Source organism: Carassius gibelio, chromosome B14 (genome assembly GCF_023724105.1).
Source record: "Carassius gibelio isolate Cgi1373 ecotype wild population from Czech Republic chromosome B14, carGib1.2-hapl.c, whole genome shotgun sequence".
NCBI lineage: Eukaryota > Metazoa > Chordata > Actinopteri > Cypriniformes > Cyprinidae > Carassius > Carassius gibelio.
In genome coordinates this window covers 8,593,947-8,730,692 of record NC_068409.1, presented here as the reverse complement: position 1 = coordinate 8,730,692, position 136,746 = coordinate 8,593,947, and the positions used below count along the sequence as shown (strand labels likewise).

Below are 136,746 nucleotides of genomic sequence, written 5' to 3'. Positions count from 1 at the left end.
CCCCTTTGACGTCCTTAACCTCCATCAAGACTGACTTCAGTTGGTCTAGTGCAGCGGAAGCTGCATTTGCCAAACTGAAAAGTTGCTTCGTTTCAGCTCCCATCCTCATTGCCCCTGATCCTTCCCGGCAGTTCGTGGTGGAGGTTGACATCAGAGGCTGGGGTTGGCACGGTTCTATCCCAGCGTGGTAAGGTGCATCCTTGCGCATATTTTTCTCACCGTTTGTCCCCCGCCGAGCATAAATATGACATTGGGAACAGATTGCTGTTGGCAGTCAAGCTTGCTTTGGAAGAGTGGTGTCATTGGTTGGAAGGTTCGGGGGTTCCTTTTATTGTTTGGACCGATCACAAACATCTTGAATACATCAAGTGCGCTAAAAGATTAAACTCTACGCAGGCATGGTGGGCCCTTTTTTCTGTCGTTTTGATTTTTCTATTTCTTTTCATCCAGGTTCTAAGCATATCAAACCGGGAAAGGTGTGGTTCAGCTAGGTCTGCGACGGGAGAGAGAAAGAGGAGACGAGTGGTGGCTGGTGGGTCAAGTGTAAAATAACTAACACCTGGGTCTCGTTGCAGTGATTGGCATGAGGAGGCAGTATAAAAGCCAGTTTGAAACTGGCTTAAGGAGAGAGAGCTGAGGACTCTTGCAGAGCATGATCTGGAAGCCCAAAGATACGAAGGCTGCAGTGTTGTGTAGTAAAAAAGTTGTTTGAAGTGTATGCGCATGTGGCGCAGTTGTTTTCTTTGTTCAAGTAATTAATACCCACAAGCCTCAGAAAGCTGACCCTGGTCTCCTTCCTTCTCATCCGTACAACTAGAAACTGTACTACACTGGTGCCAAAACCCAGGAAGGAAAGAGAACGCCGGCGCCATTATGCAAACTCCATAATGCATCGGATGACCCAGAGGCCTTCCTGGATCTGTTTGAGAGGACGGCAGAGGCATGTGAGTGGCCCTCGACCAGCTGGCTGGTGTGGCTGATTCCACCGCTGTCGGGGCAAGCCCAGAAAGCTGCCCAACAACTGCCTGTCCAGAACCTCCTGGTGTATGCTGACATAAAAAGAGCTATTCTCCAGAGGGTCGGCTGGAGGAAGCGATGCCAAGGCCATCCTCAACAAGGTGGTACTGGAGCAGTTCATCTCCCGACTACCAAAGAGAACAGCCCAGTGGGTCCAGTGCCACTTGCCGGCATCGTTGGATCTGGCCATCCAACTAACGGAGGACCAGCTGGTGGCGTGCACCGGGGTCGGTGAACCCCTTCCATCCATCTCTCTCTCTCTTTCTTCCCCTTTCTCTCTCTCTTCCCCTTGCCCTAAGCCCGTTCCTGTTCCCAGGACCCAATTTGCTGGGCCATGTAGGGCCGCTCCTCGCTGGAGGACGGGGACTGAGGCAGCAGCTAGGTCCCGAGGCCCCACCCATGGACAGAGCCGGATTAACGCAAAGGCAAACTAGGCACGTGCCTAGGGCCCGATTGGCGGGATAGGGCCCAGACAGAAGGACAAAAAAAAAATAATAATAATAATACTAAAAAATAAAATAAAAATAAAATGTACAAATGTCCTATCTACAATTTATATAAATATTTTTTAATTAACTAAAAATAGTGACGATGTTTATCTTAACCATAGACCGTTACATTACGTCACATTAACGCCAGCCCATGACTGTATTTATATAGAGGCGCCAGCCAGTTAAGTCCGAGGAGGACTTATATTTATGTTATGTTAACTGTTACTCCCCTCGAGTTGAATTAAAGGCTCAGGTCATTCTTGGTTTTAACAGACATTTATTTGGACACGAGTCTTCAACATGTCTTGTACATGCTAGTCTTTTAGCCTAACCTTTTTTATGCCGTCAGAACTATACACGAAACTTAAATTAACCCTCTAAAAGAGATGTTTTACACATCATAATAAACAAAAAAATACATACAAATGAATAAATAAAGTGTACTTTTCCACCAGCAAGTAAATACACTTAATTTTACTAATTATACATTAACACACGATCACGTAACAAAAGTTCACATATGGAAGCCAGTTAATACGATAAAACACATACCTCATTGGCCTCTCTGACTCAAGAGGAATAAACTTGGAGGGTTACAGCTTCCTTTAAACAAAAACTTGATATCTCTTAGCACCACTTATGGCTTAACTCTTACAGACATGTGTTACTAGTGCGGCACCTCGTGCGGCTCTTCTTACAGGTAGTGCACCAGAAACTATTCTGATAGCAACAATTAAATAATTCCCAAGCGGAACAAAATAAAAAATAAATAGATTCCCCCTTTTCTAAGGTTTTAGCTGAATAATATGAAATTAATTGACATGTATTAACAAAAATATATTACTTATCTATTCTAATGATTATTCTGAACATTTTAACTATTAATTGAACTTTTAAATGTAAAGTGCATATAATGAATGAAATATATTGAAATATATGAAGTTGCATCTGACGGCAGCTACATTAACAATAGCTATTATAATTGGCGGCCCCCCGCAATACCACCGCGACCCACAGGTTGAAAACCACTGTTGTAAGCTATTGCAAGAAAATCTTAATTGAATGTGTTGATTAAATGTAAACAGAGCAAATAAGATAATCTTTATCTATTAAGATAAAGATAAAATTGCTCTGTTTACATAGTTTACTGACAGCTATTGGTTATTTACTGGTACTACTGCCTTAACAATGACACTCCCAATGGATGAGTGAATGTGAAAGTGAAAGTGACGTGACATTCAGCCAAGTATGGTGACCCATACTCAGAATTTGTGCTCTGCATTTAACCCATCCGAAGTGCACACACACAGAGCAGTGAACACACACACACACTGTGAACACACACCCGGAGCAGTGGGCAGCCATTTATGCTGCGGTGCCTGGGGAGCATATGGGGGTTCAGTGCCTTGCTCAAGGGCACCTAAGTCGTGGTATTGAGGGTGGAGAGAGCACTGTACATGCACTCCCCCCACCTACAATTTTCCTGCGGCCACGACTTCCCTATAATTTAATAGCATTTAATAGAGCCTTGTAATGGCGTATAAATAATGAATATCAAAAAATAGTCTGATAGACTGTTTAATATACAACACAACCAATTTGTAACCAAAGACTTCATGTAAAATGTGAATTAACTTTTATTAGTAACTTTGGTAAATTTCAGATTTCAATTCATAAATAACATCGATGGAGGGGGCCCCAAAAAATGCAGCCTGCCTAGTGTAGTCCATTTATTTCATCCGGCTCTGCCCGTGGAGTGGGGTCGCCTCAACTGGAGGGGTCTGAAGAGGCTCATACTGCCGCCCCATGTCAATCGTTTGACCCACTACCTGCTACTAGGGCGACGGGAAGGCCTGGGCTGGCCTGTTGGCATTACGGGGATCCGGGGCATTTCGTGGATCGGTGCCCGGTTGTGGAAGTTGGGACATTGGTCCGGATATACCAAATAGCAGTAAATATTAAGGGGGTACCTATCGGTCTTGGTGGATTCAAGTTGTAACCAGACCTCCATCCATCAAAGCCTGAAACAATCTGGGACATTGGATACGGGCCTCATGGTATAGGTGAGGTGAATGGACAGGGATATAGTGGAATACCCCGTAAAAGCAATATCCATCAAATTTAGGGCTCAAAAGCAGGTGGAGGTGGCCGTTAGCCCACGCCTCCAGCATCTGCTAATTTTGGGAACCAAATGACCTGCTTTTGAACAGTTATTGGGTTGTTTGATAGGGGATGTCTCTGGGGATGGCAGGTGGCGGGCTGAGTGCTCAGGTTGGAGAAACTGTGCCCGGACCCAGTTGCACGGATTCAGGGAACCGAGCGGCTTGGCGAGGCTAAACCTACCAGCCATGATGACTTCCCCCGGAACAGTCCCTCGATGAGATGCTCAAACATGCATTCGAACAGGTCCGTTCCATCTACGGACTGGTCCTCCAGCCTGACAGCACGCTCTCCTATCCGTATTTTGCGATTATTAAAGACAGGTTGTATCGAGTGACGCAAGACACTCAGACAAAGGAAGATACAACCCAATTATTAGTACCACGGAGGCGTCGGGAAATGCTTTTTTAGATGGCACATTGTAATCCAATGGCAGGGCATTCAGGGGTGACAGCGACAATAAATCGTCTAATAACCTGATTCTTTTGGCCAGGCATTCACAAGAACGTGCGTAGATGGTCCACGTCGTATCGGGAACCACCCCAAAAGTGCCATTGTGCCTTTTACCTCTGGTGCAGGTCCCCTTCGAACGAATTGGTATGGACCTCATCTGGCCATTAGAATGGTCGGCAAAATTTGATGCTTATGGTACTGCTCAATTTTATTTGACATTGGACTTAACGAAAGGATATTGGCAGATCCTCTTATCACCCATGTCCAAAGAGAAAACAGCCTTCACCATGCCGTTTGGATTACAACAATTTGTGATGCTTCCATTCGGGTTGTTCGGGGCCCCAGCCAAGTTTCAGTGCCTCATAGATAGGGTTCTACGGCCCCATGCTGCCTATGCTTCTGCCTACTTGGATGATATCATCATTTACAGTGGGGATTGGCAGCAGCATGTGGAGCATTTGAGGGCCATTCAAGGGGCCCTGAGACAGGCGGGGCTAACGGCCAACATGAAGAAGTGCGTAATTGGGTGGGTGGAAGTAAGGCCGGATGGCCTTCAAAAATATCTTAATTTGTGTTACAAAGATGAACAGAGGTCTTACAGGTTTGGAACGAAATGAGGATTAGTAATTAATGACAGAATTGTCATTTTTGGGTGAAGTATCCCTTTAAACCAATGCTACACAATGAGAATGAGAATGAGAAAAAACAGATTTATTACCACAGGGAAATGTTTATATCACAGGGAAAGTTCTTACAAATGTGTGTCACAATTATGTGCTTGAGTTGGTTCTAGTTGTAATAGAGCCATCTGCAATGTTGCCTTTTTTGAGGTAAATGTTAGGCCACCGTCTGATTCCACAGCTTAAAGACAGTTCCCTCCTTTTCATTGTATCTAAAAAAATTAAAAATAAGCTTAAATATGGATAGAAATGCTATTGCCATATATACACAAGCACGCATACATACTGTACATGCACATACATACTGTATATAGATACACATGAGGTCAAAAGTTTACACACTTGCAGAATCTACAAAATGTTAAAAAGTTTAACAAAGGAGGGATGGCCTGAATACAGTACTGGCCCGAATCAGATATTTGACATTAAAGATAATATCCCTTTCAGTCAGTCACTCTCAACGCCCCTACTCAACTACAAAAGTATGCGTTTCCCCCAGTGAGCCTTCTCGCACAGACACTGTGCAAAGTCCGGGAGGACGAGGAGCAAATCTTGCTAGTGGTGCCGTATTGGCCCACTCGGACCTGGTTCCCCGAACTAGTGCTCCTCGGGACAGCCCCTCCTTGGCCAATTCCTCTGAGGAAGGATCTACTGACTCAGAGACAGGGTACCATTTGGCACCCGCGTCCAGACGTTTGGAAACTCCCATGTCTGATCCCTGGATGGGACGCTGAGGTTCTAGGTGACCTACCCCAAGAGGTAGTGAACATCATCCCTTCGGCAAGAGCACCGTCTATGAGACACGCTTATGTCTTGTAGTGGAACCTGTTCGTCGAATGGTGTTCTTCTCGCCAAGAAGACCCCGAAGGTGCCCGGTTGTGGTCGTGCTTCCTTTCTGCAGCAAGGGCTGGAGCGAAGGCTGTCTTCCTCCACCCTCAAAGTCCAGGTTGCCGCTATTGCTGCGTATCATGACCCAGTGAATGGAAAGTCTTTGGGTAAGCATGACCTCATCGTCAGGCTCCTTAGAGGGGCCAGGAGGTTAAATCTGAATAATGCATACATTTAATTATTTATTTAATTTTAATATATAAAACAATAAAAAAAAAAAAACATTCCAAACAATATAATGTAATACCTTGTGTGTCATACCTTGGTGAGGTTTTTGAGGATAACAGTAAGCAGTCTGTATCTGCCTTAACCATCTTGATGTCTTCTGTTCTGAACTCCAGTCTGGGGTGTTTCCTGATGTACAAAGTATTTGTTTTTCTGCAGAATCCCCTCTTGTATGCTTCTGCCCTGACGAGCAGTAAGCTCTATACGCATGAATGGTTATTTGATTTAAAATTTCTTCGGGTCAGGTTATATGGGACCCATGCTCTCTAGAGAGCATGAGACCGTGTCCAAGAGCATGAGGTGTACCAGTGGACTGTCTATTATTGGGCCCTGCTGGGGTACCCCTTCTAATCTAGCTTCTTGTTCTGGTTGAGCTGAGAGCACTGCTCCCAAAAAAATCAATTTTAGGCCCATCTCTGCACCTCCTCAGTTGCCTCTATCTTGGGATCCAGTTGTTCCCTGTAGAAATGTGTGTTCCCCTTCTAGCATGATCCCATTTCTGATGTCCCATTTGCAATCTATCTGCTCCCTGGACTTGGCTGTGCTCCCCTCACTGTGGGAGGGTCCCTTTGAGCTTGTCTGTCTGGGGCAGACTGAGTGAGTTCTCCTCTCGACTTAAAAAGTTAGGTCTTCTGACCTTGGGCTATTGATCGCTTAGGTCTAGCTGGGTTCCTCTCTCTTCTTGATAGGGGTTGAACCCTCCGCTCTTGAGTTCTGTGGCAGTGACATCAGGTAGTTGGGCCTCTTGCTGCCCCTGCTTGTTTGAGCTCCATTGAGTAGTGGCCTCAGTTTGTTAGACATCTCCGCTTCCCTGTTGAGTTCCTCTCCTTGTGGGTTGAGCTTAGCAGTACGCTAAGGGGTTTCATATGAGCACTGTCCCCCTTCAATTTTTTTAAGTAGGGCTTCTGCTATTTTGAGCTCCAGATAGCAGCCATACCAAGTGTGTGGGCCATCTCCTGCCACCCTGGCAGGTTGCTTGTTAAGTGAGCTAGCTGTGCACCTCTCACCATGAAGGGCTTCTTGCAAACACGCCGCTACATTTCTGAGCAGGGTGTGGCTACCAAAGATCTGGTGAGTCAGTTTCTTGAGCAGGTTTATGCAGAACCGGAGGTAGCCCCCATGGGTGTTTTTTTAAACATGTGGTCGTATCCCCTTAAAGGAATATCCAGGTAAGTTATTTTAGGGTATGCAGCTCAGGCCCTTGGCCAAAGGGGATAATTTCGCTTACAGCCGTCATGACATCCTTGGGGCAACTCCTTTGTCTATGGTAGTGTTGGCTGGCCATGCTTTCTGTTATGCACTCCCCTTAGCATGGCGGCATGGGTATACCATTCCCCATGGTGACCCCTAGCAGATGCAGTTCAAAGTTCCCTTGGAAGGGAACGTCTCATGTTACATATGTAACCATGTTTCCCTGAGAAGGGATCGAGACACTAACATAACATCGGCTGGCGTCAGTCTGAGATGTCATCCCCCAGCTGATAACTAGAGCATGCAATGTCTCGATCCCTTCTCAGGGAACCATGGGTACATACGTAACCAGATATGTTTTTTCTATAATAATTATATAAGCTTTACAGTATGCTGGTGTCATGATCATTTAAAATTTACAGAGGGCATAAAAAAAACGTATGCTTCATGCCTCTGATGCTTTAAAGTAATAGCACTTCAAAGTGAGTTTTGTAAGTGGATTATGCTGAATTCTGTGGAGTAGATACTGTAGTTAATATTTATTGTGTGATAGTTACAGCAGTTAATATCTTTTTTTTTTTTTTTTTTTGGTAGAGTCTTTCAACCTGGATAAGAGGCCGATGACATCCCAGAAGTTTAAAAGTGATTTTAAACTTTTTTTACGTGATTTTGTCAAGGTTTGTCAGCCTTTCACTCTGATAATATAATCCTATCTCTGTGCAGGAATTACAGTAACGCTTCAGAGAGCAATAGTGAGGCAGATGATAGAGACAGTGAGGATGAAGGCAAGAAGAAAAAAGCTGAAAAGAAGCCCAAGAAAGTGGTGAAGAAGATGAAAGAGAAAAACACAAAAAGAAGTCGTACTTATTTTGTCAGTATTTCAGTATTCTTATAATTATCTCTTAGATCAAAGGCATCAGAGAGATGTTGCTGATTTGTTGTTGTCTGTTAAATGCAGTGTTGGGGAGTAACTAGTTACATGTAACGGCGTTACGTAATTTAATTACAAAATTAATGTAACTGTAATTAGTTACAGTTACTAAGAAAAAATGAGTAATTAAATTACAGTTACTTATGAATTTTTTTACGATTACAAAGGGGATTACATTTGAATATTTACACACATCCACATACAGATTTAACTGATTTCTTTCCCAAATTGCACTGACTATTCTAAGACATACGCCCTAATAATTTCCGGGATGCGGAAACACAGTCTGCTTCGTAGAATCCAGTCAGAAAAATGGAATGCCTAACGCGGACGGAATATGCCACATTTTGGATGACTAAATCAAAAGTAGGTCAGTACACTTGAATCAAAACATGACATGGACTACTAGTGTCTGTGAATATCAAGCCCCTAAAATGCAATATATGACTCCTGCACGTTCTGCGTGTCAGTTGAAATCAAGCGCGGACTGGACACCGGGAGAACCGGGACAATTCCCGGTGGCCTGCCAGCTTCCTCAGTCTTCCTCAACTTGTCCCTATATTTTAGTATCATTATTGTATAATTGCCTGCCGAATGTACTAAAGCGATCATTTGCGAATCCGCCATTTGATAATTAGATCTCTAATAAATCTGTTAGTCGTGGCTCGCGCGCTCTCCGCGCCTCCGCCAAACGGTTTGGATCAGACTCCCAAGTAATCAATGCGAAAGAGAGATAAAAGAGTGGACTGTGGAAGTGCACAGCTGGAGCAGAGAAGCAGAACTACTGTTCAGGGTTTCAGGTCAGTTTAATCTGTAAAGATGCTTTTTTGACACAACCCTTGTGAAAATTTACATTTTATTATTTTACTATAAATCCAGTGAAAATGGTTACTATTGTTTAACTGTGGTAACCAAAAATGTAAAATTATTTTACAAATTTATTTATTTAAAAATAAATACGAATCCATTTGCAAAACAAAAAACCATACAAGGTTATTGTACTTTTATATAGGCTAATAAAAACATGGTAAATTTTTGTAAGGGAAAAACATGACTTGTGTACAGTATTAGGATTTTTCTATAAATATATTGTAGTATTGTAGAGTATTGTATTGTAAAGTACAGTTTTGTTCAATCTTGAGTATTAAGATGGATAACGGGGCAAAATAATGAGACTGAAGAGAAAAATGGAAGTGAAGGTGCCGTTCAGGAGAGAACTTTTAATTATTTGACATGTCCCCATATTAAAGATTTAAACCTTTTTTATGTTAGGTCCATACAAAAAATAGTATTGTCCATGAATTTGTTTGTATGAGTTTGAATTTTCCATTCTGATTTTTTTTTCCCAGTCTGCCCCTCCTGTAAATTAATGGCAAAGACATGGTTTCATCTTCTACACATAGGCCTACTGAAGCTCGCAGTGTTTTCAACCTCTGCCGTCTCAATATATGAGTACACGAGCACATACACATAATTTCTAGAACTGCTCTGTCACTTCATGCATTTTACTTATTTTGAGAAAACTATCATCATATCATATATAAAGAGACAGCAGTTAAAAAAAAAAAAAACACCAATGTTTCAGGAGTTTATTAAACAGCATATGACACATGCTTATTAGATAACTGTATTTGAGGGGATATATATGCTTTTATTTATTATAATGTTCACAAATTTAGAAAAGTAATCAAAAAGTACTCAAAAGTAATTAGTTACATTACTTTAATAAAGTAATTGAAAAAGTTACACTACTATTACATTTTAAACAGGGTAACTTGTAATCTGTAACCTATTACATTTCCAAAGTAACCTTCCCAACACTGGTTAAATGGCACAAAATAAACAACACTATGCAATACCTAAGTTTAATGGCGTCTGTTTAACAGTTCAGAAAGTTAAACTTGAAATGAAAAACTTAATTAACTTAACTAATTCAATTAACTTTTCCTCTGTCTGTAGTGAACAGAAAAAGGTGAAGGAAGCAGGTGCTCCTAAGAGGCCGATGAGCGCTTACATGCTGTGAGAGAGTGAATCAAGAGTGAAAATACTGGGATATCAGTCAATGAATTTTACATGGCTAGAGAAAAATGGAAACAGCAGAGCAAACACCAGAAAGAGATCAGCTGCATTAAAATCACACACACACACACATACAAACACCCGTAACCAGAATGTCTTCACAGACCCTATTAAGGGTCTCTGATTACCATTTTTTATTTCAAAATTAGTTTTGCTTTAATTGTTTTTATTTTTATTTATTTTTCTTTTTGAAAAAAGTGAGACATTTAAGTTACTTTCCATCAGTAACCTATGATTCTGATTTAGTAAAAGCCTGTTACAATTCAGTGTGTAGATACTGCAATAACATCACTGGCAGCCATAAGACTTTTTTAAGTAATATATAGCAAATCCACAATTGAAACTAAGCCTGAATGTTTAGCAGTTTGAATTTAATTCATTGCAGGAAACTACATGCTCAATCATTAATGCCTGTATTTTCATAATTCACAACGTCTTGACTCTTTCATCAGTTAAAAACACATTGTTTACGGATTTTAGTTCTGTGGCAAATGTAATATTTTATGCATGGAGTGTAGTTTTCGAGAAAATTTGCTTTCTTTCCTGCAAATGCAGAGTGTTTGCTGCACCACTGAATACATTTATTAGCCACTTGCTGAATTATTTGTCTGTGGTTTGTTTTATTGCGCCGCAGATAGAAGACTGAAGCATAAACTCCTGATGCTGTGTTGTTATTGAGTCAACAGATTTGTTTATTTGATTCATCAGTATGTTAGGAAAAATGTCTCTTGTGTGCACAGGAGTGGAGCAGAAAAGCAAAAGTGGCCAAGAAACAATATGAGAGTGTAGGAAGAGTGGTGTCTGTTACTAAGTGAGCAGACAGATCTATCAAACAGATCTTATATGGAGTGGGATCAGAAAAGGTACGCGAGCCAAGACTCAAACTCGGGATGCCCGGAGTGCAACAACACTACATGTTAGCACTCTGCTCACAAGGCCATCGGTGCGGACACAATTGTCTTATATTTGAAAGCATATTTGTACATTTATGTAAACTTCAGTTTGCACACTGTTTGAAAGAAAGCATTTTCAAGAAATAATCATACAATGCAATTTATATGATTGACAATGCCAAGCCAAAAAAAACCCCCACTGAAATATGGTGACCTATTATTACAATTTAAAATTTGATTATATATTGTCAAATGTAATTTAATTTATTCCTGTGATCAAAGCTGAATTTTCAGCATCATTGCTCCAGTCTTCAGTGTCCCATGATCCTTCAGAAATCATTATAACATGCTGATTTGCTGCTTCAGATTATTATCAACATTGAAAACAGTGGTGCTTCATATTTTTGTGGAAACCATGATACATTTTTTAAGATACTTTGATTAATAAAACAATTCAAAAGAACAGCATTTATTTGAAACAGAAGTCTTCTGTAACATCATGAATGTCTTTACTGTCATATTTGATCAATTTAATGCATCCTTGCTAAGTATTTGTTGCCCTGAAATATTTGAGTACAATGCCAGTTACTTGCAGCCCTGCATGCTGACGCAGTCATAGCTTGTGCTTTTAGAGGGAAGAAAAATAAATGAGGGAAGGTGGGAGAAGAAGAGTGGAGGAGAAAGAGAAAGAAAAAAGGCAGAAATAACAGCTTTAAGAGTAAAGTGGCAGAAATTTTTAGCTGTGTGTGTGTGTGTGTGTGTGTGTGTGTGTGTGTGTGTGTGTGTGTGTGTGTGTGTGTGTGTGCGTGCGTGCGTGCTGCGTGTGTGTGTGTGAGATGGTTCTGTGATACCTTGACCGAAGACACTTGGGGCCTTCTTTACAGATGATGAAACCTACTGGTTGAGAAGAAGCGGTGAAGAAGTGCTGACAATACATTTTATACTCAGTTGATAGCATTTGTGCCATAATTAATTTTCAGTTAAGCACATTCAATGGAAGTGAATGGTCAGTCTTTAAAATAGTGCTTCAATCATACAGCCGCAGGTTATAAACAACATCAAGATGTTGTCAAGGAATTTTTCGACATTGACATCATGCTAAGACAACGCAAATCTTATATACCTGTAAAATTATTTACACAGAATTACAACTCAAATAATATGTTTTAATAAAGTAATTAGTATAAGTGATTTAATGAAATTTAATGAAACTTTGTTAATGAATAAAAAATGGTTTCATTTACTTCTTTTTTTTTCTTCAAAGAAAACAAGGTTAAAGACTTTACAGACCTGCTAAACTGCATGCATTATGACCTCAAAATACACTGGTATGATCTGTCAATCACAACCACGCAAGAAGCTGGTGATGCCTTTGTGTTCAAAAATCTGTAATTGTTTTGTTTCTTTTATAGTTAAATTATGAATAGAATAACTTTGATAATATGGAAATGAAAATATAAAAGCAAAGTTATCTGAAAGCATGTGATTTAAGCTTTACAATATCCTAGTAATCTAAATATATAGATGCCCTGTCCTATTAATTTAGACCAACCCAGGAGATAACATTACCCCTCAACAACCAATAGGGATTTTTTTAAATTGGCTTGTGGATTAAAATAGATTATAAGTGATCAAAAAAGTTTATGATTTAATCTTGAACACTTAAAAAGTGACATGACTTCAACGTCACCATTACTAAACTTAAAGAACATTATCCTTGAACGTTTGAGTTAAAATAGTTTGCAAGAGTGCAGATATAAACACACTAGTGGGTAGATGTGTTCACCAAAAACCCACTGATTTCATTATTATGATGGATCCAGAAGTGCTAAAACACAACACAGTTCTGGCGTCAAAAACATGTCACACACATTTATGAAACAATACTATGTCACAGAAACTGTGGATAGTGATTTACTCACATCGAGCGCAGAAGTATTTCAACTGCCTAAAAGTTTGAGGATTGCTCTGCTTATACTGTAATTGGGGGAAATTAAACTCCATTATGTTCTCAAAGAATCCACTTAGAAAGTTCCTTAGGCATTGTCCTGACACATGCAATGCCATCTAAGATGACTCAACCAACCACCCTTTCTTGTCAAATTCAAGCAAAATGGCTTTGTTAGTACTGAAAGGCTAGTAAATAAACCCCATCAGGGGTATAAAGTACCAGTAATGGCCTACAGTGAGAGCCTGTGGCTTTTAATACAGCATGAGACTTTCATGCTGAAGATATGTGGTCTGTCAAAAGCAAAGGGAAGCTGAAGTTGTGGTTTTTAATATGATAGAGGGGTAAGAGAGACGTGTGGAGCCTAGCTGTACTGGACGGTCTGGATGTAAGGTTTCATTAAATTCACTCAGTGCTGTCTTTTTCTGAAATGGTTTAAAATGAAATTAAAATATCATATTTACATAAAAGTGTCTGTTCTATGAGTAAATATATTTGAAATAGAAACAAACTAATTAAAATAATCCATCTCATCCCATCCTCGCTCTCTCTGTCAAACTCCTGTTTTGTCTCCTGGGTGCCGTTGTATGTCCCGTTTGAAGGAAAATCAATTGCGTGCCATGTGTGAGAGTGGATAATGCCAGAGCTCAATGATGTTCATGACTCTGGCATTTGTAAATGATGGGAAGTTGCGTCCACTGAAAGCTTTCCAGTTGGAGATGACGTGACGTCGTAATTGACCACAAACATAATGGGCTCGCTTTAGTGATGAGGAAATGCAGTCTCAAATTTAAGCACACACAATTTGCAAATGACTCTAGAAATTTCCAAGTAGACCAGGGAATCAGCAAATATGGAAAATAGGCTTTTTTAAAATCACTTTGATCCTATTTTTACTTAACTGACAAATATCGGGTCTATAAATTTATAGATTTTCCCATTAGTTGTGTTGTGACGTCTGACAAGCCAAGCATCTCTGTCCTGCTGCAGATGTCCTCACGCAGTAAAAAATACATAGTGTAGACAAGACATTCAAGTCACGTCACCTTTGTTTATAAAGCACTTTAAACAAAATACATTGTGTCAAAGCAACTGAACAACATTTATTAGGAAAACAGTGTGTCAACAATGCAAAATGACAATTAAAGGCAGTTCATCATTGAATTCAGTGATGTCATCTCTGTTCAGTTTAAACAGTGTCTGTGCATTTATTTGCAATCAAGTCAACAATATCGCTGTAGATGAAGTAAGGCATCAGAGCAAGTTACTTCTGGTATGAAACAAAGTATCAGCTTTCAAATGTTGTTATTTTTCAGAAATTCAAAGAATAAATACAGTTTTGTGGCTCACTGTGATGCCTTAGTTTAAGCGGCACGTGAACCAATTAGCTCTTCCTTATTACTAGTTATAGCACAAAATAAACATGAATAAACACCATGTATTCAATTATTTCAACCGCAGAAATAAATTCAATACACACCATTTTTCAGGTTCAGGTGCTCATATCACTGTATAAAAGGTATTTAATATAGAAAAACAAATCTCCATACTTGAGAGAGTGGTGTCTCCATATGATGGGATGATTTCTGTCTTGTGTTATTTCATTATAAAAAATACAGCACAGCATCTGAAATGCTAGTTTTTCTTTGTGTTATTTAGCTAAAGTTAATCAGGAAGTGACGATTTTGTTCTCCATGGAAACTGAGAAAATATGCTTTATTCGCAAATGTTTTGTGTGATATTCCAATTTTGCACATAAGTTAAATTTGTAGCTTTGGATGGACACACATATATATTATATTATAATATTATAAATATTTACATTTCAGCAAAACATATACAGTCCTAAACAATAGCAGGATTTGAATGATTTACTAAATAGCAATGCCACAAGGGGGATCGGTTTGGAGTTTGTAAAAATGAATCATTTACTTCTGAAACACTTATGTGGAAAAAAGTACCAACATGATTGTGATTCTAATGAAAACAACAATGCCACTGCATATTGTATGTGTGATGAAAATGTCAAACAAAAGAAAAAATGTAACAAACTGTAGAGTTACAAAAAATAGTGCATTGAATTCATGATTCATATACAGTACAATACTATATGCGTGCCCTTTTGCAAGTCTAAGTCACTTTCACAAATACACTGGTATAATTAGACATATTAATGTGTTTAAATGTATAAAAGGTTTGGTTTGTAAAAGAAAAAAAAAGACAGATTTCCCTAAAATAAAGCTGGAAAGTGATTAGAAAATGAGCAGGCTATTAGGGAAACGGACGGTCAAGGTCCCTGGGGGCCAAAGAGAGGAGAGGCATGAACACGAAAAGGGGAGGGAAAATGTGGTTGATTTTTAATGGATCATGTCAAATAAGATCCCTCATTGAGCAGATGAACAGTAGTGAGGAACACCAGATCTCAGCTCAAGAGTTTCTTTAGCGTATGCTTGTTAATATTACACAACACACACTTCCACTATGGCTCCAAGAGTCCCGAACTTCATCGCTGACTTCTTCGTCTATGAAACAGCCAAGTCGGTCGTGGTGAAGAGCTGGACTGTTGGAATCATCAACCGTGTCGTCCAGCTGTTAATTATTCTGTATTTCATCGGGTAAGCATTGGTTATTTCCTCATTGCTGATTTAAAGCCATTTTACATTTGATAGTTTCAGTTAAAGGGCTAGTCCTTCATATTGAACATGCTCAATCATTTATTTGTTGTTGTGTGCGTGTTTGTATTTTCAGCTGGGTGTTTATGCATGAGAAAGGACATCAGCAGCGGGACACGGGGATCGAGTCTGCGGTCATGACCAAAGTGAAGGGCTTGGGCAAATTGAACAACCACGTGATGGACGTGGCAGACTATGTCGTTCCCTCGCAGGTCAGCAAATGTCCATTTTAATGCTGAAATATGAAACTATGCATTTCATGATCCTGCTCTCTGTGAAGCTGTGATCCTGGGTGAATGTTTCTGCACATTTTTCAGGGTGGTTCCTCCTTCTCTATCATCACCAGCATGGTCATCACAGCCAATCAGACGCAAGGACGGTGCCCTGAGGTGACACACAAACCTCAGCTGACTTTATATACTTGAAGTATGCTCTCTTAACACATGCACTCTCTCAACTCTTCTCTTGTCTGTCAGACTGATTCTAAGTTTAAATGCACTACTGATGATGACTGCATCAAAAACCTGGGCTCAAACTTAGGAAATGGTGAGTTCATTCAGTCTTCTAGAGGCTGATATAACTATCAGTACTACTAATACTCATTAAACTTCAATGCATAACTATATCGTAGAGACTGAAGCATGCTAATACTTTCTAGACTGCTTCAGATGCATGTCTCCTTTATCACAGGTATTATAACGGGCACATGCTTGAACAGTACTAACGACACCAAAGGGTGGTGTGAAATTGAAGGCTGGTGCCCTGCAGAGGATGACAATATTTCACCGTAAGAAACACATGCATGAATTGGAGCACTCTAGATTTGTAATGCAGATACTATCTTGTCATTAAAAATTGCTTGGATTAAGCTTGTGTGAGATGCACGAATGAATCTGCTCGCTCTTAGAAAGCCAATGAATGAGGCGGAGAACTTCACCATCTTCATCAAGAACAGCATTCGCTTCCCTCTGTTTAACGTCACTAGGTGAGTTTCATCAGTCAAAAAAAACTTAGTGTTGTTGTGAGAAGCCAATTCTTTCTGGAGTTCATATAATTTAAATTAGACAATTAATTATGCAAAAATGTATCTCTGATATGGAAATAGTGCTCATCTCAATTATTAAGATGAAATGTGATAAATGTGATTGTCAATAATTCAATTAAAATGATTTTAATTTAATTGATATAATCCCCCCTTTGAAACACAGAAAGTTCAAATGGCCAGAATAATAAAACCAAGAATAATACTATTGTTTTTAGTATGTCATTGCTTCATGTGTCCTGTTTCTCACTCTTTTACCTTCACAGAGGCAATTTCCCTTCAAGCCTGAACCAGTTTTACATTCAGAGCTGTCATTACGACCCGGTGGACAATCCGTTCTGTCCGGTCTTTAAAGTGGGAGATATCCTAAGACACATCAATCAAAGTTTTTATGACATTACTGAAAAAGTAGGTCCACTCAGCTTTTCCTCTCATCTGACCACTTCTATTTCATTATATTTTGTAAACAATCCATTAAACCTCTCAGTTGACTGCTGCTGAATTGTTAGAGCAAAAGTTAACATAGTCTGGTCTTGATTGGCATGGTGTTAAACACAGTCTGTTCTGTAACCAGAACTGCAGAGCAATTGAAATCAATATATATATATATATATATATATATATATATATATATATATATATATGGAAGAACCACTGAAGCAGGGCTTCCCAAATGAACCCTTGGGGATTCATGAGACCGTTGCAGTGGGTTTTGGGGATGCTGTGTGTGCTGGATTCACTTCCTCTACCATTCACATCTGCATAATTTCCAACACTTTTGTGTATAGAAGTTAACATCATTTCAACAATATCCCACCAAAATAAGTGCTATACTGGATTTAACATATTCAATGCAAAAGTGTTTGAATATTGCAATTTGCAACCTCACCGATAGATGCCGCTAGAATCTACACACTGCACCTTTAACATAAATAGGGCAACTCGATCGCCTCCTGGAGGAGAAAGAAAGAATGAGGAAGATGCTGGGAAACCACAAAGCAAAATGAAAGAAAATAAATGAAGCGATTCGTTTAAATTAAAATGATGAAGGGAACAGGCTAGAAATCTGAGTGATGAGGAAGTGTATTATCTGTCGAGTGCAGAGAAGACAAAAACAAAGTATACAAAAACATGTCTACTCGCAGCTCTTTTTCTTAAACGAAAGAAAAGAACAAGGTTGTCCCCAAAAGTGAGTTAACTTATATCTGATAAACACCATTTAAGTGCCCATGTGTGTTTTTAAATGTGACAATGATACATTTGTGACCCTCTCTGTGAAATCCAGTCTCAAAATTGTATTATGATATAAAAAAGCATCAAAGTTTGATTTCAACCATTGACATGGTCTACTCAGTCAATATAAAATATAACAATGTTACATTTTCCCTGAATTTCCTAATGAAGGTTGATTTCATGTAGAAAGCAGTAAATCACCAAAAAATGTCTTTAGATGGGTTATCACAGCCAGGGTCACGTATAGACCCATATGATGGGAATGTAGATGTACATGTGAAGTCACCAATGTCAGTTGTGTTGTTTGATCTGTGTTTTTGTGTCAGGGTGGAGAGATTGGTATTAACATCAACTGGAAGTGTAATCTGGACTATAATGTAAATTACTGCAATCCCAGTTACTTCTTCACACGCTTGGATGCTGCTTTCGAGAACAGCAATGCCTCTAAAGGATATAACTTCAGGTAGCACACAAACACATATACTCATGCATCATGCTGTCTTTCCTGCGACTGCATCTTCTGTTTGTCTCTTCCAGGTTTGCTAAATACTATCAATCTGAAGATGGGACTGAGCGTCGAATGCTTCATAAAGCTAAAGCAATCCGCTTCGAAATAATCGTGTCTGGCAATGTGGGTAGATTGTATAGACCTAAATGCTATAAAGCAGTGACACATATGGACTTGTGCATGTCTAACTTTGCTTATTTGCAGGCAGGGAAGTTTAAGACTGTGCCGTTTCTGATTAATTTGGTGGCAGCTTTAACTTCAGTGGGATTGGTAAGACATTTGTGACACACATTAATGCTGGCAAAAACAAAGTAAGGCACATAATATCTGACCGGTGTATATTTTGCAGGCTACTGTGTTCTGTGACATCATCCTTCTCAACTTTGATAAAGGGGCGGATGAGTACAAAGCAAAGAAATTTGAAGAGGTGCCAGAGATGAGTTTAGTCATGTAAGTATGTAGAGATAAAATAGAGTGATGTCTTATCTTTCTGTCCTCTTCATGAACAGGTTTCAGCTGTTGTGCCTGAGTCAGCAAACAACAGCCAGATGTCCAGCAAAGCATTGGAGAAGAGCTCAAATGACTCCGGGACCTTTTCTATCGGACGACTGGAGACACACAGCCCTTCAAACCAATGAGACTTTAATATTCCTACTTCTGGATTTGTGATTTTATGCAACAGTATACAGTAACAGTCAAGTAACAGTATACAAATCATAGTCTGTGAACATTTAGGGCTTGGTTTGATAAAACTAATTTAAATAAAGGCTTTTTTCAGTCAACCACAAACCCTGAGAAGACACACATCTACAGTCAAAAGTCTGTACACACCTGGTCATCATTATTATTATCTTTGAATTAACACAACTTTGAAATAACACAAATGTAAGTACAATAGTTACATAGTAAACAAAAATATTAAATATCGTATTATCTCATATCGTTTCCATATATGCTGGGCACTGCTTTCCATGTGGTCTATACATCTCATTTTCTCAAGAAATTCACAAATGATCACATTTTAATGAATATTTGTATGCTAAAATTTTAATTTAAAGCTTTCTTAGATAACAATTAAGAGTTTAAGTCAAAGCTTTGACTGACAGTGAATATATACAAACAGTAATTAAGCTACCGTACATTCAATTTACAAAGAACAGTAATTAATTCATTAAGTAATACATAATTGTTGAGCATGTAAAATAAAGAAAGAGAGTGTGTGAGTATATACACGATTCCTTTCAGAAGCTAAAAGTATAGATGGATATTTTGTGTGTTTAATGTGAATTCATTGTCTAAATAGTCTTGATTTTCATACTGTTGACTTTATTTACTTTGACTGAGATTGTACGTTTTGTTACCTTAGAAAATAAACTGCACAACATCTTAGTTAAATATTTCTATTGTTATTTGTTATTAAATTTTCCTTCATTTTTATTTAAAAAATTAACTTAATGTAATGACATGTCAAATTGATGCTGGCAAATCACAGTCTCATTAAAAAGATTTCTTTTCAGAATGTAATAATGATAATTGTCGATTATGTGTGCCGTGTCGCTCTTGCCTCAGGAAATACAGTCTTCAGTTTATGTGAGCTGCAGAATTTCAGAGGTGGAGTCGGATGAGAAGAGATTTAAAATTTGTACTTTCCACTTTTGGGTTTTAGAGACACAATCCACTTAGGGAAAGAATGACGGGGAGAAGGTTCTTCCTGCAAATCATTATCATCATTTTCTTCTTCTTCGTCTTCTTCATCATCATCTTCATCATCATCATCGGACTCTGGCCAGTAGGTGGGCGGTAAGATGATAACCTCCTCAGAGAACCGAACGCGTCGAGTGTCTTCCATCCTCCTCTGGGAGAACAAGAGAAATAATGAGAGGCTGTATTGGGAATGTGCACATAGGGATTGATTCACAAACTATAGAATGTGCTTAGAATAGATTCAACTGAAAATAACTGCCTTTGTGAAATTTCCAGCTATAGCAGGCTTACACAACTAAAAGCCACACAGATTCTGTCATCATTTTGTCACCCTCATGTGAACCTGTATGACTGCTTTTATGAAAAACAAAGGTTCTTCTCCTATTCTCTCAGCCACTCTTTTCAGATGATAATAAACTAGGCCTGTCAAGCTCTGAAATAACAAATAAATGGCTGTATTTAATGATCCAAAATATAGTAAAACAGTAACACTGTGAAATATTATTGCGTTTAACTAAATGTTTAATACATTAAAAAATGTAATTTATTCCTATGATGAAAAGCTGAATTTTCAGCATCGCCGTCTTCAGTGTCACATGTCCAGAAAGGTAAGAAAAACATCATCAAAGTAGTCCATGTGACATCAGAGGGTCAGTTAGGATATTTTGAAGCATCGAAAATACATTTTGGTCCAAAAATAGCAAAAACTACAACTTTATTCAGCATTGTCTTCTCTTCTGGGCCTGTTGTGAGAGAGTTCAAAACACTGCAGTTTGTGATATCTGGTTCATGACTCGAGAACGAGTAAATGATTTGTTCGTTATCTGGCTCGGCTCGGTGTTCATCTTCAGTTCTCTCTTCACAGCAGTTCAGTCAGTGTACTGTTTGAGTAAATGAATTACTCCGGGATATTGGTTTGTTTGAACTCGGAGTGTCAGCCACATTAAAAAGGTTAACAGTTTAAGTCATTGGTCTCAAACTCAATTCCTGGAGGGCCACAGCTCTGCAGAGTTTAGCTCCAACCAGCTCCAAATCACACCTGCTTGGAAGTTTCCAGTAATCCTGAAGACCTTGATTAGCTGGATCAGGTGTGTTTGATTAGGGTTGGAGCAACAATTGGGAGTTTGAGACCAATGGCTAAAGTCATTTGAGGATGAATGCGTATTGGAGACGTGAACCGTTTCAAACGATTCAGTTTGATTTGGTGAACTGATTCAAGAAGATCCGGTTACACCGAATGATTCATTCGTGAACCGTATATCACTAAACTGCTTTGTTTTGAACTCTCTCACAACAGACACGGAAGAGAAGACAATGCTGAATAAAGTCGTCGTTTTTGCTATTTTTGGACCAAAATGTATTTTCGATGCTTCAAAAAATTCTAACTGACCCTCTGATGTCACATGGACTACTTTGATGATGTTTTTCTTACCTTTCTGGACATGGACAGTAAACCGTACACACAGCTTCAATGGAGGGACTGAGAGCTCTCGGACTAAATCTAAAATATCTTAAACTGCGTTACGAAGATAAACAGAGGTCTCACGGGTTTGGAACGACATGAGGGTGAGTTATTAATTACATAATTTTGGTTTTTGATGAACTAACCCTTTAATATTTTTTGAAAACCGTAATACATTTTCAGAATTTTTCAACAGAACAGCATTAATTTCAAAGAAATAATTTGTATATTCTATATATCTTTACTGTGTCACTTTCGATAAATGTAGTGCATCCTTGCAGAATAAAAGTATTAATTTCTTTAAAAAAATAAAAATAAAAAGATAATAAAGACCCCAAACCCTTGAACGGTAGTGTATAAGCTTACTGAAATTTATAAGGAATATCCTCAAAAACAAGCTGAAAATTCAGCACCACCCAACATGGCACTAAAACCACAACCATCCCAACAGTAACACACGTGTCTCCGTAGTGTGTAACAAACTCACTCCAAACCCAAAACTTTAACCAGTAAATTCTAAAACTTTCGTCTGTGGTGTGAATCAAAGTCACTGATCTCAAAATTAATAAAAGCCAGTCAATATCTAATTTGAATGCATATTAGCTTCTGACATATCCTACCTTTTTGTTTGCAGTCTCCAAAGTTTCAGAGGTCTCTGAGTCTTGAGAGATTGAGTTCATTGAGTCGAGTGAAGACGCTGGTGAAGGGCTGCGGAGGGAGTTTGAAGACAGCTGTGCGGCTGTGAAAGAGCCACCGTTCTCCTCCTCCTCCATCTCTTGTGTTGTGTGTTCAAACGAATCCCTGCTCTTTGTCCAGTGCTCTCTTTTCCGGCTCAGAGATCCACGGGATGTTACAGATGATCTTTTTATTGACTAAGAGAAAAGGAGGAAAGGAGTTAAGAAAGAGCATTTTAAATACTAATACCACATTGCTTCTGCTCATAATGCTTATACTCTCACCTTAGCGTATGAAAGGTCAATGAGGGGTATAAAATCCTCCGTCCCACCTTGTGGCAGGTTATGGCTGGGGTCGGACACTTGACTATATGTTGCTTTTGATTCATTTGGATCAAGCTGGGAAAAATGTGACTGTCCATATGATTGCTCACCATTGTGAGATTCGTTGGGGTTCAGATTGGTGTTTTGTGACTGGTTTGTAAACGGGTCTGTTTGTGAAGGATTTGTGGGGAGATAAGTAACACTCATTTGAGACGTCTCGGTTTGTTTATCGGAGGCCATGTCTTGTGCAAAGCTCTCTGAAAGTGAAAGCTGAGTCGAATCTAATTGGTAATCTGGTGTGCCTTCGTGAGTCCATTTACTTTGCAGTTCTTCTTCACTTGATCGGTTATTAGTATTTGGTAACTCTTTAGACTGGTGCATTTTGGAGCTGTTAACTGAGAGAAACTGAGCCCACTCCGTCCCGCTGAAGATCTCCTCCATTAAATTAGAAGTAGTGCCAAATGAGAACAGACTTTCACTGATAAGAAGAATAAAAGATCAGGTAAACAGAAAGCCAAAAACAGCCAATGAAAACAACTTCAACCAGGATGTGTCTTTAATAGATACAATAGTTCATTTGACTGGGGTCACACATACTTTCATACTTTTCAATTAGACGGTTTCACATGAAATAGAAAGTGATTAATGGATCACACATGCGCAATGATAACTATGTCTGATGCATATTTCTGATGTCACTGGCTGATGTGTTTACCTCATGTAGCTGAGTGAACCAGGGCCATCTTCATCCAGCGCTGTGCTGATCTCTTCATGATGGATATCGGTGGTCTCAGTGGGTGATGTAGGAGCTTCATTCACATTGATGGGCACCAATAACGAAGAGCGATAACTCTGTAAATAAACATAAAAGACATTTCACTTTTAATAATTCTAGATTTTGTCTATGCTTGCCCATAAAATGTCAGCCATGATGCTGAATAGTTCAGGTGACTGAATGCTGGCACACTGCCATAAGGTTTCCAAGGAAGTTTTTAGCACATTAGATGCATTTTATTCAAATAAAAAATGGACTTAACAGAGTATGCACCATGTGAAGTGAGATTCCAGTCTCAATGGAGCAAGCATGTTCAGGTTAAATGGCATAGGGAGGGAATAAGAGTATATTGATCATAGGAAGTGGAGAAGGACATTTACCCACCAGTCATCAATAATCGGTCCAGTACATAAAGAAGTTTGAAGTTTAAAACAGAGGCACTGAGTCTCTGGCATAACTATTGAAATGAATTAGTCCCAGGTGGGATTTGCAGGTGACTGTGTGAGATGTGACTGTTAAAATGCTAATATCATGATTAAAGTGAAATAAAAGACATCTAATAAAACACACATTTATTTTTATATTAAACACTGCAACCGACATTTATCACCAATTTTTTTTTAATATATTAATTATATTGATTACATTTATGATTATGATTTTCAAAAAATACTCATTGATGTATTATATAAACAAGTATATTACATGAACATACTGTAATTTAATTTAGATTTATTTGCATAAGTGTATCATGACATCAAGCCATTAACTCCTCTAATATGCGTGACTCAAATGTCGTCTGTGTGCGATGATGAAGCAGTGTATTCGGAAAGAACACATTTTGTCAAGTTTAAGTGAACTTGTCTTGAACTGATAACTCATACTCAGGGAACGTGGAGTAGTGTGCACTTTGCTAGATGGTGCTATACTTTTGACAATAACAATTTTTATCATCTTCACAACAGTGAAAGGTGGTTCTATGGGATTTAATTGTGCAATAGCTAACACAATACAGTTTTATATCAACCGGTCTTTGACTGTATAAAATCAAACACAAGTACTCACTTGTACTTCATTCTGTGCTTGTCTTTCTCCATCATGTCTTTGTCTGGTCTGTGTGGTTCTGTGTCTCTCTCTCCATCTCTCTTTCACATTCTGAGCCCACCTTTTAGCGTCCCCCCACTTCCTCCTACTTGTCTTTGTTGTTTTTACTGATTGCTCATGAAATCTGGGGCTTTCGTTTCTCTCAATTGCAGCACCCCAACTCCATGTGCCACTTTGACCTCTGACCTCTGGTTTTCCCAACAGTGTAGATGATGTTGTTAGCGTTGGAGCTAAAAGATCAGGAGGGTTTTGGAAGGATTCTGTATTGTATAACGATGGCAATTTTGAGTTGGAAAACGTTTGCTTCTTCTCCGGCCCAGGCATCTGATCGTCTGATTCCCCCCAAATCAACGGTGGACGTTTAGGTTTACCAGAGAATCCCGAGTTGTTTTTACTGATCCTTCTGACCGGTTGTTTAGCAACAGGAGTCAATGCATCCTCACAATGAGAGGATTGTTGAGTCCAAGGATTCTCCCACTTATTGGAGACTGAGGTGCTTCCATCTGGCTCTTTAACATTGGAACCAAACCCAAACTGATAAACTGTTGTTTTAGATGAATCTTCCAATGGTCCAGCATTACATTCTCCAGATGGACTGCATGTTTGCATATCAGTGACTGAGCTACTGTTGGTATGAGCATTCAGTCGTAATTTCTGAAGCATAGATTCCAGTATTGAATGAGTGTCTGAGACAGGTTTCAACTCCGCCATTGGACTCTATGGTACCACATAAGAAAACATGAGTAAAGACAATTCACAGATATTGGGTACGTGTACACAAACAAGCAGACTCCCTCTAGACGCTCAACTTTCACCCATGATAGTTACTACTAAAGCTGTACGGTTCCAGAGATCCTTCAGTTATATCGTCACATTAGTCCACACAAGTATTTATGTCCATCAGTCATTCAGATCCTCGAGTTTTTCTATCCGAGCTCTCAAAACTGTTTACTCGTTTCCTGATTTCTGAATGTTGCAGAAGGAAGGAGTGTCATTAAGAATAGTGCAAAAGCCAGAAAAAGGTGTGTCCAACACCTAGATGGACAGGTAAGACAAGTGTGTCAGGATGAAACATTTTGTGTTTTTGTCACTCCCTCTGGCCAGCCACTGAATGTCAGAAGCAATGCGTCTTCAAAATTCTTCAGAACACATTGACATCTTAATATGAAGTCATTGCTTTTTGACGAAGTGGAGTAATTAAATTTAATTGGTCACCTATTTTTTTTAAGCACCCAACAAATTGCAGTTCTCTAATGTGAAATAACTTGTTTTACCATATCACTAATTGTAGTAATTATGATATTTATATGAACTGCTCTAGATTCATATTCCTTTTTATATAAGTTAAAACAATAGAATGTATAGTTACAATGAAATTATTCTGGTAATGGTATCAAACATCAAATTAACGATTTAAAATGATGTAACCTTTTGAGTTAAATACTTTAAATAGTTGAATGACAGATTAAGCATCAAACAATGCAGATTCACATCAAATAACATCATTTCAACTTCCACTAAAATACAAAATATTGCAGTTCTTTAAAAGACAGTATTGTGAAAGTGAGACTGCGCCTCTGTTTTATGGTTAAACAGGAAATATAAATCTTGAGGTATATTACTTGTAAATTACTTTTAGTCTATCAAATAGATGTGCATTTCTGTTCTTATTTTGAATAATTTATTTAAACTATAATGATTAATATTGTTGTGATTTTATTTAACGTTAAGCATACCTTTTAGGACCTGTTGCTCATATTTAACCTCTTTCCTTACGTTTTTTATTCTATTAATTTCATATCCGTAACTTTTTATATGTTGGCGCTTTGTTATGACGCAAACGCTATCCATCTGATCCCTCGCGCTGATTGGCTAGAGCGGAAAATACGCGCCACATGTCGGATTCGAAGTAAACAGTGGCGCACTCTGCCAAATTCTTGAATTATCCGCTTATAATACGTTTTGTTATAACAGACAACCGCTCTTAACGTTTTTTTTTTACGATTAGTTTCTCGTGTTATATTGGCTACTGGCGTCATGTGGGCGATAAGAATCTAACGTTACTCGAGCCGCTGAATACTTTATGCAGACTTTGTTTAGAAAGAATATTGTTGACAAGCAAAATATAATGGATTGTGTTGCGACCGGAGGAAACGTGAAAGGTAATAACTAAAGCAACTCGTGAGAGTCGTTCTCAAAGATTTATTAAATAAACTTAAAACACAACGCTAGTGGAGTGACGTAACATAGACGCTTTCTGTGTAAACACGCTTCTCGTGCACTTAACCTTACATAAAATTAAGTATGAATAGAAGAATACTGATCCACATTTGTTGTAGTTTTAGCTAAAGCCATCCATTCCCTGTCAAGAATCGGAGAGGAGCTGTATATGGAGCCGATGGAGGATGGGGTATGTGTTGTTTTTACGACTGTTTATGTTTGTTTAATCAGATGTAAGGTTTTAAACCTATGTATATAATGTCAGCTCCTGTACTGTGAGAACATGGTCTTGTCTTCTGTGTTTTCAGTTGGCCCTGCGGTCAGTCAACTCTTCCCGGTCAGCCTTCGCCTGCTTCCTGCTGTCTCCTCTCTTCTTCCAGAGATACCAGGCTCCTTCAGACCAGAGCTTTCGATGCAAGATGCCCATCAAGGTAACGTTTCCTGTTCCTTCCATCCCTGCAGTTCCTCTTTACGCTTTTATGAGCTAAATACCTGTCCATTCATCACTTGTGCATTCAAATGTGTCTATATATTAATACTTTGCACATACAGACTTTTCAGTCCGGCTGAAATATAATGTGGCATCAAAGAAAATTCCAATTGTACTGCAAAGTGTTCTCGATGGGAATGTTTTCCTGTTATTCTGTGTTTGTCTTGTGTTCTTCAGAGCGTTCAGGCTGTGTTCAAATCCCTGACGTCTCTGGACCGCTCTGTAGAAAAATGCCGTATTCAGTTGAACAGTGAAAAGAGTCGGTTGACCATAACTCTGCACTGTAAACATGGTAAAAAAAAATATTTTATTTTTTTGTAGAATTCAATTCCTCCTCCATATGCATTATATTGCAAAAAAATATTGGGACACCCCCTTCTAATGAACAGAAAAAGGCACTTCCAAAGATGGAAACATAATTAATGTATATAAAATTTTGATTTATATCTCTGTTGCAACAGTTTTGGAAGTGTCTAAAATGACTGCACACTTATGTACAAGTCATTGGTGTTTGGTGATTAAGGTCTGCATTTAAAGTCACACCAGAGGTGTTCATCTGGGATTTGGACTTAGCTCTCTGCAGTCCAGTCAAGTTCTTCCACACTGACTCAATCAGTCACTTCTTTTTGAACCTTGTCATGTTAGAATAGAAAAGAGTCCTGTTAAAACTGTTTCTATAAAATTAGAAACGCACAATTCCCTAGAATAGCATTTTATGCTTAAACATTAAGATTTGTGCTCCTGGGAATTACTAAAATAGTCAAACCTGTTCATTAGAAGGGGGTGTCCCGATATTTTTCTCCATAATAGTTTATGACGTTAGATATGCAAGTATTAAACTTTACCTGCATACATACGGTATACTCACTTAAAGCATGAAAAGCTCAAATGCCTGATTTTTTATATTGTCAGAAAAATGTAACCATATTATATCCCAGCTCTAATCTATGAGACTATGAGGAATGAACATATTAAGATATAAACAGTTATACTGTAGTTTAAATATTAATAAATGTGATTTTTTTTTTTTTTTTTTTTTTTTTTGTAAAGTTGCTTTTATGTGAGTATTAACTTGATTAACTTAGATTATGGCGTAGTTATCAGTCAGTAATATGTGAGCCTGGACCACAAAACCAGTCTTAAGTGTCAATTTCTTTCAAAATTTAGATTTATACATCATCTGAGAGATAAATAAATAAGCTTTCCATTGATGTATGCTTTGTTAGGATCGGACAATATTACAACTACAACTATTTTAAAACTACAACCATTTGAAAATCTGGAATCTGAGGGTGCAAAAAAATCTAAATATAGAGAAAATCACCTTTGAAGTTCTCCAAATGACTTCTTAGCAATGCATATTACTGATCAAAAATTAAGTTTTGAAATATTTACGGTAGGAAATTTACAAAATATCTTCATGTAACATTATCTTTATTTAATATTCTAAAGATTTTTGGCATAAAAGACAAATCAATAATTTTGACCCATACAATTATTCGGCTATTGCTTAAAATATACCCCATTGACTTAAGACTGCTGTTGTGCTCAAGGGTCACATATTGTTTTTGAGTCAATCTTGAGTCGAATATTGCATAGAAATGGCATATTTTACTGAATGATCACCTAAACTGTGTGTGTTTATTCCAGGGCTCTTGAAAACGCACAATTTGTCCTATCAGGACTGTGAGGGTTTGCAGGCCGTATTTGATAAAGAGAGCTGTGCAAATGTGCTACAGGCTCAACCCAGGTTCGCATTCGTTTTAATACCTCAGTATTACAGCAGTCAACATTTGAAGTGGATCAAAAAAACAGAACTTCGATGAAAACTTCAAATGTTGACTAGTGTAATATCGATCCATGTGCATTTCCATTCAGCGTCTGTTTGATCAGAGTCTGTTGTTCTCTGTAGGTTGATGGTGGACACAGTTCTGCACTTCCCTCCGTCTCTGGAGGAGGTGAATCTGTCGGTGAGCAGTGATCGCGTGTGGCTCAGGAACCACGTGGAGGATGATGCAGGTATCAGTCATGTCACTCTATAATCTGCTGATATGCAGGAATATAAAAAAAAGTCAAACAAAGTTTTTCCTCTCTCAGACTCATCACGAGCAATGATGACTGAACTGTGTTTGAGCTCGGAGGAGTTTGATCATTTTGCCGTCGGCAGTCAGACCAGCATCACCTTCTGCCTCAAAGAGCTCAGGGTGAGTGAGTTCTCACACAAATCCCAGAGACTGCTGTGAATACAGCACATCTAACACAGTCACTATTTTCTCAGTGAAACAGTATTTAAGACCCCAATATCCACCTTATTTTTCCGGTTTCATCTGTTTTCAGTTACATTTATCTGTACAAAACAGCTTGCTATGCTGCTTGATATTGCAAATTGGTATTTCTTATTTTGTATATTTATTCTAAGCTTTGGGAATATTGTATCATTTATACTCATGCCAATAAAGCAATTTTGAATGAACTAAAATGTTATAGATATATATGTTCACCTGCATTAAAACAAACAAATTTTTTGAAAACTCTCTGGTTTTCCATCATCAGGGTTTGCTTGCATTTGCCGAGTCGTCTGGTCTTCCCATTTCTATGTATTTTGATGAGCCAGGCAGGTTAGTTTCTATTCACCTTTTTAATTCACTTTATTTTAAAATATTTAAAATTGAAATATATGCTTCCAATCAAAAGTTTGCATATGTAAATTGTTTACTTAAAAAAAAAAAAAAATGTCACCAAGACTGCTTTTATTTGGTCAAAAATACTATAATATAAGAGTTAAATATTATTACAATTTATAAGAACTCTTTACTATTTGAATGTATTTTAAAATGTAATTGATTTCTGTGATCAGAGCTGAATTTTCATCATCATTACTCCAGTCTTCAGTGCCACATGATCCTTCAGAAATCATTCTAATATACTAATTTGCTGCTTGAGAAATATTTCTTATTATTATGCACATTGAACTCAGTCGTGCTGCTCAGTAAAATGTTTTAGGATCCTTTAATAAATAGAAATTTCAATTTCAAAAGAGCTGCATTTATTTGAAATCTCTTGTAACATTGTAAATATCTTTACTGTCATCCTTTCTAAATAGAAATATGTATTTATTATAAATAAAACAAATAACTTTTTTCCAATATCAGCATATTTGTGTATTCTCACCTGTGTGTGTTTGTGGTTGTGTTTAAGTCCCGTTATCCTGAGTGTTACAGACAGTGTTCTGGAGGCTAATTTTGTCCTCGCTACACTGTCAGAGGACTCGCATCCGAAGAACCACGTCAACACAAAACGGTAAGTAAAATCAGGAAATATTGAACATACTCTTGTGTTGTGACAGAATTTTCATTTCTGGATGAACTAACCCTTTAATACTTATTCCCCTCAGCCCTGACACAGAACAGCCACCAGACGACTTCATGAGCGACGACATGGACTCGTTTCTCATTGCCATGGAGACCAGCGAACTTCCTGGACCGTCACATGTCCCCACGTCCCCACCACGACCCACCAGTAACAGAAAGCACTCCTTCAGTGAAGAGGAAGCACTTGCAGAAGGACCTCCCAACAAAAAGGTACAATAATCACTTAAATGAATCATTTAAAAACATAACAACAAATTCCCAGATCCCACTAATATTCAGTCCCTGCCTTCTTGTTTTTCAGTTTTGTTCACTTTTCTTCGGTTCAGTTCTGCCCACTCCCTCTCAGTTGCCCAATCAGACCATGCAGAGCCAGGAAGTGCTGGCAAGTGACAGTGAAGACGAAAATCAGACCGAAACATCATAACCGCCCATCGACTGAACTAAACGATGTGGAAAAACTCTCCCACATCCCCAACCTCACAAACACTGCTAAAAACATTTACACAGAAGTCTCCACTTGATTTTATTTTTCTATGAAAATAATTATGGTTTTAAACCAAGAGATGTGAATATGTGAATATAACAAACCACATCAAATCATTGCACAAGTCACATTAAAACATCTCACTCCCACTGTGGAATACAAATATGTGATTGAGTCTGTGATCATTTTAAAATCCCCGTCAGAAAAAGGAGTTTCTCCTGTCGTGAGACGTCTGAGAGTCACTGTTCCCGGGGGTCTCAGCATTATTAGCACCTTTCCTGCTGAGCACCTGGAAGCTCTTTCCTCTTGTCTGAGGCTTTTTCCTTTCTTTGTCTTTGTCCTTTTCCATTTCCTTCTCTCGTTTCTTTCTGTCTTTCTCTTCTCTTTCTTTTCGCTCTTTGTCTCTCTTTCGTCGCCGCCTCTCTTTTGCCGTCAGCTTCTCCTCTTTCTCGCTAAAGTCCTGGATGAGGATTTTAGGGATGGGGGTTTTATTGGTCTCCCCTCGGAGACGGCTAAACAGACCCAGACGTTTTGGAGGAACTGACTTTGTTGGTGAGGTGGGCTGAGGGACTGTTTCTTGAGGCGGTGAGGGTGTTGTCTGCTCTGAATGTGTGAGTTCTTGCTGCTGTTGCTCTTTTGAGGTGTCCTCAGAGAGGATTGTGGGATTGGAGGTGCTGAGGTGAGCAGGTGGGACATTTGGGTTTGGGGATTTAGAAGTTGAATTTGAAGAGGGTGACTCTAACCCCTGGCTGTTTCCTGGTCCTGCACATTCATTGTTATGAGGGTTGCCAGATTCTGCAGCACAATCCTCGATTTTACACTCAGGGTTGCCTGATCCAGAGCTTACATGTTCTATGTCTGTCTCTGGGTTTTCTGAACTGGATGTAATATGATCTTCTTTGTAATCTGGATTGCTAGATCCAGCTGCAGAATCCACTATATTGTTCTCAGGGTTGCCAGATTCACTTGTAGGAGGCACATCATTGTATTCTGCGTTGTCAGATCCAGTGGTCACATGCTCTATATTGGTCTCTGAGTTGTCTGATTCAGTTGTGACATGTACTACTTTGTGATCCGGGTTGCCAGATCCAATAACAGAATCCACTATATTGTTCTCTGCGTTGCCAGATCCAGTTGTAATTTGTACATCTTTACATTGTGGGTTTTCAACAGAAGAACCAGTTATATTGTTCTTTGGATTGTCAGATCCAACAGCAACATCCATGCCATCGCTTTCTATTTTTTCAGTTTCAGTGGTAACATCTGTCATGGTGCATTCAAGGTTGCCAGATTCAGTTGTAACATGCTCATCATTGTTTTCAAGTTTACTATCAGCAGAATCCACTTCCCTCTGCTCTGGGTTTACGGATTCACTTGTAACATGGATACTGTTTCTATCTGGGTTGCCAGATCCAACAGCAGTTTCCAGACTATTGCTTTCTAGTTTGCCAGAATCAGCAGTAATGTCTACCGTGTTGCATTCAAGGCTTTCTGATCCAGGAGCAGCATGCATTTCATTGCTTTCTGCATGGACAGATCTACAAGTATCATCCTCTACATTGTTTGTGAGGTTGCTTGATTCATCAATATTGATTTCACAACTTTCTATGATTTTAGATTCAGGTGAATTATTTACTTCACTGTTTTCGGGTTTGATCTCACTGACTTCTTTATCACATATGCCAAAAGAGTGTGTGGATGCTGCACCCTCTTCCTGAGGTTCAAGGATGTTGGTGTCATCAGCAGAATCCACTTCACTCTGCTCTGGGTTGCCAGATCCGTCTGTATCCTCCACAGTGGAATCTTTTTGACAATGCTTCAACTCTCTGGAAGTAACAGAAGTATCCACATCACTCTGCTCTCGGTCATCTGATTGGGATTGCTGTTGGGGATCTGTTGGTCCATCCAGATGCTCAGTTTCAATTTCTTGTTCACTGTTTAAAGAAAATGATGTTAGCACTATTTCAGGCGGTTGCAATGTCTCTGTACCACTACGAGATTGACTGTCGCTCTCGTCTAAGCTTGTATCTTGTCTCTCATCATCTTTCTCCTCACACATGTTTGAAGGGTCGGATATCTCTGTGGTCTCCTCAGGAAGAAGATCAAACTCTTGCTGAATCTCTTCCTCCTTGTCTGCATCAGTATGGTTTTCATTTTCAGTCTCCTCATCTTCCTCTATAATTGTGTCAATGAACAAATCTTCTCTCTGGCTTTCTGAGAGTTCTTGTTCTTCATGTTGATCACCAGATGTTTGAGAGCTCTCTTCCTCCTGAACAACATGTATCTGTACCTCTTTCTCTGGGATATTTTCCTCATTTTCTTCAGTCGTTATGATGTTTGGCAACCTATCTTCTGTTTCTTCTTCTTTTTTGCAGTGTTCTGTTTGTGTATCTTCTTCCTGGATGTTGCTGTGTGGTTGTATTTCCTCTTCCTGTTTACTGGAGTCAGACTGTATGTCTTCTTCCTGTGATGTACTTTCTTCACTTGGCTCTAAAATTGTTTCAGTCTCCACAGTCTGTTCATCTTGACACGTCTGTTTGTCTGTATTGTGTTCATCTTGATTTGTTGGTGCTTCTGTGCTCTGATCATCTTGATTTTTGTCTATGTCTGTCTTCTGTTCAACCGGATGTCCTTGTGTTTCTGTAATCTGTGCATCTTGATTTGTGTCCTGTATATGGTGAAGTGTCTTTATGCTCTCCTCAACCACACAAGCAGCGGCCCTTTCTTTCTCATCACCTCGTGTTGTTTCTAAAGGATCCTTCTGTTGTTTCAAAGACGTTTCTGTATGCTCTTTCTCAAAATCATCACAGTCAATGCTGGAGGACACCACCACTGAGATTTTAGGATGTGTGTTGTGATCTTTGTGTGAGCAGAGTTCGTCTGCAAGCCTGTCCCGTTTGGCCCTTTGCTCCCCAACGATACCGCACACACTCCTCCTCCTCACCTCCTCCTCATCGCTCTCCTCCATCACGCTTCTTGTGAGTTTTCTTCCTCCTCCATCCCACTCCTCCATGTCACTCTTACTGCTCCTCTTCCTCCATTTCTTGCGCAGAGCCAAAGGAGAAAGTGAAGATTGTGAGCGTGTGAGAGGAAGAGTCAGGCTCCCCTTCGGTCGCTCTTTCTTTTCCTGTGTTCTCTCCCAAACCATCCGGCATCCGTGACATCGCCCGCGCGGGTCAAAGGTCGAGTTTGGTCTCTCTTTTTTCCATTTCTCCAGCTCTTTCTCAGTTTGTTTTTGCAGGTCTGTCAAGGACAGGGACACCGAACATACCTGAGAATGTAACAGTGGTTTTGAGTAAATAAGTCTGTCAGGACTAAAGGACTGTTCACTTCAATACAAATGTTTGGAGTTACATTTTTGGCATAGTCACATTAGGGGTGTGCGATATATATCATCTACAGTAATTGTTGTTTAAATCATATGTGATAAGCCATTATTGAGTAAATCGCAAAAAAAAACAACCAATAACACAGCAAGAGTGTGCACATAGGTTAGACTACTGCATATCCATGTTTAGAGTTAATGCTTTCACTGCCTGATTCAGTCTATTATTTAGAATTCCCCAAAATTGTCTTTTATATTTTTTATATAATATGATTTAACCCTAGTTAAAGGGTTAGTTCACCCAAAAATTTAAATTTACCCATGATTTACTTTCCATCGAGGCATCCTGGGTGTATATGACTTTCTTCTTTCAGAAGAATCCAATCTGAGTTATTAAACAATTCCCTGGCTCTTCCAAGCTTTATAATGGCAGTGAATGGGTGTTGAGATTTTGAAGCATGAAAAACTTTGTCCATCCATCATACAAGAGTGGCTTTCTAAGAGACGATGTAAGTGATTCACTTTAGAAGGCTTTTATTAACCCCCCCTGAGCCGTGTGTAGCACTTTTTATGATGGATGGATGCACTTTTTTGCACTTCAAAATCTTGAACCCCATTCACTGCTATTATAAAGCTTGGAAGAGCCAGGACATATTTTAATATAACTGTTTTAAATTGTATTCATCTGAAAGAAAGTCATATACACCAAGGATGGTTTGAGGGTGAGTAAATCAAGGGATAATTTTCATTTTTGGTGAGCTATCCATGTAATGCATAAAAACAGCAGATGGTCTAAATGTAAATGCATATTCAGTCTCTGACAGAAGGTGGCAGTTTTAGAAAAATAGAAGTACACCATGGCTTACAGGACAATAAAGAAGCCAAACAAAAATGGTTAAAATGTTTTCAAATATTCTGTTTTCAGATTTTTTGTTTTCACTGTGGTGTGTATCAAACAACACCAAATAAATGAGTAGAGACAATAGATACGGTGTTGTAAGTTAGCTCTCAATCAACTAATAGTTAAACTAAGCACACATGAACAACAATTTAAAATCCGAATGGCGCCACCGGTGTGTGTACACTCATAGAGAATAATGTATGTTCGAATTTTAAAGACATGGCGCGACGCAGCGCTGCGCTTCTCGTCCGGTGTGCGACCCCCTTTACTAAAGCACACATTGATGGTCCTTATAATGTAGTTATCATAATGTGATTTTTAATCCATTAAAGTCCAAGCGAACACTTGGGGTCTTAATGGAGACACGATTTCAATGGAGAGACCAATTCTCACAGCACCAGTTCTTACTGGTTGGTCCATTTTCTTTGTAGTGCCATGAAAAAGAGATTAGTAAAAATCTATAGCATCGATGGTATGCAAATGTATGTCATTCGAATTAAAATCTCATTGTGGTGTGAACAGGCCTTTATTCAGATGAGCTGAGATAATCAGTAATATTACCTCGTGGATAAAGGCATCAGTCTGCTCATGTTGAACACGCTGTTTAACACCTCGCAATCTCTCCAGCGTTTCCATCTGTCCATCACACTCCTTTCGCAGACGTCCTTCTCCAAGACATCGACGCACCAGCACCACAGCGACCTGAAATAAAACACGCACACCTGCAACACACACAAGCTGTGGTCAATACATGGACATTAACAACAGTTCAACATGGCAAGAGGTGGAATAAAGGTGCACTATCTCTCTGGCTGGCTGGTTTGATTTATGCCACCAAGCTTTAACAAATACTTTTTTGAAAGGGAAAATACTTCCGTGTACAGATACTTTTTTGTTTTAGAATAAACTGCATAAATAGGAAAAAATAATGCAATAATGGCATCTGGTATCTAAAATGTTTTGCATAATTCACCATCCAAGCCAATAGGTGCCAGTATAACGTCTATGACCAAAGTCAAACCAACAATTACTAAGAACACCTTTAAAGCATGCAAATATATATTTGAAAACCAACCATAGCAGAAAAAGAGATCCCAGACTCTGAGCAGAGTGTCGAAGGGCAGGTGACGGCTGTACAAACACATCAGCCAATCAGTGGCAAACATCAGAGGCTCCACCCCCTGACTCTGTAGGTGTTTGTGTGCGGCTGGACACTGTTTTTTTAAAATGCTTAAGAGAACAGCAGCATCGAATAAAACACCTTCCTGAAGAAAAAGAAAAAGAAAAGTCTATTTATAACTTTATAGAAATGTAACCATTGTTGTTATGGTTACTGTAAAGATAAAGCCATACCAGCAGAGGGCTGTAGTATCCAGGGAGGTAGAGCTCACTAATCTGCACCAGACACCAGAACGCCTCCTAAAACAATGCAAACAATGAGGCCATGTTAAGCATCAAGCTTGCAAGCAAACAACCTATTTCTACTGTAGACTATACATACAATTTCTGGGATAATAGCGGGACACCACTCGTGAAATAAAACCGTCTGGGACCATTAGTAAATCGTCTGGGACCAAGTGTGTTCAAGCGCTAGTAAAAAACAGTGTAGAGAAATACCCTTTTTGCTTTTAGAGTTAAAAGCAGATTGTAAGTGTATTTATTTCTTTTCTCATTAGTGTTTAGCGCAGTTGTCGTTGCTAGGAATCGCTTGCAACGACAATTTTGTTTACTGTGTTGAGATGTGCTGCTTTTGGTCTCGTACTCTATAGCATACGTTTTCAGTGTCGTGCGTTTGCTTAGACCTTTGTTGTGAAAAACAGTAAAGTGTGTTCAGCTGAATTCAATTTCCGTTTTGTCTGACGGGTATAAAAAAGGTTTGTTATACTGTGGCAGTGGTCGCAGTAGCCCTCTGGTTAAGCCCTCCTCGTGTGAAGACCGAAGAGTGTAAAGACCATCGACTCTACCATGCGACTCCACCAGGAAAGGACAATGGCAAGGGATATAAGTATTGTTTTGATTAATCCCTTTATCCTTCTACTCGTTTCATTTCTGTTTCAGTTTTATAACCAATTCTTACTATGTGTTTCCAGATCCCTACTACCACTACCACTCGCAAACCACGCATCACACAATGTAGGCAGCGCAATGTTAACAACCTGCACACTATGCCTATGTCTGCTAATACACTACTCTCTTTTTCTTTTGGTTTCTGGAATTGACAGTCTGATGTAAACAAAGCCAATTTCATTACTTCTATCATTTGTCATTCAAAGCTTAATCTTATGGCCCTGACAGAGACTTGGATCAGATCGTCTCTAATGATTGAAAATGTAATCCTTTACCATCTTCAGGTATCAACAGCTCCTTTGAATCTCATTCAGAAACTGTTACCTACCCTCTTAAAATACATTTTGTAATTGTCTAGCGACCCCCAGGACCACTGGGGTAACTTTTTGGAATGAATTAGATGCTGCTCTCCACTTTTCCTGAGGATGGTACTCCCCTAGTTATGCTTGGAGATTTCAACATCCACCTAGATAAACCTCTATTTGCTGATTTCCAGACTCTGCCTGCCTCTTTTGATCTCAACCGAGTGTCAACTACTGCTACTCACAAATCGCTATCACTGTTAAAGAGTTGGATTCCCATGCTAAACATGGACAAAGTTTCAAAAATTAAGTTGTATGTTTGCAGGAGTATTTTTGTTCCCAAAATACTCCTTCCGGTTTGTCACAAGTTTCGGAAAGTTATTTTCGAGTATGGCTCTGTGTGACGTTAGATGGAGCGGAATTTCCTTATAAATTAAGGGACCAGTGGATGGAGTTTATTTTTACAGAGCATCAACGGAGTTGTGCAAGTGTTTGTGTTTGTTCCCTGCATTTCGAAGATGCTTGTTTTACAAACAAGGCCCAGTTTGACGACGGATTTGCGTATCGTTTATTTCTTAAGGATGATGCAATCCCAACGAAAAAGGGTCACGATCGTGTGTTGGAACCGCAGGCGGTGAGTAAAACTGCTTCAAATATCTCTGCCTCCTTGTTAGTGCGTCCCTCCCATGCCGGAGACCCGGGTTCAAGCCCTGCTCGGAGCGAGTCGTTGCTGCTGCTGCTCTCGTTCAGTTTCAGCCTCTGGATCTGATTCTGGATCATAAATAAACGTCTGAATCTGACTGTAAGCCATGGTTTGTTTTGGATGATGGTTTTTCCCTCACGGTAATGTCACTCACAGCTTCCAAATGCTCTCAACGCAAAAGCCTATTCGCGCTCGTGATTCTTTAGCTCCGCCCACACGTCACGCCTCCAGGCGCTTGTGTTTTTCCGGGAAAAATCGGTACAGACTATCTTTCTCTTATGAATATAATAAAACTAAAGACTTTTTGGAGTTATGAAGGATGCAGTACTACTCTATAGGTACTCAAGATTAACAGGATATTGAGTGAAAACGAGCATTTCACCCCCCCCCCCCCCCCCCCCCCCCCCCTCCCCCCTTTAATTATACATGACACTGCTCTACTGATCATGTTCTGGTTACGCCACTGCACAGGTCGGATCACTTCGTCCTCACTCTTAACCTCAACATGGTCCCTGACACATCACTTACTCCGCCACATGTCATCTTTCGACGTAATGTACGCTCTCTCTCACCCTCCCGGCTAGCTGCAATGGTTCATTCTTCACTTCCTTCCCTCTAAACTTTTTGCATCTTTGGATGCTAACAATGCTACTGATACTTTCTGCTCCACTCTTACATCTTGTTTAGACACTGTTTGCCCCTTGTCTTCCAGGCCAGCCCGTACCGCCCATTGGTTATCTGATGTTCTACACGAACATTGTTCTAAGCTTAGAGCTGCTGAAAGGGTGTGTCGTAAATCCAAAAATACTACTGACCTTAATGTGTATTAGTCACTCCTCTCTTCCTTCTCTGCTAATGTCTCCACTGCTAAAATGACAAACTATCATAACAAAATTAACAATTCGTCTAAATCTCGCATGCTTTTTAAAAAAAATTCCTCGCTCCTTTGTACTCCTCCTCCCCCTCCTTCATCTCTAATAGCTGACAACTTTGGCACGTTTTTTAATAATAAAATAAAAAACATCAGTGCACAACTTTCCACACCACAATCATTCAAGCTCATATCACCAGCAAACATACACTCACTCACAACATATTAGTACAACATACAACATTAACATATCCCTCCACACTGGTGTTTTCCCCTCATCATTTAGACAGGCTCGTATAACTCCACTACTTAAGAGTCCCACCCTCAACCCATCTCTTTTAGAGAACTACAGACCAGTTTCCCTTCTTCCTGTCATTGCAAAAACACTTGAACGAGCTGTGTTCAACCAAGTCTCTACATTTCTCATGCAGAACAAACTCCTTGACAGCAACCAATCTGGCTTCAGAAGTGGACATTCAACTGAGACGGCCTTGCTCTCAGTTGTTGAAGCCCTAAGACTGCCAAGAGCGGAATCCAAATCTTCAGTACTTATCTTGCTTGATCTATCTGCTGCTTTTGACATGGTTAATCACCAGATCCTCCTATCAACCCTACTGGCAAAGGGCATCTCAGGAACCACACTCCTGTGGTTTGAGTCTTACCTATCAGATAGGTCCTTCAAAGTATCTTGGAGAGGGGAGGTGTCCAAGTCACAACATCTAACTACTGGGGTGCCTCAGGGCTCAGTTCTTCGACCACTTCTCTTCTCTGTCTACATGGCATCATTAGGTTCTGTCATTCAGAAACATGGCTTTTCATACCACTGCTATGCTGATGACACTCAACTCTACCTCTCATTCCATTCTGATGATCCGACGGTAGCTGCTCACATCTCAGCTTGTGTAACAGACATTACTTGTTGGATGAAGGACCATCACTTTCAACTCAACCTTGCCAAGACAGAACTGCTTGTGGTTCCAGCAAAACCCATCGTTTCATCAAAATCATTAAGTTAGGCACATCAAGCATAACTGCTTCAAAAACAGCCAGAAACATTGGAGTTATGATTGATGATCAGCTGACTTTCTCAGACCACATTGCTAAAAGTGTCCAGTCCTGCATATTTGCTTTATTCAACATTAAGAAGATCAGACCCTTTCTTTCGGAACAAGCTGCACAACTCCTTGTTTAAGCTCTTGTTCTGTCCAGGCTGGACTATTGCAATGCCCTTTTGGCAGGTCTTCCAGCCAGTTCTATCACATCTTTACAATTAATCCAGAACGCAGCAGCAAGATTCATTTTTAATGAGCCAAAAAGAATACATGCCACACCCTCTGTTTATCAATTCTCACTGGCTACCAGTAGCTGCTTGCATAAAATTCAAGGCATTAATGTTTGCCTACAAAACTACCACTGGCTCTGCACACATTTACATAAATGTATTACTTCAGACTTATGTGCCCTCTAGAAGTTTGCGTTCTGCAAGTGAACGTAGCTTGATTGTGCCATCCCAAAGAAGCACAAAGTCACTTTTACGGACTTTAAAATTAAATGTTCCCTCCGGTAGGAATGACCTCCCCAACTCAATCCGAGCAGCTGAGTCCTTAGCCATCTTCAAGAATCAGCTTAAAACCCATCTCTTTTATGTTTATTTGACCCTCTAACTTTAGCACTCACTATTCTAATTCTATTCTTTAAAAAATCATTTTGTATTCTATCTATTTTCTTTTCATTTATTATACAATTATAAAAAAAAAGATCTCAAACACTAGCTTGCTCTATTCTTTTTCTATTCTATCTGTTTTCGTTTTATTTACTATATTATTTAAAAGCCCATGCTACGTGTACTGTGTTTAAGCTAACTGAGACTTGTTATAGCACTTATATATCATTGCTCTTTTGTGTGTTTGATTGCTTCCATTGTCCTCATTTGTAAGTCACTTTGGATAAAAGCGTCTACTACTTGTAAATGTAAATAATATAATAGGCTGTCAAGTCTATTTTATTCACTTTAAACATCGGATGAAGTGATTCTTTTCTCTTTAATAGAGATCAAATTAAATTTATGCATTTAGCAGACGCTTTTATCCAAAGCGACTTACATTGCATTCAAGCTAACAATTTTCTCCTAACATGTTCCCTGGGATCATGTCACACTGAAGACTGGAGTAATGATGCTAAAGAAATACAGCTGTGGATCACAGGAATAAACTACATTTGTAAATCAATTAAAAAATACAGCTATTTAAAACCATACAAATATTTCAGTATATTACTGTTATATTGTGCTTTTGATCAGATAAATGCAGCTTTGGCGAGCAGAAGAGATTTCTAAAAACAGAAAAAGTTGTGTACATTATAAATGTATCAAATTTTGCATATTATTTGGTCATTTATTCTGTTATATCTGTCGTTTACTGTATAGCCAGGTAAATAATCATGACAGAAGCAGTACCTCAGCAGGCATGTTCATCAGAAGGACAGCAGCCACCGGACCCTGCGCCTGACAGTAGCCCTCGTCTGGGCGATACTGAGTGTACGCTTTCAGGACCTCGAGCAAGTCCTTCTGACTGCTCATACAGACACCAGTGAGAAAGAAGCTTTATGACTAATCTTGTGAATTATAATGCTGTAGAGAACATTGCAAGGGAAGGGAAAGGCAGTACAGTACCCATGGCCGTCTTTGGACTGGAACATCTCATGGAAGGGAAACTGTCTGTCTGTGTCTCTTTTGATGATATCGGTCCATCCCTGATGATCTGGAGCTTTGACTAGACGCTAGACGAGTCACAGAGGAAACACAGGGCTTATATAAGAGTATAAAAAATATGATACAAATATGACCAGTCACTTACTTCGTAGAGACTCTCATTTTTTTCTTTTCTATCCTTAGCTCCACAGAGCAGTGGCCAGCCCTTTGCCCTGACCGATGCTGGGATGCCCTTCTGACACTGACCTTTGACCTGAGACAAAGGAAGTGAGCTGAGCCATGCAAATGTCTATTGTAAGACTCATGCTATGAAAGATGTTTCGACTGAAAATAACTCCAGAAGCCATGCAGATTTTTGGAAATGTTAGCAAAAAAAAATAATTAAAAAATATTACTTTTTTTAGTAATCACCTAATTCTTTACATATAATGATCCCAAATTATATCATATAATGATCAACTTTTTTAATGATTGTTAAAGGTACTGTACATACAGAGGAATTTGGCATTCATTTGTAGCCAGCAGTACTTGACATTCAACATCCTGTATCATATGTAGGCTGACTGACAATGACACATGAGGTCTCAACTATAATCAACAGATCAATCAATGCTCAAAGAATCAACCGAGATCATAAATGATCAGCTGAATACAAACATTTTCAAAACTAGTTTGATGGTTTAGTATGTCAGCACATCTAATTCAAACAGGAGAGTATTATTCTTTGTGGCCAGCTTGAACCAATGACTGGGCAGCTGACACATGCCTAGTTCAATAACTATTGATTTATCAATTTCTAGTTCCATAAATAGGCCTTTCCAGTTAACAGCTGTTAAACTTAGAAATAATCTGAAATGTTATTAATCTTTCTCTACTCTGTCCCTAGTGAAAAATAAATGTGTAATTGTATAGAATGTGCATTTACAGTGCACTTCAAATCTTAAAGGTTTTTTTTTTTTTTTAATTCAAAACCTACCATCAGGCATATTATTTAATGTGAATAAAATAAAAGGGTACTTAAGTGTAATTGAAAAAAACTAAACTTTCAAGACACAAGTAAAAGTCCACTTAATAACATTACAAATTACAAATACAATTAAATGACATTAAATAAAAAATATATTAAAGTATATTTTAGTTTAATGAAATTACATATATGTACTTAAGCCCTACTTAAGTGGTTCTAAAAAGCACTGTAAATTTCAGCTACTTGCATTTAATAATTATTTATTTTAAACTGTAATACAATTTAATTTCACTTAACATGCAATTAAGTGTTGAAAACATTACATTCAGTTAGCAGTGTACTAGCTTTTCCACAAGCATTTGGCGCAAAAATTTCTAATTTTATCATGGAACGATTAAAACAATGTGTACATGATTTAATTTTTTTTTTGGAAAAGAATAAAGGCAGTGCTTTGCCATGCAAATATTGCCACTACAATGTTAGAGTTAACCTGACTATGTTTTTCTATGTGAATTACACATTCCAACTGAAAAATATGATTTTTTTTTATCTTTATATTTTCTATCAAAGTACTTAGATATTGCTGGGAGTGTTTGAATAAAAAAAAAAATGAATAAATGTCTGAATGATATTCTGGTACCTAGATATGGATGGGGCCCACAAGTAAATATACTGAAGGTACCAGATGACCTTTGACCTTTCTTATTATATAAAATTTTACACTGAAGTATACAACAGCAAGCCAGACACACCTTGTTGCTCTTTTTCTCCATCACTTGCTCCCATTGAGTCAAGAGGCTGAGCCACTTGGACTCTCGATGTCTTACCAACTCAGGACATGGACCATCCCTGTCAACAACACACACAATCAGCAACTACACTCACAGCACAGCAGCATGCTTCACTGTCACCAACACTGTACAATCAGTGAGAAAAATACTTTACACCAAAGCAGAAATAACACACCTTTACCCTGCTTCCTAACTTACTCTCAGTAAAGCACACTCCCCATAGCAGAGAAAAGCATGAGTGTCACAAGAGGCAAACACACAGAAAACAGGAAACCACACTCTGACAGCCTAGAAATCACCATGGCAACATGACAGGATGTTGAGAAGGAGAAAATGAGAGTAAGAGGTGCGGAAGGTAACGGTAAAGTATAATCATGAGTTAATGAGTTATCAATACTGGTAATACAGGATCAAAGCGCCTTACAAAATTGATCTGACCACAGATGATACATTTAATCACACACACTGTTGCTCAACCAGGGCTTACAGCATATAAATACAGTCACAAACACTCAAATCACCCAAACTCTAAGCCGTGATGAACAGACATCAACACTGACCTGTCAGTTTCTCCATTGCCTAGAATGAAGCCAAAGCGGTTCGTCTCCACAACTGTGACCTCCGGCCCATGACTCCCCTCTTCATCCTTGCTATCGTCTGGTTTAACAGACATCTGTGCGTATGAGAGAGAAATGCATGCCATGATTGAAAAATGAATGGATTTCTGTCTCATTTCTGTTACCAAACGCGCCATTTTAAAAGCAAATTCAGTTGCATGACACAATATACATGGCACTGTATTATGTACTTATGTTTAACCTGTAGCATGCATTGATTTGGAACTGAACCGTATTTATTAATGCACATTAAGCATGGAATCATCATTAATACAGTTAGAGCAACTGAAAAAACAGACTCAATTGTGCAATAAAAGTCAATAAAGCAAAAGCTACCTTCACGCTTCTGCCAAACTCAAAGTTGCAGTTGTCCTCTGATGGGAGGGAAGACAACTAAGATAAAGACTTCCGCTGTAAAGTCAGCTAGTGTGTGTGTGTGTGTGTGTATGTGTGTGTGTGTGTTTGAATAACTGACAGTAGGAAGAAAGGTCCTCCTTTACTATGACAATCTTATAGCCCAGTGGTTTCTTGCGTTAACCGTTGTAAGGAACTGAAAGTGCAGTTGCACTGGTGCCCTGTGGTGAAGACATACATCAGGTAGCATCACATTAATCGAGACTATATTGAATATTTGTACTTTATTTGTCACTCGGGACTAGAGTGAAGGAGGATGAAGTGGGAAACTTTCTGAGAATTTGACATTGGCTTTGTTTTAAATTATATTCCATATGGCTCATATCACAATATTGTTTTAGAAATACCAGAGCTACACCGTACAGATCAAAAAGGAAGAGTTTAATACAAAACTTGGTGAGTTTTATTTTTTATTATTATTCAAAACAACATTCAAGGTGATAAAAATAAACTGCTAAAATGAGAGGCTTAACCTCTCTAGAACTGAAATAACGGTTAATATTTCCAGATTGTCTCGTTTTCCTATTAAAGCAACACATTTCTGTGTATTTTAAAATCACAGTCTTTTTAATGTTGCTCACAGGTGTAGTATCTTTACGGAGGAGTCACAGCAGTGAGAGGAAACACTGGGGCTGTGAGAGGATCCTCTTGGATCAGAGCGGCTTTAGCAGGAGCCTCTGAGAGCAGGGAGGTTAAGAGAGGAGCTCTGGGACTCGAGCAGCCTTGAACTGTTCTTTACCATCATGAGAGGAACATCAGTGTGACCCGGTCAATCATCTCGGAAACCTCTTCTGGGGTTACAACAGCAGCAGGAATATTCAGGCGGGGACAAGAAGCTCTGGAAAGGACCCTGTGGAGTGACCTCTGTGGTGCCTGTGACCTCTCTGAGCAGAAGCATTCACACTGAATTATGAAGCGGCTCTGACAGGATTTGGATCCAGACCCGTGACATGAACCTCTGGGTAACTCCATTATTAATAATATGATTGGATGGTTCAGTATTTAACAAGCTAAACACTAAACTACTAAAAAGCTAATTACAACTAAACTACAGGTGCTTCTCAATAAATTACAACGTTGTGGAAAGTTCATTTATTTCAGTAATTCAACTCATTGTGAAACTTGTGTATTAAATAAATTCAGTGCACACAGACTGAAGTAGTTTAAGTCTTTGGTTCTTTTAATTGTGATGATTTTGACTCACATTTAACAACAACCCACCAATTCACTATCTTAACAAATTTGAATATGGTGACATGCCAGTCAGCTAATCAACTCAAAACAGCTGCAAAGGTTTCCTGAGCCTTCAAAATGGTCTCTCAGTTTGGTTCAGGCTACACTATCATGGGGAAGACTGCTGATCTGACAGTTGTCCAGAAGACATTCATTGACACCCTTCACAAGGGTCGTAAGTTACAAACATTCATTGCAAAAGAGGCTGACTGTTCACAGAGTGATGTATCCAAGAATGTTAACAGAAAGTTGAGTGGAAGGAAAAGATACACAAACAACCAAGAGAACCGCAGCCTTATGAGGATTGTCAAGCAAAATTGATTCAAGAATTTGAGTGAAATTCACAAGGAATGGACCGAGGCTGGTTTCAAGGCATCAATAGCCACCACACATGCATGTCAAGGAATTTGGATACAGTTGTCGTATTCCACTTGTTAAGCCACTCCTGAACCACAGACAAGGTCAGAAGCATTTTACCTGGGCCAAGAAGAAGAAGAAGAACTGGGCTGTTGCCCAGTCGTCCAAAGACCTCTTTTCAGATGAGAGCAAGATCTGTATTTCATTTGGAAACCAAAGTCCTAGAGTCTGGAGTAAGGGTGGAGAAGCTCATAGCTCAAGTTGCTTAAAGTCCAGTTTTAAGTTTCCACAGTCTGTGATACAGCGCTGTGTATAACAGTGTCGTGTGATCGAGGTCAGCCTGCGGCTCCGGCTCAAGCAGATAAACGGTCTGCGCTGTGTAGCCCAAACTAGTTCGGATTCGTTCCCCCGACAAAGCAAATAGTGATGTGTTATGGATGTGATAGGAAATAACATAATTTTCATTGTAGCTTGTGCATGATTTTCTTTAATGTCTGTGAACTTTTAAGTCAAATGTATAAATATTGATATCCACATGATGAAGGGGTCTTAGCTGAACATTAAAAAAAACAACATTTACAATATTTAAGTCTTTTATGGAGTGTATTTTGAGGAAAAACAAAGATATTGGATGTGACAAAACTTTATTTTGGATGTGACGTGTCTGAAATGTCGTGACTCACAGGACCACGGTGCTACATAAATACAGACAAACAACAATGAAGTAAAACTGTATAAACCTATACACAACTAACATACTGACATATTTTGACTATAAATATACTATATATAAATGTTTGCCTATATATAAACTAAAAAAATAATAAAATCTATATGAAAGCTTCACATAATACCGTACATGTGCAAAGAGAAACATCTTAAGTCAAGCAGCTGGCTGGGGAACAGTGCCAGATGATTTGTAGTGCATGTGCATGTAAACGTATTACTTTTTTGGGATTATGTACACTGATAAATATTATTTTTTGGTAAAGTAAATACTACATAAAAACAAATGTAATTTCTACATTAAATAATTTAATGCAAGAATTTAAAAAAAGTAAATCCTGTATTAGTAATAAATTTAAGCTTGTAGAAATTAAAGTTGGAACTCATAAGTTTATTTCACTTGGAACCGTTTGTTATGTTTACAAGGATTCTTTAAGTAAATATCTGTTATGATCCCCTATTTCCCATCATGCACTGGGCATGAATAATTAAAAAATAAAGTTTAATTCTTCACTGTTTTTAAGTTGTATTTACACTGTTTTATGGTTGTTTTTGTTGTCAGATTTAGGAACATAATGTTTTGTGACCTCTGGAGTTTATTTGGTTGCACTTTATTTAACAGTACGTGTACTAACATGTACTTATAGTGTACTTACAGTGTATTTATCTAAGAAAGTTCTGGTAATACAAGGTAACTAAATGGGGTAGGGATAGGTTTAGGGGTAGGTTCAGGGTTAGTACGTAGTTATTACATAGTTATTGTAATTACTATAATAAGTACATAGTATCTACATGAGGAACAGGACTGTAAAATAAAGTGCTACCGCTTATTTTCTACTTAAAATGACCAATACATACTCAAACACTATCTATTGATTGTTACCAAGTGCATGGTGTACCAAGTATCGATGTTCTCTGTGTTCATTTGTTAATTTGATTAATTCTGTCTGCTTATTTGCATGTTTGCATGTGAATCACATGCTTTAATAGCATGGTTGTTTTTGCGTGTTACCTTGTTAAAGTAAATTTGATAAAATATAAGTAAATCTTACATATTGTACAGTACAGTAAATTAATGATATTTAACCGCATACTTTTTACATTGATAAGTATGTAAAATTTACTGTGAATTTCCAGGTAAACTTAACTTTAAAATGTATATTTAAAGCTATTTTTATATTGTATATTTATTGTATATGTATATTTAATGATTATTTTTAGCCGTTTACTTCTCTTCATTTATTCATTTATTTATTGTATTTTTTTTTGTAAATTAGCTAGCCTTTTCTGAGTTAAAATTGTTTCCAAGCTTTTTTCAAGTAAATTCTACTCCACATTTTTTAGAGTGTACACAGCAGTGTGTGAAAAGTGTCTAGTGCACATAGAGGAGAGTGTGTTACTACAGGTGGTTTGTACAGGCCCTCTCACCTTCAAATTGCACCCAAAAAATAATGTTTCAGACAGTTTCTCTGTGATGTGGAGGTGGTGAGATGGTTTGTGTTTCAGGAGGTGGTTTGAGTTCAGGTCTCTCACATTTCATTGCCTCACCAATCTATCTGTCTGAGCATTAGCAATCTGTTGTGCATTATAAGTTACTCGGAAGATTTAATTAAATTACTGATTACTCCTTTAAAAAGTAATCATGTTACTGTTCTGATTACTTTATTTAAAACGTAATTAATTAGTTACATTAGTCTGTTACTTTACTTTTTTCTCCATTAAATTTATGAAATCAGAGCATTCACGCTCCCGATAAATATTTGTTATTAAAGCAACATTCACAGAACATTTGTGCATAAAGTAAGTAATCTGTACATAATCTTCTGTTCCAGATTCATACACATTATTATTTATTGCTAAGTCTTATTTAAATGTTTCTATTCTCATGTCAGACATGTATGTATAACCTATATGTATATGTATTTATGCATGTATCTACCAAGAGCTTCTTAAATCAACACAACAAATTCCTTGTGTGTTTGTGCACACATGGTGAATAACGCTGATTCTGATTGTTTTTAACTAAAGCAAGCGGCTGCTGCATGCATGGTTTGGCAGAATGCCACTGGCACCGACTCTCTCTAAAGTATAAAACACTGCATTCTTTATGCAATGCTGCAGTAACATATTGAGACCTCTATACTATACCATAGTATTGTGCCAGAAAAGTATAATATTCATTTTGAATTGTATTATATTAATAATGTACTAAATATATTTATGGAGAAATGGAATATAGTCACAGTATTTGTGTCATATCATTTGTTTGTTGTGCATTTGTACATATACTGAATGTCTTCAGGTTATTGTTTTTCACAGCAAATATTAAAAACTATATAGTTACTTTTTTACCATGGTAGTGAGGTGCTGTGGTTATCATGATCTACAAATGTATGAAAGATGAGGCTGTTATACTTTTCAGAGATAAAGCACAGCTAAACAGAACTGAGACTCTGTGGTAAAATGTTTTTATTCCAAATTTTATCCTTTGTAGCTACACTTAAAAAAAATGCAACACATAAGTTGTGCATTATAACAAAACAGTCCAGTTAACATAAGACCACTAAAACAGACATTAAAACAATGTGTGATGAATATTTTATGTGTAAAATATTTAGCCATTAAATTGTAGCCTATCATAACATATATATAGCCTAACACACGTGTAGCTATTCAAAATAAATGTATTTTACAATATATTTTGTCATATATTTTTTTATGTTTATGTTTTATTTATTAAAATTCAGTAACGCAGTAATAGATCTAATGTAATTTTTCTGGGCAAATATTGCCCCATTATCTCAAATTTGTGGTGAAGTTTATTCGTTTTGGTAGAATTTTTGATACAACCCCCATTAATATCCGGCCCTGATACATTCAGTGACACATGATACTAACAAGAAAAATTAACAGTTTATAAAACTTTTGAAAGCTTATAAATATTTTTTTCTCTTTCTTTATTTCTTTCTTTCTTTTCTTTTCTTTCATATAATACCGGATGTGCCACTTTAGCGCCTTCTAAATGCGTAAGATGTCGTAATACCGCTTCTCAAAATAGAATAAAACATGGAGTGATAATGTAAAATAAACAATGTCTCACTTATGCCATTTAAGTTGCGGGATAAAAGACACAAATAAATCGCTTGTGTCTGTCACGCAGCAGATTGAGGGACACCACGTGACCAGTGCGCGCTCTTAAAAGCGCGAGTGCTGGAAAGATCCTTATCTCTTACCAAGCGACAGAAGCATCCTGGTGAGTTGATTAGTGTTAATATGTAGACTGATCTGAACAGTTCATAAACGGAAAGTTGCATTGTTTTTTAATGTGGTTTAACGTTACGCCAAGGACAGCGGGACAATCTGTGAGACTTGGGTTAGGGTTACTTTACTTTTGGGGGGTTTAAAAGCGTAAGGAATGGTAAATGAATAAATAAAAACAATAACTAAAAAACTTCACAAATAGCCTGTGTAAGGGCTTGCTTTAGTCGGCATCTTTGCCTAAAGATAATTTGATCATATTACATAAATATAATAAACCACACAGAGAAGTCTACCTCAAAACAGTGTGTTATGCTTACAGAAGGCATTTGTAAAACATTAATTTATGTGTATGACACAAGTTGTTTCATAAGGTCTGACAGATTGGGAAAGCAGATTAGCAGCAGCAGGCTTATGGCACAGATCTGTTCATTTGGCATGAAGCCTGCCCGACTGTTTCAGTTTCAATATAAGAGGAATGTTTGCACCACTAACATAAAACTAGATTAATCGTGAACATAAATATTTGTCTCTCTTTAGCTGATTAGGATGGAGGTGACATTGCGCGTACTGTATTTCTCATGCCGCACAGGTGAGTTTATGTTTAAATGTGATGTAGCAATCTGAGAATAGTTGATGTTGTATTTATTGCTCATATTGAAGCAAAATTGTTTGACTTCATTCAGGCACTTTCGCAGCCAGACTTGGACCCGTCCGTCCCTTTAGCCTTACCATCCACAGGGGAGGCTACAGTAAGATCATACACACACAGACTGCAGTCTCACACCCTACACAATGTCCTACAATGTCCCTCTCTCTGTCTCTCTACAGAAAATGTGAATGCTGAGGAGTTGCCTCTGGACATGAAGTCCATCACTGACCGCGCAGCACAAACACTGCTGTGGACCGAACTCTTCAGAGGTGTCTGCTTGTGTACATTTATTTTTTCTGCCTGTATTTATAGCACTTTTTTGCGTTTGGACCGACATGGTCGGGCTTAGCAATATATACATTTGTGTTGTTCGAATACATAATAATGATCATAATAAATTGTTGTTGTTTTTATTATTATTATCCTTATAAAAATAATATGTATTATTATTTATGTCAAAACCTACTATACAGTGACTTAATATAATAATAATAATATATTATTATTATTATGTGATATTTCTTATTTTATATTCTTTATAGATCGATCTATCTATCTATCTATCTATCTATCATCTGACTTTCTGTCTATCTATAATCTGACTTTTTCTATCTATCTATCTATCTATCTATCTATCATCTGACTTTCTATCTATCTAGCTATCCTAGCAACATGCTAATAATGCTAGAAACATGCTAGTCACGTGCTAATTATGCTAGAAACATTCAAGCAACATGCTAGTAACTTGCTAATCATGCTAGAGACATGCTATTCATTTGCTAATCATGCTAGCGACATGCTAGTGACTTGCTAATCATGCTAGTGTCTTGCTAACATCATGCTAATCTTGCTAGAAATCATGCTAATGACATGTTAGTCACTTGGTAGTAATCTAAGCAACATCCATCACTTGCTTTTTTGAACTTTTCACTTTTTAAACTTTTCAAACTTTCTGGTCGGGCTTTCTCAAGCCAATTTAAAGTTTGTCTTGACAAACCTTTTTTTCTAGTTATTATTATTATTAATATGTTATTATTATGATTATTATTATATTATTATTCTGTGTCTATGGCATGTTTAGGCATTAAATAATAATTAATATGCTAAATGTAAATGTAATAATACTTTTATAATTATTATTATTTTATCATTATATTCTGTTTGTTGCAGGTTTAGACATGAGTAATAATTATAACTTAACTAATAACAATGCAAACAAAAAAAAATAACAACACTAATTTATTATTATTATTATTATTATATTCTTTGTCTGTATTGCAGGTTTGGGCATGACCATGAGTTATTTGTTTAGAGAACCAGCTACTATTAATTATCCTTTTGAGAAAGGCCCTCTCTCTCCCCGTTTCCGTGGTGAACATGCACTGCGCAGGTATCCCAACGGAGAGGAGCGCTGTATCGCATGCAAACTGTGTGAGGCTGTGTGTCCTGCTCAGGTATATAGAACAGTGTTAGTGTTTAGTATCAGTGGCGTACTATTATAGTTTTATATTCAACAATGACAATTTTGTTGTTTTGAATTGCTGTTTTTGAATTTCATGTAATTTTTGTTTCAGTTAGTTATTTTATTTTTAATAAAAGTTTAAGTTATTTTAATACATCAGTTCAAACTAAATGCAAATAAAATGTGTATTCTTGACAGCTAATATTTACATTTACATTTATTCATTTAGCAGACGCTTTTATCCAAAGCGACTTACAGATGAAGACAGTGGAAGCAATCAAAAACAACAAAAAGAGCAATATAATAATAATAATATATAATAATATAGCTGAACTAAAAGTTTTTAGTTTCATGTTTTATTTTCTTTCTGTTAAGGTCTATTTCACCTCAAGTAACAAAAGTTTTTATGGTTTCTGTTAGTTTAGTGATTAGCTCTGCAGGATGTGTGTCAGCAGTGCTTTTGTCTCCTGTAGGCCATCACTATAGAAGCAGAGACCCGTGCAGACGGCAGCAGAAGAACAACCCGTTACGACATTGACATGACCAAATGCATCTACTGTGGATTCTGCCAGGAGGCCTGTCCTGTGGATGCAATCGTAGAGGTACTCACATGCATTACACTGAGACATCAGATACGAGCTGATGTGACACATCACAGAGAATACATTTAGTCCAAAACAGCTGAAGTTGTACACTGATAATGTAATCATTTTCCTTTCTCTCTTTGTGCCAGGGTCCTAATTTTGAATATGCCACTGAGACTCATGAAGAGCTGCTGTATAATAAGGAAAAACTGTTGAATAATGGCGATCGATGGGAGGCTGAGATTGCTGCTAACATTCAGGCAGATTACCTTTACAGATGAACCATTAAAGGTCAAGTAGGATCCTGATAACAGCGAAATAAACAGTAGAAAACATCATTTCAGAAGCTCATATAAAAAGTCATATAAATGGCACTTTGTATAGAACCAAAAAAAGAATGAATATATTTGCTGTCTAAACGCACAAAGCAAGCACAAGACACAATATAATATGCAATGCATATCTGTAAGCATTCAAACGGTAGGTTATACTCACATATTACGCACAAATATATAAATATATATGAATGTTCACAGCTTATTTGCATATTTATCTATTCTATGATAAAGTGATTAAATGACAAATAAAACAAGAAATAAAATACAATGTACTTCTTTTCTAATGCAAAGTTAAATAAAGCTGATATTGTAACTGTTTAGATTACAAATGTTATTATTGTTGGCTTTGTTTACTTTGGCCTATATCATATTAATCCTACATTATAAATGCGAAATATATATTGTACATATAATCATTTTAATTTGAACATATTCTATGTATATATTATATTAAATTGTTAATGATATATTATTTCATGTAGTATAACATAATTTGAACACACAAATCTGTTACTTAAAGCAGTGCATTTCAAACATAATAGGTTTCTCCCAGAGCACATATTATGCACAGAGGTATGTCAATATTAAATTAACATATTCCGTTATCCTCTGATGAAGTGATTTAATGAAATAAAAAAAAAATGTAGATAATGATAATAATTAACTATAATGATAACTCAAATTGTATATGCTATTCCATAATATATAACATTTTATTTATTTATTATAAATATGTATTTAAATAAATATTTATGTATTATTATTATTTATTTTTTACCTGCATGCATGTGACCATAATCAACATCAGAGAACCATGAGCTTGCAAATGTGATACTTTATTATTAAAATATTAATTTTAAAATCTCAGGGGGACTTCAAATAAAACTACTGTATACTAGGTGAAAGATAATCAGATGCCAAAAAGATTGGTGAATTTGTGCATTTTAATGTGTTTGACCAACAAAGTAATACATGGCGGAATAACTGACTGAGTGATAATTGAAATAAAAATGAATGTGTTCATCACCAGCAGTTGATGTAATGTTGAAACACTTCTTAAACCTGTAATGATTTTTTTTGTAAATCCAGTGGTCAAATGCAATGTAGCCACTATTGCTTGATCTCTGTGTTAATGTCCACAACACTAGAAGACTTTCTAAGTGTATAATAAGCAGTAGGCTATTTTAAAAAGGTGTACATATTTAAATATGAAAAATGAATTATAGGGATGAATTATGAATAAATTATTGCTGTAAATAATATGTAATCAATAAAAAAGTAGGCCAACAGTGTGTAATTACGAGTAGGGCTATTTTAAAATATAATTTATTCTTAATACATGTACTTAATTTTTGGAATCTGATTACGTAATCAAGATTACATGTAGCCTACATCATATGCATGTAATAAACAGGTTCTGTCCAGCTCTGCGTTTACCGCGCGCAGTAACACCAGAGGGCGCGCTCGTCGCGCGTCACCGCTGCGTCACGTGGCTGGGCGGAAGCGTTTATGTGAGCCATGCTGAATCCCGCGCGGACGCAGCCATTTGCTCTCTTCCTCGATCGCTTCAGCACCGGTGAGTGCGGGACGCCTCTGCTCCGCGCGCCGCGAGCGCCTTTCACAAAGAAGCTGTTTTCCGCCGAACACAAAACACACCCGAAAGCCCTTGTTTATTGTTAAACTTGTCTTAAGTCGCTCGGATCGCTTTTATTAGCCACTGATGTGGAGTTATGAGTGTTTGATCACAGTCGCTCGTCTCTGTCGCAGCGCGCGATGCTGGCGGAAACAACGCGCGCTTTGTTCGCCTCTTTGAGAATTTCACTCGTTTTCCGTAAATTTAACTGCGTCATGTATTGATTTCCGCGTCGCTGGCCTGTTTGAGGCCTTTATTGGCGACTCCTGAAGCTGCGGCCTCGTGTGTGTTCGCGCGCATCCTTTTATTTACGCGCGGGAGTTGTTCGGTGGCAAACACAGTCGTGTGTTTTGAGCTTCATATGCTATTTGACTCTTAATATGAGTGGGGAAAGTGGTGTTGTTGAGTAGTTCTGTGTGCTTGTTGTCGTGTTTTGTGACTGCTGTGGCCTTCGGTGTGTTGACTAACCGTGTCCCGCCATCATCTCTCCCGCAGACTGACTGCAGCACAAAGACCAACAGCGATGGCAGAAAACGAGCCGCAAGTTCAGTTCAAGGTAACGTTAACCAAACCTCAACTTTTACAGTGACGACAGGCTCGAGTAATGAATTAAAGAGTCTGTTTTCTCGTTAGCGGTATGAATTGCTAGACGGTTTGGAAATGAATTAGCAGTTTTTTACAAGATAACCAACGCCAAGGTAAAAGGAGAATGTTTTTTTCTTGTAAATTCAGTTCCGCCGTGTAACTTTGTGTTTTTACACATTTAAGTGTTCCCTTGTCACAGATGACATACTTTGTCTCTTTAAAAAACGTCCTGTTTTTGTTCCAGCTAATAATGTGACTAAAGGCTAGGTTACCGTTTTTATTGTTACTCTAAGGCAATTGTGGCGCTAAGAGGAATTATAAACAAAGAATACATCGAGCAGCCACTTAATAGTTTTGAAACCTTATATTTTCTAATGAAAATGAATCCGCTCAATCAAGATGTATCGTTTTCTCTCATGTGCCCACTGATATAATTGCACGTAATATGAAATTGATAAATGCAACAGAGTATTGATAATTGAGTTTCTTTTAAATAAATATTGTTCTTTATAGAAAAACTATGCTGTGCATGATTAAGACTGCCTGATAAGGAGATTATGCAAAATAAGACCGCAATCATCACAGAAATATCTGCTATTGACTTAGTTATACATAATCACACCCCAAAAACAATATTACATTTATAACTCTTCTAGTTACAATATAATTGAGTTTGTGACTCTTCACACCAGCCATTTAATAATGCTTACATGAAATCAAGACACAAAATACAACAACCCTTCACATTTCTAATCAAATTCTGATCATGATTGACAGATGGGATTATAGCGGTTACCTTATGGCCTTAATGGAAATATTTGTTCATGGTGTAGGATTTAAGAATCAGTATTCGGTGTAGTTATTCAAAACAGCATTTAATTATATAATTATAGTGTATAGTATTTCCTTACTGCTGTCTCAAACCTGGTGTTGGTCACTCATGCAAACTGTCTTTCCCGTCCACAGCTGGTTCTGGTAGGAGATGGAGGTACAGGGAAAACCACCTTCGTGAAGAGACACTTGACTGGGGAGTTCGAAAAGAAATATGTTGGTAAGTCTTTTGCTTCACATGGCGTCTCGACGCAACTCTTCTGGAGGAATGTGTGGCTTTGGTGCGACAGTTGTTTAAATGTCCTTGTGTCCTCTTAGCCACGCTTGGAGTTGAGGTACATCCCCTGGTCTTCCACACTAACAGAGGACCCATCAAATATAATGTATGGGACACAGCCGGACAAGAGAAGTTTGGAGGCCTGAGAGATGGATATTATATCCAGGGTATGCAGTGTTTTATCGTGTGTGTATACACTATACACCTCTACTGTCCGGCAGCGGTTTAACATGTGCGTCTCTCTCATTACAGCTCAGTGTGCGATCATCATGTTTGACGTAACTTCTCGAGTGACCTATAAAAATGTGCCCAACTGGCATCGTGACTTGGTGCGTGTGTGCGAGAACATTCCCATCGTGCTGTGCGGCAACAAAGTGGACATCAAAGACAGGAAGGTCAAAGCAAAGAGCATCGTGTTCCATCGTAAGAAGAATCTACAGGTAGAGAGCACCTCGTGAACTTCCCGCTGTCTGTTTTCTAAATGCTTGTTGTGAACAATTCACACATGCTGGTTTAATTTTCAAAAGTGCTTTGAGCTCGTAATGTGTGTCATAACTCAATCTTCCGCCCTGTTTTTAATAATCCATTAAACAGGATCCGAATAAGCTTTATAGCCAGGTGTTTACACACAAGGAATTTATTTTAGCAAAAACACAAATCATGATTGTATGGTATAATATGGAAATGATCTGTCACTACTTCCAAATCAATGCAACTTTAAGCTATCAGCCTGTAGATATAAAGGCTGTATGTCAGGTTGTTATTGACTGTAAATGTAAGGCTTAATCAATGTATCCTCCTCTCTTTTTCTCAGTACTATGACATCTCTGCCAAGAGTAATTATAACTTTGAGAAGCCCTTCCTGTGGCTCGCACGGAAGCTGATTGGCGACCCTAATCTGGAGTTTGTTGAGATGCCTGCCCTCGCACCCCCTGAAATTGCTATGGACCCATCACTTGCTGCACAGTATGAGCACGACTTGAAAGTAAGTGCATCATTGAGACGATAGCTGCCACTGCTCCCAGAAGGGTTCCTGTTTCATCCGTGCTGATCTGTGACTGTCGTTTCTTTTCTAGGTGGCATCAGAAACAGCTCTCCCAGATGAAGATGACGACCTTTAACCTGTTAGCCCTCTTACCTCCTTATGGCAATGTCACTGGGATTTCCCGGTGACGGTTCCTCGTCCTGCCCCTTTTACTGTAAAACCCCAGCGCAGAATATTTTTATTTTTCGATTCTTGGTTTGTTTTGTGTTTTGGATTTGAGTAAATTGTGTGGTTGATTTCATTGTAGACATGCTAACTGTTGCCACCAGACACACACACGCAGACATGCCTACACATTGACACACTCACTCACTCAAAGGTGTGAGAGCAGGTTGAGTGTCCCAGTGCTTACTTCTCTATGTAAGGCTTTAAGCACTAAGAGGAATTCTTGGAATAAAAACATTCTCAATATAATAATCCTTGCTTGGTCTTTTTTTGAGCAAATGTGGAGTGAATTTTAAGTTGTAGTGGGCTACTTGTGGAACAGGACTGATGGTTTCCTCTTTTCCACTCAGTTGTTTACATGTAAAGCATTTAAGGAAGTTTATTTTGCGCTTCTCAGACAAAGCACAGTGTTGCTCGGGTCTAAAATGTGAAGTTGCTAGTAGTGGGAACATTATAATACTTTCTCGCTTGCTGTTGCTTTAAGCAAATATGTGTTTATATAATTTAAATCTGAATGATTGAGCATTTAATTTCACAAACCTTGCAAACATAGTCAAATCCAGCAGTGAGATCTTGTGAAGTGTGTGTATTCAGCATGATCACGTGTTCTCTGCATGATGGTCAGTCTGTGAATTGAATGCTTTCAACTTTAAACTCATGATTTCAAATTATGCTGCGCTTTATGCATTTGCCCACTGTCATATTCAGGCCATTTTCACTGTGTGCTGTATGTAAAATGAGGGATACCCTGAGTTTATTTGAAAAATATGAATCCCAGTGCACACACACTTCCCAGAATACTGAGTGTCCTGTTCATTACAGTGTTAACTTTTTAATTAGATTTCTATTAAATATTTGTGAAAAGTTGTCATCTGATGTATAAGCATGTTAATTTTACACTTTTTTTTTTTAATCCACTGTAACATTATTTAAAATTTCTTAAATATTAATAATAATAAAAAACTTACATTGGCCCCCCTGCTTTCCAAGATATCGGCATTGGCTGTCAAAAAACACAACCACTAGTTGCTACTTATTGATTGTGATGTGTAAATAAATACTGTGGTTATTTTTTTTGTAGTGCTAATTGCTGTTGAGTCTTACAACTATCCATGGTGTCCATGAGAATAGATCAGCATGTGCCTAGTTTAAGATATGATGTGGTTTTAAAGAAATATGGGCGAGATGTCTTACATAAACTGACTCTGTGTTCAGTGCAAGGCAAAATCTCATTGTGAAGTATCACAGTCAAGAAAACAGGCAACAGCACTTACTCAAGGAACATTTTATAAAATGAATACATTTAAATATTTGCATGGCATTTAGTAATGTTGAAATTAATATCAGATATGGACTTGTAATGTTGTGGGTTAGTATATACAGTACAGACCAAAAGTTTGGACGCACCTTCTCATTCAAAGAGTTTTCTTTATTTTCATGACTATGAAAATTGTAGAGTCGCACTGAAGGCATCAAGGGCTATTTGACCAAGAAGGAGAGTGATGGGGTGCTGCGCCAGATGACCTGGCCTCCACAGTCACCGGACCTGAACCCAATCGAGATGGTTTAGGGGTGAGCTGGACCGCAGACAGAAGGCAAAAGGGCCAACAAGTGCTAATCATCTCTCAGAGAACTCCTTCAAGACTGTTGGAAGACCATTTCAGGAGACTACCTCTTGAAGCTCATCAAGAGAATGCCAAGAGTGTGCAAAGCAGTAATCAAAGCAAAAGGTGGCTACTTTGAAGAACCTACAATATGACATATTTTCAGTTGTTTCACACTTTTTTGTTATGTATATAATTCTATATATATTTCGACATGTGTTAATTCATAGTTTTGATGCCTTCAGTGTGAATCTACAATTTTCATAATCATGAAAATAAAGAAAACTCTTTGAATGAGAAGGTGTGTCCAAACTTTTGGTCTGTACTGTATATATATATATATATATATATATATGTGTGTGTGTGTGTGTGTGTGTGTGCGTGTGTGTGTTCTGGTTATTTTGTATTTGGCACAATGTAAACATCGTCATATTCTATACTTGCATAATAATAAAAACGTTAAAATTGTGAAGTTGAATTTAAGTGGTTGCATACATAGATATGCCACAGGGCGAAATCCATTTAGTCATTTTTAAAAATCCTAATTTTTCACATTATAAGGGAAAATACGATGTTTGTGTGTGTGTGTGTGTGTGTGTGTGTGATCTAAATTATTTGTGTGAATTGTACTTTATACTCCATGATGAACACTCAGCATGGGTCCAAGACTTCGATTATCACTTATAAAAACTGTTACAAGCTATTTTATATTTATGCATTATATAACGTTAATTATTATTTTTTTATTTAAATGTAGTAGTAAAATATCAAAAGCTGCCTTTATCTCTATTGGCTGACTATACAAAACGTGACCATAGTTTCTCGTCAAAATACAGTAGTCCAATTATCAGTTACCACTGTAAAGTAATATGAGATTCTCCTTCATACAGTGTAAGAAGCGTGTCGTTTTGTTTTTGATGACAGTTACAGTAAAACGATTAGTAGCTGCACGGTTTCGTAATAATGAGTTCTGCGTAATAATGCAACGGTAGCAGAAGAGGGCAGAAGATAGTCATTTATCTCAATCATGTGAGAGCTATGGGTTCACAAACTTTCAGAAGAGATTAGTGATCACAGACAGCCATGATGATGGGTTTGACTGCGCTTCCCGATGAAGAGCAGAGAGGGTTAATGAATGTCAGCGCTCGTGCTTCATGTGTGCTGAAGTGGCCTATACTCATTGATCTTTAACTCCATCCGCTTTAAATGTGTGCGAAAGAAAGAAAAAAAAAGGTTATATCGTGTTTTTTAAATACAAGAATAATTAATAGAAACTAAAGAATACATTTTTGTATATAATGAATACATATTAGTATATAAATATTAGTTAGTAATGCAATAGTTTATGTTATTTAAATGATTATTGTAGCTACTAGTCATTATTTTATCGTTATTAGCTTTTACGGGAAAACTGGATATAAAAAAATATATATTTATTTTATTATAATTAAAAATATATGTATTTTTTTATATTTACGGTAAATGGTCAATGAAAAGCAGTGTCAACTTTCTGGAAATGCAATAAATATTTAATGAAACTTGAAAATGAATCAGACAAAGAAATGTATTAAAACAGAATTGAACAAAATATGTGAGAAAATAATGTTATAGGTTAATTAAAATACAAAAGAAAATAAAACAATTCTGCATTGAATCAGTTTCAACTTACAGGGAATACATGTGTATCGAGTCTCACACACCTATGTGTTCGCAGAGAGAGAGAGAGAGAGAGAGAGAGAGGGAGGGAAAGAGAGAGAGAGAGCTCTTTCAGACCGATTATAAACAGAAAAGAGAGGGAGAGGGAGGAAGACAGATTAAACAGACTGAACACAACTGTTGTTTTAATCCCCTGAGCGGATAGATTTAGAGGAAAAAAACTACTGGTTTGGGGAAGAGCAGCCATATTGCATGGACCTTTGGTGGAATAACAAGACTAGAAATACAAGGACTTCAGGAGCGGACGCTACTTGCGACTCTCTCCTATTTATTATTTATTTGTTTTGTTTTTAGATAGTGTTAACCAACAACTCGAAAGATGAAGGACCGACTGGAGCAACTAAAGGCGGTAAGTGTCAGCTTCTATTTCGCGACGGAGGCGAGCTCTTATTCACACAAGTGTATGGGAAAGACATTACGCAATGGAGTTGATCTCGAACCTCCTCTACAGATTCAGCGCTGTTAGACTGGGATTATAGTGTGAAGAGGGGACATTGGGTAACTTCTGTACATTTTGTGGCTGCTGCTCAAAAGATAAATTATATAAAAGATAGAAAGCGACTGAAATGGAGTCTATGTGTGGATGAGTGTCCAACAAGTGCTCACTAAAGGCAGCATAAGTCATGATAGATGCGGTGTAGGGAGAGAATAGAGGAGAGCGGACAGTGCTGGACAGCTGAAGTGGTCACCTGACTCATGGAGGGGGTCACGGGCCTCTGGAGAGATGAGGGTGATCTTAAAATGCTTATTGAAATATAAAAAAATAACAATATACAGAGTTTGCCATCCATTCCGTTGTCACACTAACCAAAAACAATAATAAAAAATAATAATAATAATTAAATTAAATTAAATAAACCAACCATAGTTTTGTTTTTCTGCTTTTTGGATATTTACCATGATGTTCGGACATTTATTTTGTTGTTGTTGTTTTTGCACAAATTCCATGTTTGTTTGTTTTTTTATGTGTATGCACCATAGAACTATCATTTTATTGATATGTACCATGTTTTTCAGACATATAATGTATCATGATAATTACCATGTTTTTTTGTTTTTGTTTTTTACTTATAACCCAGTAGCCTACTACCACATTTGGGTCATGTATCTTTGTGCTGCGTGTTTTTTTTATATGAAACCATGTTTTCAAGCATAAAACCCAATACTAGCACATTTGTCGGCATGTATCATGGTAATACCATGTTGTTTTGATTATGTACCATGTTTTTTTAGACATATAGCAATATATTTCCATTTTTTCTTATAACCCAATACAACCACATTTTGGGGCATGGATCGTGGTACTGCCATGTTTTTATATATATATATGTACCATGTACCACTTATAACTCAATACTACATTAATCATTATGGTACTACCATGATCTTTGATACAGTGTTTTTAGACATGTAACTCAATACTAGCGTGGCATTTAGGCATGTTTTTAACCTGCACACTGAATCCTGCCTTGGTGTGTCATATTTCAGACACATACCATGTTACTTCCATGTTTTATTGGGCATATAATTTTTTTTAGACATCATTTATGAAACAGAAGTTTTTTGGGCATGTATTCTGGCAGTATGATGTTTTTTTTTTTTTTCAGGCACATTGAAGTGTGCACTAAATGAATATAGTATATGAAAGTACTATGGTCTTACTGCCTGATGACATCACTGTAGTGTGTATGATATGATACTAGAGTACTGCTGGCAGGGATTGGCAGGGCTGAGTTTATTCGGATGTTTTAGACGGGTGTCAGATCTTATGGGCAGGGTCAGAGGTGAGGATTTGTTTCTGTGGCGACTCTGCCTCAGTCAAATATTTCCTTTGTTGACTTTGTTACCTGAAGCTGCCGAGCAGTTAAGAGGAACTTGTGTGTGTGTGTGTGTTTATGGCTGAACCTTATTTACATTAGTCATAGTTGTGCTTCAATGCTGTTTTGCATACAGAGAATCTCACTCAGTTTTTTTCCCTGTATGCTCCTTTTAGTGGTTTAATCTTTAAATGTTTCTTTATTAACGTAAGATAATACCAGAGATAAGATTTTAACACCTTTTGGTATTTGCTAAAAAATTATATATATATATATATATATATATATATATATATATATATATATATATATATATATATCTATATATATATATACATATATATATATTAGTACTGTCAAATGATTTATCACGATTAATTACATCCACAATAAAAGTTTTTGTTTACATAATATATGTATACAGTATATATTTATTATGTATATATAAATATACACACATGCATGTGTGTATATATATATATATATATATATATATATATATATATATATATATATATATATTTAAGATTATGCTCTTTTTTAAAATATTGAATATATTTATGTAAACTATATTTAAACTATATGTAAATATTTTCAAAATATATGCTGTGTGTGTCTGTATTTATTTATTTATTTATTTATTTACCAGGGCAAAACCTTAAGTCCAGTCACTTTAATAGCACAAGTTGCATGATTTGGTCTTTCAGCAGGCCTGGAAGAGTTACTCTATGAAACTTTACACAGTAAAGTGCATTTTGTAGGTTTAGGTGTTTGTTCAAATCTTTAACCTTAACTATGAGTAACAATATCAGTTATACTTGTCTTAGCAAAGAGCACTAAAATCAGTTGCTTGGGGCATGTCTGTGTGACCCCTTGCTGTAGGAAATCCTGCTGAGAGTAACACATCTTCCGCTCTAACCTCCTGAAACTTGGGTTTTTCTGTCTGTAATGTTTAACTTGGTGTGGCACTGTTCTCCTCTTCTTTGTGTGTATAAGAGTGTTATAGGCACGGTATACACACACAAACACACACACTGGTGCTCTTCTTGGAGAAATAAAGGAACTGTGGGATATTAAACAGCTGAACACTGTGTGAGAGTGAATGTGTCCTTCCGGGATCTCCAATAGCCCTTCTTCTGTAAGGTTAGCAGGAAAAACACACTGTATCGCACATATTAAAGACTTTACTCTTAAGGCACACTGTTAACTTGAACTCACTATACTTTTACCCAGTAAGACGCTTTCTCTCTCGCTCTTATTTTCCCTCAGCAGGAAGTCTCTTAGGCTTATCTCTTTACCTCAGTTCACAGCTTTTCCAGCACACTGCATTTGTGTGTGTGTTTGTGTGTGTGTCTGTGTGTGTGTGTGTGTTTGTGTGTGTGTGTGTGTGTGTGTGTGTGAGTGAGTGAGTGTCTTCGACCTTCACAGAAACCCGTTGGTTTGGCAACACATTGTTAGTACTACAAATAAACTTGAAAGGAGAGCTGATGTCTTTGTCAGCACATTGGGTAAAATTACATTTTGTCACAGGAATAGTTCAGCTGAAATTCTTTAGTACAATCTCAGTAAGTGCTTGTTTTCATAATGTTTAATTATGTTAGATCTTAGATCATGGTTTTTTACAAAAATGTACTATGGTAAATAACCGGCTGCCACCAAGTTATCCTCATTTACAGGCATTCACAGAGCCCTACACCTGACATGCATGGAAAAAAATCATAAAAAAATATTTATTTAATTAACAAAACAAGGGAATTAATGAGGCTATTGATTTGTGGCCATTATTTAACTAAAACGTAGGAACTAATTAATAAAGCGAGGGAACAAATTCATAATTTTTGGCTGTTTTAACTAAAACAATGGAACTAATTAATAAAACGAGGGAACAAATTCATAATTTTTGGCTGTTTTAACTAAAACAATGGAACTAATTAATAAAACGAGGGAACAAATTCATAATTTGTGACCAGAATCAATATACCTTTGTCCTGTGGGCTCTGTAGGTATAGAAAAAACATTGCTTGGATTCATACGTCACCCAGCAACATGCAATACAAAATACAATTACGGTAATTTAATGTTATTTCCAATAGTAAATCGTTTTTTAAATTATTTCATAATGTTTCCTGAGGTGTGTTTATAATCTTAGTTTCTGTTTTCATCCAAAACTGTCATATTCAGTTATTAATGGTAATGTTCTACCCTGATTTCAGCCCTGTGATAGGAAATGTTTGCGGTGAGACGCCGATCTAAACAGCTGCTGCTATGATTGGCTAACATCTTTGCATATGAAGTGAACGTTACAGGTGGATCTCTCTAGAAAACATTTACTGTGTTTTCCTGCAGCAGTCGCCAAGATTAACTGATTGTGAGAAGTGTTGATTACAGCATGACTCCTGCTGCATCGAACATAGGCTACTGAAACACAAATATCACAATGACCTCCTCATTGCAGCACAATTTTCTGCAGTCTCATCCATAGAAACTTCATCACTTTCCTCTTAGCTTACTCAATGTAAATAACTGACTGTCTGCAGTGTAAACTGTGTCATTGATCATGATGGCAGTCTGTGAAAATGCAGAAATCAGGTGAACTTGAATTGACTGCTCCAGTTTTGATCGCTTGCTGCATGTAAAGTAATCACAGAGCAGATTTAGGTTCACTAATGCATAAGTAAAGACAAAGAATATGATTATGATAGATTATGTTTCTTTTTTCTTTTTTTTTGGTACCAAAAAGGCCTTTCTTACCTAACAGCAGTATCACTCTTGTGATAGATTATCAGCATTTCCTCAGAAAATGTAAAAGTATAGCTTTTACAAAAATCTATTATTTCTACAATAAATCTTTTTTTTAACTTCATCTATAATGCTAGGGAGTAACTAGTTACATGCAACATAATTATGTAATTTAATTACAAAATAAATGTTACAATTTAATAATACAAATAAATTAGAGTTACTTATGAAAATGTTAACGATTACAAAGGGATACATCTGAATTTTTTCTCACACACATACATATTTAATTGACTTTAATAAACGGCATTGACTGCTCTAAAATATGAGACACCAATGTTACAGGAGTTTATTACACAGAATAGGACGTGTTCATTCAGTAAGTGTTTTATTTCCTATTTGGGTTTATGTATGTGCTTTACAATTAAGAGTCAGAAAGAAAGAAAGAAGTCTCTTATGCTCACCAAGGCTGTTTATTTAATATAAATACAGTAAAGCAGTAATATTGTAATATTGAATTTTCAGCATCATTGCTCCAGTCTGCAGTGTCACATGATCCTTCTGAAATCATTGTAATATGCTGGTTTGCTGCTCAAAAAACCTTTTCTGATTATTTCTAACTTGAAAACAGGTATGCTGCTTCATATTTGTGTAAAAACCGTGATACATTTCTTCATATACTTTGATGATGGATAGTTGAAAAACAAAAAAGCATACAGAAGCATATGTAACGGTAACTAAATATAACTGGTGAATTTGGCAGAAACCGTGGTTACCATGGAGTGTTTCTGAAAGTGTCATTTGAGCCTTGAGAAATGCTGAATGAGTCTTAGTGTTCTGGGTTTCACAGTGTGTGTGTGTGTGTGTTTGGCTCCTCTGTGGTGGAGTGATGGAGCCACAAGTTTGATGACTGCAGAGAAATCCTTGAGTGGTGTCATAAAGAAGGTGTGTTTTCACTCGGACTTCAAACCTCGTGTCTTCTGACTCGCATTTGAGTTATAATGCTATCACACGCCAATCTCTGTTCCCTGACAGCATCAGTGCGTTAAATTGCTGATATGTCATTTGACAGTTAAGCTATTATTCAGTGGAAAACAGTACTGGTCTCCACATGCTCTTCATAAAACATCACAAGATACACCTGAATGTGCTTGGCATATAAAAGTGCAGTGCAAGACACACTGGCAGTTGTTTCATTTCTAAAGTCCACACAAAATTACTATTTACCCTATTCATGAATAAACTTCATTATACTTCAGCCGAGTTTTATATTAAAGCAGACTTTACATGCAAAAAAATCTAGATTTGCTAATCCAACAGTCCTTCTATTGATTCACAGCAGTTTACAACGTGCCTCGTCAGCAGCCTCTAACACCGGATGTTCATGTGATCCATGTTCTCAAAGTGCATTTTAATAACAAAACCCATTAACTAAACATAAAAGACCCAACATCTAAAGAGAACAAGACTATAACCTTGTGAACTATGCCATTCGTTGATAACATATTCAGTTATTATGAATACAAGTACAAAATGCATCAGTGACCATGTACAGCGTGACCTGGAAATATCCCTTGTTTTAAACATATTGGTTTGTTTTTCACTTTGTGAGGATTTATTTAGGATCCATGTACCATGTTATGCTGTGCTTTGGGTTGTTTTAATCAGATCATCTAATGTAAATAAAATATGGCTTTTTATGCCAAATTCTGTTCATGTTTAAGTAAGCAATAAGCAAAATAATAATTAAAAAAAACTGGCTTAATCTGTGCTACTTTTTAAAATTGTGTCTTTATTATCTACTGGGGAACATTTCACGTTTTAAGTTGAAAAATAGAGAACACCAGACCTGTCCATTCTGATACATTTTGTTGTGCTTCATCTTGTGTGAACACCCTTGTTTGTTTTTACTCATGGACGTTGCTGTAGTTGAATGTTTGAATCAGCGTTGTTTATACTAACTGAAACTTTATGTTGATTGAAATTAAGCTGAAAATTTTTAAGATATATATATATATTAAATGAAAACTTTACATTTTAAAAGCTGTAATGAAAATTATAATGTTCCCTAAAATAGGTTTAAGTACTCAAATTATTTTAAGTGAAATAAAAACAAATTAAAACTCAGTAGAAGTGTTAAAAAACACACACAAAGAAAAGATAAATGCACCTAACAAGATTACTAAAACAGGGAAAGAAAAAAAAAGTTAAAACGCTCTGGTTACTGACGTAACCTCAGTTCCCTGAGATAAGGGAACAAGCGTTGCTTGGGACACTAAGGGGAAAACTAATGTTTTACTCTGCGCTAAAGCCTGATTTGTTCATGTGTTTGTGGCTGCAGAAACCAATGGCAACAGTCATCGATTTGCATGCAGCTTAAAGCGTGGCAAGTATGCCAACACTCGTTGGCAAATGTGGACAGCGACGACCAGTTGCTGGCCGCACAGATCTCACCAGTAGAAATTCCACTGGACCATGCCCAGGAGGAGGCCATCACTCTTGTGAAATGGGCCCCCACACCTATAGGGCACTGCAAGCCTTTTATTGCATCAATGATCCAGCGAGAAAGTCGCTGTTTTATTGCCGACAGTCCTTTATGGCACCATCCAAAGCAAACAAAAAGTTGCCCTGGCTGTCTAAACAGACTACAGTGCTCTAGGTATACTCTCAGAGTCTTTACTGGGCAGAGCATGTTTGTACCCTGCTCACCATCTGTAATGGGGAGCATCAGTTGGGAGATCACCTGAGCTCTGAACGAAGTTGAGATCACTTTAGAAACATAACCATATCTTGGTTTTAAAATGATTTTACAGTCTTTAGTCCCAATAAAACTAGTCGCTTATTGACAGTGCTTGCAAGTCACCCACTTGCTTAACCAACGCCAAGGCAAGGAGGAGGACCATTTTAAGCAATAAGGGCCACAAATCGACCAAACAGAGCAGCTCGAAAGGGGGCCCTCTCAGGGCCTGCAGGACTATATCGGCAGCCATATCACCCTGGAGCTCAAGACCGGTTGCCCACTGAAGCTAAGCAGGGCTGAGCCTGGTCAGTACCTGGATGGGAGACCTCCTGAGAAAACTAGGTTGCTGCTGGAAGAGGTGCTAGTGAGGCCAGCAGGGGGTGCTCACCCTGGGGTCTGTGTGGGTCCTAGCGCCCCAGTGTAGTGATGGGGACCCTATACTGCCAACAAGCACCGTCCTTCGGATGAGACGTTAAACCAAGGTCCTGACTCTCTGTGGTCATTAAAAATCCCAGGTCTTGCGAAAAGAGTAGAGGTTTGACCTCAGCATCCAGGCTAAATTCGCCCATTGGCCTCCGACCATCATGACTTCCTAACAATCCCCATATCTGCTGATTGGCTTCATCACTCTGTCTCCTCTCCACCAGTAAGCTGGTGTGTGGTGAGCGTTCTGGCGCACTATGGCTGCCGTCGCATCATCCAGGTTGATGCTGCACACTGGTGGTGGATGAGGAGATACCCCCCTGACAATGTAAGCGCTTTGAGTGTCTAGAAAAGCACTATATAAATGTAATGAATTATTATTATTATTATTATAGAAAAGTCCCAAAACGGCACAGTCTGAAGGCCAGGACACACCAAGACGACTTTTATTCATAAATCATCCGCCCAGAGCTGCTTCCATGTACAACAGTGAGCGCAAGCTAGATGAAATTTATTATTACATTTTAAATATGGTTATTTTTCTCACAAAAATGCATCAGTTCACTACATATTGAAAGATCGAAGACAATTTTTAATATAAGTCCGACTGGATTTGCCTGAAAGAAGAAAGTCATATGTACCTAGGATGACTTGAGGGTGAGTAATTTATGGGCTAATTTTCATTTTTGGGTGAACAAAAATGTCCTTTTTGCCAATTGATTGGCCAGCTTAGAGATAATGGTTTGCTGCATGCAGAACACCAGTTAAGGAAGACTGACCATTTTAGGTTGTAATGTCGTCTTGTACACAGTTGGAAATGATTAAGGTCCCATTGTGGCACCACATATGAAGATACCACAGCTCTGGCCAGGGATGCCAAATCATGCCTTTCACCTGTGAGATAAGGTTTCTCCTCAGCTGAGAGATGCACTATCTTTGGGAAGCAGGCCTCTAGGAGAAGAGAGCACTTGGTTTCCCTGACTGGCCTGACAGCCTGAGGAATCAGGGTGGTCGGGGGAAACACTTATAGGTGAGCACTGAGCCAGTCATGTTGGGTAGTGAGAGATGTGTTTTGAGGCAAAGAGATCGACCTCTGCCCTCCCGAAGACCGAACAGATTTCTTGAACCATTTGAGGGTGTAGCACCAATGAGGTTACCTTGCCTCTGGACCTTTCTACCTTGCCTCCGTTCAATCTGCCCAGCACATGAACCACCCTTAATGAAAGGAGTTATTTCTGTGACCAAAAAAGGAGCCATCCTGTAAAGAGTGTGTAATCTGAGACCATCTTGGTGATTGATGTAAGCCACCACCTTCATGCTGTCTGACCGGACCAAGACGTGGTAGACTTTAAAAGGTGGAAGGAATGTTTTCAGGGCTAAAATATAAAGCTAACATTTCTAGGCAGTTGATATGCAGGCATTGCTCCGGGACTGATCAGGAGCCAAACTCCGGAATGCCCTCCAACAGGGCGACCCAACCCATTTTTCATTTGTCTGTTGTGACTACCTTCCTTCTGCAATTTAGGCCTAATCTCGTTCCTGTTTGGAACAGGCAAGACGTCATCCAGGGGGCCACATCCTTGATCCAGTGGTCTTCTACCCTGACAGGAAACCACCCCAGGTGTAAAGCATGGGTTGGAACGTGGGCTTTGAGACAAAACTGAAGAGAACTGAAGGGAATGAGAAGCAGGCCCAGAGGAATTAAAGAAGTTGTGGCCACCATAAGACCGAGCAACCTCTGAAAAACCTTCAGGTGGCATGTTGTCCCAGGTTTGAGAGACGGCACCAATCTCTGAATAGTCAGGGATTGTTACAGGGTAATCCATGCCCACATTGGTCTTAAAAGTAGTCTTAGTCTTAAAATTTTCCCCAAAAGACAGCTCGCTGTCTGGGCAACAGCTGACTATTATGCGGGTTGATAATCAACAAGAGATGCTCTAAGTGGCTGAGTAAAAGCTCTCTGTGAGCAGCTAACTCACGTCCTGACCATGCTAAAACCAGCCAATTGTCAAGGTAGTTAAAAAAATGGATTCCCATCTGTCTCAGAGGGGAAAGAGTCAGATCTATGCACTTCGTGAAAGTGCATGAAGCCAGAGACTGTCCAAACAGAAGGACTGTATATTGATAGCCCACTCCCTCAAACATAAATCTCAGGAATGGTCTGTGATGAGGGGCTATGTCGGCTAAGTAGGCATCTTTCAGACCGACTGCCATAAAACAGTCCTCGGGGGAAATGTGCATAAGGTTCTTGTTGATAGTAAACATCTTGAATGACCAGTGCGTAAGCGAGTGGTTCAGATGTCTGAGATCCAGGATGGGTCTGAGCCCGCCAACTCTCCTTGGAAGGAGGAAGTAGCGGCTGAAAAAGCCTGACTCATTGACTCCACAGCTCCTTTTACTTTTACGCGCTGGAACTGCAAAACGTGACCCGCTAGAAATGAAAATACATTGCTCAGAGGTGCTCGGAGAGATGGACGATGAAAGCAAGCTGTTTTGCGGGCCGTTGCCCCTTCTGTTCCTCTCTAGTGCATTAGGGTGGCTTAGGCAGTTCATGGTATAACTCGTGGGCTGGGAGCTTGACACTTCGGAAAGGGGAAGCATTTTGCTGTCTGGGGGTGATGCTTCAGCCCAGGCTCAGATTTCCATTGAGTCTGAGGCTGCGCCAGCTTTGCAGGCTGAGTGGCAGGATTCTTCTGGTGGCCAGCAGCCTTGGGGCCAGGGCGCTTGGGAAAGAAGTGGCACAGCGCCTGTGAAGCTCTGAGTCTCCTAAAACCTTTCTGCAAACCTGTCACAGCAGGGCCAAAAAGGTCCTCCAGGGAGACCGGTGAGTCGAGGAAAGCCTTCTTCTGATCAGCGTTCCTGATCTCAGTGAGGTTTAACCAGAGGGAGCGCTCCAGCACTACCAAACTGGTCATGGTCTTGCCGATCTCCTGCACCATTGCTTCCATGGCACGCAGAGCTAGGTCTGTTGATGTGTGCAGCTTCCTGAGAGCCTACTGGTGTTCTTGGCCAGACTGGTCCAAACTGTGGAGAAGCTTGGCTTAAATCACTTGGAGAACCACCATTTTAGCAGCGCTGACCCGGTCTGGCCGTCCGCTGCATTATACCCTATTGGCGAGTGCTGAGGTGATCTTGCAGGACTAAGAGGGATGCACTGTGTGGTCTTTGAATCTGTGGGCAGATAGCAAGCACAGTTGAGCAGCAACTGCTTCCTTCAGAGGGGGGAGCTTGCTGTATCCCTTGTCATCAGCGCTGTCAATGGTGGTGAGAGCCACTGCTGGGATGTCTTGGTGAGCTCGTCATGAACTGCATGCAAGAACGGGTGGGTTGTTGGCAAGAGGACTGTTGATGGCTTCCCGGCAGGCACCACTCGTCTAACAGGCCATGGTTGGGCTCTTCTGGAGCCGACCACTCGAGGCCCAGATCGTCTACCACCTTCAACAGGACACGGATGAGTTCGGCGTCCTGATTCTGCCTCAGAGTTTGAGAAGGGGGAAGGACTTCAGGCTCTCCGACGGATCCTCCCCACTTGTCTGCATCATACGCTGCCAAGTACATAGAGTAGTAAGGGATAATGTCCACATTGATGACCTCCTCATAAGTGCCAAAAGAGACCAAGCCACTCGCAGTCGAAGAGGGCTGCTGGTCTTCTTGTGTGAAATACACCGGCGAGACAAGAGGACGCGGGAGGGTGGGGCATGTGGACACTGAGCCGACGTGACACCGCTCAAATTTGATGAGAAGGACCTGCTGTTCCGCTGTTTCTTTTGCTTAGGAGAGAAAGGAAATGGGAGACCTGAGCAAGGGGGACCACCTTTTTGAAAAAAGGCAATCCTCGAGTGAAGACGCAATCCTTGCATGAGCCATAGTCCCAACACGACATTAGCAACAATGCGTGCTGAAATTTGCTCTATAGGAAATTTGCTCTTTAGCTCTTTGTGATTTGCAAGCTCTTTAGCTTGCAAATCACAATTTAATAGTTTGCTATCTGTGATTTTGAATAAATTAGCTTATTAACTAGCTGAAAATGGGTTTGAAAGGGTTAAAATGCTAAAAGTAAAATTATCTACCACAACAAGTTTTTGATTGTTAGTTATTGTTATTGGCTTAGAAATGCCCTAGCCTGGATATTAAATGTATTTTTTAGGAGTTACTCAGTATAAGCAATATTCATTTTAAAGGGATATTTCACTCCCACTATAGAATATAGTGAATTATCCTAAAGAATAATTTTGTCACCATTTAAAAATCAATGATATTTTGAAGAATGTGAGTATCCAATCAGTTTTTGTTTCCAATTGACTTTTTTACTTTTATAGTAAACAACTTAAATGTGTGTAATTGATGAGAAAATTTATTTTGGGGTGAACAACCCCTTTAAATATCTTTCTAAATGTGTATTAAATTGTAATTTAGTATGCACTTTGCATAGTGAATTAGTGAGAGTGATTTTTTTTAATCTGTTTATTTTCATATTTTCTTACCATATACAGAAAAAATGGACAAGATAACATATAGTAAAAAAAATATATTTAATTAATTAATTACTAAATGAAAAAAGCCTTCAATCCATATTAATACATAAAATCCATATTAATCAATACATGTTATTGCTTGCCAAACACATCCTAAATAATCTTTAAGGGGAGACCAATCATTTACAAAAATATCCAGAGTTCCATCCAGTAGTCTTTCATATGGTAACAGTGACAAAAGTTTTTCACGCCAAAGAGTGACAGTAGGAGGGTGTTCTTTAATCCAAACATGAAGTATTGAAAGGTGAGCAGCATAAAGCATTATAGATATTGTTTTTGTTTCCAGTACACAATTGTTCACACCAAGAATACACACTCTGGGATCCAGTGGCACTTTAATCCCAAAAGATCTTTCAATTTCCTGAACAACCGAAGACCAGAATGATGCAATTAAAGGACAGGTCCATATTAATTGGAAATAAGTTCCAGTTTCCCTTTTACACTTCAAACTAAATTTTGTACATGCATCATATTTACTTTGCGTTAAAGGAGTCACATGCAAATTGTTAATAATTTTATATTGTACTTCATATGATTTGTTTGATTTGGTACTTTGTCTTGCATGATCTAATACTTTGCTCCATATCTGGTCTTCCAGTATAACACCAAAATCAAGTTCCCAACTTTGTTTAATATTTATTGAACCTTTATTATTTGCTGTAACTTGATCATAAATAAATGTAATTGTTTTACTTTTCAGTGCAGCTGTCTTTAATAAAATACTATCAAGCACATTCGTTTTCCCACCTTGTTTATAATAGTCGATAGAATTAAGGTAACTTCTCATTTGTAAATATCGAAAGAAGTGGACTTGAGAGTGAGAGTGATTTACTTACCAGTTATAACAATATAAGGGTGTATAGAAAAACAGCATGAGCTCATTAAAACAAATTATATTTACTTACTTCTTTGCAAGACATTTTCTTAACTCCATCCAAGTATCATCAACATATTGCGTCACACTTCACAGCCTCTGTTTGTAGACAGTTCCTATCCTATTTAGGCCAGCTCTGCTTAGTGCATTTATGGTAATAATAAAAAATATACATAAAATGTAAAGCACTTTTTATGTCTTATGTTTCAGACATGCGATCATGATGATGAAGATGTTGAGATCGCCGTGGACAATCCTGCCTTTATGGATGAGTTCTTTTCCCAGGCATGTCCTTCTGTGTGTTTTACAGTGTGTGTTTATGAAAACACTTTTGATGTACTTAATTCTGAATGGGTGCCACTGTGTTGTTTGTGCATTTTAAAAGATGTTAATTTGATTGTTTCAGATTGAAGACATCAGGCACAGCATTGATAAGATCGACGAGAATGTGGCCGAAGTGAAGAAACTTTACTCAGTTATTCTTTCTGCACCAACATCTGACCAGAGTAAGAGACGTTCACATGTGCACTCATTGTGTGATTTTTGACCAGTTCAGCATTGTTTTCCACTGTCTTGTAGAACAGGTGAAATAGACTCTAAGATCTTATATAATATACAAATTATTATATAGTGTTAATGCATTTGTGAAACACAAAGTTCTGTGCATTAGTATTAGTTCATGCAGTAGTTATCATGAACTAACAATCAACAATATTTTTACTGCATTTGCTAAATGTTAATCTTAACACTGTAAGAATGTGTAGAACAGCACATCTCTTAAAAAACTGTAAAAATGTTACAATAAAAACCTGTTAATTGGTTAACTGTTACCTTATACAGTGAAAAACTGACATTGGTTTAACATAGCATTATATGTAATTTTACTGTAAAATTGTCACGTTTTAGCAAGTTCCTAGAAAAGTAAGTAACTTTTGCAAAAGTTACAAAACGAAGGTCATTTTAATGAGCAAAGTCAAAACGCATAACAGTGTGTACAAAACACCAACTAACAATGAACAGAAAACTAAGAGGAACTTAAATACACAGTGATGATGAGCCAAAAATAACAAACTGTGTTTGATTAATGAGTGTGATGAATGGCAAGAAGCTATAAAAGGAAACAGGAAGGTGACGAGAAGGTGATGAGAAAAACTGAAAGCCATGAAAATGAAACATAGGGTACAATGGGGCTAAAGATGCCCTTTCCTCTAAACAACTAGATTGCACAAAAACATGGCGTAGCTACTTCCAAAAACATTTGGAACAGCTTTTCAAGATGCACGTGAATATTTGGCAGATGCGATCGTGGGGAGCAGCGCAAAGTTCATTCTCTGCCTACTTGGTCTAATATTTTATGTTTTTAAACTGTTGTAGATTTACATTTAAATTTTGTCATTTAGCAGAAGCTTTTATCCAAAGCGACTTACAAATGAGGACAATGGAAGCAATCAAAAACAACAAAAGAGCAATGATATACAAGTTCTAATACAAGTCTCAATTAGCTTAAACGCAGTACACATAGCAAGGGCTTTTAGATAATATAATAAATAAAAAGAAAACAGATAGAATACAAAAAGAATAGAGCAAGCTAGTGTTTGAGATCTTTTTTTAAGAAAATAATTAGAATAGTGAGTGCTAAAGTTAGAGGGTCAAATAAAGATGGAAGAGATGTTTTAAGCCAATTCTTGAAGATGGCTAAGGACTCAGCTGTTCGGATTGAGTTGGGGAGGTAATTCCAGCAGGAGGGAACATTTAATTTAAAAGTCTGTAAAATTGACTTTGTGTTTCTTCGGGATGGCACAATCAAGCGACGTTCACTTGCAGAATGCAAGCTTCTAGAGGGCACATAAGTCTGAAGTAATAGATTTAGGTAAAGGGGTGCAGAGCCAGTGGTGGTTTTGTAGGCAAACATCAATGCCTTAATTTTATGCAAGCAGCTACTGGTAGCCAGTGCAAATTGATAAAAAGAGTTGTGAAATGTATTCTTTTGGTTCATTAAAAATGAATGCTGCTGCCGCGTTCTTGATTAATTGTAAAGGTTTGATAGAACTGGCTGGAAGACCTGCCAAAAGAGCATTGCAATAGTCCAGCCTGGACAGAACAAGAACTTGAACAAGGAGTCGTGCAGCATGTTCCGAAAGAAAGGGTCTGATCTTCTTAATGTTGAATAAAGCAAATCTGCAGGACCAGACAGTTTTTGAAGTAGTTATGGTTGATGTGCCTAACTTGATGGTGAAATTGTGATGAAACGATGGGTTTGCTGGAACCACAAGCAGTTCTGTCTTGGCAAGGTTGAGTTGAAGGTGATGGTCCTTCATCCAACAAGAAATGTCTGTTAGACAAGCTGAGATGTGAGCAGCTACCGTCGGATCATCAGAATGGAATGAGAGGTAGAGTTGAGTGTCATCAGCATAGCAGTGGTATGAAAAGCCATGTTTCTGAATGACAGAACCTAATGATGCCATGTAGACAGAGAAGAGAAGTGGTCCAAGAACTGAGCCCTGAGGCACCCCAGTAGTTAGATGTTGCGACTTGGACACCTCACCTCTACAAGATACTTTAAAGGACCTGTCTGATAGGTAAGACTCAAACCACTGGAGTGCAGATCCTGAGATGCCCTTTGCCAGTAGGGTTGATAGGAGGATCTGGTGATTAACTGTGTAAAAAGCAGCGGATAGATCAAGCAGGATGAGTATTGAAGATTTGGATTCCGCTCTTGCCAGTCTTAGAGCTTCAACAACTGAGAGCAAGGCAGTCTCAGTTGAATGTCCACTTCTGAAGCCAGATTGGTTGCTGTCAAGGAGGTTGTTCTGTGTGAGAAAGGCAGAGACTTGGTTGAACACAGCTCGTTCAAGTGTTTTTGCAATGACAGGAAGAAGGGAAACTGGTCTGAAGTTCTCTAAAATAGATGGGTTGAGGGTGGGTTTCTTAAGTAGTGGAGTTATACGAGCCTGTCTAAATGTTGAGGGAAAAACACCAGTGTGGAAGGATATGTTAATGATGTGAGTGAGTGCAGGTACAACTGCAGGAGAAATGGCTTGAAGGATCAATCGGACAATTAGTAGGATGATTAGAAAGGATGAGTTTGAAAACTCTTGATACCCAAAGATGGTAAAGGATTAAATTTCCAATCATTAGAGAAAAGCAGAACAGTGCCTCCACCTCTTCCAGTCAAACGGGGGGAGTGGGAAAATGAGAAATTATTGGAGAGTGCTGTAGGTGTAGCAGCGATTTACCTTTGAATGACTTATAATACGAAGTAATGAAATCGGCTTTGTTTACAGCAGACCTGCAATTCCAGAGACCAATAGAAAAAGAAACTAGTGTATTAGCAGATACAGGCAAAGTGTGCAGGTTGTTAACATTGCGCTGCCTACATTGTGTGATGCGTGGTTTGCGAGTGGTAGTGATAGTAGGGATCTGGAAACACATAGTAAGAATTGGTTATAAAAACTCAAACAGAAGTGAAACAAGAGGGAAAATGTATTAATCAAAACAATACTTATATCCCTTGCTGGTGTTCCTGCCCGGTGGAGTCACATGGTAGAGTCGATGGTCTTTACACTCTTCGGTCTTCACACGAAGAGGGCTTAACAGAGGGCTGCGTCGACCACTGCCATGGTATACTAACCTTTTTTATACCCGTCAGTCAAAACGGAAATTGAATTCAGCTGAACACACTTTACTGTTTATCACAACAAAGGTCTAAGCAAACGCACGACACTGACAACGTATGCTATAGAGTACGAGACTTGTGTAGATTTACATAGCAAATGAGAATAGCTCAAATTAATGCTTATATTTTGAGACAAAGGTCTTCTTAATGATTTTTTGTTTTGTTTAAGATAATTAAAGCCATATAATTTACAGTGAAAAACAATAAAATGACATGACAGCACTGATAGCCTTGTGGGCATCAGGCTGACATACAGTGCAGTTGTGCTACAGGCGTCCTGAGTTCAAATCCCGCATTTGGACCTTCCCCGATCCCGCCCCCTCTTCTCAATTCACTTCCTGTCATTACACTGTCCTATGTAAATAAAGGCAAAACATAAAAAAAATACATCTTGAATCAATAAAAGGACATGTCCGTGCATGACACTTCACATATAATTTTTTTTATTATTAAAAAAATTATAGTTGAAATATTGTTATGTTGCCTAAAACATTGCCAAGTTCTAATGAAAAAATTATAGTTTTTACAGTGTACGTGTTCTAATATATTTTTAACATATCAAGCTGTATACGTTAACATTAGATAAATTACAAAAAAAATATGTATTAACCGATTAACTGATTAACTGTAAAACAAAAACAAAAACAATACCTAATGCATTATTTAATGTTACAGTATCTAGGTGGTATCAATTTTATCAAAAGAGACCTAGGGCTGGGTATTGACACAGATTTGAGTTATGTACAAACATTTAATTTACACACAAACCGGGTTTTTATCTACATTTCCATATTAAACTAAGAAAAATACAGAACTTTTTGGAAACTTTTGAACGGTAGTGTACATGAAACCTAACTCGCTTTAGTCTCCTAAGCTTTGAAAGAACAACCTCCAAGCAATAAAACATTCCTCTGGAAATGTTTAACAATGACAAAACACACACAAACCAGCACTCAGTCTCCTTTTCATGTCTCCATTCTCCATATAACTGCTTAACATCTGTTTTCTTCTTTGTGAACAGAAACACAGGATGATTTGGAGGCACTTACTAATGATATCAAGAAAATGGCCAACAATGCTCGTAACAAACTAAAGAGTAAGTATATTCACATGCATTCAGGCCTGCTAGTGTATTTACACATATACTGCCCTGCTTTGTGGTTTTCTTGAAAATAGGCCACAAGAAACTAGGTTTGGCTTTTCAAACATTACTGACCCAGAATAATTTGAGTCATTTATCCACCTTTAGAAAAGGAATGTTTACTCTCTGTCAGTGGTATTTTAGCATCAATTATATTTATATGTGTGTGTGTGTGTGTTTAGTTACTGTAACTATACTAACCCTACCCTGTGTGTGTTTGTGTCTTTCTGTCTGTACAGCCATCGAAAGGAATCTTGAGATGGAAGAAGTGGAAAGAGTATCGGCTGACATGAGAATACGCAAATCACAGGTGAGTCAACATCCTTCTCACGTAACAAACACAAATACAGATGCTCTATTAACTCTGCCCTCATGTTGCCCTGCCAGCATGCTGTACTTTCCAGGAAGTTTGTTGATGTGATGACCAAATACAATGAAGCTCAGTTGGACTTCAGAGAGAAAAGCAAAGGTCGCATTCAGAGACAATTAGAGATCAGTAAGTGGGGCCCAAACTCTCACTCCTCACTAAACAGCAGTGCATGAGACCGCTTTTATCAAACTGTGTACTGCGTACAACACGTTTCTTTCTCAAGATTGTGGTTGAACCGTGTCAAACTGACACTGTGCTATTCCCCTTTTCTGTCTTTGACTTGCTTTTGTTGTGCTTCTCGCTCTAGCTGGTAAATCCACAACTGATGAGGAGCTGGAGGAGATGCTGGAGGGAGGAAATGCAGCCGTTTTCACAGCAGGGGTAATGCATGCATGCGTGTGTGTGGTAGAACTGGAGTCAATTCAAAACCTTTCCCTTCCTCATAATGTGCTCCCATAGGCAGTGATAATCTAAACCAGCATTCAGAAATGGGTACAAAGCTGTCAATGTGGCAGTAGCCTTTAAAAATGTACTAATATGTACACTTTAGGTGCTAATATACTCTTTTAAAGTACTAATATGTACTAGGGTTAAATAAGATACAAGCTCAGATGTAGCCTTTAGCTTTTGTACCTTAGTGTCCCATCCTGGTGAAAGATATGTACCTTTTTTTGGTTGTATATATATGTACATCTACATTTTGTCATTTTGCCGACCCTTTAATCCAAAGTGACTTAAATACATAATAAGGAATACATAAAGTGATTCTAAAGAGGCAAATAGACACAGGAAGTGCTCATAATACAAAGTTTAAGGCATTGTTCAGACTACTTTTTTTTTTAGGTTGAAATAGCGTCAAAAGAGGTACATTTTTGCTTGAAAATGGTCAGGAATTCAGTATTCCGGATTGGGGTGGGAAGATCATTCCACCGGCCAGGAACGGTGAATGAGAATGTTCTGGAAAGTGATTTTGAGCCTCTCTGTGATGGTACCATGAGGCGTCGCTCACTAGCGGATCTCAGACTTCTGGAAGGGATGTAGAATCGTAATAGTGAGTGGAAGTAGGTGGGTGCTGAGCCTGAGGCTGATCTATGTGCAAGCATCAATGTCTTGAACTTGATGCGAGCCGCAACCGGTAGCCAGTGCAAGGAGATAAAGAGAGGTGTAACATGGGCTCTTTTGGGTTCGTTAAAGACTAGACATGCTTCTGCATTCTGAATCATTTGTAGAGGTTTGATTGTGCATGATGGGAGTCCAGCCAGAAGAGCATTACAGTAGTCCAGCCTAGAAATAAAAAGGGCCTGGACAAGAAGTTGTGTAGCAAGCTCCATTAGAGAGGGCCTGATCTTTCTGATGTTGTGCAATGCCAATCTGAAAGATTGAGCAGTCTTTGCAGTCTTTGCAGTGTGGTCTTTGAAGGTCAGCTGGTCATCATAGGTTACACCAAGATTTCTGACTGAAGTTGATGGGGAAATTGTAGAAGAGCCTAGCTGGATGGAGAAGTCATACTGTAGATTTGGAGTGGCAGGGAAGACAAGAAACTCAGTCTTTGCCAGGTTGAGCTGTAGATGATGTTCTTTCATCCATGCCGAGATGTACACCAGGCAGCCTTAGATCAGTGCAGCTACCGTTGGATCATCTGGTTGAAATGAGAGATAGAGCTGTGTGTCATCAGCATAGCAATGGTAGGAGAAGCCATGTGCCTGTATGATGGGATCCAGTGATGTTGTGTATATGGATAAGAGTGGGGGTCCAAGAACTGATCCCTGAGGAACCCCAGTGACCAGTTGATGTGTTTTGGATACCTCCCCATCCCAGGACTTATCGGTAAGATAGGATTAAAACCAGCGAAGTGGAATCCCTGTGATGCCCAGTGATGAGAGGTCAGACAGGAGGATCTGATGATTCACAGTGTCAAAAGCAGCAGATAGATCCAGCAGAATAAGAACTGATGGTTTGGAATCAGCTTTTAGAATCCACAAAGCTTCCTTGACTGACAGTAGCGCAGTCTCAGTTGAATGGCCACTCCTGAAACCTGACTGGTTAGCGTCCAGTTTGTTGCTCTAGGATAAAAACAGTGATACCTGGTTGAAAACAACTCGTTCTAGGGTTTTTGCTATGAATGGAGGGAGAAAGACTGGTCTGTAGCTATATATATAAGACTGGTCTGTAGCTATATATATATATATATATATATATATATATATATATATATAAAAAATGTGAGATTATTAGACCTGAAAAAGTCAGGTAAATGAAGAGAATCTTAAAACAGAATACATTTTTTAAAACATGAAATACACTAATGTTTTTATTATACCAAGATTTAAAATATTTTATTGGGTAGAAACTGTGTGTAAAAATATAAATTTTTAAATCCCTATCCAGTAAATCACAAAAAAAAAAAAACTGCAAAAGTCTTGGAAATGTATTGTTTAAAAGAATGGGATTCCTGAATAACATTCAGCTCTTATTATTATCTTATTGTTTTTATGTAAGCAGTAAAGTACTCAAGACTGTGCTGTATTGTGAATGAATAACGGCTGTTAGGCATTACGTGAAGAAGAGTCTTCGTCTGTGATTAATCACAATACAGCACGGCCTCGAGTACCTTACTGCTTTTATAAAACAGTTACCACACAATAAAATGTATAAAAAAAATATTGACATTGTGGATTTAAAGTGGCACAAAAAAAGATTTTGGTTGTTATGTCCACATATAATGCAACGTTTTGGCTGTATTAAAATATGTGCACTCTGGCAGGCATATGAATCATCACAGTATCTTATATCATAAATGCTCCTTCAAAGCAGGTTTTGTGGTGACTTCACAGCAGTAGAGAAGTAGCCCACCTACACACTTTACAATGCAAATGTGATGCAAATAACACATTACTTTTCACAAGAAGTAAAATGTAGTGCAAATGGTTACTTTATATTAGAAATAACAATTTAACGATGTAGCATGTTGCTTTTACGATACCATACCAAAACCAAGACCACAAGATCTATAGTCCATCTCGATTGGATCCTCTGATCGTTTCCTGTGATAATTTGCTCTAAACTGAGCAAAACTCCCCACACTTTCAAAATTTTTGTTGAATGTGAATGTTGATAAATCTGCCATTTGTGTTGTAGATTGTGGATTCAGGGATTTCCAAACAAGCGCTGAGTGAGATTGAAGCGCGTCACAAAGACATTGTGCGTCTGGAGAGCAGCATAAAGGAGCTGCATGACATGTTTGTGGACATCGCCATGCTGGTGGAGAGCCAGGTACACTCCTCCGTTCAACACGCATCTGTTTGTCCGTCATTTTTCATCCATCTTTATCAGTGTTTTCTGACTTCCCCCTCATTATCATACATTTCCTTGTCTTTCTCTGCCTCTCTCTCTCTCTGTCTGTTGTCTGTAGCATACTTGTCTCTCTTCCTCTTTGTTCAAACTCGTTCTGTTGGTTGCTAAGCCGTATGCAGCTGCTCAGACTGACTTCCCATCAGCCCTCTCTCTCACATGTGAGTGCTCTCTAACTGTCCTCTTTGTTCGCATGACCTTTTTACTTCCCTTACTGTCTGTTTTCCTTTCATTCATTTACATTATTTGGGTCACAAACTTTATACACCCATTACACCTTCACCTTGATTAGAAGAAAGTCAGTTGCGCTTTTCCAAAAACCTAGTGAGCTGCTCAACTAGATGATGTTTTAAATGTAACTAAATTATACTTCTTTATATAAGATACCTCGGTTTGTAAAATAATATTACAATTTAAAATACCTTTAGGCTTAAATAAATAACTAAATGTATTTTAAAATATAATTTATTAATGTGATGCAAAGCTGAATTTTCAGCATCATTGCTCCACTCTTCAATGTCACATTATCCTTCAGAAATCATTATAATATGCTCATTTGCTGCTGAAGAAATATTTTTTATCATTGTTGAAAACAATGTGCTTCTTCGTGATTCTTTAATGAATATAAAATTCAAAATAACAGCATTTATTTCACATAAAATTGTTTGTAAATCACTTTTGATCAATTTAATACATTATTGCTTTTTTAAAAAAGTGTTTTACTGGCCCCACACTATTGAATGGTGGTGCATATTTTGTGAATAAACAGTGTTTTACTGGATTGTTTCCCATCAGATGTATTTTAAAGAAATCACTTATAAGTTCATTTCAGTTTGTCTGTGTAGACTATAAACAGTGAAGCAGTTCACTAGGTTTTGGAGCAGAGCTAATTCAACACAATCTAAAGAGTTCTGATAAATTATTGACCAATCCACCGTTATTTTGCTTATTAACTGCTTGCTATGGAGAAAAAAACTGAACGGTAAGCTTCTAGTATTTCCCTAGTAAATGTATTTGAAGTCCTTGTTCTACAGAGTGTCAACAAAAAGGCAGACTAGGGCTAGTTGTCACTCTTTTTACTTCAGTGAATAAGGAAAAGGTTTGGTTTTAAAATCCAGTTTTTATATAGCCAATATACTGACTAGAAAGATATATTCAACATGTTTACCATTATTGCCCTGGAAAATTAAAAAGTTCTTTAAACGCATTGACTGCTTGAAAAGAAAATCATTTACTCACCCTCAACTTTTTTTCAAACTTGTATATCTTTCTTTCTTCTGTTGAACAAGAAAAGCTATTTTGAAAAATGTGAGTAACCAAACCGTTTCTATTCCCTATTGACTTTCATAGTTATTTTTTTCCGTACCTTTAACTGTTTGGTTGCAAACATTCTTTAAAATACCTTCTTCACAGAAAACAAAACTCATAAAGGTTTTGAACAACTTAAAAAATATTAAATTTTTGGGTGAACTACCACTTTAAGACCAATTTCAGAATTACTTTCCTGTGTGACAACTAGCCCCGGTCTACCCCTCTGTATGTGTGCATGGTGCACCTGGGGTGCATGGTGGGTATATGTGTTTATAGATATGGATTTTTTTATTGATAAAGACACCCTCTATGTGTTTTTCATGTTTCTTTTTTCTTCATATTTTTTATTATGTTTCAGGGCAACATGGTTGATAACATTGAGGTGAATGTAGGTAAAGCAGTCGATCATGTTGAAGCGGCAAAGACTGAAACCAAGAAAGCAGTCAGGTATCAGAGTAAAGCGCGGAAGGTACGGAGCTCTCTGTAACAGTCAATGTAGCTTCTGCTGTTTCTTTTCTCCTTTGTTTTTGCCTCTCTCTCTCTCTCTCTCTCTCTCTCTCTCTCTCTTTTCCTTCTTTCTTCTTCACTCAAAATCCATTGTAGGGTGGTATGATTGAGAGGATTGAGAACAACATGGACCAGTCAGTGGGTTTTGTGGAGCGGGCGGTTGCTGACACTAAAAAAGCTGCTAAATATCAGCAGGAGGCTCGACGTGTGAGTTCATGATGAATATCAGGCCCCGCCCCCTCCGCCCCCTCCGCCCCCTCCGTCCCGCCCTGCCTCTCCTTACTGTGTCCCACTGACGTCACGCGCACACAAACAAACCCAATGATTATTACTAATCCTGATACGCCCTGAAACTTTCCATTACAGGATTTCAGTGTATCTCAGATGATGAAAAACAATGTTAATCCACATGTGTTCAATTAACAGCAACAAAAATGTTGACACACACAGCTGAGAAGGACACTTTTTAACAAAGCCGTTCTGTCTTAAAATGTGAGAAATGGTTTTTTTTTTGGTGCAAGTGAAAGTTAGCATTGGTTTATCGGTCACCTCCATTCATGAAGTCAGGGGTTTGTTAGAGTTTTACCGCTTTATACAGATAAAATAACAGAAAAAACGTGCATGTGTACAAAAATACTCCGCCTCTGAAACTACTTCTCTCTGTTGTCATTGTTCAGGTACAAAAGATTTTCATATTAAAATTAAAGGAACACTCCACCCAGAAATGGAAACGGTCATTATTTACTCATGTCGTTCCAAACCTGTATGACTTCCTCTCTTCTGGAACACACTATAATATATTTTGAGGGATCCATTGACTTCCATTGTATGGGCAAAATGAGTATGATTATTCTCAAAATGTCTTATATGTTGCACAGAAAAAAGAAAGTCATGCAGAAAGTTAATTTCTGGGTGACTGTCCCTTTAAATATATAGTAATAAAACAAAATAAAATAAATAATATATAAAAATGAGTTATGTATAGAGGCATGAAAAAAAGAGCTACAAAGAATACAAAAGTAATAGAAATTAATCAAAACTGAAACAAGTAATGATTAAACATGAAGGTTTATAGTGCGTGGAAATACATTCATCTGGAAATACATCATATTAAGAAAGCAATTTGGGTTGAAAATTATGAATATGATGAGCATGCCATAGTGGCGCACAAGCTTTCTTTCTTTCTTTCTTTCTTTCTTTCTTTCTTTTTTTTTTTAAATGTGAAAATATTTTTGGAATCTTCAATGATAGTTTTCTAGACATTAAAGGTATAATTCACCCAAAAATAAAAAAATCTGTCATGAATTACTCGCCCTCATGTTGTTCAAAACCTGTAAGACCTTCGTTTATCTTCAGAACACAAATTAAGATATTTCTGATTAAATCCGAGAGCTTCCCTCAAGAAATTCTTGCAGATTCATATAATAAAGGTTGAACCACTGATGTCCCATGGACTTGTTTAACAATGACTTTACTTTTCTGGGGCTTGAACGTGTCAGTTTCATTGTTGTCTGTGGGAGGGTCAGAGAGCTCTCGGATTTCATCAAAAATATCTTACATTATGTTCTGAAGATAAACAAAGCTCTTACGGGTTTGGAATGACATGTGGGTGAGTAATGACAGAATTTTCATTTTTTGATGAACCAACCCTTTGTCTTTTCCATAAATGCAATACCTGAAATGAATATCACATACGAATATCTTTTCATCAGATATCATGTTTTGGATCACTCTTTATATCCGAGTGAGCTGTTTATTTGTTACTCAAATGTTAAAGTAGATGCTAACAGATGTTTTTTTATGTGTTTCTTCACAGAAAATCATTATAATAGTGTCTGTGGTTTTGGCAGTTTTGGCAGTTATTGCTTTGATAGTGGGTTTATCTGTAGGTCTAAAACAATAAAGGCTCTGGTGAGTAAATTTCAGAGGAGCATGTGTAAGGTTTGGGAAAGGGGAATGGTGCGGGTGTTTGATGTTACGCAGACATGGAGCTGGTGACCGGGATTTTAGCTGATCTTCTCTAGTCTTCCTCAGGGGTGTAAAGCATGCTTTCTCTGGGCTTTGGGATCTCCCGAGCATCCTTTTGTTTGGTTGTGTGAAGTTAGTTTTTATGTTCTCTGTGCGTTTTGGTTCTTTTAGGCTCTGTTTGTTATGGTGGTGAAGGGTTGAAGACTTTAGATGTTTGCTGTTGGATTAATGGATCGTGTTCTGTTTGGTCTCTTGTAGAAGATGATCATACTGGGTGTGATTGGTGCTGTGGTGCTCATCATCATCCTCATCATCATCCTCACACAGGTTCTATGATAACCTCTGTGGCTGCTCATGAACTCTTTATTATTATAGAAGATCATTTCCTCCACTCCTTTCCATCCTCCTTGTTTTTCCTTGGAAGTACGTCAAGATGAAAGCTCCGCCCCCTGCCCCTGAGGCCCCTCCCTTCATCAGCACAAACCAATGGGAATCTACTCTGCTGGAACCCTAGTGGTGGTCAAGGAAACAGATTGTGTTTTTTTTTTTTAAAGGACTTGATGGGAAATGTTGAAGGAACTTCTATTACATGCCAGGAATGGCGTTTGAAGGAAGCACATTTTAAATCCATGAGCACAGAATAAAGGACTTTTATGAGACTTAGAAAGGTAACCTCCATTTTTTTAAGACACGTCTATGGCTACATCTGCTGGTTGAGCTACTGAACTGTTCCTGATCAAAAGGGCTCTATTTTGGATCCCTGTGAAGTGAACACAATAAGCTAAGTTTTGATGGCTCGTCCAGAATGGAAGAAATCCACATGTGTATGTTTCTAATGTGATGAACGTTTGTATGGGAATTAACCAAAGGAATAAATTGCATTATATGTTTTCTAAGTATTTTGTTAACATTTGAGAAATTAATGGATGGATTCCATGGTAATCATTATCATATAACTGTGATTATTTATATAATAAATCATATTTATATATAATTTCATATTTAGCAGTCAATGAATATGGGTTTATATGTGAGTATGGGTTCAGTAGTTACACTATTAGTTAAACTGATATTCCCAGCCATAAAAAAGAGGTTACAGACCAGCAAAAAAAAGAAAAAAGCTAAAGTGCTAAATCGCATTATAAGTATAACTTAGTTTGAGTGTGCCTTGTAATAAATTATTATAAATTAAATCAAAATATGTTAATTTTTGGGCAATTTGTAGTTGAAGATCAGCTTTAGCTTGCAAATATCATTGCACAACACATTTAGAGCACTTGACTTCACTTTTTTTTTTTTTTTGGATTACTATGATTTATTTAGAGATTTACCTCAGTTTGAACAATGTGGTCCAAACAATATAATTTTATTTCTGCAAATAAATCTGATTTTTAGAAAACGTTTTCTAGGGATAGTACATTATGAAAGAATAGGATATATGACCATGCCTTCAACGGCTGCAAAGATTAAACCAAGCGTTGTTAAATGAAACAGACAGAAGATTGCATCGTTCACACCCTGTGTAAATATATTTACTTAGTCCATTTATGTAGATAAAAATTGTCTAAACTAATATATTTCTATATTTATACCAGTTTAAAGTGTTAGTTTTTTTGTAAAATTAGATTGGATTCAGATTAAAGTATAATCTGGCATTCTCTCTCTCTCTCTCTCTCTCTCTCTCGCAAAAGAACTAAATGTAAAAAATCCTGTCATCACCAGCGAACAATGAATCCTGGGAAAGTTCATTATTCCTATCCTTCATTGACCGGGAAACAAAGGATGCATTTTGAGGCAGCATTTGACGGAGACTTTGAATTGGGACAGCGTTCATCGCACCGATGTGATGCATCCGGTCTAAAAATGCAGCCTCTTAATTTAAGACACAAATGTATTCTCTAACTTAAGATGTTTGTGATGTCATGTGACATATGATTATTTTTCTTCTCTTCTGGAAGAAATACTGTATCAGTATCTGTGCTTTACCAGTAATATTCTACATATTTCTAAACATGTTTGGTGGCATGTCATTCCATGACAGTAGGTGTGTTATATTGTTGAAATATATTGTTTGTCCTTGAACTATCCTTTACTGACTGACACGGAGGCAGGTTTATATCAGGTAATATCAGCAGGTTTGTGATCTGTACGCGTTTTCTTTGTGCAAGAAGCAGAATCATGTTGTTAGGAAGCACAGAAGAACTGCTTGTGTGGTTTGTATTATGAAAGTCCTCTACACCTGATGGTAAGTGAGTGCTTGCTTTCTTAAAGACACAGACACACAGACCTTAAACCTAAACCTTTCCTTCGTTTTATTCCTCTTTCTCCCTTCTGTTCATTTTAAAAGAATTGTGCATGATTTTTTAAAGCAACTTTTTAGTAGATGTGATCTGCTGTGTAAACTAAGATTTAGTAGCATTAATTTATTTCCTTTTTAAGTGCTTTTTCTAACTTCTGTTCTCTATTATTTGTCGTTACTGTCTCATACATTTGCGTCTTTCTCTCTGTAGAAGAAAATGATGATCATGCTTTGCTGTGTGATTCTGGGGATTGTTGTCTTTTCTTATCTGTACAGCTTCTTTTCTTAATGGTAAGCATTCCCATTAGCAGGGGCTTTTTTATTTTGTTTATTATATATATATATATATATATATATATATATATATATATATATATATATACATGCTTTTGTAAAATTCTCTAATACATAAAAAGAAAACAGATTGAATACAAAAAGATTAGAAAAACTAGTGTTTTTTTAAAGAAAAATGAGCAGTAAATAAATAGAGTAAATTACAGTAAATAAACAGTAATACATTTTTTGTTGAAACCATCATACTATTATTTTCTTTGATGAATAGAGAGTTCAAAAGAACGGAATTTATATAAAATAAATAGTTTTTCATGTTTGATCAGTTTAATTTGTCCTTGCTGAATAGAAACATGAATATATATTAAACATCATCATCTTACCAACAGATCCCAGTGTTTATATTTCATGTGTGTGCTCATCTCCTCTCACTATCTCTTACTGTTTCACTTTCGCTCTTTCACTGTTTTTCAGGCTGAAGTGACCTCAGGACCACAGTTTAGTCTGCTGCCCTTATCTCCTGCCCTCGCTGCTTCTCGATGTCTCAGAGATGCAGTGGTTCATACAGACATCCCAGGGTCCAGCGCCTCCTGCTGCACACACATCTGTGTTCAGGGGTCTATGACGTGGACAAAGAAAGCAGCAGAGAGAGATGAATATATATATATTTTCTATTTATTTGTGTTTCTGCCTCTTTTTCCTCATAATCATATGTCTCATATCGCTGTCTTATATTCTCATATATTGTTTGGTTGTGTGTTTTGGTGTTGCTGTTAATTGTAGTAAACTACATCTTTTGAATACTTCAGTAAGGGATGTATTTCATGTGTTCTGTAACTATCTATCTATTAAAATGAGATTTAAGAAAGGTGTTTTTGTTTTAATGTGCTTACTTCATATACTAGTCGAGGTTTAATCTTTGAAAGGTTTTTAAATACGTTATATTTGATGTGGACAGACACCCTTGGATGTTTCTGAATGATGGCAGGTGGCTCTTGACTTGGCTGTTTTACAAGACAATAACTATCTTCGTTTTCGATCCTCTTCTTGAGAAATGCGGCCGGTGAGCAAAAATCAGCCAATGGGTTTTCAGAGATAGTTTACGTCCGTTGATAGGTTTATATTTCAACTAAAATATTCTTTGCCAGCAATAGGCTGCCATAATGACCCGATTTTCACTCCGCAGCCAATAAACTGCCCGTTATGAGCAACAATACGAACATTTATTGGCCCGCGAAATATAATGAACCAACAAGGGGCGTTAACAATCAGAAGCTCCCGTATGATTGGCGTCCTTTTGACCCAATCATCATTCGCCTAGTTTGCATTCCCGCTATCTCATTGGCTGTTTATTTCAGAGGGCGTGTCGTGGGAGTAGCTAGTAGTGGAGTGTGTGTATCATGACAATCTGAAAATGGCGGATGAAAGCGGATTGATTTAACTTTATCGTTCAAAAATAATAATATGAAGTGAAGAACAGCACCACTGCACAGGATGAATTCGCAGTCCAACGGGAATTTTTAATCCCACAGAGCGACTCGACACTATCGGCAGAAAGCGAAAGTTGAAGGCTAAGGTATTGTTTAAAGGTCTTTTTTGTTTTGTTTCTAGCAGGCTAACGGGCTAGCGCGGGCTGTCAATGGTAATGCTAGTGGATTAGCTGGTTAGCACCCACTCTCAAGGGCTTAACTTTGCTATTTTAAATCCACCTTATACTTTTTAGTAATAGAGCAGCTACAACTGAGCCTTGTGATGCAGACAAGCCAATTTTTAGGTTGAATTATATTAACATTACTGGTTCCCGGTCAAAAGTAGTGGAGCGCTCGCTCAAGCTAACCGCTTCAGAACTAGAGCAGCTTCAACTGCAATAAATGTCAGTTATCTGTCACAGCTCCTCGCTGTTCGTTTACTTCACTAGTTGCAGATCACAAATATCCAATAGTTTAGCTTTTAAAATGTGTTGTTCGTTTTGATTTATTACCTGGTGAATGGTAAATGTGGATCATTTAGACGCACTCTGTTGTCTGATCGCACTGCTGGTTTATATAATGATTGTCTCAAAGCCTAGCGAGCCTCCCACATAGACAGCATTTAACTCCCTACTAATGCCCAGAAGACTGTTGGGTAAAGTTAGGCAGCTCAGTCGGTTTTGTGACACATAACCCGGTTGCGGTAGGTACTTATATGTTTAATTAAATTTAGTGTGTGTTGATAACTAGTTAGTTTCACTATTGCAGTTATTCTCGGTTCACCTGATTTCATTTTTTACATTGTCTGCAGGAAACGTTCAAAATGTATCCTTTTATTTTTTTCAGGGAATGGAAGGGGAGAGTTCCCGTTATAGCAAACGCCTGGTAAGTTTCTCATGTTCCTCAACAGCTAAAATGTGCACAAAATTGCAGTCCTGGGAACGTTTGTTTGAGGTTTTTAACCGAGATGTAACGGCGTTATTAAGTCGACAGCTGGCGCTCGAGGCCTGACGTCACACTCGCGGGTGAACACGCGCCTGAGGAAGAGACTGTCAAAACATCGTTGTGTACACTTAGACCGTGCCTCAGCAGCAGTATAATAATAAATAGGCTTCATAAATCAATAAGAACTGTACATGGGGATGTTCACCTTTGCCAGAAAGCTCTGGTGTTGCATTTGAAACTAAAGATAAGGAAAGTTTGGCTGAACGTACATCCTCTTTTTCCTGGTCATGTCCTCCTGGCTTTGATTTCAAAGTTGCCTGAAATGTCCAGAAAAAGAGCATGCAGGGTCACCCTTGGGTTTTTGTGGGAAAATGCTGGTTAGTTTGAATTTGAGCTGGATTTGTGAATTGGTTTTGTGAACACATGACTGGAGTGTGTTACCACTGGTCTGTAAATGTTGAAGTCAAAGTCTGATGGTTGTAGAAGAAAATTCTATTGTATTAATGCGAATCGAGATTAATTGGGCAGAAATGGCTTTTGCATTCCTATGTTAATCTGAGTATTGTTTCTTGGTCATCTGTTTTCAGCGGACTGGCACTCGGCGGCGTTACCAAGATGATGGCATTTCAGACGATGAAATCGAAGGGAAGAGATCCTTCGACCTTGAAGAGAAACTCCAAAGTGACCGATACAACTCGGATCTGGTCAAAATTATGGACGGGAAAGGTTTGTGCTGAACTTTGCATGTTGTTTAGTTCTCATGGTGAGCTCCATGTGCTGAGTTTCAGTTCCTCTCATCCTAGCTAAACCATATTGAGAGTTTTCTTTCCCACTGCCACCTATGATTTAGTTTTGAAGCGTCATGTTCTGTTAAGCTGCTTTGAAATACTTTGCATTGTGAAAACGTGCATATTTGGAGGCCCATGTTAACCGTGTATGGTGTTCTTTGCAGACTTCACCTTGGAGTACATCCAACGGGAGGGACTCCGGGACCCCATTATCTTCAAGAAAGCAGATGGTCTTGGCATAAAGTATGGCTTATTTCATCATGCCAGTGTTTGTAGTCATTGAACTCATTTGAAACTTATCAGCTCTTTATATTATCTGTCTTTTGTAGGATGCCTGACCCAGACTTCAGTGTCAGTGATGTGAAATTGTTTGTGGGTAAGAACAAGTTTTTGTTCCTCTATCTCTCTCTTATTATCATTGACTCCTGCTAACATTCCCTCCCTTTCCTTTGCTCTGATAGGCAGTCGTAGGATGGTGGATGTGATGGATGTGACCACTCAAAAAGGCATTGAGATGTCAATGGGGCAGTGGAGGAGATACTATGAGACCCCGGCATCAGAACGTGAAAAACTCTACAATGTGATCAGTCTGGAGTTCAGTCACACAAAACTAGAAAATCTAGTCAAGAGACCTACCTCGGTGTGTGCACTCGCAATTATTGTCAGCTGATAGTCATTTTTTTGAGAAATCCTGATGGCACTGTTTGATAATGAAAAAGAAGAATGCCAATATAATGGCTTGTGTTTTCATTAGGTTGATATGATTGACTGGGTGGACAACATGTGGCCGCGGCATCTTAAAGAGAGTCAGAGAGACTCCACCAATGCCATTATAGACATGCAGTACCCTAAAGTACAGAAGTACGTTTTGTTTTGTTTATTCATACAATATAATTTAAACTTTTTTTCATTCTAACACTAGAGCAACATTTGCTTGGTTTATGAAGGTTGATCATACAGCCGTGTGTTTTTCAGGTATTGTCTGATGAGTGTCGAGGGATGCTTCACAGATTTCCACATAGACTTTGGCGGCACATCAGTCTGGTATCACATCCTCAGGGGAAGGAAGGTGAGTGCTGTCTTAAAGATACAACACTGTAGTGCGCTCACAAAGAGGCTGAGTTCAGAAGGAAATTCGGTTGTGTATATGTGTGTGTGTGTGGCAAATTTGCTATATATATATATATATATATATATATATATATATATATATATATATATATATATATATATATATATATATATATAAATTTTTTTTTTTTTTTTTAAGTTTCTTCTGCTCAGCAATGCTAAACGTTTGACCAGTAGCATAGTTCGAATTTTGTGCTTTCTTGGTACTTCAAACCATTAGATGTGTGAGAATCTTCTTTCTCAGCTTTTATTGCTGTCAGGTTGTTTGATCTTTTTGGGTTGTCCTCTCCTTGTCAAATCCTCTTGTTCTCCATAATTGCGGCATTTATAAACTTTTCGAAATCTATGTGTCAGTCAGCTCGTCTGGTGATTCCTAATCGGCTGTCCTTGTTGACCGTGTTGTTCTGAATGATCTCAGGTGTTCTGGCTGATCCCGCCCACACCTCAGAACCTGGAGCTCTATGAGAACTGGGTGTTGTCAGGGAAGCAGGGTGACATCTTTCTCGGCGATAAAGCCAGGATGTGCCAACGGATTGAACTGAAGCAAGGCTACACATTCATGATCCCCTCAGGTACACATGTTTCTCATGCATTAAACACTTCAGGAAGGAATCTCCCAGGTTTTCTAGGACCAAACCACTGTGTCTCTGTGTGTAGGGTGGATCCATGCAGTTTACACTCCGATGGATACGCTGGTGTTTGGGGGAAACTTTCTGCACAGCTTTAACATTCCCATGCAGCTCAACATTTATAACATTGAGGACCGCACACGGGTGAGCACTCAAACAAGCCTCAATTATTCCTTTTATGCCCATTCATGAGCTTTTTCGGACTGTCTCTGTGGTTTATCCGTGCAGGTCCCTGCTAAGTTCCGCTACCCTTTCTACTTTGAGATGTGCTGGTATGTGTTGGAGCGTTACTTGTACTGTCTGACCAACACGTCTCACCTCACACCTGAGTTCCAGAAGCACTCACTGGGCATTGGTCAGTGCACACACCATAAATGTGTACAATAACATATCAATACAATCCTAATTACATTGGTACATGTGTGTTGTGCTTCACAGGGCTAAAGAAGGAGGATGTGATTAAACAAGCAGGCTTTAATGATCAAGGAGAAACTGTAGTGAAAGAGGAGGAGGAGGAGGAGGTGGTGAAAGAGGAGCCGGAGGAAGAGGCAGCATCCCCTACTCGTCCAGGGGTGAAAGTTCACCTGACACCCTTAGAGCTGGAAGGGCTTTGGGAACTACTGCACAAGTTGGAGGACTTGCCAGCACACAAGAAATGTGTTCCAGCAGGCATCAGAAACGCCCCTGCACTACTCAGTGACATACGGGTGCGAACATAACACCATGGCCATAGAAATATAGTTGTTGTTGTTGTTTTGTTAACTTAAGCTCATTTCTCTATTTTTCTTTCTGTCCCAACAGAAGCTGCTAGAGGAACATGCCAATGATAACCCCAAACTGTCTTACACTGGAAAACCAATCGTCAAATGGCCCAAAAGGGTAGGTTATACACTGTCCACCGTCCATACAGCATGTATAGAAGTATTGAGTTGATGTAAAAATGTGTCTGTGTCTGTCTAGCCCTCGTGGTATGAGCCGCCTCCGCCTCTGTCTCTGCTGTACCGCCCGCGTGCTCCCGGTTCAGCCCCCGTGCTGCCGCCGGTTCCTCGACCCGTGAAGCCGTCTTCCTCCATCTCTGCTCTGAGACGCAGACGCGTTCGCTGCAAACGCTGCGAGGCCTGTCTGCGCACCGAGTGTGGCGACTGTAACTACTGTCGGGACATGAGGAAGTTTGGAGGGCCGGGCAGACTCAAGAAGAGCTGTGTTCTCCGTCAGTGTCTTGCAGTGAGTATCTGTGTTCAGCGTTAATGCCATCAAATTACTGAGAGCAAGGGTTTTTAGTGTTAGAAAATTTGGTCAAAGTTTTGTCCATATGTGCTACCTTTCAAAAGTGTGGGCTTTTTTATTTCTTTTATTATTAAAAAAAAAAAAAAGTCAGTAATGGCATTTATAGTCAAAAAGATTACGATTTCAAATAAATGCTGTTCTTTGGAATTTTTTTATTGATCAAAGAATTCTAAGAAATATCCACAAATATTAAGCCGCACAATTGTTTTTAGCTTTGAGAATAAAAAATCAGCAACAAACCAGCATATAAGAACGATGAAGAACTAGAATTAATATTCAAATATAGCATATTAAAATGTATTAAATGGTTATTTTATATGGAAATAATTATTCAGTTTTTACTGTGTGTTTTTTAATAAAAAAAAATGCAATCTGAATTGAGCATAATGACCTTAATTCGAAAACGCATGTATAAACCCCAACATTTTGAACGGTAGTGTATATAGAAAAATCGACTTGAATACAGTTTGACAATGAAGCAAAGCGTTGTCATAAAAAGGCAAAAGTATAAATTGTGTAAAAATGAACTCTGTGCTATGTTAGAGAGTGTTGTATCTCACACTTGTGTTGTTTTTCTAGCCGGCGCTACCTCTTACTGCAGTGTGTGCCATATGTAAGGAAGGCTATCAGGAGTCTATAGACCCCGAGTCCGTCCAAACGCTCATGGAGTGCTCCGAATGCGCTCAGATCACTCATCCAGAATGTATAAAGGTACATGTACGTGTCTGTCCCACATCTTGTTTGTGTGAAATTAGCTGTTATATGTGCTGTGTTAATACTATGTGTATATTGCAGGTGCCCGGTGAGGGTATTATTAATAAGGACCTTCCCAGTTGTTGGGAATGTCCAAAATGTGTCCAGGGCAAAAAAACCGAGGTATGCTTTCTGCTGTTTTTTTTTTTTTTTTTTTTAATGCAATAAGTCATCCTGTTTAAACAGACCTTTGCTCTTTGCTTGACCCACTCTTCAGATGATAAATGGATCTAAAGACGAATTGTGTAATTAGTGTTTGTTTGTTTTTTTCTGAAGTCTTCCAGCAGTAGTGAGGAAGAGACAGACAGCAGCGTGTCCAACAGCAGTCGCTTGTCTGGTCCTCCAGCTAAGCGGGCATACAGAGAGGGGATTGGGGTGGGGGGTCTGCGTATAGGACGCAGAGGTCGCCCGCCCCTCTCCCTCTCCTCCCCGCCTCTGACCCGCTCCAGACGACAGCCGCCCCCTTCCCAGAGACTCCTGCTGCAGCACCAGCAGAACAGGAGGAGAGCAGGAGCGCTGGAGCTACAGCTCAGGAAAAGGGTAAGAATGCAAACAGGTGCACACACAGTACATATGTGTTACAGTTTCCATTCATTAAATTTACATTTGTTTGACAACAAGTTGAAGATACCGAACCAAACCTTTGAATGGTAATGTAAGGTTTTTTAAATGTGTTAGAAAGAAGTCTCTTATCCACATCAAGGCTGTGTTTATTTAATCAAAAATACTATAAATCAAGTAAATATTATTACAATATAAAATAACTGCTTTCTATTTAAATGTTTTGTAAAATGTATTTTATTCCTGTGATCAAAGCTGAATTTTCAGCATCATTACTCCAGTCTTCAGTGTCACATGATCCTTCAGAAATCATTATAATATAGTGATTTGCTGCTCAAGAAACAGTTGGAGTTATTCTACATGTTAAAACCATTGTGCTGCATATTTTGCAGAAACCTGAAAAAAATTTGAAAATCGTAAAACTTTTGTAATGATTCTAGATGTTTACTGTTACGTTTCATTGATTTAATAGTGCGTCCTTGATGAATCAAATGTTAAAAATTCAATAGAAAACATATTAGAACACAGTATGAGAACCGACAGCATTGTTATAGACAGTCAAAAATGAAAGGCACTTTAAAATAATTCAAGCTCCAGTCTAATTAGCTTACTCTTTTTTTTGTTTTTGTATTACAATTGAAGTAGTAATATTTTACTAAAACTTATTTAAACTAATTAAAATATATATATATATATATATATATATATATATATATATATATATATATATATATATATATATATATATATATATATATATATATATATATTAGGGCCGGGACTCGATTAAAAAAATTAATCTAATTAATTAGAGGCTTTGTAATTGATTAATCGCATTTTAATCGCATATAAATATTTGACCTGAGAACAGTGACAAGTAATTTTTTTTCACATGGATTTATAGTATACCATTGAATAATGACTGAATACATAAGCTTAAGCAACAAAATATTGTTTATTTTTGTTCAACCAAGTCTAGCCAGACCAGTGCAATTTTTGCCATTAAGTGTAGCAATAGCATATTTAGAAACAATTTAGAAATAGTACATTTCAGAAATTCAGGAAGCTTATAGGTGCTGGAACCTTCTGTAAAGTGTTTTTTAAGTAAATCACAATACTGTCAATTACATTCAGAACATTGAAAACACTGACTATTAGAAAACATCTCTCTGTTGCTTCAGAGGCCATAACATACTAAGTCCAACTCTCAATAACCTTGGACAAAACAATAAAGAGTTCAACATAAACTGTTGCACCAACAAAATAATACATAGTTCAACATAAAGTGTAAAATCCACGCTAGCTGCTATATGTTTTGCGTTGAGGTGATACTTGAGGCTCGACGTGCTGCAGTGATATGCGAACGCTAGTTGGTGCTCCAGTATAATCGGTCCCGCCGAAACAAATCCAGTGAGAAACGTTCCGCGGTGCAAAAATAAGTTATTAAAAATGCGGGAATTTTTTTTCTGTAATTAATTAATCTTAGTTAACGCGTTATTTTTTGTGTAAGTAATTAATCTCAATTAAGTCCCGGCCCTGATATATATATATATATAAATAATGATGCATGTTTGATTTCTTATTGTCTTTTGCAGATAAAATTAGAACGGAACAAAATCATCCAGTCGGTAAGTGTTTTGAGCCTCTAACATTTGCTTTCCTCATCGCAGCGCATCTGTAATCCTGCTTTTCCCATTCTCACACGCTCTTCTCTGTGGCTCTTGGCTGTGCTTTCGTTCTCTCTGTTTCTGTCTGTCTCTCAGACCCGTTCGTCTGTCTCTCTTTCTCCAAAGCTCCTGCGTCAGCGGAGTCTGGAGAGAGGGGGCGTAGTCAGAGCGGGACCCGGACGGAGCGTTTCGCGTGGCCGAGGGGTGTCCTCCTTTCGCGGAAGAGGGGTACGACTCCGAGGCGGTGGCCGAGGGGGAGGCCTTAGAGAAAGAATGGAGATGGAGGTTGAAAGAGATGACTCCGTGGAAGAAGAACAGGAGGAGAGGAAAGAGAACGGACAGTATAATGGTAAAGAGAACCGTCCTCAGAGACGAGGAGCTAAAGCTGGTGAAGACGAGAATGGAGAAAGCCATCGAAACGGAGAGAGCGAGGGGAGCAGTGAGGGAGGAGAGGCCTCTCCATCTGACACTTCTGTGGTGCTAAATGATGATGTCAGAGGCCAGGGGTCCTGCGTCACAGTGACGTTACAGCCATCGAGGGGTAGGCGCGACCCTAGCGCCATTGTTCCCAAAATGGAAGCCAACTTGTCTTCTAGAAGCCTTCCGCAAAACCCCAAAACCCTGCTCCGTCCCCCACTGCGAAACGGTGCCCCTCACTCAGACGGTCCTCGTTCGCCTGCGGACAGATTGCACGTAAACAAATCACATGCTCTTTCATCATCACCGCACACTCTGACCAGAAGCGCATCCAAACACTCACACATGGTGCGGAGTCTGAGATCAAACTTCAAAGATTCCCCTCACCGGCTGACTCAGGAGCGAGTTGGGAAAAAGACTCGATCGGAAAAGGCGAAGTCCTCAGACTCTTGTTCCAGTTCCACCCTGCGGCCGTCAGCGGAGCAGAACGGAGGGAACGAGCCCGGCTGGGAGAGAGAGGTGTGGGTGTCCGTGTTCCGCTACTTGACCCGTGCAGAGCTGTGCGTCTGCATGGCTGTTTGCAAGAGTTGGTACAAATGGTGAGTACAAAATTACCACATCACACTTGGGGGGAAAAAACTTCTTGCGTGTTAATACTAGTAATTCTTATTATTATTACTGTTATTGTTGTTTTTAATTATAATGTTTTTAAGAAATATATCGTCTATGCTGTACTTATTTTCTATAAGTGCATTTAAAAAAAAATTATAATAACAATAGCTATTGTAATTTCACAGTTAAAAAAAATATTTTTACAGTATAACTGTAAAATGACATTACTAATACGTTTTGACTGTCTCTATTTTTTTTAAAACATGAAGACATCAAGCTTTTATTTTGGCAGGAAAATGAAGGGAGACCTTAAAGCTTCTCTTTACATTGACAGTGGGCAGTTTGTATGTTTATCCCATTACAATTTTGGGGAAATGGTTGCTGCATTTTCAAGTGCACATAAAAGATTTAGAGATGGAGTATGTGCAGAGCAGCCATTAATGTGAACCGAGCCACTCTGAGTTACTAAAAACACTGGTTTATGATCTGCTCATGTGTACATAAACACAGTGCCACGTGTGCTGTTTTCACTCTGAAACTGTTGTTGCTAAGATAACAGCGTGCCATTCTAATCATAAACATACTGCATACACATTGTGTAAATTAGTCATTAATATATTTCGCCATTGCATGGAATGTTTATTTATAATCAACATTTCCTTCTCTTTGTTGGCCATCTTGGATTTTTGATGCAGTGCATTCTGGGATAACTTTCATCATGAAGTATACACTTGATACTGCATCAGAATTTTGCCCATACAAGATATCTTGCCTATGGTGCCTTTAAATGTTGCCTGTGAAGGCATCTCACTAGGCTTTGGAACAGAGCAAAGGTGTGTGTGTGTGTGTGTGTGTGTGTGTGTGTGTGTGTGTGTTTTAATACAGTGGTGTGATTCTAGGGGCTGTGACAAGCGTTTATGGACGCGGATCAGTCTGAGCCGCTGCCGCTCTATAAGTCCTCAGGCCCTCACGGGCATCATCAAACGGCAGCCTGTCACACTGGACCTCTCCTCGGCCAACATCTCCAAGAAGCAGCTCAGCTGGCTCATCAACCGCCTGCCAGGTGCCTGTTCTCACATCAGCACTGCATCTGTTTTATACCCTGTACTTGTTATGATTTGACTCACAGGCAGCTCTCTCACAGGCCTTAAAGACCTGGTGCTATCAGGGTGTAATTGGGCATCAGTCTGCGCACTGAGCTCTCCAAGCTGTCCTTTACTGCGCTCTTTAGACCTGAGCTGGGCCGATGGTGTCAAAGATGCACAAATCAGGGAGCTGCTGAACCCACCAGGTAATCCTAAAACAGCTCAACTCTTATTTCTTACTTTTTCTTCTATTACATGAAAATAGGAGTGTGCTATATTGACAGTAATGTTTCAAAAATATTATTTTCAATATTTCCTGGGATTTGGCGATTATGATCATTAGAGCATATTTTGCTGAGTGTGTTTTTTTGCTGGTGCCATGGCTGGTTTAGGCCTGTCATGAACGGCTGACTGCCAAAGCGTGTCATTTATGTGCGATGGTCAGTTCACAGCAGTATTTCAGATTACCACAAGGCACTATTTTGTCCGCTAAATTAATTTCAATTAACATTTTTAGGGCATTTTTTTTTTTAATACTTTATAAAATGTATGTATCATTATGTTACTTTTAACAATAATTTCAATTAGAATAAGATACTGTTACAAATAAAACAAGGCCTTATGTCTCTCGTGGAATGAAGAGGATTAAGTAAGTACGTACAATTACAATGAAATCAACAAAATCCATCTTTGGACTGCAGCGGTGACACAGAAGATACATCTGAAAAAGCATTTATTTACACAATTTTTGATGCAGCTCAGAAGTGGGTTGGATGCATTTACAAAAATATATATATATATTTAATTATGAAATAGTTGTAAGAAAATTAATACATTAAGTATGAAACACAAACTGTTAGAGTGGGTGGATGCAAGTCTTAAAGGGGTAGTTCACCCAAAAAATAAAATTTGATGTCGGTAAGTTTGTTTCTTCATGGGAACAGAATTGGAGAATTTAGCATTACACCACTATCTCACCAATGGACCCTCTGAAGTGAATGGGTGCTGTCAGAATGAGAGTCCAACCAGCTGTTAAAAAATAAAACCCCACATTAATCCACAAGTAACCCTCCAGTCCATCAATGAATGTCTTGTGAAGTTAAAAGCTTAACTGATTTGCGAAATTTCTCAAAATCACTTGAGAAAGTGAGGAAGAAACTCACCTGGAATGGACTGAGAAGGTGAGTAAATATCAGCAAGTTTTCATTTTTGGATGAACTTAGTTTTTTGGAGTCATTTGTTCATATCATTCATTCAGCTGGCTGATTCATTTGGTCATTGAATCATGTTTTTTTAAATCGATTTAAGATCAATTCACTACTGAAGCAGTCCTGTGTTGCTTGGAGATGACACAACCGCTCAAGAAAGCTTGTAAATCTTCCTGATGTGCAAACTGAAATGAATGTAAGCGGTGCATATCACACACCCCAAGTTGAAACCTTACATGTCTGTGTGTCCATAGGCAGCGACAACCGTTCCCAGATGAAGCACATGCAGTGCTTGTGGCTGTGCGGTCTGGAGGTGACCGAAGCCACGCTGAGGCTGATCATCAGACACATGCCTCTGCTCACTCGCCTCGAGCTCTCGCACTGTCCCATCACAGACGGTGCTCTCAACCTCCTCAGCGCCGTGGGCTCCTCCACACGCAACACACTCACACACCTCAACTTAGCAGGTACGCAAACACACACCGACCCATTCACAGCTCTCAACCAAGGAGTCAAATGTTAAACATGATTGCTAAAACTTCCCTGTTTGATGTCGTCGTCAGGTTGTAGCCGCCTGACAGACCGGTGTCTTGTGTACCTGCGGCGCCTGTCTTGTCTCTCCGTACTGGACCTGCGCGGCTGCAAAGGGGTCTCGCGACAGGCGTGCGAAAGCTTTATCTCCGAGCTGTCTGTCAATGCCCTCTACTGCCTATCAGATGACAAGCTCATCCAGAGGATATCGTAAAACCCACTCCTCAGGGAGAGAGAGAGAGACTTTGTAAATATTTGTTTGACTGAGAAGGACTGCAGAGTCCGAATGCGTGTGAGTGATGGCTTCTGTAGGTCTGTAGGGAGGCTCTCTGTTTGACAGAGGACCGGGTTTCATGTATAGCAGCTTAGGAGGGAGGAGCTTGAAGCATCCAGGGCGGGGCTTATGTATAAATGGGTCTGGGTGATGAGTATCCTTTTGTAGTTAACTATTTCCCTTTGTTCTGTGTACACACAAACACTGCAATTGGCAATCAGATGGGTTCTCAGGCCTGTCATGCCATGGGCTCTTCTATTAAAGAGATCAACAGGTGCTATTCCTTTACAGTTTGATTTCTGTTTCAGAGCAGCCTTCTGTCTGCCGTTAAAACCCTTTGCTTTTACTGCTGAACGATACTCTAATCCACTGTCCAGATCCCGTCATCTTGATACAGATCCATTTATCCTCAGTAGTGTGGAGGTTCATTGCATTGCATTTCTTTTCTTTCTTTTCTCCCCCCACTCATCCCCTTAAATGTCATTTTACTTGAGGAATACCTTTTTGTTCTTAATTCCTCTCCCTCCTTAATACCTGAGAGTATAGAGATATATAAATATATAAACACCCTTGTGTAAATGTATTCCTCTCCTCCCGTAGTACGACAGAAAGAAATCTGTAGCATTATAATTATTTTCAGAAGCTTTTTCACTTGTTTTTCTTTTTCAAGAAAATAAAAATGATACAAATGTGAGCTTGATTTGGTTTTGAATTCATTGGAGATGCTGAAATCTGAAGCTGTTTTATAGAAAATGTTTATGATATGTTCTTTCTTGGTTAACTGATTAGCTAAATGCTGTGCGATTGGATTAGATGCCTTACAACACTGGATATAAATGAATGTGTGCATTGGCTATTAAGACCTAGCTGCCCTGTGCAGTCATATAATCCACATTTATTCATTACAGAATTTTGGCAGCCAGTCCTTTAGCAAACAAATGTCTTCATTCAACCATCAACAGGTAAAAAGATGATGGTTTTCATTATTCCTGCCTTGAGTAAAAATGTGATTTCAGAAGACTGTGCTCAGGTGGGTTACTAAACTCAGTCTGACATTTAAAATTTTGTTCATACTTTTATCAGTATGCTATTCAGATTCTGTCTGGTTTCAAATGAATTTGTATAGTCAGGACAAAATGTTGTCTGATCTCATAAGGGTTTCCAGTGTCTGTCTCGAAGTGATCTGATATCAGATCAAATTACATGTTCTAGTGCATGATGCTGGTTCATCTCAGATAAGTTTATAAATTGAGCTCGAGATGCTTTCTGATCTCAAATGAGTTTATAAATTGTGCTGTCAAGTTTAAAAATTATCTAATCTCAGATGAATTTACAAATATGTCATGCACTATACATTTTAGATAGCGTGATTTCAGTTTATAAAATCATAGTTTCAGAATTTACCACATCCATCTGACATTTTGATCTTTAACACTTTTTTTTAATGTGGTCTGACCTCAGACAAGCTCATCTCCGCTCCATTTATAAAATGCGGTTATGATGCAGATTGAACTTTTTTAATTCAGCATGTGCTGTTATCTGATCTCAGCTGAGTTTATATAATTCTGTACGAGCTGCTGTCTGATGTCAGATGAGTTGAGGAGGGTATCAGCACAGCCAAGCCTGCATCCGAGGCGTTTTCACATCAACATGGATGGAAACTAGGCCTCTGATCGCTTTCCGCGGTGGGTTATCGGTATTTACCCCCGGTTCAGTACAGCCTGGTCGGAATATAATGGAAAGCAGTCCTTTTCTCTGTCAGAGAACAGTGTTATTAACATCATGTGTCAGCGAGCTCCAGCAGCACTAGTCTGATGAGGAGGAGGAGGATGATGGGAAGCTATCTGCTAACGCAAGGATGCTTTTACTGCAAATAAACCTCTAACTCATCCGTGCTCTCGATTTTACCTCTTCTAACGGAACGCCGCTCAATTTTCACGATCAATTTGCAACCCTTTTAGCCTCGAAGAGGATATTTTATAAAGACTTGCAGAAATTTTTACTTAGCTTCGCTAGCTAAGCAGCTGTTGGCTTGACTTGTCAGTGGATATTTGGAGCAAACGGGAGGATTTACAGCAAAATAGCACCCGAATCAGACCGGTGATGAGTGTAAATGAGACATCTGGAGTCCGGAGGGAATGAATTCAGTGAACAGATTAAACGACATGTTTTATTAAAGGAAATGAATGGTCCGTAAATAAACGCGTGTTACTGAATGTGTTTAGATGATAAGGTGGCCGCAACCCAATAAACATTTCCTAAAAACCTACTCGTCGGCCAAAAATACAATTTAACCACGCAACAAATAAAATCTAAACTACTGAAAACATAAATCAAGCATCACTGAAATGGCTGAAGAGGCGTTTCCTTTACATTATCTGGTGTGGGACAACCAGTTTCTAGAATTGGACCGAGAGCTCCAGAAAAAACAGGTACATGGAGTAGTTTAAACTATTTAGTATCTCATTGAATAATTAGTATGTCTTTCCTCTCTAAAGCCGTATGTTGTGTGTTGCAGCATGACATGGAGCGGCTGGATCCGCGCGGGCGCACGCCGCTCGAGCTTTCCGTGTGTCTCGGGCATCTGGAGTCCACGCGCGTGCTTCTGAGACACAGCGCGGATCCCACACACAGCAACACACAGGGCTGGACAGGTACAGCTTCACACGCTGAGCAACCAATCCGTGCAAGCATGTGTGACTTTACACAAGAAGAGAGGAGAGAGATGGGCTTTTTCACTGCGTTTTCATGACCTTAAATGATAAAAAGTCACAACATTTCAAGAAAACATGATAGGTTAGTTAACCAGTATTTCCAACAACTCAAAACACTGAAATGTATCAAAGTGATCTGCAACATAAAATAAAGTTTAAGCATCAAAAATGACAAAAGCACCATAAAAATAGTCCATATGAGTTGTAAAGCCATACTTTAATAACTTAATTAAATATATAATATATAATAAACAATAAGAGAACAGGCCTCTTAGTTCATTTGAGACATCAGTCCAATTACGGATTAATAATGGATTATTAGGGTGCATGTAAACATAGCTACTGTGGTATATTTTGGACTTTACCACACAAGCTGATACTTCATGTTGATGTTGTTTTCATTTTTTCATTTCTCCTTCATTATATTGAAAAGAGTTACCATGGGATTCTGGAGAATATCTCTGTTCATATTCCTCACACAGGTCTGGACTCACACAGAAAGGTCGTTAGTGTCTAATTTTCATTGTCATTTAAGAACTTCTCCTTGTCTTCCAACATGTGCATCTTCAGTAAATCTCATTGGTGCACGGCGGTGGTGATGGCAGTGTTGAACTGTGTGTGCAGTTTTGCAGGAGGCAGTGAGCACCGGAGACCCTGAGCTGGTGCAGCTGATCCTTCAGTACAGAGATTTCAGAAGAGCCACAGAGAGACTGTCTGGTATTCCTGAGCTGCTGAGCAAACTGAGACAGGTGATCCATATGCACACACTTACACCCTTGACTGAAGATACATTTGATATGCATTCATTGTGTAAATCCATTAGACTTTTTTATAAACTCATTAGATACTGTATTGTTTTGATTTGCCGTCCTCTTTCAGAAGGTATTCTAACAACATGTCATCTTTTTTTGCAGGCACGTGATTTCTACGTGGAGATGAAATGGGAATTTACTAGTTGGGGTGAGTTTGAAAACTAAAGAGTTTGGATAGATGCACAAACTCTTTGGCTGTCACTTCTGTCTCACCTTTGGCAAATTTTATCGTATTTATTTATTGATTATTAAATGTTGAATCTGCATCTGCCATTTAATACCCTGAGAAGCTGATACGGCAATACATTGAAATAAAACCAAACTACAAAGAAACCCACCATTGGCAACCTATATGACAGCTTTAACCATTTCAGCACCACAGACGTGGACAGCTCCTCTGATCAATTGGTCCTGACAGTCAGTTGTCATTCTGTCTCAATTACTCAGTTCCTCTAGTGTCGAAAGTTTGTCCAAGTGATGTGTATCGTGTATGGAAAAGCGGTTCGTGTTTGAGGGTCGACACCACTTTATTGGGCTTTGAGCACATGACTTGGCTTAAGGGCCGACGCAGTTACATCTTTAAAGGAGGAGGTGAGTCTTCGGCGTGCATTCATGCAGGATTTAAAGAGGGTTCAGTGCTTTGAGGGGGTTTGTGTGTTTTGCAGAGAGTGGGGCCATGGTGATGGAGGTGGACCACGAGAAACAGGTGGTGTATACAGAACCGCTGTCTCTGTCTCCACGGGACGCTCCATCTCTACTCGCAGCTATGCTACCCTCGCAGGAGAGCACGGCCCAGAGACTCACTTCTCCTATAGTGTCCACTCATCTCAACACACGCAACATTGCCTTCGAGAGGTACAGGAAGAGGCTTTACCACAGATTTAATTTGTCAGAGTCTGTATGGAGTGCGTTAGGGCATGGCCAGTTTTTCAGTGGCGCTGATTCCCGAGGTTTTTTCCATTAATTTTTCCCAAAGGGATTTAAAAAAAACATTGTTAAAAGTGTTATAAACCATGAACCAAACCAGCCAGCTTCGAGAAGAATCACAACATTACAAAGGTTGGGAAATCAGACAAAAGGACTCTTACAAGACTGTGTACTTAATGGTTTTAATGAAAGATTGCAAATAACAAATTTAAAACGATGGAGAAATGCAACTGTTAATTTAAGGTATGTGTATATATATATATATATATATATATATATATATATATATATATATATATATATATATATATATATATATATATATATATATATATATATATATATATATATATATATATATATAAAATTGCATTTATAGCCCACCTATTTTATATTTACATTTACATTTATTCATTTAGCAGACGCTTTTATCCAAAGCGACTTACAGATGAAGACAGTGGAAGCAAATCAAAAACAACAAAAAGAGCAATGATATATAAGTGCTATAACAAGTCTCAGTTAGGTTAACACAGTACACGTAGCATGGGATTTTAAATAATATTATAAATAAAAAGAAAACATATACAATTGCATAATAAATTAAAAGAAAATAGAATACAAAAAGATTAGAAAGGTAGTTAGATTTTTTTAAAGATTAGAATTAGAATAGTGAGTGTTAAAGTTAGAGGGTCAAATAAAGATGGAAGAGATGTGTTTTAAGCCAATTCTTGAGGATGGCTAAGGACTCAGCTGCTCGCACTGAGTTGGGGAGTCCGTAAAAGTGACTTTGTGCTTCTTTGGGATTGCACAATCAAGCGACGTTCACTTGCAGAACGCAAGCTTCTGGAGGGCACATAAGTCTGAAGTAACAAATTTAGGTAAATGGATGCAGAGCCAGTGGTAGTTTTGTAGGCAAACATCGATGCCTTGAATTTTATGCGAGCAGCTATTGGAAGCCAGTGCAAATTGATAAACAGGATATATGACTTATATATAACTTTTATATGACTTCCTGTTTAAACCCACCCACCGATGTTATATGACTGCCCGTTTAAACCCGCCCACGATTCTATATCACTACCTGTTTAAACCCGTCCACCGATGTTATATCACTGCCCGTTTAAACCCGCCCACCGATGCTATATCACTGCCCGTTTAAACCCGCCCAACGATGCTATATCACTGCCTGTTTAAACCCGCCCAACGATGCTATATCACTGCCCGTTTAAACCTGCCCAACGATGTTGTATCACTGCCTGTTTAAACCCGTCCACCGATGTTATATCACTGCCTGTTTAAACCCACCCACCAATGTTATATCACTGCCCGTTTAAACCCGCCCACCGATGCTATATCACTGCCCGTTTAAACCCGCCCAACGATGCTATATCACTGCCTGTTTAAACCCGCCCACCGATGCTATATCACTGCCTGTTAAAACCCACCCACCGATGTTATATCACTGCCTGTTTAAACCTGCCCACCGATGCTATATCACTGCCTGTTTAAACCCACCCACCGATGCTATATCACTGCCTGTTTAAACCCTCCCACCGATGCTATATCACTGCCTGTTTAAACCTGCCCACCGATGCTATATCACTGCCCGTTTAAACCCGCCCAACGATGCTATATCACTGCCTGTTTAAACCCGCCCACCGATGCTATATCACTGCCTGTTAAAACCCACCCACTGATGTTATATCACTGCCTGTTTAAACCCGCCCACCGATGCTATATCACTGCCTGTTTAAACCCACCCACTGATGTTATATCACTGCCTGTTTAAACCCGTCCACCGATATTATATCACTGCCTGTTTAAACCCGCCCACCGATGTTATATCACTGCCTGTTTAAACCCGCCCACCGATGCTATATCACTGCCTGTTTAAACCCACCCACTGATGTTATATCACTGCCTGTTTAAACCCGTCCACCGATATTATATCACTGCCTGTTTAAACCCGCCCACCGATGTTATATCACTGCCTGTTTAAACCTGCCCACCGATGCTATATCACTGCCCGTTTAAACCCGCCCAACGATGCTATATCACTGCCTGTTTAAACCCACCCACCGATATTATATGACTCCCTGTTTAAACCCACCCACCGATGCTATATCACTGCCTGTTTAAACCCGCCCACCGATGCTATATCACTGCCTGTTTAAACCTGCCCACCGATGCTATATCACTGCCCGTTTAAACCCGCCCAACGATGCTATATCACTGCCTGTTTAAACCCGCCCACCGATGCTATATCACTGCCTGTTAAAACCCACCCACTGATGTTATATCACTGCCTGTTTAAACCCGCCCACCGATGCTATATCACTGCCTGTTTAAACCCACCCACTGATGTTATATCACTGCCTGTTTAAACCCGCCCACCGATGTTATATCACTGCCTGTTTAAACCCGCCCACCGATGCTATATCACTGCCTGTTTAAACCCACCCACTGATGTTATATCACTGCCTGTTTAAACCCGTCCACCGATATTATATCACTGCCTGTTTAAACCCGCCCACCGATGTTATATCACTGCCTGTTTAAACCCACCCACTGATGTTATATCACTGCCTGTTTAAACCCGTCCACCGATATTATATCACTGCCTGTTTAAACCCGCCCACCGATGTTATATCACTGCCTGTTTAAACCCGCCCACCGATGCTATATCACTGCCCGTTTAAACCCGCCCAACGATGCTATATCACTGCCTGTTTAAACCCACCCACTGATGTTATATCACTGCCTGTTTAAACCCACCCACTGATGTTATATCACTGCCTGTTTAAACCCGTCCACCGATATTATATGACTCCCTGTTTAAACCCACCCACTGATGCTATATAACTGCCTGTTTAAACCCGCCCACCAATGTTAAATCACTGCCTGTTTAAACCCACCCACCGATGTTATATCACTGCCTGTTTAAACCCGTCCACCGATATTATATGACTGCCTGTTTAAACCCGCCCACCGATGTTATATCAATGCCTGTTTAAACCCACCCACTGATGTTATATCACTGCCTGTTTAAACCCACCCACCGATGTTATATCACTGCCTGTTTAAACCCGTCCACCGATATTATATGACTGCCTGTTTAAACCCACTCACCGATGTTATATCACTGCCTGTTTAAACCCACCCACCGATGTTATATCACTGCCTGTTGAAACCCGCCCACCGATGCTATATAACTGCCTGTTTAAACCCGCCCACCGATGTTATATCACTGCCTGTTTAAACCCACCCACTGATGTTATATCACTGCCTGTTTAAACCCACCCACCGATGTTATATCACTGCCTGTTTAAACCCGTCCACCGATATTATATGACTGCCTGTTTAAACCCACCCACCAATTTTATATCACTGCCTGTTTAAACCAGTCCACCGATATTATATGACTGCCTGTTTAAACCCACCCACCGATGTTATATCACTGCCTGTTTAAACCCACCCACCGATGTTATATCACTGCCTGTTTAAACCCACCCACCGATGTTATATCACTGCCTGTTTAAACCCACCCACCGATGTTATATCACTGCCTGTTTAAACCCGTCCACCGATATTATATGACTGCCTGTTTAGCCCCACCCACCAATGCTATATCACTGCCTGTTTAGCCCACCCACCGATGATATATCACTGCCTGTTTAAACCCACCCAAACTGCACAACTGTTAGTCAATCATAAGAGTGGTCGTTTATTTCCGAGTCTACAATCTGCCACGCCTATTCAAACATTGTTCTGATAGGGGGCATCAAAACAGGACAGAAAATAGCCTATTACTTCTAAATTATGATGTTTTTTAAAATAAAATTACCGTCATGAGAATTTGATAACATTATAAGTGGACCTCAGAGAACAGTACAAAATAATAAAAAAGGCAGTTCAAAAAATGGAAAATGGTGGGCGGGGCTAAACAGGCAGTGATGTAGAATAGTTGGGGCAGAGTTAAACAGGCAATGATGTAGAAGCAGGCTATTACAACTGTTGTTTTGGCAGACTGGCTTCAATATAAGCTGTTTTTAGGCTAACGAGAAAGTTTTGAGTTCTGAAATATAAAGCATGTTTGTATAGTACAATGACCTCTTAAATGTCAAAAGATCAGGGGAATTTTGATTTCTCAGTTCATGACCCTTTTAAAGCTCACGGTAGGTCTGTCTTTCAAGCTTTATAATTTAGCATTCAAAATACATTCCTCCAGGTAGTGAGTTTTATAGTTTTTTTTTACCTCTGGAAACATCTGTTGCACATCTAATTCCCTGTTCTGTCTGACTCTAGAAATAAGTCTGGGATTTGGGGATGGCGCTCTGAGAAGACAGAGGTTGTTAGTGGATATGAAGCAAAGGTGGGTCCACTTTAAGAGACATTCAGCTCTGAGCCTTGCTGAAAGCACCTGTGCAGAGGACAAAATGACCTCCCTGAATTTTTTTATACTTACGTAATTGTAGGTTTACAGTGCCAGTAATGTGGAGTTAGTGACACGTTCTCGGACCGAACACCTTTCTGATCAGGACAAGTCTAGGAGTAAAGGTACTTAAAACCTGTACAAACAGAAAAATTATACTGACAGTCAATTTAACCAAAAAATACACATACATATAGTATACACATGCATATATTTTCTCAAATGCATTTCCCTTTCTGTGATGTCACCTTCCACTCACTCCTGTCCTCTCTGTGCCTTCAGGATGTAGAACTCCTCTACAGTCGTTCCTTGGTATTGCTGAGCAGCACATCTCTAGTACTGGGGTGAGTGTGATCACGGATTTTTTATTGAGCATGGTTGATGATTTAAATTAAAGACATTGTGACTGTGCTGATTGGAGATTGTTGGATTGTTTCTAGAGTCAGGTTTCTCAGTGCGCTAGTCCCCATAACCCAACAGCTATCACAGCGGAGGAGTACTTTGATGCAGAGTTTAATCTGAATGGCAGAGATATTGGGCGGCCTATTGAGCTCACCAGCAAAGTGCAGAGGTACCATCTCTATGGCAACTCCAAAGTGCCATGATTTGAACCTGTTTGCATGTGAATTAAGAATATTTGCTTCGTCTCTTTACCTCTGTGTGTCTCGCTCAGGTTTAAGGCCACACTGTGGTTGAGTGAAGCTCATCCACTATCACTGGCTGAGCAGGTTACGCCCATCATTGACCTCATGGCCATATCTAACGCCCACTTTGCCAAGCTGCGTGACTTCATCACCCTACGCCTGCCACCTGGCTTTCCAGTAAAGATTGGTGAGAAGATCTGTCATATCGTGTTGATTGATCATTTTATGTCCTTAAAGTCAACATGCAATCAAAATCTTTTGTGTTTCACTTTCTTCAATGGACAGTCTACCCAAACATACTGTCGTCATTAGCTTACCCTCATCATTTGCTAATTTCTTTATTCTATGGAACAAGAAAGAAGATATTTTAAAGAATGTTAGTATGCAAACCGTTTCGGGTCCCATTGATTCCATTAAGTTATTTTTGCTGCTTTATAGGTTTTGAAAGTTTAAATGCACACACTTGTATGTGTTAAAATGCACGTCTTAGCAAGTATCCTCGTAAACACAGTGATTTAAGTCTTACCTGAAAACAAACAGCAGAGAAAGAAAAACAAGCATGTAACAGTATATTGGATCCGGGGCAGCTCTTAAAGTGACAGCAGTCTACATTTACATTTCCATTACATGCAAAGCGACTTACAGTGCATTCGGGATATAAGGATATACATTTTTTTTAAAATCTAATGTGTTTTCCTGGGAATTAAACCCAAAACCTTTTGCGCTCCTAACACAATGCTCTACCACTTTTTTAACTATAGTAAGAACAAAAATACACTACATTTATACAGTGAAGAATATGCAGTTTTTATACATTTGATTACTATAAAGTATATACAGTGTAGTCTTATTTATTTGTTTATTTAATTGATGACTGTTTACTTGTCTTCATTGAAATTTCATTTTTTATTTAGGCTAGTATTAGTTTTGCGACAAGAATTAAAAAAATTATATCGTATCAAAATAAATTATTTCATAAAGACCTTCTTTAAATCTCCAAACAACTAATTAAATTACTCTTATCGTGATATTAGATTTTGTCAAATACATATTTATAAATAAGTCGCAGGACCAGCCAAACTATGAAAAAAAGTGTGACTTATAGTCCAGAAAATACGGTATGCACATTACATTTATTTGTTGTTCTTATTTAAAATATTTTCTTGAGAAATATCCTTTTTTATACCAAAAATTGTTGTAAACGGCAGTATAAACGGAGTCATTGTCCTGACTCTTAGAAATTCCTCTCTTCCACGTGTTGAATGCTCGAGTGACATTCAGCAATCTGTGTGGCTGTGATGAACCGGTCAGTTCTGTTACAGTACAGTCTCCTCAAGGAGCCACCGAGGCTGGTAAGTATCTCTTCAGGTCTAAAGCTGCTCTGACTGTGACTGTGCCGGGTATTTAGCCTCACCTCCCTGCTTCCAGGTCAGACGCCTCCCCCTCTGCAGTGTGAAATCGACCCGTCTGTGTTTGAGCCTCCCCCAGAATACACCACACTTGGACCAGGCCGCAGCGAACCAATGAGGGATGAGGATGATAATTTACTCCAGTTCGCCATACAGCAGAGTCTGCTGGACGCGGGGACAGAGAGTGACCAGGTAACAGCATCCATCACATGGTATGTCCATGGATCGCCATTCTAATGCATTACACACAAAATATTCCATGCGCTTTCACGATCTGGCAAGCTCTGTTCTGATTGGCTGGCTGAGAGTCGCTGTATATTTTTATCAGTCTGCCTGGAAACAGATGTTTTCCAAGGTACTAAGTTTATATGATTTGAGAGAGAGTTAATTATTTGATCTTGATTATTATATTTTAAAGATATCCAGAGTTTATTTTAGAAGCACGGTAATCAGAGTTTCTATTTAGACATTAACTATCAATTAAACTAGATTCCTGCTATTAGAACTGAATTTTCCCCTTTATGACTGTGGAATAATCTAGACATTATTTTGGGTGAAAAAAAGTCAGATTTGGGTCTAAAGCCACTCATACTAATACTGCCCTGCGATTATAACATTATTGAAATATATATGAAAATTGCAGAATCCAAAAACATAATCCCTGTTCCCAGTTTTAAAATTTTTTATTTAATTTTAACGTGTAGATTTTATTACCAGTAAAATTTGAAATATCAGTTTTTTTATTCTTTTATTTTATTTTGTTTCATGCAAAACCAAACATTAGTCATTTTAGATATTCTAACATCTCTACTAACTCCTAAACTTACCAACAACTAAAACATTACATAGCAAACTTGTGAATCCTTTATTCAACAACCATCTGCTTTTTTTTGTGCTATAACTAAGATTGCAACCACATATTCAACCTGTTCAGGATAAATGCCAACAAAAAAAAAATACTTCTTTAATTTAAAAAAAATCATTAATATGCACAGCAGACATTTCTTTGATTAGTTTAAGTGTTGCAAAAAAAAAAACACGGTTGCATAAACTGCTAAGACTTGTCTAAGTCAGTCATCAAAATGTGTAGCTGGTTATACTGTACTAGTTATTAATAAGACACAGGCTTAACATCATTGGCTTTGTTTATACGTCTGCCGTGTCATAGTCTTTATTATTATTATTATTATTATGAGTAATTGTGAAGCTCTAGTCAATACTAAACTATTAGCAGACATCAATTTTTCATCATTCCCTCCACAGTTTCCACCCACTCCCTCATTCCTCTTTCTTTTCTTGTGCGTTTCTGTAGGTGACCATATGGGAGGCTCTCACTAACACTCGTCCAGTCTCTCAGCCTCCGCTTTATGAGGAGGACTCTCAGCTTGAGAGGTGTGTGTGTGTGTGTGTGTGTGGATTGAGTGTGAGGATCTGCATACCAATTGTTCATTTGTTTGAACTGTGATTGTGTCTCTGACAGGGCGATTCAGGAATCTCTGTCTCTGTCGCTGGCTGGAGGAGAGAGTGTGGAGTCCGATGCTGGAGAGCAGTTATCCCTGTCTGATCCCGCACTCATGTCACCTCCGTCTTACAGCTCACTGAGCGAGCCTCGTGCGCCGGGTGCGATTGCTGTGGCCACCAGTTTTGATGAACAGCTACGCATCGCGATGGAGCTCTCCTGCAGAGAACAGGAGGAGTTAGACAGGTACGAATGACGGAGGAGCAAGAAACGACAGGATCCAAACACATAAGCCCTGGTCCCAAACCTGCTGAGCTAAAGTCTAAGACAGTTTTGCATGCATCCAAGTGGAAATTTTTTTTTGTTTGTTTGTTTATTGTTTTTGAATAATTTTTTGCTTTGTTTTATGTTATGTCATGTTTTTGTTGTGCTTCTATGTACAACCTGATAAGCACATTTACTACACATATTTATCAGATACATTTTTTGTTTTGTTTTTCTGTTTTGTTTTTTGATTCATTTTAGGTTTTTTTTTTTTGTGCTATAAGCAATCTGATGAGCACATTTATTACACGTTTTTCATCCAAGATAATTCTTTTTTTCTTTGCCTTTTTTATGAAAGAAATGTTGTTTTGTTTGTGTTTTTAATTGGTTTATTTTTGTTGCACTATATACAATCTGATAAGCACATTGACCTCATTTTTCATTCAAGAGAAAAACTTTTTTTTTTTTTTTGCACTAATATACAACCTGACATTTACTAGGTTACAACATATTTTTCATCACAGAGAAAATGTTGAATTCTTTTGTTTCTTTTTGTTTCTTTTTTGTTGTTATAAACAGTCTCACAAGCAAATTTACTGCACATTTTGTCATCCAGGTTTTCGTTTTGCTGCACTAAAAACAACCTGACAAGCACGTTTAATACACATTTTCATCCAGAAGAAATTATTTTGTTTTCTTTGTCTGTTTAGTTTAATTTTGTTGCTCTATGAACAACTGATAAGCACATTTATTTATTTAAGAGACAATTTTTGTTTTATTTGTTGTTTGTTTCATTTTTGTTTTGTTGTGCTGTAATACCATATTTCAGTTTTCCAAAAAGAGGACAGTGGAGGCCAGTTGGGGGGGGGGGGGGTTGTATATAATATCAAAACTCAAAATATGTAATTTCCATACCTAAGGGCCATATTTTACAGTCACTAATATGCAGATTGATCATAAACAAAGCTAAAAGGCTTCTTACCAGGGGCATTCCTTCACAAAACTTAACATCTACCACAGTTTATCAGGGGTAGAATGCAACATGTGACAAGCATTTCAGTCAAATGTAATTTATTTTAAAACTTTAACCCACGGGAGGAGATCAGCCCATGGCAACAGTAGCCCAATTACATGGGGGATAACTGCGGACTTGGCAACCCTGCATCCAACACAAGCTATAGGAGTCTGATCTTAACTGATGACTGGTTGAGAGCAAAGAGAGATGACTGACAGACCATGCTAAAGGACAGAGATCTTATAAGATGTGCTTCCTTTACACAGAGTGTGTGTGATCGGCAAATCTTAAGTGAAAGTGAACAACGAGTGCTCATTCATAAGCGATTTAAATGCTCTGCATATTGATGGCGGCTCCCTAAAATGATATTCAATATGAGAATGGAGCAGGAGAGGGATTAAGGAAATAGTCCCGCGCAGGTCTTTAATCATTTTAAACTATGAATGGTGACTGTAGAAAGTAAAAGCCAAATCCTAGACATTTTGGGGACGATTTAGACATTTTTTTTGGGGTCCAAAGAGAGGACGTATGGTCACCCTAGTTAAAAACAACATGACAAGGACATTTACTAGACATTTTTAAATATTTCAGAATGAGCTCTTTGTCATCTGTTATATATACATTGAGGTGGTGTATGTATGATGTTTATCATGTTCATGATGTTCACCAGTGTAATGAACGTAGCTTTTTGATAAGTAGGAGAATTTCTGACACCAAAAAAAAAAAACAGTTTCATTACTAAATGTTTTTTTTTTTTTTTTTTTTCTATTTTGCTTTGCTACATTGTATAGAAGCTGGCAAGCACATGTACTACACGTCTTTTCATCCAACACTATTGTTTTGGGGTTTTTGTTGTTCTGTTGCACTATACAGGTCCTTCTAAAAAAATTAGCATATTGTGATAAAAGTTCATTATTTTCCATAATGTAATGATACAAATTAAACTTTCATATATTTTAGATTCATTGCACACCAACTGAAATATTTCAGGTCTTTTATTGTTTTAATACTGATGATTTTGGCATACAGCTCATAAAAACCCAAAGTCTCAAAAAAATAATACTTTGTTATTTTGCTTTTTTCCTCTTGCCTTGTATACATACAGAAACTATTCCAGTCACAAAAACGTTAACACCTATTACTATTTTGTTCTTTATATTTTCAATGTCGTGACTTAATGTGAGGAATGTTTTTTTTTCATATCATATGTGTGATTGCATGGGTTTAGTAGAGACCATCTTAAAATCATATAGACACTGTAGTACAGAGTTAATGTATTTGCTCTTGCTCTTTTTGTTCCCTGAAGGAAGAGGAGGGAAGAGGAGGAAGAGCTGGAGAGGATACTACAGCTGTCTCTCACAGAGAAGTAACTGTAGCCCTGCTTGATGTGGGTTTAACAGAGTCATTATTGGTTGTGGTTTTTTGTTTTTCTGCTGTGTTAAATTATTCTTCTTCTAGATTCATCGCTCTTTATTTCCTTTCCAAAGTAATAAATGGAATATAAAGAGGAATCGGAGAGAGTGTGTGTGCCAGGACTGAAACGATTCATTAAATCAAAGAGCACGGCATGAAAATGTTCCACTGTCTTTTGAGTGATAAAAGGTCAACTTTAACTTCATTGTATAATGATGCAGATGAAAATGTGAATATAAATTATGAACATTGATGACTATGATAATGCATAAAGGTAAAGTACTGAAAATACTATTGCATAAAATAATGAGTTTACTTATGGTGGATAACATGAAAGTATAAGTATTAAATGTTGCTCAAACACTTTCACAACAATGCTCTCTGTTATGATGTTTTTGTGTGCATGTGGAAGCAAGCATCTAACACACAGACAGCAGACAAAGAAAACATATTATTATGATGTAAAGGGATTCAAATAGCCTTTGCCTTCAGAAAAGCTGCTCTTCACACAGACAATGCATGTATGTGATTTAGCTGCAGAGATCCTTCATAATGCAGTGTTTCTATTATTATTCTTGTATACCACTTTCATTTTGTTATATAAGACAACTGAATCATACATCTGCAACAAATCGAAAGGTATTCTCCACTAGCTCATTGGTTCTCAATCAGTTGGGAAGGTTACTTTGGAAATGTAATAAGTTACAGTTATGTATCATGTAATAGGTGACTTCAATTTGATTACTTTTCTAAATTTCTAATGCTTTCAACTGATATTTTTCAAACATGTAAACCAGGAAGGGTTAACCTTACACTATCAACACTGATCACCGTCAGACTTTCAAAATCCTTCTTCACTTGAATTAAGATTATAATAATTTAATTTTAATGCACAGCCACCAGAAAATAAGACTTACTTTGAGATCATTCTGAGGTTGAATACAGATTTTAAATCATAACAAGGAATAGTTTAGTAGCTATGATGCTGTTTTTGAAATCAAATCTTTGCATAGCTTTGACAGGAAAACACTGCCATCTAATACTGCCTTGGAAAAAAGTTCATCTTGAAGAAATAAAGCATATACATAAACCCAGATAGGAAATAAAACAGTTATTGAATCATATGTGTCCTATTCTGTGTCTTAAACTCATGAAACATTGGTGTCTCATATTTTAGAGCAGTCAATGCAATTCATGAAAGAAATCAGATGTATCCCCCTTTGTAATCGATGTTAACCTTTTCTATACTGTGACTGGTTAGTTACATTTATTTTGTAATTAGATTACATTATTTATTTACATGTTACTAGTTACTTCCCAAAACTGATTATGGAGACCAAATCTTATTATAATAATAATTATTATTATTTTTTTGGTCCCCATGAGTTTAGAAATCTTACAGAATGAAGTGTTTTGAAAATCTTAAAATGCAGAAAGTTTCCTGTGATATAATAGTTTGTACAGTAGAGAAATCAGTACGCCTATGGAATGTCCCCATGATTATGAGAATATGTGTGTGTATGTTTGTGGACATTTAAACTGAAAATGTATTTTCTCCCCTCAAATAACTTGTTTTCATTGAAGAACTTTCTGAATTGAATCCTGAATCTTGAATCCTCTGGAATCGTCCATAAAATCTTGTTTTAATTATTTAACATTATTCAACATGTAAACGCTGCCTGTTTCCGTTTAATAAAAGTTTGAATAAAGCAAGCAGCATTGTCATAAAGCAGTAACACCAGAGGAAATACCAGGATCACTGACACACTTTACCTCAAGCATCTGATACACTTAACCCACAGCTACTGTTGTGGGGAAATGCTTTATTTAATAATGCATGGTCAAATTAATTTACATGGTTTTATACAGTATACATTTATACACTGACCAGCATAAATAGAATGTGGACAGCATTAAAAAAAAACGAAACGAAAAAATGCATGAAAATTTTGGATATTTGGTTGAATATCTGTCTGCTGTTAAACTTACGTACAACATTAGATAATACCAATTAGGGTCAACCAATTATAAAGCAATGCTCAGTTTTCTTCCATCTGTGGTGTAAAAAGTTTGCATTGGCAATAAAATTTGCTTGGCACTAAAGCAAAACATGGTCAGAATAAAGTCTCTGAATAAACCAGGATTAGGCCATAGTTCGGTGTGGACATTTAGTTGAATTTTATTAACATGCCTTAGAAAAAAAAATATTAGTAGTGTGCATCTTGTGACAAAACAAAGCCATATTTTAAGATCAGTGCATGCTTCTTATTGTTGAGAGCTCAGAAATAGTGGGTCTGTAAAACCGGGTGATAGTGTCCTGCACCCTCTAGTAAACAGTAGTGCTCTCAAATGATTAATCACATCCAAAATAGAAGTTTTTGATTACATAATACATGTGTGTGCGTGTGTATTATTATGCATATATAAATACACACACATACAGAAAATATTAACATTTATTTATTTATTTATAGTCATATAATCAGTGTTGGGCAAGTTACTTTTAAAAAGTAATTAGTTACAGTTACTAGTTACTTCTTCCAAAAAGTAACTAAATTAGTAACTCGGTTACAAATTTTTAAAGTAACTAGTTACTTAAGAAAGTAACTATTGCGTTACTTTCAAGTAAAATTACATTTTAAATGCTCAAACGTGACCCCACCTCTACCCCTCTTTAAAGGAACTTAAAATACATGTGCATGTTCAATTATTTATGATAAATCTGAATATTATAATGAAATGGACACTTAATACAATACATTATTAACAGAAACATGAAACATTGTACACACATCAAAAAAAAAAAAGTTGCTGTGGGCAAAGTGAGACTAGCCTCCAATCAAATGGCATGTATGTAGATATTATGTTTATATAGTGGATCAATGCAAATAACACGATAGATTTTTGGGAACTTTTGATATTTCCTTTTATTGTTTCTTTAATTTCTTGAAGGAAAAAGTAATGTATATACTTCCATTTAGAGAAGGCTACTTTTGGATTATTTGGGCTCGTCGCCATACCTGTCTCTCGTTGACTGACTGGCTTGTGTTGTTCGTTGTGTGTCCTGTCCTGTCCGATGATGGGTCGTTCGCGAATGAGCGTTAGTGATGATGGATCGACTCGTTCGCGAATGAGCTTTTGATGAGTCGTTCGCGATTCGCGAATGAGCCGACTCTAAGAGCCATGGCCGCGGGAAGTGGGGGTGCTGGGGGTGCTGCAGCACCCCCTAGTGACGAGAGGGAGATAAAAAAAAATGTAGGCCTATTAAAATATTTTGCACAATTTATAAATTCCTTATGAATATTTTAGAAAATGATTTTGACACACGCAGTCTATTACGTATATTTTGGATTTTAATTTCATATTTTGAGGCCTAATCAACACAGGTTCGGAAGTTACGTTGTCAACGTCGGGCAGGCAGGTTTGGTCGCCGAGTAACGAGGTTTCCCGCTCGTTCCATGCAGAATACATTCATCTTTATATAATACAGCGCACCTCGACATTTGTACACCTGTAACCAGGGCATCCCGCCTGCATGTAGCTCAGGTAAGAGCATTGTGCTGCCGCGCTTGTAACATTTATTTTTTTGGCAACAAGTGTGGGATCAGCTTTGACTAGCCAACCAATTGTAAGTAGTATACTATAGTATTTTTGGAAGGTGGTGGGGATGGAGAGTTTTATTTCGTTCGTGTGTTCTTTGCGTAAAGGTTGTGGAGAACTGTTAAATAACGTTTAAATAGTCGGGGATTATTTCCTTGTGGTTTGTGTAAAAAGGTTGGAGATGGAGACAGAAAGCTTTATACTGTGCGTGTGTTTTTTGCGTAATGGATGTGGAGAACTGTTCAATAAACAAATTGCTTAAATAGTCAGAGATTATTTCCTTGTGGTGTGCGTAAAAAGATTTTGGAGTTAATAGAGTTGCGTGTGACATAAACGTGCAGTGACTCAAGCCAGCTGACCAAATCGATTGCATTGTTTTAGCGTTATTGTGAAGTTTGATTAATATTATATTTTGTTGTAATATTATTTGTTGTATCTAAATAAGTTGCATGTATGTATAGGCTATCTGAAATTTTAATGAAAGTAATTATTTCGTTTTCTTTAGATTATTAAACTATTATTTCTGATTCTGCTTCTGCTTCAGATTAATAAGGCATTGCGCATATCTGAGAACTGATGTCTGTGTGTTTCAGACCCTGTGCACTGAAGTGTATATGACAATAAAGTAGTAAATCTCAATGTATTTATTTTTAAAATGTATTTTAAATAGGCCTATAGGCTCATAGGTTTTTTGTCAAAAAAAAAAAAAAAATTCACAGCACCCCCTGTTCAAAATTACTTCCCGCGGCCCTGCTAAGAGCCGGTGTTCTGTCGATTTGTCCTACGCTGTCAGATTTTCCTACCTCCCACCAAAACAGTGGGTAGTACAATTCCACAACGAAAATTCTACTGTAAAGTTATGGTTTATTAACGTCTACACCTACCACAACCCTATCATACCCTTACAGTACTGCAAATACAGTAATTATGTGTTATATTCGCGGTTGTAGCTAAAAGGGATACAGTTACAGGAAACCAACAATAAATAATATTTTCTACCAATTAGATTGCGTTTTTGTTAAAGTCTACACCTACCCCAGCCCTAAACCTACCCTTACAGTAATGCAGATACATTAAATATCGTTGTTTAGCATGAGACAAAGGACGCGATATTGATGTGCGCGTGCGCAGTACACCCGCGTAGGAAAATCTGACAGGGTAGGATAAAATGTCAGGACACCTGTTTTTTTAGTTGAACTTCGGGAGCTGGCTCGCATATCTGAAGAGCCAACTCTATTTTTTCAAATTTAGCCTATAGAAATTAAATAATTATGTAATAAAAATTGAAATATTATAGTCAAAGTCATTTAAAGAGCCGTTTGTGAGCCAAAGAGCCGGCTCTTTTCAGTGAGCTGAGTCAAAAGAGCCGAATTCCCATCACTACTATGCGTGCTTTCGAAAACCCGCCCAACTCTACCTCTGATTGGCTTACAATGAAATTTTACTCTACCTCAGCCAATCGTCAGCATTTATGCGCTTGTCTCGTGCTCTGCCCACTAACCAAGGAAGAACAGTAAAAAAAAGTATTTGCCTCTCGCTCAGAGATCTAGTTGGTCTGATGAAAAAAAAAAAAAACAGCTTCATCATCAGTTATAGTAACGCGCCGCATTTTTTGGCAGTAACGGTAACGGCGTTATTAAGATGAGAAGAGTAATCAATTAGATTACTCGTTACTGGAAAAAGTAATGCCGTTAGTAACGCCGTTATTTATAACGCCGTTATTCCCATCACTGCATATAATGTATATCATATATATATATGATCATGTGACACGTAATGCAAATTTGGGAAGCAAGACAGCTCGCCTATCTAGCCCCTCCATCCCTTACACAGCAGTCTCGGAATAAACCTGATGCATGAAAAAAGGAAATGAGCTCAGTCTCAGGCCCATGCTCAGTCTCAGGCTCAGACTCAGGCTCAGACTCAGGCTCCGGGCCCCGCAGTGGCACACACTGTCCTGTAGGAGGCGCTCATCCGCGCAGAGCTCATGTGTCTGCTCCGAGCGCTCGCTCTTTACAGCACGTTGTCTGCGCGGCCTCGACTTCCTTTTCTGTGCAGGTTTCATGGCGAGTGATAGCGGGGAAGAGTTGATTCAGCTCCCGTGACCACACCGAGCCTCCAGAGACGCTTTCTCCCGGTGAGTGCGCGGCGGTTCCCTGCTTCTGGCTTATCTTTGACACATATTCACACTGGACTCTCGATTGAGTGTGTGCTGGGAGACTGCCGTGTGTTGTTATGACTGTGTACCCCTCTCTCTCTCTCACACTGTGTTTAATGTTTGGTAGCTCAGTTAGCAACCATAAGCGCCTTTCGCGGTGTGTGCATTCACAGGCAGAGGTGCGACGCTACAAGAGACCAATACAGTTATTAGAGCGATTTATAATCACAAACGAGCTCGTAGGGTTTTCTCAGTGTTTTGTATGATGTTTTTTGGGGTTAATAGTGCAACTTTTCCGTCGTATCGTGTATAGCTGCATGTGCTAATTAGCTAGCGCAGCGCTAACCGAAAAACTTTCAGCGAGCGCGCGACAAAAACAAAACGCCCCGTTAATAATGTTAAACCCTCTAAACTGTTAGTTTGTTCAATTTTATGCAATAGTTTAAGCCGTTTATTTAATATACAACGCTCGACGCAGAAATATAAACTGGGCTTTGGCTGTCTGTCTCCAGCTCGCTAAATATCGTTAAATATTTCACACCATTTATGCGCTTTTCTGGAGTCTTTTCAACCCTGAGCTACTTTACACAGACTTTTCATTTTGTTTAATGAGCAACAAGAGAGAGAAATAACTCTGAGACTGAAGAAATGAGATAAATGAGACTGAAGTTAACCATCACGAAGTGATCACCAGATGCGGTTCTCCCTAAACGCACGTTTCCCTAATGTTGTTTCTGAAAACACGTGCATTTCTTTATTTAATCGTTCGTTTTACAAAGTAGTTTAGACTTTTAAGTATCCAATTTAAGTGAAATTGGTCCTAAATAAGAGAGTTTGAAACCAGATTTAGTCTCTTTGAGGGCTAACGTTATAACATTAATGCTCGTGAAGAAATGGGCGTCACTTCTCTTTCTAACGTCTCCAGATGTATCTAGGTTTATTGTTACTTAATAACGAACTAAAGCCAATATTTTTACGCTCTGTTCTTGTTTATAACTAATGCTTGTTTAACGCTGAGGTTTGTTTTTCTCTCTTCAGCTGCCATTATTAAGACCGTGACGTCAGCGGAGTAGTTGGTTGGCTTTGACGTCATCAGGTGTGTATTTGACATTTTTTCCCAGCACTATTACTCAGTATCAGTCATGTATGTGGGCGAGTGATAAGTTAACCATTTCTATAATAAGCAGTATTTTACTGCATGCATGTGGCGTGGTAATCAGATGTAGTGTGATTTGTAGTTCAGAATCTTAAACCTGTGAAATTCATCTCTGCAGGTGTTTTAAGGATTTGGGTGTTTTCGGGACTGAACTGTGTGCTGTGCCCCATCTTTCGTTGTGTCGTGGCCGTAGCTGGTCTTGCTGAAGAACTGCCAGTCGATGGCTCTGATGGACAAACACAAAGTGAAGCGGCAGAGACTGGACCGCATCTGTGAAGGTGAGAAGATACGACTCCTGCAGTCAGATGAGATGGACTCGCATAGATCTTAATGACGATCAGCAGTCCAGGTCTCTTTAACCATCATTTGCACCACTTTACATCCATAATGTGAGATGTGGAAAGAGAAACTCGAGGACAGAATTTAGGATGGGGCTTGATTTTATCTGGAAATTGATTGGGTTGTGGAAAGTGAACCGCAGACACCTGTTGCTTAATTCAAGTCAAGATATTTTGTTTTGATGAAAAATAATTTATATCTTTGGTTTAATGTGCACTGATGAACATGTAGTCTTGGCTTTCAGATGCACAGGTCTGAAAAGCATTGCTTTTTAAGCCTTTAGCTTAGTCTTTGTAACTTTAATCTACTTTAATTCAACATGTATGCATTTAACCTAAATGTTTTCTTGTACTGATGTTTAGAGTAGTGATTTATTCTTTTGTGTGTAAACCTTGAGTGAATCCTCTGGCACTGTCAATACTAACAGACACGGAGCGATGGATGGGTGAGAGATGGTCGTTTCTTGAATGTTTGGCGTGTTTGTCTGTCAGGCACAGGAGATGCGAGACAGTTTGTGCTCTGTTTTCTTGTCTTTTCTCCTTCCTGTCTGTGTGCCGCAGCTCAAACTGCTATTAACAACCTGTGCGTACTGTATTAAATAGCTCATTACTACTGAATGAATGGGACTCTGTCCATTTGACACTTTAATACAATCTAGGAAAAGCTAGTTCTTTAGATTTGGCAGATGTAGTCTCATCTCATAAAGATGCTCTTTTGGAGGTGTGTAATGAGCTCAGAGGGGGCAGGCTGTATATTGCAGTCCCCTTTGTGTTTATGGCAGGTGTAACTACTCCTCATCAAAGAGGAACTGATGCTAGAGATGTAGATGTTGATTTTAGATTTTCTCGCTAAAATTTTAATAGATCCTTAGTTAAGGCCTGTGTTTGGTAGGTAGTTGTTGTATGATTGGATTTGTGAAATCTGCAGTATCTATTTGGCATTACATTAAAACTTTTACATGAATACTGTATTCTGCAATTTGTTGCAATTTGCTAAACTTAGAAACAGTGTTGTGAATATTATTATTATTTCTTTTTTCAGGTTTTGGTCTGCATTTGTATGCCTTTTAAGAGTTGATATAAATGGCATTAAAATTACCTGTAAAAAAAAAATGTTTGCAGGCCTTATTACTTAAAGTCTGCACGGAATTAAATTTCACACTCTCAAAAATTTATTTCACTATACATTTTCTAAATGGCATCTTTACAATAACATTAATAATTTAATGCATCTATGCATGTTCATTTAAAAAAAAAAAAGTTTACTTAATTTTTAATCAGAATCACTGGGTCTCCTCAGTCGTCAAAGACCCTTGCTCTTGCAGTCTTGCCTTCATCTGCCTCCACTTTTGAGTGGTATGCCCACATCTAAGAACCTAGAACCAAGTTCCCATCCTATAATTTTTTTCTTCTTTTCGATAATGATATACGTCGAAATGCTGAATAAAAGATCTGTTGCTTCTATTTTAATTGCGATTGTATTACACGGCTCTGTGGAATACTTGATTCTGATTGGTCAGTTGCGACATTCAGCGTTATGTTATCCCTCTAACAACGGAGTTAAACTAAAACAGGCTCACCCAGGTAACAGCAGTCGGCGCTGTAATCTTGCTTGAACCATTTCTTTCTTGGTGGTAACTTTGCGTTTGTTTAGCTAATAAAATATTAAAACACGATTAAAAATGGTATACAATTATTTAATTGCCATCCTTGTATCACGGACCCGCTCTCGTTTCATACAAACGCATCTGCTGCCATTTTGCTACGACTGTTTTGTACGGTGTAATGGATCATAAGAGAACTAACAAACTGGTAAGGTTTTAAAAAAATGTCATCTTAATTTTTATTGTTTTTGTGGTGAAATGTGTAATAAGTGGTTTGACCGCACCGTTTCCCTTAAATGTCCGTCTAATTTGAATTTGCCCCTTGCTTGCAACTGCTGTCTTCACGGAAATATTTAAACTAAATATCAATATTTCACGTCTAACTATTAACTTATGTGGCAAGTAGCCATGTAAAAAGAGGGATAATGTACATCCAGCCGGTTGCTCTCTCAGAATAAACCCCGTCAAGCTGATAAAATCGGATCACCCTGTCAGGGTTTATTCTGAGAGAACCTAAAATGGCTAAAAGGTTGTTCTGTATTTAAAGCATTTGCTGAATACAAGAGCAAAAGATCAAATGGAAATTCTCGATTTCCAACCTTATCTCCTGTTGTGCCCTTTGCGGTGACATTGTTAACCACATGGCACAGCCTGTTGTATGTTATTGCTTAATTGTGGCATTTTAAATGCTAATTCAAATAGGGAAGAGTGTCTTTTGCCGTTAAACAATTTACATAGAGATTGTAAGCGGCAGCTTCACGGTCTCGTCAGCTGTTGCCTCGGGTCAAACCTTTCTATTAATCAAAGCGAGTCGTTTTGTCTGCAGATATCATCCTGTGAGAATATTTAGTGTCATTTGCACAGACAATACGATTTTTGCAAAAAAAACCTTGTTTTAAAAATAAATAAAATTGCTGATCATTTTCCTGATATTTAAATGGATTTTTACGGTGCAGGTGGCAGTGCAGTGATATTTATCCAAGTGACAGCAAAAGAGCAGAGTGGGGCGGGTGACGAGGATAACCGGGTTGTTTCTTCAGAAGAGCGGGGTCATGTAGATGTGAGCAGAACGAGACTGTCTCTTTAAAAAACAACAACTGCCTAACTGCCTCGAGTGCTGCTTGTCAATGCCGTGGAGGCTTGTGCTGATTGGTCAGTGCTCAAAGACAAGGCCTCTGATTGGACCACAGCTGTGGGGGAGGGGCCAGTGTGGATGACATGGGAGATGGGAGTCTTCCAGGCAGAAACAGCCTGACACTGATTGTAAAGGGTGGAGAGAGAGAGAGCGAGCGATAGAAGGAGAGGAGGGGAGAGAAGACAGGCGCGTGGATTTCATGATGCAAGGTTTGGACCTACTTGTACCTGTTTGATGTGTGTGTGTGTGTGTGTGTCGCCTCGAAGACGCAGTAATTCACATGGGTGTGGTTGCAGAAGCAGGCGTGATTTTTTTTTTTTTCTTTTTCTTTTTTTTTTTCTGCCGTGTCTAGTGTGTGTCCTTGCAGCTTGAGTGTGTGTGTGTGTGCTGGCCAGGCAGGAGGCAGGGTGTGGTGCAGCTGTATTCTCATCCACCCACCCTTCCCCCCCTCTTCTTGAGACCGTGTGGACCGTGTCAAGGGGGGGGGGGGGTGAAAGGGTGAGGGAGGGAGAGCGAGAGAAGGTTTGGGAGGGGGGTGGAGCGGAGGAGAAACGAGCGCTGAATGAATGGCATTGTTTGCATGGCCATGCTTGTGCTGCGGCCCTCTCTCTCTCTCTCAGCCTGGCGCAGCCTCAACACACGGCATCTGTGCTCTCAGCGCGCTCTCGCCCTGACCCTACAGCAGTGTGTTTGCATTGTTCTTTGCGACTGAATTTTGCCCCTCAGCCGTTTTAATCTTCCTCCTCTTGCCTGCTTTAAATATTACGTGCTCTTTTACCTCCATTAGTGTGTGCTTTTCCACACATTGCTGATTTGCAGGGAAAGAATGCAAATATTTGTCTTAAGATCACTTAATCATTCACCGTACACAGGAGTGTGATAACGCGAGAAATAGACGTTTTTGTGAATGTCACGGAGGCATCTTACCCCACCCCCATCTCATCCGCCAGTGCAGAAACACCTGTCAGTGATGAAGGGGGCGTTGAATCTCAACATAGCTGTAACTCAACCCTCTACAGACACCTTGGCAATTGAATCTCCACTGGCTAGTACATTTTTGTTTGTTTGTTTATATATTAAATTAGAATTATAATATTATAAAATTAAATTTAAATAAATTTATGCATTAAGAAGATGCTTTTATCCAAAGCGACTTACAGTGCATTCAGGCCATCAATTTTTACCTATCATGTGTTCTTGGGGAATCGAACCCCCAACCTTGCGATGTATAGCACAATGCTCTACCAATTGAGCTGCACGCACGCACCCCCGCACGAGGTAGACCAATAGTGGATTTTGCCATTATCGATAGTTAGGTTGGACCACACTGGCCGAAACCAATATATATATATTTTTTTAATTCATACTGAACAAAAACTAAAATATTGCTTTATTTATAAAAAAAAAAAAAAAAAAGTACTGATTCGTAGTAGTAGTAGTAGTAATAATAAAAGTGTTAACAAAAGTACATTTTTTTTAAATGACCATGATTTTATTTTTTTCCAAATTCTGTTATTTCCGCCTTATCAATTCAAGGCATGAAACATTAAGTTAATTTATCTTTTAATTACTGAAAATTAAGCAAACTTTTTTTTGGCAAACAAAGGAGATTGACTATTAAAATGAAAACATGAAATGTGTGATTTATTCCTTAAATAATGTTGGTTTCATTTTAGCAGTAGTAGTAGTAGGCTTATGTACATTCTACGAAAAAAAAAATGCAGACTTTGATTTTGACGGGTTGCCGTGAATACCTTTTATAGTTCTGTGTGTGATATGAGGCTAGTTTTACTCAAATGGTCAGAAGCTCATGAAATCTTTTTCAGAGTAGTTCTGGAGATGTTCATGTGTTCACATCCTCATTTAAAGAGACGACAGAAGCTGAAATCACTGCGAGCGTCTCACACGCTTCAGTACAAATGAAACCTCGCGTCTGCGCCATTCATTAGTCACGCAAAACATGCAGGTAATTACCTACTTCTGATTAATTAATTCAAAATTTGACCAATTCCGTATTTAACTATGAATTCTGTTTTTATGACTGGATTCCGTCCGTGTTTTCTGCATCACGGAAATCGTAAATAATAAATGTATACTCTTACTTTAACTGCTTTTATTCTTGAACTCTTGATGATTATCTAATCAAAATAAAAAAGAGCAGTGCTGAGTCTAGGAGATCTCACCAGTATCACACACACTCCGGATGCATTGCATTCAACTCGAGCAGCGGTCTAAAACCGTTTATTCACCAAATGGACACAAGTTTATTTCAAGAGTGAACAATGAGGCATAGATAAGTTTGAAGTTCAGTATTTAAAAAAACAGAGCAAACGTAAAGAGTGATACATATTATAGCTCTATAAATGAAGCATACAGACTTTATTAGAGCCACAGAAAGACAAACGTTTTGATGAAAATGCTCAATATACAATTCATTATGTACATTAACAACAATTCGGGGTTATACATGCACATACTCTCATCATCAAAGAGTGATGATATAATAGTGATATATAATATAAAGGGGCTGGGTTTTGAGTAGGGGTGCTACGTTATGCGCATCTCGTCAGTAAAGCCGGTTCTCTAATCAGCAGTTAATTCCATCAGGTGCCTGGTTTCACATAGAGCAGCTGTTACTACACAGAGCCGTTGTTAACTGAGAAGATGCGCAAATCCACTTCATTTTCAGCGTTTTTTGGCGCATCTTCTCAGTTAACAACGGCTCTGTGTAGTAACAGCTGCTCTATGTGAAATCAGGCACCTGATGGAATTAACCGCTGATTAGAGAACCGGCTTAACTGACGAGATGCGCATTAACAATCGGCTGAGCACCCCTAGTTTTGACACAAATTTTTCAATTTTCATTTACAAGCTTTCGATTCAGTATCGATTCTTTTGTGTGTGTGTATATATATATATATATATATATATATATATATCAGGTACTCATGCCAAATTTTCTAAAGGAAAAAAATCTTAAAGGGACACTCCACCTCAAAATGAAAATTGTCATTAATCACTTACCCCCATGTTGTTCCAGACCCATAAAAGCCTTTATTGTCTTCAGTACAAAATTTAAGATTTGTGACTGTCCCATAGCCTGCCAAGTAAATAACAGTATTAAGGTTAATAAAGGAATGAAAGACGTTGTCAGAATAGTGCATAACATTGAGGCAACAACAATACATTTTGTATGCAAATAAAATAAAAAACTTTATTAAACAATTTGTCTCCTCTGTGTCTCTCCACATCACCGTAGCGCCATTTTGAAGAATGAGCTGAACGCAGACATTTGTTTTCTGTGCATACAAAATGTATTCTCATTGACTCGTAACATTACAGCTGAACCACTGATGGCAGATGGACTATTCTGATGACGTCTTTCATACTTTTCTGGACCTTGACAGTGTATTTTACTTGACAGTCAATGGGACAGTCACAAGCCTCCCGGTTTTCATCCAAAATGTTAAATATTGGAATGACATGGTACCCCCAATGACATTGCTGGATGATTTGCTGAAATTAAAACGGTGACTATAATAGGTGAGTGCCAGTTGATAAGATAATTTTGTGCATTAGCTCCACCCACTACTGTGTTCTCCGGAAGTTCTTCAAAGCTGAAGGATTTGTGAGTTCTTGGATGAATGGTTCAACAGCCATTTCCAGACTGCTATTATTAGAGTATGATAATGAGATCATAATTATATGATGAGCAACATCTTACTCCTCGTTGTGTGATATTTCTGGTACATGCCACCTCATTAAAATGGGCAGTTTCTGTGATGCTGTAATGAATTTTGCCGTTTGCTGCAATGTTTATGTAATGCAGTTTAATGATTGTGGTGCACAGAACATCCTGATGCATGATGGGAATCTGATTCCACTGATCAATTAAGTTCTATTGCTCCCTTTCTTGTTTCGTCCTGGGAATCCTGTTCTCTTGCAAAAGTCGTAGGTTTGGGAAATTCGGCCCAGGCTGGTTTTGTTTTTGCATTTGCTCAGAAATGTCCTTCCTGTAGTTGTTCTGTGTTTGGCTGTAACAGGCAGAAGTTCCTCATTGTCTGACATGTCAGCTTTTTACCCTGCCGCTTTAAAAGAATGTGCAACGATTAACAAAAAAAAGCCATCACTGCTTTTTTGCAGTCAGTTGTGACTGTGAACTAAAATACTTGCTTTCACACGGTTTCTGTGAAGAGCCTGCCATGTGCTATATATGCAGTGAATACAGTGCTGCTTTGTGAGAAGGCCTGTATTACCAATTCTAATTCAATTCTACCAATCTACAAATTCTACCAATTTGGGATTCTGTTTTGTAATGATGCTGTATTGCATTGTCAGTATCTTTTATACCATTTTGCCAACTATTATGTTCTGTAGTCTCTCTGCTTCTCTCAATTCGATCTGAAACATGTGTTTCCATTAGGTACAGTGCTTTTAATGTGCAGAGATGCATTTGTAAGTGACCGGTTCTTAGTAATCATGTTCAAATCAACATGTACTCAAAATGGACCACTAGGTTCTTCAAACATGTTCCTTAGGGATGCATGGAAGGTAAAGTGCAGTAGGGTCATTGATAAATCATCAGCAAATAAATTGGCCAAATAACTAAACTTTCATGGTCTTTACAGAAAGCTGATATCTCTGGTTTATCACACTAAAATAAAAGTTGCCTCAAAACACATTTAAATCAGCTGTTCTTTAAATTGGTTATTACAATTAATATGTAATAGTTTTTCTAAATGTGTTTAGTTAAGTAGCTTTAAGACCTTGGTGTTTTGTTGTATTTATCACTGAATAGAGATGCACAATTTCTATTTTACCACTAGATATAGTGTAATGGAGTAGAATAGAATGCAGGGCTCACAAATATTGAAGTTTACATATCATCTAATAGAAATAATTCATCAAAAATGTACATTATTTACTTGCCCCTCATATCATTCCAAACCCCATTGACTGACTTTCACAAAAGTGGATATTTTTAAAGTAGAGTATAAAGTAAGGTAGAGGGGATTTTTTTTTTTTTTTCTCATTTCAGTGAAAGTCAATGGGCAGACACCAAAACATATTGGTCACACACTTTTTTTTTTTTCAAAATAGATACAGCCACGTTAGAGTGAGTAGATGTAATCTTTTTCATTATTGTTTCTATATTTATTTAATTCCGCTTTCTTTATCTGATATCTGTATTAGACCAGAAGTGGGTAGTGATGGTTTAGTAGTAGGATGAAGACAAAGATAATTTAGCCTCCAGTCTGCTGAATGTAGGTCATTATGAGTCATGTGAAGACTCCCTGCCCCCTTTCCTCATCTCCTTCCCTCCTTCTGTCCCCTGCTCACACTTTCATTTGTCAGGTTGGGGGGGTTGGGGTGGACCCTGGAGTTATTGGGAGCTGTTATCTTCCCTCATAATAAGTAATGATCATAAAACAGTTTCCTGCCATTTGAGGCCACTAGCATTCAAAATATTATGAAATTCTCTATGGCTTTTTCAATAGTTTGGCATCAATTCATATGGCCTTTTGTTGATGTAAATCATCTATTTGATAGCAATGCTGGTAGTCTCAGCCTCGTAATGAGCTAGGATGTTTTTATAGAATAGATATTAATGCAGTTTTACTGTTGACCAGCATTGCTAAGAGGAAACTGAAAGGCCTTTTTAAAATCAGTCAATCAATCATAAGTACCACCTAATCTGGTTTAATGAACCTTGACGTGAATCTTGGTTGTAGATGCTGCTGTTGTCTATTAACACGAGTAGCATCCAAAAGCCAAGCAATTTTTAAAATGTCTCCTTATAAGCCAGTTATCCATGCAAAATTGCAAATTAAATTTGTGCAAAATTGAAATTGCATAGCATTTGCACCATTTCCATCCAACTAGTCAGAGAACAAAATCATCAAAAATAGAAGTCACTGAATATAATAATTTTCATACATAAGTTACTTTCGCCTCAGAGCGAGCAGATGAAACAAAATAAATGCGGTCATTGCTTTTGGAAGCGGCTGCTGTTTGGGAACGCTAGTTCTTGGAGGCAGTTATACAAAAATGCTTCGACAGACTTTTTCCTGGCATTTTAAAATGACCATAACATTTCAAAGTTTTGTCGTCCCATGGCGCACAAGTTACATTACTTTTTTTTATGCATATGGAGGAATTTACTCTCCAAATGCGTCTCCATCTCCCATTATTCACTAACTCTTTTCGCAAAAAAGGGTTTCACAAAAACCACCTTAAACAAGTGGGTTTTTTTTTTTGGCAAATTAAAGCGTTTTTATTTGAAATTTGGCCGTTTCCATCACTCATTTCTGATGCGATACTTAAAAAAAGTGCATAAAAAAAACGAGTGATGCAAACATAGCTGTAGATACCTGTAATGAACACAATGTGGAGTGCCCAGAATTGTAGGCATTTGAAGAATTTGAGTTCCCGTTGCATGTAAGAAATGATTAATAAGGTTATTCTGGGTGACCTGCAGGCATTCGACCACCCATCCTCAATGGCCCCATGCACCCTCGTCCTCTGGTGGCGCTGCTGGACGGCCGGGACTGTACGGTGGAGATGCCCATCCTGAAGGACGTGGCCACCGTGGCCTTCTGTGACGCCCAGTCCACCCAGGAGATCCACGAGAAGGTAAAGTCACAGATCGTAGCCCTATCTCAGGCCTTTATACGTTTCATAGGTTTTTACTCTTGAGCATTTCATGCTGCTGCAGGTCTTAAATGAGGCTGTTGCAGCTTTGCTCTACCACACCATCACGCTCTCGCGAGATGACCTGGACAAGTTCAAAGGTCTTCGGGTCATTGTGAGGATTGGCAGTGGATTTGACAATGTGGATATTAAAGCTGCAGCAGAGCTGGGTGAGTTTTGTTCCTGTGTTGTGAAATGTCTGTCTGTGTGAGTTTCAGTCAGACTGAGTGACTGTATACTGGCTCTTTGTCTTAAACAGGAATAGCAGTGTGTAATGTGCCAGCCGCGTCTGTGGAGGAGACGGCAGACACCGCCATGTGTCTAATTCTGAATCTGTACCGCCGCGTCACCTGGATGCATCAGGCTCTGCGCGAGGGCACACGTGCCTCCAGCGTGGAGCAGATCCGGGAGGTGGCCGGAGGCGCAGCACGCATTCGAGGGGAAACATTGGGCATCATTGGACTGGGTGAGTCCTGATGTGTTTTACTCGGGGCTCAATTAAGGCAACAGCTGACGGCAAATGTAACTTCTACATCTATAACTAGAATATAAGTTGTACTACTAAATATAAAACATGCCAAACTGCAACTTCATTTAAACTAAATATTAACATTAAATATTTAGAATAAAAAAAAAAAAGACTTGAGCAAGACACTTTAGGCATAATGTTTTTTTTTATATGCTGGTCTATTTTGAAATTGTAAGATTTTTGACTTTTCATAATGTGTGGTTTCAGACTAGTTAATAATATGCTACAGCGCACCGGCAAATTATGAATATATAGGGGGAAAAAAGTAAGGAGACTGCATTAACATTTTAATAATGTAATAAACTATTGTTTTCTTTGTTTTTGGCTTAAAAGATGAACTTTGCGACACAGACTCGTCATCTCCGTGGTAGTGATGCGCATGTATATGTGTTTCATACGGATTACATAATCGGAGAATATTTGTCTTCCATTTGTTCACTTGAAAGTAGACATTTAATTCTCTATTGATATATTTTAGTGTCTTTACAGCAAAGATATACAGAGTTTCACGCTCAAGTTCAACAGAGACCAAAACGGCAAAAATCACATCATGTTTGCATTCATTTAAAAAATTATAATAAATAATTGTGCACTCAAATAAACATAGTCTTTACAGATTTGAAAGATGTATTATCTGTATGAGCAAACATGGGGATTATTTTAATAGTGAGCGCACCGCTGCCTCCATCTGTCCTGCAGAGAGTGATTGTTCAGCTCCACACTCCACACAGACACTGAACAACACACATTTCTCTATCTTAACATTAGATTGAGCAACTATGTAAAGTTCCTAATACTTGCGTATTTCAGATGATAAGCCAAATTCAGTTCAAGGAGTGATAGATGAGTGTTTGAATGCCCTGCCCAATGTACTGTTAGTCACGGACTGCATGACATCCCCTGAGGATTCAAAAAGAAACAAATCTGTGACTAAGTTACTAATAAAATGTTGTCAGACCTAGTCTCTTCTGCTTGACTGTTAGAGGGCAGCCTTATATATTATGTTAACAAATTAAATTTAGGATGCGATTTGATTTTACAGCACACTTTGTTCTTATAATCTGCCTGATTTTATATATTTTATTCCTGAAATCATTGTAAATTTTTATTCACAGTATTTTGTAATTACTGTAATATCTAAATAAAATTTAATGTAAATGTAGGTCCTGGCTTTATCCAGTGTTCATATTTCTGTTCTGGAAATCTATGAGAATTAGTGAAGAATCTTTAATTAGATGTCATTTTCATATTGAAACAATGTCAGAAAACCTACATAAAAAAAATATTTGCAATTCTTAATGTAATCAATCATCTTCAGGAGTGTGGTGTAATCGATTTATTTACTTATTTTTAAAAACTCAGTGGTGTATTGCTTTAAAATGAATCATCAGTGAGTCGTCTTTTCTGAATCTCAATCTAATCTCAGGTTTGACGTTAGTAATGTGGTCCCAACTGAGTCTAAAACTATTTCTTATGATGGCTGTTTTTAGGGCGTATTGGCCAAGCAGTTGCTCTGAGGGCGAAGGCCTTTGGGTATGGAGTGATCTTCTATGACCCGTACCTGCCGGACGGGGTGGAGCGGTCACTAGGACTCCAGCGCATGGCCACACTACAGGACCTGCTCATCCACTCGGACTGTGTGTCGCTACACTGCAGCCTCAACGAGCACAACCACCACCTCATCAACGACTTCACCATCAAACAGGTGCTAAAGCTGACACGCTTCTGCTTAAACAGCACTGTGGGAGCCGTTCGCTTCTCTGACTGCTTTTGGTGTGAACCTGTCTGACATCAGAGTTTGATTCATTTGCTTCATGTGAAAGGCCTTGGGTTACGCAGCGGGTCCGCACCCATTGCTGGATTATGGTTCATGTGGGCTCGCAATCTGGCCTGAT

At 38.4% G+C, this 136,746-nt stretch overlaps 10 protein-coding genes and 1 long non-coding RNA gene across 23 annotated transcripts in view; 9 read left to right on the top strand and 2 right to left on the bottom strand.

Moving 5' to 3' along the window:
• Positions 1-15,371: 15,371 nt before the first annotated feature.
• p2rx3a (purinergic receptor P2X, ligand-gated ion channel, 3a) lies at positions 15,372-19,074 on the top strand. The gene is made up of 12 exons (XM_052574380.1): positions 15,372-15,571; positions 15,705-15,840; positions 15,946-16,017; positions 16,105-16,174; positions 16,319-16,415; positions 16,536-16,613; positions 16,937-17,078; positions 18,230-18,366; positions 18,441-18,534; positions 18,616-18,681; positions 18,761-18,838; positions 18,921-19,074. The coding sequence occupies exons 1-12, from the start codon at positions 15,438-15,440 to the stop codon at positions 19,047-19,049; spliced, it is 1,233 nt and encodes a 410-aa protein (XP_052430340.1). The 5' UTR covers positions 15,372-15,437; the 3' UTR covers positions 19,050-19,074.
• On the bottom strand, positions 19,033-26,277 carry zgc:113229 (uncharacterized protein LOC550612 homolog). 2 transcript variants are annotated; one of them, XM_052574379.1, is made up of 6 exons: positions 26,191-26,277; positions 24,416-25,171; positions 23,291-23,427; positions 22,537-23,053; positions 22,198-22,449; positions 19,033-20,266 (listed from the first exon to the last, which is right to left on the bottom strand). In XM_052574379.1, the coding sequence occupies exons 2-6, from the start codon at positions 25,163-25,165 to the stop codon at positions 20,045-20,047; spliced, it is 1,878 nt and encodes a 625-aa protein (XP_052430339.1). In that variant the 5' UTR covers positions 25,166-25,171; positions 26,191-26,277; the 3' UTR covers positions 19,033-20,044. The 2 variants fall into 2 exon arrangements, with proteins under 2 accessions (XP_052430339.1, XP_052430338.1); XM_052574378.1 differs by having other exon boundaries at positions 24,416-25,420; positions 26,191-26,276.
• Positions 26,278-26,346: 69 nt separating this feature from the next.
• On the top strand, positions 26,347-31,184 carry LOC127971395 (cell cycle checkpoint control protein RAD9A). Its single transcript, XM_052574381.1, has 11 exons — positions 26,347-26,616; positions 26,794-26,864; positions 26,983-27,105; positions 27,342-27,456; positions 28,815-28,914; positions 29,077-29,183; positions 29,262-29,368; positions 29,718-29,782; positions 30,363-30,464; positions 30,559-30,745; positions 30,837-31,184. Exons 1-11 carry the CDS (start codon positions 26,538-26,540, stop codon positions 30,957-30,959), a joined length of 1,179 nt encoding a protein of 392 aa, XP_052430341.1. The 5' UTR covers positions 26,347-26,537; the 3' UTR covers positions 30,960-31,184.
• LOC127971391 (histone acetyltransferase KAT6B-like) lies at positions 31,040-44,726 on the bottom strand. Its single transcript, XM_052574377.1, has 10 exons — positions 44,610-44,726; positions 44,217-44,329; positions 43,618-43,714; positions 42,044-42,151; positions 41,860-41,966; positions 41,644-41,758; positions 36,599-36,664; positions 36,321-36,510; positions 35,807-35,967; positions 31,040-34,290 (listed from the first exon to the last, which is right to left on the bottom strand). Exons 2-10 carry the CDS (start codon positions 44,327-44,329, stop codon positions 31,219-31,221), a joined length of 4,029 nt encoding a protein of 1,342 aa, XP_052430337.1. The 5' UTR covers positions 44,610-44,726; the 3' UTR covers positions 31,040-31,218.
• A 153-nt stretch (positions 44,727-44,879) lies between these two features.
• On the top strand, positions 44,880-47,703 carry LOC127971396 (uncharacterized). The gene is made up of 2 exons (XR_008156843.1): positions 44,880-45,083; positions 45,271-47,703. It is a non-coding gene; the product is annotated as an uncharacterized LOC127971396 (long non-coding RNA).
• Positions 47,704-50,160: 2,457 nt separating this feature from the next.
• LOC127971192 (NADH-ubiquinone oxidoreductase subunit 8-like) lies at positions 50,161-53,626 on the top strand. The gene is made up of 7 exons (XM_052574032.1): positions 50,161-50,256; positions 50,802-50,853; positions 50,948-51,013; positions 51,093-51,182; positions 52,195-52,367; positions 52,849-52,977; positions 53,109-53,626. The coding sequence occupies exons 2-7, from the start codon at positions 50,811-50,813 to the stop codon at positions 53,238-53,240; spliced, it is 633 nt and encodes a 210-aa protein (XP_052429992.1). The 5' UTR covers positions 50,161-50,256; positions 50,802-50,810; the 3' UTR covers positions 53,241-53,626.
• A 1,099-nt stretch (positions 53,627-54,725) lies between these two features.
• On the top strand, positions 54,726-58,085 carry LOC127971798 (GTP-binding nuclear protein Ran). The gene is made up of 7 exons (XM_052575025.1): positions 54,726-54,873; positions 55,426-55,486; positions 56,482-56,566; positions 56,665-56,790; positions 56,876-57,063; positions 57,438-57,608; positions 57,700-58,085. The coding sequence occupies exons 2-7, from the start codon at positions 55,454-55,456 to the stop codon at positions 57,742-57,744; spliced, it is 648 nt and encodes a 215-aa protein (XP_052430985.1). The 5' UTR covers positions 54,726-54,873; positions 55,426-55,453; the 3' UTR covers positions 57,745-58,085.
• Positions 58,086-61,169: 3,084 nt separating this feature from the next.
• LOC127971633 (syntaxin-3-like) lies at positions 61,170-90,067 on the top strand. 8 transcript variants are annotated; one of them, XM_052574791.1, is made up of 12 exons: positions 61,175-61,502; positions 74,492-74,566; positions 74,688-74,787; positions 78,979-79,053; positions 79,338-79,408; positions 79,486-79,594; positions 79,776-79,849; positions 82,607-82,741; positions 84,489-84,599; positions 86,454-86,548; positions 86,864-89,195; positions 89,670-90,067. In XM_052574791.1, exons 1-10 carry the CDS (start codon positions 61,473-61,475, stop codon positions 86,538-86,540), a joined length of 867 nt encoding a protein of 288 aa, XP_052430751.1. In that variant the 5' UTR covers positions 61,175-61,472; the 3' UTR covers positions 86,541-86,548; positions 86,864-89,195; positions 89,670-90,067. The 8 variants fall into 8 exon arrangements, with proteins under 8 accessions (XP_052430749.1, XP_052430754.1, XP_052430755.1 ...); XM_052574794.1 differs by lacking the exons at positions 84,489-84,599; positions 86,454-86,548 and adding an exon at positions 84,734-84,844 and having other exon boundaries at positions 61,171-61,502; positions 89,116-89,195; XM_052574795.1 differs by lacking the exon at positions 84,489-84,599 and adding an exon at positions 82,881-82,980 and having other exon boundaries at positions 61,172-61,502; positions 84,734-89,195.
• Positions 90,068-90,565: 498 nt separating this feature from the next.
• On the top strand, positions 90,566-103,246 carry LOC127971409 (lysine-specific demethylase 2A). 3 transcript variants are annotated; one of them, XM_052574404.1, is made up of 23 exons: positions 90,566-90,771; positions 91,511-91,549; positions 92,197-92,335; positions 92,562-92,640; positions 92,727-92,773; positions 92,859-93,037; positions 93,152-93,258; positions 93,373-93,466; positions 93,947-94,100; positions 94,186-94,301; positions 94,386-94,512; positions 94,596-94,864; positions 94,959-95,036; positions 95,118-95,381; positions 96,024-96,155; positions 96,240-96,320; positions 96,474-96,737; positions 98,354-98,386; positions 98,522-99,441; positions 100,354-100,517; positions 100,599-100,745; positions 102,002-102,214; positions 102,311-103,246. In XM_052574404.1, the coding sequence occupies exons 2-23, from the start codon at positions 91,514-91,516 to the stop codon at positions 102,490-102,492; spliced, it is 3,825 nt and encodes a 1,274-aa protein (XP_052430364.1). In that variant the 5' UTR covers positions 90,566-90,771; positions 91,511-91,513; the 3' UTR covers positions 102,493-103,246. The 3 variants fall into 3 exon arrangements, with proteins under 3 accessions (XP_052430364.1, XP_052430365.1, XP_052430363.1); XM_052574405.1 differs by having other exon boundaries at positions 90,589-90,771; positions 98,552-99,441; XM_052574403.1 differs by having other exon boundaries at positions 90,589-90,771; positions 96,024-96,161.
• A 792-nt stretch (positions 103,247-104,038) lies between these two features.
• Positions 104,039-119,314, top strand: LOC127971410 (ankyrin repeat domain-containing protein 13D). Its single transcript, XM_052574407.1, has 16 exons — positions 104,039-104,984; positions 105,071-105,206; positions 105,891-106,015; positions 106,181-106,226; positions 106,526-106,669; positions 106,744-106,933; positions 111,311-111,377; positions 111,481-111,562; positions 111,720-111,781; positions 111,878-112,008; positions 112,111-112,268; positions 113,320-113,433; positions 113,510-113,682; positions 114,803-114,882; positions 114,971-115,195; positions 117,535-119,314. Exons 1-16 carry the CDS (start codon positions 104,901-104,903, stop codon positions 117,596-117,598), a joined length of 1,881 nt encoding a protein of 626 aa, XP_052430367.1. The 5' UTR covers positions 104,039-104,900; the 3' UTR covers positions 117,599-119,314.
• Positions 119,315-123,130: 3,816 nt separating this feature from the next.
• Positions 123,131-136,746, top strand: part of LOC127971325 (C-terminal-binding protein 1) — a 23,660-nt gene continuing 10,044 nt past the window's right edge. The window contains exons 1-7 of one of the 3 annotated variants that reach the window (XM_052574227.1): positions 123,131-123,378; positions 124,438-124,495; positions 124,674-124,833; positions 134,111-134,265; positions 134,348-134,492; positions 134,582-134,788; positions 136,342-136,556. In XM_052574227.1, the coding sequence (XP_052430187.1) occupies positions 124,776-124,833; positions 134,111-134,265; positions 134,348-134,492; positions 134,582-134,788; positions 136,342-136,556 (780 nt within the window). In that variant the 5' untranslated portion in view covers positions 123,131-123,378; positions 124,438-124,495; positions 124,674-124,775. Of the gene's footprint in view, positions 123,379-124,437; positions 124,500-124,673; positions 124,834-127,610; positions 127,842-134,110; positions 134,266-134,347; positions 134,493-134,581; positions 134,789-136,341; positions 136,557-136,746 lie in introns of those variants that run through there. The other 2 variants (XM_052574228.1, XM_052574229.1) reach the window with 2 other exon arrangements.

Coding starts and splice junctions, on each gene's coding strand:
- LOC127971395 (XM_052574381.1), top strand. CDS start 26,538: ATGCAGACTTTGTTTAGAAAGAATATTGTTGACAAGCAAAATATAATG. Junction 26,617..26,793: donor GACCGGAGGAAACGTGAAAG/GTAATAACTAAA, acceptor CATTTGTTGTAG/TTTTAGCTAAAGCCATCCAT. Junction 26,865..26,982: donor TGGAGCCGATGGAGGATGGG/GTATGTGTTGTT, acceptor CTGTGTTTTCAG/TTGGCCCTGCGGTCAGTCAA.
- LOC127971798 (XM_052575025.1), top strand. CDS start 55,454: ATGGCAGAAAACGAGCCGCAAGTTCAGTTCAAG. Junction 55,487..56,481: donor AGCCGCAAGTTCAGTTCAAG/GTAACGTTAACC, acceptor TCCCGTCCACAG/CTGGTTCTGGTAGGAGATGG. Junction 57,064..57,437: donor ATCGTAAGAAGAATCTACAG/GTAGAGAGCACC, acceptor TCTTTTTCTCAG/TACTATGACATCTCTGCCAA.
- LOC127971391 (XM_052574377.1), bottom strand. CDS start 44,329: ATGTCTGTTAAACCAGACGATAGCAAGGATGAAGAGGGGAGTCATGGG. Junction 36,665..41,643: donor TGATGAACATGCCTGCTGAG/GTACTGCTTCTG, acceptor GCATTGTTTTAG/GAGGCGTTCTGGTGTCTGGT. Junction 34,291..35,806: donor CTGATGCCTTTATCCACGAG/GTAATATTACTG, acceptor TTACATTCTCAG/GTATGTTCGGTGTCCCTGTC.
- LOC127971410 (XM_052574407.1), top strand. CDS start 104,901: ATGGCTGAAGAGGCGTTTCCTTTACATTATCTGGTGTGGGACAACCAG. Junction 106,227..106,525: donor ATGGGAATTTACTAGTTGGG/GTGAGTTTGAAA, acceptor TCAATTACTCAG/TTCCTCTAGTGTCGAAAGTT. Junction 111,782..111,877: donor AGCACATCTCTAGTACTGGG/GTGAGTGTGATC, acceptor GATTGTTTCTAG/AGTCAGGTTTCTCAGTGCGC.
- zgc:113229 (XM_052574379.1), bottom strand. CDS start 25,165: ATGGCGGAGTTGAAACCTGTCTCAGACACTCATTCAATACTGGAATCT. Junction 23,054..23,290: donor GGTTCACTCAGCTACATGAG/GTAAACACATCA, acceptor TCTTCTTATCAG/TGAAAGTCTGTTCTCATTTG. Junction 20,267..22,197: donor TGGAGACTGCAAACAAAAAG/GTAGGATATGTC, acceptor TTGTTCTCCCAG/AGGAGGATGGAAGACACTCG.
- LOC127971633 (XM_052574789.1), top strand. CDS start 61,473: ATGAAGGACCGACTGGAGCAACTAAAGGCG. Junction 61,503..74,491: donor GACTGGAGCAACTAAAGGCG/GTAAGTGTCAGC, acceptor CTTATGTTTCAG/ACATGCGATCATGATGATGA. Junction 74,567..74,687: donor TGGATGAGTTCTTTTCCCAG/GCATGTCCTTCT, acceptor TGATTGTTTCAG/ATTGAAGACATCAGGCACAG.
- LOC127971409 (XM_052574403.1), top strand. CDS start 91,514: ATGGAAGGGGAGAGTTCCCGTTATAGCAAACGCCTG. Junction 92,336..92,561: donor CAAAATTATGGACGGGAAAG/GTTTGTGCTGAA, acceptor TGTTCTTTGCAG/ACTTCACCTTGGAGTACATC. Junction 92,641..92,726: donor GCAGATGGTCTTGGCATAAA/GTATGGCTTATT, acceptor TGTCTTTTGTAG/GATGCCTGACCCAGACTTCA.
- LOC127971192 (XM_052574032.1), top strand. CDS start 50,811: ATGGAGGTGACATTGCGCGTACTGTATTTCTCATGCCGCACAG. Junction 51,183..52,194: donor GTGGACCGAACTCTTCAGAG/GTGTCTGCTTGT, acceptor TCTGTATTGCAG/GTTTGGGCATGACCATGAGT. Junction 52,368..52,848: donor AGGCTGTGTGTCCTGCTCAG/GTATATAGAACA, acceptor TGTCTCCTGTAG/GCCATCACTATAGAAGCAGA.
- p2rx3a (XM_052574380.1), top strand. CDS start 15,438: ATGGCTCCAAGAGTCCCGAACTTCATCGCTGACTTCTTCGTCTATGAA. Junction 18,367..18,440: donor TCTAAAGGATATAACTTCAG/GTAGCACACAAA, acceptor TGTCTCTTCCAG/GTTTGCTAAATACTATCAAT. Junction 18,535..18,615: donor AAATAATCGTGTCTGGCAAT/GTGGGTAGATTG, acceptor GCTTATTTGCAG/GCAGGGAAGTTTAAGACTGT.